Source organism: Emys orbicularis, chromosome 3 (genome assembly GCF_028017835.1).
Source record: "Emys orbicularis isolate rEmyOrb1 chromosome 3, rEmyOrb1.hap1, whole genome shotgun sequence".
NCBI classification, from domain to species: domain Eukaryota; kingdom Metazoa; phylum Chordata; order Testudines; family Emydidae; genus Emys; species Emys orbicularis.
Window position 1 is genome coordinate 55519119 of NC_088685.1, and position 144179 is coordinate 55663297.

Consider the following 144179-nt stretch of genomic DNA (forward strand, 5'->3'; position numbering starts at 1 on the left):
ATAAATACTTATGTAAATTGGAAGTTATATATAGGAAAAACAGAGAGAGGAAAAGTTAAGTAGATGCTTATATAATTTACGAGATTGTTCCGAAGATTAAAATAATTAATGTTTGTGCAGTATTTAGAAAATATAAACTCCTGTGGAAGTACTAAGTATATTTTTTATGTATTAAACTGATTGGACAAATCTGACCCAGTGATCAGCGTCTGTTATACATCCCCCCTCCCTAGTGCCCGATCTACAAAGAATGTGTTTGTGATACAGCTCTCAGCTTGAGACCTTGGTTCTTTCACTCCTACTTTCAGCTCTGGCGATCCCCAGATCAAATGCTTGTGTCAGACAAGAGGTCACTGCTACATAAACACTAGAAAATATATCACAGGGAACAATTTGGCACTAGCACAAGATGGACTGGATGACATAACAATTCTATGTTCACAAATATATCCTTCAGTAGAGATACAGTAAGATAGGAAGAGCAAAGGATTTCATAGTGCTTCTGATTCATGCATAACTCCTGAACAGTGGAAATCTAGGACACAAATTTAGGAAAATATACTTCAGTTTATTCTACTCTATCATGCCTTCCCTAAACCCACCCAATCATTTTTGTTGTCTTGTTTAGATATAAAATAGTTTTTGCTCTCAATAAAAATGCTGATAATGCTTAGCCCCTATATGAAGTATAAATTGTATCTTTCATCTGTGCTTCTCAATGGAAGATAAAGTATTATTATCCACATTTGAGAGATGGGGAAACTGAGGAACAGAAGGAGGAAATGATTCATCCAATGTAATTCAGCAGGTCAGAAGCAGAACCTAGAATCAAGTCAGCTAAGTGCCTCTATTTGAAAAAAAAAATACTCAAGAGAGCAGATGAGCATTTGTACTCTTGACTGATTGTACAAATCCCTATTCTGCATTCAATTTAGGAACATCTTTTTGAAAATAAATTGCTAAATAGATATTTTTGAGTGAGATTTGTCATTTTAGAGTATTTATTTAGAAGAGGGAACAAAAGTGACATTAAGATGCTGTAGTAACTAGTGACAAAATAAATACTATGCCAAGCCACCTGCTAAATTGTGATCCAATTTTGAAAGCATTCTGGTGCTGTATATACTGTGGTATAAATGCTCATTAATAATATTATGCATTCTGTAGTAGGTAGCCATCATTTAGAATATATATGTTTACCTACATCTTGTGAATTAGTATTAATACACATTCGCATCAAACATTCTAATGTCTGCTTATCCTTCATTGTATGATGTAAATATGTATTACATGGACTGTATGCTACAGATACATTATTCATAAATGTCTTTATTATGTTTACAAAGGTGGACAAAATATACATAAACGAAGCTAATCAAAAAAGAGGGAAGTGTATTGCATGAAAAAAATCAAAGGGACCAGAGTAGGCATAAGGTACAAAGGGGAAGCATCCCCACCACACAGAGCATTGAGAGGCATATGATACAAAATAGGATTTCATAGAATCAGAATTGTAGGACTGTAAGGGACCTCCAGATGTCATCTAGTCCAGTCCCGTGCACTCATGGCAGGACTAAGTATTATCTAGACCATCCCTGACAGGTGTTTGTCTAACCTGCTCTTAAAAATATCCAATGATGCAGATTCCACAAACTCCCTGAGCAATTTATGCTAGTACTTAACCACCCTGATAGTTGGGAAGTTTTTCCCAATATCTAACCTAAACCACGCGTGCTGCACTTTAAGCCCATTGTTTCTTGTCCTATCCTCAGAGGGTAAGGAGAACATTTTTTCTCCCTCCAACCTTTTTGTGTACTTGGAAATTCTTATGTTCCCCTTCAATCTTCTCTTCTCCAGACTAAACAAACCCAATATTTTCAATCTTCACTCATAGGTCATGTTTTCTAGACCTTTAATCATTTCTATTATTTGCCTAGCAGAGAGTTCTACCAGCTTGTGTTTCTTCATTTTTCCAGTTTATGTCTTAATATATGTAGTCTGCATTTCTCAGTTGTTTTACCTGTTGCTGCTCTATTGCATCATAGATTTCCTAATTGTTTCTCTCAGGTTAGTCCAGAGTCCTCAGACTGTTCATAGACTCAGAGATTCATAGACTTTAAGGTCAGATGGGACCATTGTGATCATCTAATCTAGTTCAACCCCAATACTTTTATGTTCTCCATCCAAATCACATGGTGGAGAAAAGGAAACTATAGAGCAGGGATTGGCAACCTTTGGCACACGGCTCGCCAGGCAGGGTGCTTTCCGCCGCCCCCATTGACCTGGTGCGGCAAACCGCGGCCAGTGGGAGCCACGATTTGCCAAACCTGTGGACGCGGCAGGTAAACAAACTGGCCCAGCCTGCCAGAGTGCTTACCTTGGCGAGCCGCATGCCAAAGGTTGCCGATCCCTGCTATAGAGAGAAGAGGAAGATGTAGGGGAAAGCAAGAATAGGGTTGCACTGACGAAAGAAAGGGAATTGTTCAGAAGAGCTAGAAGAACAATCATTCACAATCTCCACTCCTCCTACTCCACCGCAAACAAAGAATCTCTGAGCCCACTTCCCATTTTGAGACCATGACACACATTAATATTTTGCAAGTTTATGAGAAGCTCTTGCCCACAATTCTAGAAAGTTTCAGATATCGCACTGTCATAAGGCAGGTCATCCTGGAGTATCTCTTTGTGGTCAGGCATGGCACCACAGATAAGCCACATCTGGGGTGTAAACGAGTTCAGATAGACCACTGAATACTAAAGTGATCCCTTTTGGAGGGTTTCTTATTAACAAAGTCTAACACAAAGTGTAAACAAAATCTTTACCCCAACACCTTGGCCAGGAGACTGACAGTCTTGATGGTCTATTTTACCCAAGTCCATTGCTTCCCTGTGTCCAGGTCCTCCACCAACAGAGTCACCTTGTCTGAGATTTTTGCCCTGGAATCAGGTCTTGTGTCTCTATGTGGGCAGAGTTCTCCTTTGCAGATAGGGGTCTGTAGAGACCTGACCACAGCAGCTCTTCCCTGAGGCAGCACATATGGGTTTCTCACCACTATCTCGGAGATTTCCTGGCTAAGACCACAACCTCCTGAATGGCTGCCAACTGCAGCTCTCCTTCCAGGGTTCTCCCATATCTAGAAAAACCCCTTTCATGCTCCCTACTCTGGTGGGCTCCTCAGGGAGCTCTCTGTTTCTGGGGGACTGCTTCTAGGCTTCATGCTCTAGGAACACATCTTCAGATTAATTCCCTTGAGAGCTTTTCTCTTGCTTCTCCTAACTGAGCTGGGGTAATATTTACTAGGTCCAGGTGATAATTTACTAATCATTAATCAGTCACCTATGGCATTCCGTAAAGTTGAAATAGAAACTTTTGATGATGTTGATTTTATGGAAAGGAATTCTATATGCCCGCAGAATGCGCCATAGGCTGGTCCTGTGAATGAACATAAGAACATAAGAATGGCCTTACTGGGTCAGACCAAAGGTCCCTCTAGCCCAGTATCCTGTCTTCTGACAGTGGCCAGTGCTAGGTGCCCCAGAGGGAATGAACAGAATACATAATCATCAAGAGATCCATCCCTGTCACTCATTCCCAGCTTCTGGCAAACAGAGGCTAGGGACACCATCCCTGCCCATCCTGGCTAATAGCCATTGATGGACCTATCCTCCATGAATTTATCTAGTTCTTTTTTGAACCCTGTTATGGTCTTGGCCTTCACAACATCCTCTGGCAAACCGTTCCACAGGTTGACTATGCATTGTGTGAAGAAATACTTCCTTTTATTTGTTTTAAACCTGCTGCCGATTAATTAACTATGGTGACCCATAGTTCTTATATTATGTGAAGTAGTAAACAACACTTCCTTATCTATGGTACTTTCTCTACACCAGTCATGATTTTATAGACCTCAATCATATCTCCCCTTAGCCATCTCTTTTCCAAGCTGAAAAGTCCCAGTCTTATTAATCTCTCCTCATACGGAAGCCATTCCATACCCCTAATCATTTTTGTTGCCCTTTTCTGAACCTTTTCCAATTCCAATATATCTTTTTTGAAATGTGACGACCACATCTGCACACAGTATTCAAGATGTGGGCATACTATGGATTTATATAGAGGCAACATGATATTTTCTTTCCTATTAGCTATCGCTTTCTTTATTATTCCCAGCATTATGTTTTCTTTTTTGACTGCCTCTGCACATTGAGTGGATGTTTTCAGAGAACGATCTACAATGACTCCAAGATCTTTCTTGAGTGGTAACAGCTAATTTAGACCCCATCATTTTATATGTTTAGTTGGGATTATGCTTTCCAACGTGCATTATTTTGCATTTATCAACATTAAATTTCATCTGCCATTTTGTTGCCCAGTCACCCAGTTTTGTAGCTCTTCGCAGTCTGCCTGGGTCTGAACTATCTTTAGTAATTTTGTATCATCTGCAAATTTTGCCACCACACTGTTTACCCCTTTTTCCAGATCATTTATGAATAGGTTGAATTGGACTGGTCCCAGAACGGACCTCTGGGGACACCACTATTTATCTCTCTCCATTCTGAAAACGGATCATTTATACCTATCCTTTGTTTCCTATCTTTTAACCAGTTACCAATCCATGAGTGCACCTTCCCTCTTATCCTGTGGCAGCTTACTTTGCATAAGAACATTTGGTGAGGGACCTTGTCAAAGGCATTCTGAAAATCTAAGCACACTATATCCACTGGAACTTTGTGTGAATACCATTTGGTCCTGGTGACTTATTGCTGTTTAATGTATCAATTTGTTCCAAAACCTCCTCTAATGATACGTCAATCTGGGACAGTTCTTCAGATCTGTCACCTAAAAAGAATGGCTCAGGTTTCGGAATCTCCCTCAACTCCTCAGCCGTGAAGACTGATGCAAAGAATTCATTTAGTTTCTCCTCAATGGCCTTATCATCACTGAGTGCTCCTTTAGTACCTCGATCGTCCAGTGGCCCCACTGGTTGTTTAGCAGGCTTCCTGCTTCTGATGTACTTTCAAAAAGTAATAGCATTTTTTTTTTTGTCTGTGGCTACCTATGATGGTGTCCCCTGAATAGATATGTGGACAAAGTTGGCAACAGGCTTTGTTGCAGTGATAGGTTCCTGGGTTAGTGTTTTTGTTGTGTGGTTGCTGGTGAGTATTCGCTTCAGGTTGGGGGGCTGTCTGTAAGCGAGGATTGGCCTGTCTCCCAAGACCTGTGAGAGTGAGGAATCGTCCTTCAGGATAGGTTGTACATCCTTGATGATGCGCTGAGAGGTTTTAGTTAGGGGCTGAAGGTGATGGCTAGTGGCGTTCTCTTAATTTCTTTGTTGGGCCTGTCCTGTAGTAGATGACTTCTGGGTACTCTTCGGGCTCTGTCAATCTGTTTCTTCACTTCACCAGGTTGGTATTGTAATTGTAAGAATGCTTGATAGAGATCTTGTAGGTGTTTGTCTCTGGCAGGGGACACCATCATAGGACCTAATCACATCAGCCACACTACCAGAGGCTCACTCACCTGCACATCTACCAATGTGATATATGCCATCATGTGCCAGCAATGCCCCTCTATCATGTACATTGACCAAACCAGACAGTCTCTATGCAAAAGAATAAATGGAGACAAATCTGACGTCAAGAATTATAACATTCAAAAACCAGTCGGAGAACACTTAAACCTCCCTGGTCACTCAATTACAGATCTCAAAGTCACAATACTCCAACAAAAAAACCTTAAATACAGACTCCAACGCGAAACTGCAGAATTGGAATTAATTTGCAAACTAGACACTATTAAATTAGGCTTGAATAAAGACTGGGAGTGGATGGGTCATTATACAAAGTAAAAACTGTTTCCTCATGCTAATTTCCCCCCCCCCCTACTGTTACTCACACCTTCTTGTCAACTGTTGGAAATGAGCCATGCTGATTATCACTACAAAAGTTTTTTTTTTCTCCTGCTGATAATAGCTCACCTAATAGCACACCTTAATTCATTACTTTCGTTACAGTTGGTATGACAACACCCATTTTTTCATGTTCTCTGTGTATATATATCTTCCTACTGTATTTTCCACTGCATACATCTGATGAAGTGGGTTTTAGCCCATGAAAGCTTATGCTCAAATACATTTGTTAGTCTCTAAGGTATCACAAGTACTTCTGTTCTTTTTACTGATACAGACTAACACAGCTGCTACTCTGAAACCTGTCATTCTTTTTTGGCTTTCCTAATTTTATTTTTACACTTCATTTGCCGGTGTTTATGCTCTTTTCTATTTTCTTCACTAGGATTTAACTTCCACTTTTTAGAGGATGCTCTTTTGCTTCTCACTGCTTCTTTTACTTTGCTCTTTAGCCACGGTGGCTCTTTTTTGGCTCTCTTACTATATTTTTTAATTTGGGGTATACATTTAAGTTGAGCCTCTATTATGGTGTCTTTTAACAGTTTCCACTCATCTTGCAGAGATTTCACTTTTGGCACTGTACCCTTTAATTTCTGTTTAACTAACCTCCTCATTTTTGTGTAGTTCCCCTTTCTGAAATTAAATGCTACACTCTTGGGCCACTGTGGTGTTTTTCCTGCCACAGGGATATTAAATTCAATTATATTATGGTCACTATTACCAAGTGGTCCAGCTATATTCACCTCTTGGACCAGATCCTGTGCTCCACTTAGGACTAAATCAAGAATTGCCTCTCCCCTGGTGGGTTCCAGGACCAGCTGCTCCAAGAAGCAGTCATTTAAGGCATCAAGAAACTTTATCTCTGCATCCCGACCTTCTCAAAATCTATGAAATTTATGTAGACAGGGCCGGCACCAGCTTAACAAGCAGGTGCTTGGGGCGGCCAAGGGAGAGGGGCGGCACCTGCGGCAATTCGGGGGCGGCAGGTCCCTCACTCCCTCTAGGAGCGAAGGACCTGCCGCTGAACTGCCGCCGCCGATCGCGATCACAGCTTTTTTTTTTTCTCCCCAATTGCCGCCGCCGATCGCGATCACAGCTTTTTTTTTTTTTTTTTTTTGCTTGGGGCGGCAGAAATGCTGGAGCCGGCCCTGTATGTAGAGTTCCTGTTTCATTCTAAGCACTCTTCTATTATGTTTCATAGAGTGACGATCTGGTCTGTGCATCCACACCCTTTCCGAAAACCAGCTTTCTCTTTTCTGAGAATGCTATCAACTTCCTCTGATCTACGCTGGAATATGATCTTACACAATACTTTGCTTGGCACAGATAAAAGTGTAATACCATGCCAGTTATTACAATCACTGAGAATTCCTTTCTTTGGTATCTTCACTATAACCCCATTGGTCCACTCATCTGGCACGTTTTCCCTTTCCCAGACTGATGTAAATAGAGGGTCCAGCATAGATGCTGCTAATTCAACTTTACATGCAGCGTTGATAACAGTGAGCTCAGTTTTGAAGTCCATACAGGAGTATGTCAGGGGTGTCATGTCTGCAATCCTCTTCAACATTGCCATTGACTGGGTAATGTGGCATACAACAGAAGACATGCCAAGAGGCATTAAATGGACACTCTTCTCATCCCTGGAAGACCTGGACTTCACAGATGATGTCGCTCTCCTATCACATACCCAACACCATATACAAGAAAAAACAACTCGACTCAATGCATTCAGCCAGCACATTGGACTAAAAACCAACCGCAATAAGACAGATATCATGACTTTTAATATTGCCTCACCATCACCAGTATGGATAGAGAATTATGTTCTCACCAATGTAGAAACATTCACATACTTGGGCAGCACCATCAGCCAGGATGGTGGAACAAGCCAGGACATCTGGAACACAATTAATAAAGCCAGGAACACCTTTCGGAGCTTAAATACAGTCCAGAAATCATCAAAATACAACACCAAAACCAAACTTAAGATTTATCAGAGCTGCGTACTTTCCCCAGCATTCTGCACTATAAAGTAGTGTTGAATGAGAAAGTATGACATGTCTAAACTGTCTTCATTCCATACAACCTGCCTCAGAAAAATCCTCCATATCTTTTGGCTCAGAACAATCTCAAACCAAGATCTATTGATCCAGTGCAGTCAAGAGGATCTGAGTACCATCATTGTCAGGAGGCACTGGAGATGGATCGGCCATGTGCTTCAGAGTAGCAATAATATGGACACCTGAAGACAAGTGAAAATGAGGCCACCCGAAAACAACATGGCGAAGAGCTGTTGAAGCCAAGCTGAAAAACCTGGGGCACAGTCTTTCAAAAACCATTGAAAGACTTGCCAGAAACAGACAGGCATGGAGGAGCTTTCAGTGCCCTAAACGCCAGAGGCGTAATAGGAACATGATGGTGATGATGATATGGGATTCCGTTACGCCCGGTGGGCCTTCATAAGGCAATCATAGGCAGATTGGACCCTGACCAGGGGCGGCTCCAGGCACCAGCGCAGCAAGCGCATGCCTGGGGTGGCAAGCCGCGGGGGGTGGCCTGCCAGTCACAGTGAGGGCGCCAGTAAGGCGGCTTTTGGCATCCTGCCTGCGGGAGGTCCGCCGGTCCCACGGCTTTGGCGGTAATTCGGCGGCGGGGACGCTGAAGGCGCGGCACCGGCGGACCTCCCGCAGGCATGCCGCCAAATCCGCATGACCAGCGGACCTCCTGCAGGCACGACGCCAAAAGCCGCCTGACTGCCGTGCTTGGGGCGGCAAAAACCATAGAGCCGCCCCTGACCCTGACTCCCCATAAAGGGGACAATTGCCCTATGACTCCCACTCAGGTTTTTATTTTTCTCCTTTTTTGAATCAGGGCCTTCTTAAAGGAAAACTGCCAATTAATTTAAAATGTTATAATCACTTTACTGTGAAACAGATAAATGAGTGTTTAAACATGGTTAAATATACTAAAAGGATAAATCACTAAGAAGTACATTGTGTCTTTTGGCATAGACCTGGGTAAGAGTTGATGTGTAAGCTGCATTCCAGGAGTGTCCCGAAGAGGTATTGTGCTTCAAAAGCACTTACTCTCTTTAGTTCCCTCAATTTCCTCCCTGCGGCCCCCTCACTCCAGAGGGCTAATAGTAAGTGCTGGCCTACCCCAATAGCAAATTACAACACATCCTCTGCCAGTGTCCCCCTCTCCCTGTGGGGTAAAAAGTGTAAGTGGTCATGAAGTACCTGCTCACTCCTGTGAACAAAAACCCAGACCTCTAATCCTCTAATCCTCCCTTTACCAGCAAAGCCGGCTATTACGATTGTATCATGAGAATGACAACATTTGGTGTTTCCCTTAAAGCCCCAGTGCCTGGAGTCAGTTGTTTAGGTGAAGATTGGAACTTCCATTTAAAAAGTAAATTTCCTAGCCCTCATGATTGTGGAGAAAATATTGAAAATGTGACCAAAGTGCACGCTAAAGGCTTAGAAAGCTGAAGACAAATAAAAATCACTCATGCTTTAAATTCATGATGTTTAAACTAATCTCACTAATTTTTGAGTCCTGACCCATCATTTTTTTTAATATTTGGGGTTGACAGTGCTATCCTCCCTTTCATGGGGGCTTAGGCAAAGTCCCATTCTATACCTATATAATCAGCAAGTTTCTTGCTGGCTGACATCGGATCATATGCTGTAACAACAAGAAGCTCAGGGAAAATATATCAGGGCACAAGGGGTAGCTAAGTACATTAGCACTAATCCAGTCCTGGATGCAGACAGCTTACCATTAGGCTTTGCTGCTGCTGCACTCCAAGCATGCAGGTCTTGTGTTTCTGACATTTTCCACCAGTTTCACCTCTAGCATCAGGAATGAGGATGTCTGACAACAGCTGACCCACTCTCTTCCACACCACACCCTTTCCCCCTTACATGTCACGGCTAAAAGATTTGGCTTCAGAGGGGTGGGTCAGGTTCTTTGCTTCCTGCACAAAGGCCCCAATCTTGCAAACACTTCCTATGGGATGTAGTGTTTGCTCTCTTGTGTAGTCCCACTGAAGTCTATTCATAGAAGCAAGCAGTATGCCTGGTAGTATGTGTTAGCTGGTTCAAACCGAAAGCTTTCATATAAACAACTTAATTCATGGGAAAACCTTGATACTCCTTAAAAGTTGTGGAGTTGTTTTTCAATGAATACATTACACTTCTATAATTTAGCTCAGATCAGGCCAGTATAAAATTCATGTGAATTTTTTAAAAAGACTAATATGGTATAAAATAAAAAAGTTCAGAGAACCATTTGAAAACAATGACTGCCTAAGAATACTTGGCTTATCAAATTAAACAAGCCAAGAGTCAGTTGAGGAAAAAGACAGATCACGTGTGCTGGAGTCCCAAAGACTGTTTGCTTTTAATGAACCCTACCAAGTTTCTATGTGGAACAAACAGTATACCATTAAATATTTTATTTATTTAAATGAAAATCTGTTTGCTCAGCTGTATCCCAGAAAAGTGAAAAATCTTGTATTCAGCTGAGTCCTAATTGATGTACCACTTAACCAAGTCTCTCATGAACTCATAGTCAAATAGACCTGAGCTGTAATGTATTAAAAATATATATGAGCTGTTCTATGAAATTTGCAAATAAAATATTCATTTATTTATTTGGGAGTCTTTAATATGTTCGATTTTTTTTTCCTTTGTCCTTTCAGAGAGGGGCTTTCTTGTCACATATAGTCAGAGGTTTGATATGCATATTGTTAAGCACTCTAGAGATGCATAAATGAATAAAAATCCTCTCTTGACTTTGTAAATGTGTTACTCAGAAAAGTAATGCTGTATATCAGCAATATCTATTTAAAAATTTTCTTAGCCATTCTTACCATACCAAATTGATTGTTTTGTTTTGCATTCAAAAGATTTACAAAGGGACTGCTGTCATTCATTTAGTGGAGTATGAATGGCTCAGGAGACAAATAATTGTTTGTGGAGCCAGTTGCCTCAGGATAAGGTTGCAAAGTCAAGCAGTCATATGTTAGGAAATGCAAGAATGAAGATTGCCTGTGCAATCTTAATTTGTCCCCTGGAATGTATGTGTTATGATACAGTATTTAATTACAAGAGCAAATACTGTTATTTCCAGTGGACCCTTTCTTCATTCCATAGGCACCCCTAGAGCCCTGCAGCCCAAGAATGGAACATTTTCTTTCACTCTGTGCAGGTGGTACATATGCGGTCTGGTCCCTTGTAAGAACTTTGAGGAGAGTATGCTCATTACAGATGAAATCTTCATAAAATTTAGCTGCCAGCTTCTAAAAAAAATCTTGGCTGTGGTTTTCAGAGACTTAAAACTTGGCTGATTTGTGAAGATTTTAATGATAACAGTACAAAACACATCTCTGACACCAGGGCAACTACCCTGCCAAATTTCAAGACCCTTCTCCAAAGCATGGAGGTCCTAGAGTTTCTCAAGGAAATGTTCATAAGCACTTTTTAACACATTATTTCCCTCTAATCTTCTTATATGAATCAACTGAAACATTTGAATTGAAACATTTAAAAAAAAAAAAAAAAAGGCTGAGACAGACACCCCAAAATGGAAAATTCTAGCCCAAATGGTTAAAATTTAGTAAAGGTCTAAGCAACTGAGGACAGGGCCTTTTAATGGAAAGTGTCAGGCAACCTTCATTATAGATGCTGCTTCCAACACCACTGAAGTAAATGGAAAGATTCTCATTGACTGCAATTGTCTTTGAGTTAGGCTACTAGAAACTCAAGTCACTTTAAAAATAAATAATTAAATCACTACTTGGTACTTTTTGGAAGTCTTAAAGAGTCCAAGGATTTACTAGGTATGGAGACTCTCACCCCAAAGAGGTAAGTGTTGTGTGAGTGGCATTGAGAAGCTTGTGTTAGCACTGACCACGATGTAGCAATTGTGGGGATTAATTAGGGACTCTCTTGAGTGCTTCAAAAGAGGGACTAGCTCCTCCTCTGCAGTTTCCTTTGCAAAGGGCACAAAGGCCAGTGTGAGTGAAAGGTCTCCCCTGCACAATTCTGGATCTGGAGGGTGATGTGAGACGGGCAGGTATGACCACAACTGGGACCCATCTATGCCCTCTCCCTCACATCTATCCCGTAGTGACAGTATGTGGAAAACCAGCCCAGCATTTTTGCTAAATCTGTGGTCCTGTTTATCTCATACTAATATAAATCCTGATCTTGCAATGAACTTTTTGCTGGAAGACCTCTGGAGCCATTCAGGGCCATAGAATTTAAATGGCTTACGATAAGCTAGTGTACATCATGGGGATAAGTAATATTGGTGAGCCTTGGGTTTTGTGTTTTTTATTTTTATTTTTGTAATCCTGGGACTAAAGTAAAAAAAAAAATATTTAAAAGCAAGAAGGAGCTTGTTCTTTCTTAGGTAGATATAATCAGTAAGGAAGAGAAACTGGGATAACTTGTGAATCTATTTGTTGTTGTTGTTTTATTATATTTGTATATCAACAGTTTGTTGGGTACTTCATAGACAGGTAAGAAGACAAGATCACTATGCCAAGCATTTTACAATCTGAAGGCTAGATCTGAGGATTTTTTTATCCAGAGGTTGGTTAGAGAGGACACTTGGAGCCCATGCTGTAGCCAGACCTGCTAGAAGGAGGTCTTGCTGTTTCTGCCCCGGGCTCTCTGTGTAGTGGGAGCTGGGGCGCAAGTTGGCTGCCCAGCAGCCCTCCCTGCCCTGCTCTACGAGCTGGCTGCCTCTGCACGGCCGGGCATTCCTCAGGCAGGGCAGCCGGCACAGTTCCAAGCTGCATTCCTGACATGCTCTTGCCTCTGCCCCAAAGGAGCCTGGTGCTGGCTGGTGATACCCCCTGGAGCTGAGCTCTGCCCCTGGAGCCTGGCTGCCATGAGATGCTCCCTGAGTACTTGTCCCCCTTGGGCACCTGCCTCTCAGCAGCCAGTCACACCCTGTTTGCTCTCCCCACACTCCCTGCGCACAGAGCGGAACCACCCCTTCCTCCCCCTTGGGTGCCCTGCCCCAGCCCCAGCCCAATGGCTTCTGGGCTTGCGGTCACCGAGCCTGATCTCTAAGATTGGCCATGTGAGCCCAATGCTCAGCACAGGCACTGGGGGCAGGTGGCTGCTGGCAGGGCAGACTCACTCCCTTCAGCTCTGGAAACCAAGATTGTGAGAACGGAGCAACCCCTAGAGTTACCATATTTCAAGTTCCCAAATAGAAGATGCTACTGGGGAGGAGGGAGAGGAGGATCAGGATGGGGTATTTGGAGGACACTGGAGGGGGTACCTGCAGCAGGGGAACCCACGGAAGGTGGGCTGCCAGTGCTGGGTGGTGGATGGGCCGGCTTAATTGGGGAGCTCCAGATGCTGATGCTGCCGCCAAAGGGATGCTGCATGCGGGGCTCCTGCTCTCCCCCCATTCACCATCCCATCCCTCTTCCCCATGATGCCTGGCCCCTATCTCCCTCCCCCTACTTCCACATCCCTCTCACACTACCCTATCTCCTTCTTGCCCCACTACCTCTACCCCTGCACCCCCATTCCCCCATGCCTCCCCCCTCACAGGCACTCATACTTGTACAGAAAACAGGATGCTGGCCATGCAGGGTGCCCAGCACATGTAGAAAGGGAAGGGCAACCATCACTAGGTCTCAGGAGGTGGTGTCCAGCTGCAGAGGCACCATCAGTAGGAGAAACAGCTCCATACCTAGCCCAGGCCTCCATTTGGGGGGCCAGTGCCCACTCTGCCCCAAACTACAACCGTGGACTCTGGCCGATACTGCTAGGCCCAGTCCTGGGGGGGGGGGAAGGAAATGACGCCACTGGGCCCTATCCTGCACTGCCCCACTTTTGCACCCCTACTGTCTCTGGGCCCTGGGTGGCTGCGCTTCTCGCCTTACCCTAGTTACACCTCTGGCAATGTGTGCTTCCCTCTGACAGGTCAATTCTCTTGTCTGATGTGGAATAGTTTCTTCTTCCCACATTCAGGCAGCTTTGTGCTGCAGGAGCACTACCTGTAAGCAGGGTCTGCACTCTCCAAACAGAATGCTGACAGATCACTGTAGGGTGCACCGTGAACATTCTTCCCCTTTGCACTTGTGAAAGAACCATTCACAAGCTGACCCTAAAATGTAACATATGAAAGAAAGAAGAATCTAAGCTAAAACTAAAGCAAAAACATGGCCACTCAAGCCCAACTCCACCCAAACATTATAGAGGGGGTAGTCTTTGCTTTCCCATAGACACTAATCGTTCTATCATTCAAAAACAAAATCCCTCAAAAGCTGTGTGAAAAATGATGTACACAAAGCAAGGACAGGCTACAGCTCAGTCAAACACACACAAAGTGTTTTAAGTTTCAGTTAGAGTTCCTAACTTATTCCTCCTAAAATAACATCAAATAATTTAAATTTAAGATGCATAAACCTCCAAAATTCCAATTTGCTTTAAAAATTTTCAAAACTATAAATCATTTGTCGCCTCAAACTAAGCATTAGAAAGGGCAGGGAAGACCCTACACCAGGGATCGGCAACCTTTGGCACGCGGCTCACCAGGGTAAGCACCCTGGCGGGCTGGTCCCATTTGTTTACCTGCCGCGTCTGCAGGTTCGGCCGATCACGGCTCCCACTGGCCGCAGTTCGCCGCTCCAGGCCAATGGGGGCTGCGGGAAGCGGCGGCCAGTGGAAGCCGTGATCAGCCGAATCTGCAGACGCGGCAGGTAAACAAACCGGCCCGGCCCACCAGGGTGCTTAACTTGGCGAGCCGCATGCCAAAGGTTGCCGATCCCTGCCCTATACAGGTCAAGAATCTACAGGGAGATCAAGTCCAAACCCCAAAGCATTCACGAGGGGATCCATTTCCTCTATAAGGCTCCCTGACGAGCTGTGCACCCATTTCTACCCTACAGTAGCCATTTCTGGAATAAATAGAAGCCACAGGGAGAAAATGAATGCTGGGACAATAAGAGTTAATCTCCTATGCAACTTTTCACACATGCCTCAGAGGAAAATGCTATATGTCAACTACCCCTCCCAAAAAATTGCAGATGCCTACATGTTCCCTCCTTGGTGACTGCTGTGACATAGTTTGCTTTCCTTCATGAGACTGAGCTAGAGGAGCATCTGGGCTATTTGCAAAAAGCCCAGAAAATTGCTTTGAATTACTTCTGTTTCATCCATTTTCACCGTGAGTGAAAACAAATCACATATGTCTTGGTGCAGTGAACAGAGAAGCGAACAGAAGGAACCTCAGGTCAAAAGATAGATTCTGCATACTCCACTACTTGATTTCAGCCTGTTTGTCCACAACACACTAAGATCTATTGTTAGGGTGTAAGTTGTGATGGAGGAACTGGATGGTCAATTTTAAAATCTATACAGCAGCAACTTAAAAAGCCAACGTTTTGTTTATGCAGAAGTGCTGGTACATCACCCTAATCCAAGGCACCAGTGCAGAATTTGTTGAAGTTGCACATGCATGCCTTGGATAGGTTTATTTTTTATTTTGGTTGCAGGCAATTTTGAAAACTGCTATATTTGATATCCCTTTGCGTGATACACAAAACAATCTTGCTTCCTCACTCCTAGCCCTGAAAGAGTGTCATGTTCTCCATTTCTATCTGTGGTCAATCTCTTCCATGTAACAAATACGATGAAGAAACTGGACATTCTGCTGCCCTCCCTCATTTGCTATGACTCATTCTCCTGGAAGTTGTTTTCGCTTGAGGGGACCCGGCTGCTAGTACTTCCCTCCTTCTTCCTTCTCTGCTGCTCCAATGAGCAGCCAAGAGTGAGACCCTTGTTTTCCACCATCTGCTCTCTCAGGATACTCGAAAAAAACATTAGGAAACAAATCTTTCTTTTTATGACATGATTATTACAAGTGTTACATTGAATATTGCAATGGGGGAAAGAGAGAGAGAGAGAGATAGGGCAACAGAAATTCATCAGATGTCACTGAAATTTTCCAAACCAAAAAGCAAATTAGAGAACAGAAGGGAAAGTTATATAATCTGATTAAATTCATTGTGAGGTTTGCAAACTCTACTCTCAGCCAGTTACTCACAGCTCATTATCACATTATTTTTTCTATACTTTTATTCAATATTTGTATTACTGCATGCCTAAATAAACCAAATAAAACAGGGACTGCAGTGCCTTGGGCACTCTACAAACAGACACATTCCCCATCAAAAGAATTTAGAATTTAAATAAACAAGGCAGACAAACAATAGAAGGCAGTCAAAGTACAAGTAAAACGTCACAGGACCATCTATTGTTAGTTACTATATCTTTATCCATTCCCCCCCAAATCATTCATCACCCACCATATCCCTTTCTCTATGTACTCAGCCAATATGATCCACCACTACTGAGCCAGTCCTTCTTGTCCCACAGATATGGATTCAGGCTGTGTATATGAGAAGGGGAAAAGGAAAAAAATAAGCAGCCAGTCAGGTTCTGTGACCTCCCAAATTATGCAGTGTTCACAGACCTATTTTGTGTTCTCTCTGCCTCTTCCTCCCAGTCAAAAGAGATTGGAATCCATTTATATATTTTGTTTGTGTTTATTGATTTTGTGGTGTCAACATGTTGTTAACCTTTATACAATAAGCCAAAGAAATGGGTTTAGCATTTGCTTGGTAGGCACTGAGAATCAGTCATCCTTATATTTTCTGGGATTGAATTCCATAATAATGGGCCAGTTGCTGGGGAAGTTCCTTCTCCTCTACACAGGAATTTCATTTTTGAGGTTGACAATTCCATTGTCCCAATGAAACATAACTACAATTAATAGATTCATTCATCAATTTTAAGCCAGAAGGGACCATTGCGATCTAGTCTAGATCATCTAGATCACCCCAGGCATGGGACCGACAGCCGGGACTCCAGGTGTGTGGCCAGCAGCTGGGTCCCTGGGTGCGGGGCCGGCAGCACGCGTGTGGGGACAGCAGCAGAGCCCCTTGTAAAAGCTGGGGGTGCTGAAGCACCCCCCCCCCCAACCTCTGGTTTCCACACCTATGAGCTGGTCTTTTATGCCACTAGAAGTCAGTGAAGGTATCAAAACACTGACATGATATGTTATTGGTGCCTGCATTGCTGAGCATTCAGGCTGCTATGCTAGGAACCAGATGCTATGCTAGGAACCAACTGCTGTAATCAAATCTCCCTGTCCCATACTGCCCTTTGTCTGCCTTGTTTAATAAGACAATCTTTTACTATGTATGTGCATAGCAAAATGTCTCCCTTGGGATCTCCAGGCATTACTGTGATGATGATGATTGATGATGAAGAAGAAACCATCTCAAAAATGCTAAAAGTTGCTTCTCTTTACCAAAGACAGTACAAAAAAATTGGAATTTCTAGCTGAAGACATTTTGGAGATACTATGAACCAAATATGTCAGAAACAAATTCAAAAGTGGACTTCAGGTACATTTTTTAAAACACTAACTTTAAAACTTTTTTTTTTTTTTTTTTTTAAACTTTACCTGGGATGAGATGTGTCATTTTATTCTGGAGGGAAATTTGGGTGTGCAGCATTGAAAAGTTTATAATGGGACACTCACTTCAACTTGTGCTCCATAATATGCACCCTCCTTTTTCAGATAATGAAACAAGCAGTGTAAACCCTTACACTGGAGACTAATTTTATGGAGGAACTATCATATAATCTAGATTTGAGAACAGGCATATAGGGGAATTTTTAACCAGCTGACCTGGATTGTTAGCAAGATCTCTTCATGTGCTATAAAATGCCTCAGCTGTAGGCTGACTTTGCTAGGTCTATCACAACTTCTTCATAGCTGTCTGCAGAGTTGTTGATAACCCTTGAGCTAGTTGTGTTGGCTAAGGCATGAGGTGGACTGAGTCCCATGGTGCTGGGACTTGCTTTCTAATGAAAGGAGTCTTCCTTTCATGGGGGAAAAAAATTCTTTTAAAAGAAAAATCTTTCCCCCTTCAAGCTCTGAACTGAAGTATATGGGGACTGAACATTTTAGAGATTTTCTGCAGTTAGCTACACCTATATTTACAATGAATTTGCAGTATTTTAATTGCCTGGACCCCACTCACTAAGTCAACATTACTCTTTGAAACGATAAAGTAGAGGCGCTTAATGCAGATAATGATAGTAGCACCTGAGTGTTCTTATTCAGTTTATACAAGTTCATCAGATAATCCTGACTTTGAGAAAATGATGGCTCACACTTTGAATGTGAGGTATAACTTAGAGAATTTTTTCACTTGACCAAATGTAGAATATACAATTATATTTGGTGATTATAAATTAACATAATAAATCATTTACTGATAGTTATCTGATCAAATTATGAATTGTCAGAACATTCCTAACTCTATAATTTTAGTGGACACTTCATGATGTGCAAAAAACCCACTACTTTTCAGTTGTTCAGTTAAATGTTGAAGTGTTTCATTTAAAATATATAACTGCAGCAAAACCACTTCACATTTTAACTTAAGGTTCATTATGGTACTTCCTCCTCTTCTCTCTGCCTCTGCCCAGACCCAAAACATAAATAGAGAATATAGCTAAAACCATCTCAAACAAGTGACAATAAGATGGCAATTAAATACTACTGATAAGCAAATTTAGTCTCAATGTCAAGGGGTAAAAAAATAACAAACCCAAACTTTCTGATAGCAAGATGTACTAGAATGTGGAATAAACACCTGCGGGAAGTGATGGAAGCTCTGTACACTTAAGACAATTAAAACTAACCTGAACAAAACATTAGAAACCATTATTGAGAGCAATCAATATTGAGAGCTGGACTATCTAATATGGCTTTTCCATCTCTGATTTCTGTACTTCCATGAATAATTATCTAAATGTTCAAACTAATAAAATGAAAATAAAAGATTTGTTCAATGCACAGCAAAAACGTTTGTTGTGTATTTTCACTGTACTGTATAGACTGAATGCCACAATGCTATATAGCAATATTTTTATTTTTTTCTGCTTCTTTTATGAGGAGAATGGTGGGTGGAAAGATGTAGTTTTGTTGGTGGGAGGTGGAAAAAGCAGAAAGTGGTAAGATCTGAAGATATCTGGAGTATATGGTGCAGGGGAAAGAGTCAATGGACTATGTTGACTTGTATTCAGTTCTTCAGTGTAGTTCTCTGAAGAAGAATATTAGTGCTGTGTGAACATAAAGAGAATTTGTTTGTTAAATTTTACATACACAAAATCTCAATTTCATTTAAAGTGATTTCACACTTCCAATATAGCACTTCTTGTAAAATGTCAGAGTAATGAGTAGTTTAGGGTTGAAGCATGAAAAACATTGCAAACATTTTGTGCTTGCAAAATTTTGAGTGGAAGTGAAAATACAGTTATTTTAGAATTGTTTCTTTTGTAATGAAAACAGAAGGTGGTTGAGACAGTGTGGAGGAAATGTATTATATATACATCCCCTTCCATCCCTTTTTTGTAATGGAAGAAATGGGCAGCAGGAAAGAGTTAAGAGGAAGTTACGGATGCAACTGATTGTGGAGGTAAGATCGGAGGGCAGAAGGTTCAGAGCAAAACAGTCTACTTTGAGTGAAAGTTACTGTCTTGAGGAAAATAGGCTGCTGCATACTGCACCACTTGTATCTCCTCAGCAATACAGGTTACCTGTCCTCTGCTCATTAATTTATAGATTTTAAGGCTACATTAGGATCATCTAGTCTGACCTCCTGTATAATACAGCCCATAGCATTTTACCAAATTACCCCTGCTTTGAGCCCAATAACTTGTGTTTGATTAAAGCATATATTGTATTTCAGAAACGCTTCCAGTCTTGATTTGAAGATATCAGGAGATGGAGAATCCACCATTCCCCTGTTATTTTTTAACCCTCACTGTTAAAATAATCACCTAATTTCTAATTTAATTTTGTTCAGCTTTAATCCAACCACAGGTTCTTATAAAGCTAAACAGGATTGAACTCTTTTACTGTAAGGCATTTTTATAGCCTCAAAACATTTGTATGGTTCTTTTATCGACCCTTGCCAATCTTTCAGCATTTGTTGTGGAATGTGGACACCAGAACTGTATGCAGGATTACTGTATCAGTCTTATGATGCCGCATATGGAGGTATGATCATCCCCATCCTCTTATTCACTACTTCTGTTTACACATCCAAGGGATCTGAATAGACCTTCTTGCCACAGCATCATCCTGGGAGCTCAGTGTGAGTTGCCTGTTTACTCTAACTGCTAAATCCTTTTTCAGAGTCACTGCTTTCCAGGAGACAGTTCCCCATTCTGTAGGTATGACCTGCATTCTTTGTAATACAGGCAACTGCAAGATCACACATTTAGCAACAATGTATTTTGCTAGAATGGGCCCATCTTACCAAACAATCCAGATTGCTCTGCATGACTGCCCTGTCCTCATTAATATTTACCATATAGTATTAGGTAAGTTATTTTCCATTATATTCCTCATATTGCACTGGCTCCCTAGAGAATATCATATCATATTCAAGATCTCAGTCTCCATCTCTAAGCGTCTTAATGAACTGGCCTAGAACACAAGATCACCTCACAGTATGGGATCAGAACCATCATTACCAATTCTCCTACTGTGGTACAATGGAAGACTCTAGTGTGGACATAAAGATCCTTAGTGCAGGGTTCTCTCACAGACTGTGGATAGAGCTGGTAAAAATTGATTTTCACAATTTTTCAATAAAAATTGGACATGTTTTTCACAAATGTTTCACTTAGGATGTACCCAGATTCTGTGTCACTGATCTCCACTGGAAAGCTGACCTGTTAGGCCCAGGGCATCTGCTACTGCTTGACAAAAGGGTGACATTGGTATCAGAATGTGACACTGGTGTCAGAAGAAAAGGCAGTAATATTATAGGAACAGTATTCAAGAAGGAGAATAGCCATTATCTTTGCCATGCTGATAGATTGTGGCAGTGAGGATGCATCTCAAGCATAGGAGTCCAAACCACTGCTCTACTAAGAGCTTTTCTCCACAGAAAAGTTTTACCATTATTACCAGTATAATTATACCAGTTTACTTAATCTATTATTATTATTATACTGTTTTATAAACCCCTTTGTTAACACCCTTATTCCAATACTATAGTGTTTGTAGCACGGGGTCAGGGGTTCATTGAGCTTAATCTCCTTCCCAAGTGATATAAGCTACATTGAAAAAATCACTTTAATACTGAAGTAAATGTCTACATGGGGAGAGGGCTATACCAGTTTAACTATATTAGTTATTCACACCTTAGGTTATTCTAGTATAACTTTCCCCTGTAAACTTGCCCTAAGAAGGAAGTGCCACCCGTGTAGATGCTAGCAGATGCATGCACCAGTTACACAGGGGCAGAAAGGACAGAATAAGAAAGGCCACCTCCCTAACTCTGTCTATGTTGCTTTTGCACTTGTCCCCCACCAGAATCCTTACACTTTTGATTTTAATGTGTAGTCAGAGAATTACTGAGTATGACCAGTGCAGGCTTTCCAGGGCAAACAGAGATTTAACAGGGGTTTCAGATGAACAAATTAGTTTAATAAAATAATAATATCATCCAGGAGCTAGAAGCATCAACAACAAATAAGTTGGTCCTCTCCACAGCAAGGTACCAAAGGTATTTCAGATAACAATGTGAGTTTTTGTGACAGGCCATATGTATATATACTTTCAAAGTAATGGAAATCAAAAGAAGGGTTAAAGTCAGTTCTACCCATCCACGTACAAAAGAGCAGCGACATAGATATTAGCCCAAAATCAAAACTTCCCCAGAATTATCACAGAGATGGAGGCCAACTACAAAATTCAGTTCCAGATCAAATTTCACCAAATTTCAGGAGGGTTTGGATCTTGTCCTGTTTCTAGGGCTACAAGAAAAAGGCAACTAAAAATAAACATTAATATACCTGTATAACAAAGCTACACAGAAGTTCAAAAGCATCTCAATAAGTATATAATCTCTCACTAAACAAGCTTCTGCATTGAAAACCTGCATATAGAAATATGCAGTAAGCCATCTGTAATGTTCCTCCCTCTTGGAGTCAGGGGCACCCCCTTGTGGCAGTGTCAGAAAGCCGGTATGCCTGCCAGAAGTTCACTAGGTGATCTGACCATGACCATGCAAGTCAGCCAAATAGTCATTCAGGTCTCCAGTAGGAGACACCTCCAATTGGTGGGCACCTCAGCCTCCTGGCCAGGGTGAACAACAGTAGTCTATGGACCTAGCGCTCTGGATGTGGGCTAAGCACTTAAACAGTCTATGATCCTCATCCTCCTGGCTGGGGCTAACAGCAACAGGCTATAGCTCCGGCCCTCTAGCCCAGAGGTGGGCAAACTATGGCCCGTGGGCCACATCCGGCCCATGGGACCGCCTGCCCGGCCCTTGAGCTCCCGGCCCGGGTGGCTAGCCCCCGTCCCCTCCCCCACTGCCCCACCACCACTGCAGCCACGCCGCCGCGTGGGCAGCGCTCTGGCTGGTGGGGTTGCATGCTCCTGTGAAGCAGAGTGGCAGCGGGTCTAGCTCCGGCCGGGCGGCGCGGCTGCCAGACATGCTGCTCTGAGCAGCATGGTAAGGGGCCTGGGGCCGGGAGGTTGGATAAGGGGTGGGGGTCTCCAGGGGCAGTCAGGAGACAGGGATCAGGGGAGGTTGGATAAGGGGCCTGGAGCAGGGGGCGGTTGGATGGGGCGGAGGTTGGGGGTGGTGGTCAGGGGACAGGGAACAGGGGAGGTTGGATAGGCGTGGGGTGCTGGGGAGCCTGTCAGGGGCCGGGGTTGTAGATAGGGGTCTGGATAAATATCCAAAAATGTTGGTACTTATCTGAACTATCTAAAAATGTGGTGTACCCTACTTGCTCCCCTGATCCTCCATCACCACATAGTCCCTCTTCCCCAGCAGGAACTGTTACTGACCTTATCTCAAGATTCCCTTTCCACACAAGTGCTCTACCTTGTGTTGTGTTTCTGAGGAAGATGTCTAGTTACTTGCTTGCTATCCTGGTACAAAGTCTTTGGTGGATAATAGGCCCACTCCCAACTCTGACATAATGGGGACAGAGAGTCTCCTCCCTGCAACCACTTACACAAGCCTGAAAAAACAAATAACAACACATGTTCTCCTGCCCTTCTCTGATCATATGGGGTAGGCCTAGTCATTCAGGTAGCCTGAATAAATGCCATGCAATGAAACCCAGCCAACCTAGTCTGAGAATCCAAATGTAGCACAAAAACCTGCAATTAATTTTTTGCAGACAAACATAGACCGAAAAGAAATATTTTGTGCTTGACCATAACAAATTTTCATGCACACACACAAATGTGCCTCCCTAACAAAAAGTGTTTTATGGAACCTCCTTGAACTCACCAAAGGACAAATTTTCTGGGCTTGAAATTAAAGTCAAATATTTTGCAGAGCTCTAATGAGAATATTCATTTTCAGTTCTTTAATATTGAACAGGGATGTGAAATTGAGCTAAATTTAAAGGGTACAGGCATGCTGGGCCAAATGACCTTTTCTTGTCCAACTATTCTAAATGTCCTTATGAGATATGTGTCTCATGTTTGTATAATTTCAGCAGCAGCAGCACTGGGAGACCTGCTGAACTCACAACACAGGTGACATTTCCATTAGAACAGTTGACAACTTTGAAGGTTAAATGACACATAATTTAACCACACACAAAAAAGTAGCGCTCTCTCACAGAAGTATGATTTTTCTTCAGTTTGAATTCCTGAGACCTTGAAAATATCTGGACTAAAGTTTTCTCTTATCGGATATATTGACTGCTTCCTCTTATAGGTTTCACAGTAAAGGAAGTATTTGTCCCAACAGTGTGAACAAAACAAATCAAAAATAAATTAATGAATACTTTGAAATAAACAAACAGAATATATTGCAGATTTTTATTTTAATATAAAATCCCATTATTAGCTATCTGAATTTGTGGTTGGTTTCCATCTAGTTCTAAGAAACCTGTTTGCATGAGTTTTACATTGAGGTGTAAATTTAAGCAAGCTTTAACTATTATTTTATCTATCAAGATAAGTAGGTTGTTTATCTGAAAAATTATATATGGTTTACAAATTCCTAAATGCAAGAAAAAAGATGAATTTTAGATTGTACAGGTTGTTCAAAATTTCATGTATCTTATCATTTTAAAAAAATGATCAAAGAAATCTGTAAAAGGAAACCTAGAGCACAAATATCATTATAACTTCTCAGAATTTATTTCTAAATTGTTCTTAGAATAAATGATATGGCATATCTTTATATTAAACATTTGGAAAATTTTACCAGAAATGGATTAAATGTATGCTGAACATCTTTTTCACATACTACAATTTCAAGTAGTATGATCTGCAAAATTAAAAATTATTTGGAAAATGTCGTTTTGTTAGCTTTAAAATGATAATTTCAGAACCATCCTCTTTTTTCCTTATGAAACACAACACAGCTTTGAGGCTTTCCATGGCAGAGGTATAGTATGGAATGTGAGAGCAATGTTCTTTAGATCTTTATTATAGGCACTGAAAAAATTGGAGCATGAAGAGTGATAGTTACTTTGAAGTTTCCATTTCCAGGTGTGCAGATTATAATGATTTAAAATTTTGGACAAACTTTAGATTACCATGAAGTCTGGGGAAATGGTATTTTTGATACTGCAAAAGAGTAGGTTTAATGCATCTACTTTGAAAACAAATGTTATGTCTTAAATTGAATATCTGTTCCAATCTAATGCATCTGTAACTGTTCTGCCAGGTGGAGTCAGCAACAACAAGGGGTGAGTTCAATATCTAGGGGTTTCTCTTAGCAATACAAAACAGACCCTGCTGGAGCCCCCACTGAGTAATCTGGGAAAACTAAACACAACTCCTGTTGGCTCTAGGAGGAAATACGTCCCTACTCACAAGCACTGGGTCTCTGTATAATAAAAGAAAATGTATTAAAATAGAAAGCATTGATTTGGGAAAACACCACAACTATGCTTTGAAAACTGTAACCATAAGCAAGTGCTCACCTCACATTACGTTGGGCGATGTCCTTTGCCTCAATTTCCCAACTTGAGGTGTGAAATTTCAACAAAAAAGTGTCCCTTTAACACCCCACTCCCCTTTCCCTCTGCTGCACCCCACCATAGCCAGTTACCCTTGGTCAGCAAGGATCCAAAGTTCAGAAGTGCATGGGTTCACCTCCCCCTCGGGAGGGGGAGCACAATGAGCAATGTCTCTGCTGCTCCTGTTTCTGCAACTGACTCACTGCTGTTATCTTTTTCCCTGTGTGCCACTGAATTTTGCTCCGACCGCTCTGCTCTGCTGATCTTGCTGCTATCTCTGCGGCTGCTTGCCGCTTTCTGCAAACTCTACGGCTACATCTTCACTACGGGGGGGGGTAGATACGCAAATTCAGCTATGCAAATAGCGTAGCTGAATTCGACGTATCTGAGCTGACTTACCCCGCTGTGAGGACGGCGGCAAATTGACCTCCGCAGCTCCCCCGTCAACGGCGCTTACTCCTACCTGCGCTGGTGGAGTACAAGCGTCGATTCGGGGATCGATTGTCGCGCCCCGATGAGACGCGATAATTCGATCCCCTAGAGATTGATTTCTACCCGCCGATTCAGGCGGGTAGTGAAGATGTAGCCTACTTGTGCTCAGTTCTGCTGCTGTTGTCACTGCTGCTGCTTGCCACTCACTGCTGCTGCTTGCCACTCACTGCCATGTCTGCAATCCTACATTCTGATGGTCCACCACTGAACCCAGCTATTAGTAATTTCCATGGACAGTAGGGAACCCCTCAGCTGTTGCCTCTTCACTGTTTTTTATTGCAACTCTGTCCCCACACCAGGACTAAGGCTTAGCCCCTAGACCTGCTCATCAATGACTTCAGCTCTTGGCATGACTGAACAGAAACAAAGATTATCAACTGAATCCAATAATTTCTGCCTTTAAACACTGGAGAAAAGAGAATCAAATGGTGTCTAGGACTCTTTAGGCACAGTCAACACCATCTGGTAGGAACACCTGTTCCCACCCCCTCTCAGTTGCTCTATTAGGCATCCCTACCCCCTATTTAGCAAGTTAGGTTCAGTTTAGAGTGAGCCCCCACAATCAGGGCCTGCTAAGCACAGTTCGGCTGCCCTTTATTCATACAATAAGGATAACAACATTTTATTGAGCCAATATGAAATTGCTAGCGGACACATTCAGGCAGCATATTCTTTCCTGGGGGGAACTGTTTGTAAGTAACACCTCCTGTGGAACTGGCCGAGAAGTCATAAGGTTGAAGAAGCCATGTTGTAAGCAGCCACAATAAAGCTGGAGTTTGTTAATTAACCCTGTGTCAGAATGAGATTTTATATGGCAGAAGATTCAGACACTATGAAGCATAAATCAGGGTTGCAGTGGTAATTAAGTCCTAGACAAAAGGAGAGACCACTCAGAGCTGCACTGCAAAGAGCAGAATACTTCTGGGAGTACAGTTTGTTTTACAAGGCAAGGCTGATAACAGAGGGCCTGAGCCTTCAGGGACTTTAAACCTGCAAGCTAAGAATTTAGCTCAGGCTTGGAAGAACTGGAAAGAGGAATATAACCTCTATGTAGATATTTTTAGGGCAGATAAAGAGGATGCTTTGAAAATAACGCTATTTTGTTACCTGATTGGAGAAAGGGGAACAGAGATAAGTGAGACTCTGTATGCAGAAATTTCCCAAGCTCAACTCATCTAAGAAGCAATAGTGGGGCTACTTTGATACTCCCTGTAACCCCCGGAAGAATGAAACAGTGTAACAATATTATTTCTTTATTCGGGATCAAGCAGCTGGAGAGGGTATAGATGACTTCAGAACCAATTTAAAAGGGTTAGCAGCCAGTTGCAATTTTAGAAATATTAAAGATTCATTGATAACAGACTGGATAGTGTGTGGGATATGGGATTCGCAAATACAAGAGAGGTTGCTGAGGGAAGCTGCCTTAACTTTGTGGAAAAGCTTGGAGATATGCAGGGCTGCAGAGCCATCCAAGGAGAGGATTAAAATCCTGGAAGGGCAGTCATCAGAAACTGCCCAAGCAATACATAAGAAAGAGAAATCAAAACCAGATACAACATAAGTAGATGAGAATGGTACACACACATGCAAGTGTTGGTGGAGAAAACATGTAAGAAAGAAAGAGAAGTGCCCCGCTTAGAGGAAAAATGCCATATCTGTGACAAATGTAATCATTTTGTAGCCAAGTGTGTGTCCAGAGAGAAGAAAAACAAATCCAAGGTACACACAGCAACTGAAGAGACAAATAGTGAATATGAGGACATTGTGTAGGTGACTGAACAAATGGTCAAGAAAATAAAAAGACCCAAGTAAGCACCAATATCAGCGGTATGCAGCCATGTTACTTGGGAAGAAAGTAATACAATTTCACTTAGATTGTGGTGCAAGTTGTAACATTATCCAAGTCAGTCTGCTGAATCCAGACATACGGTTGGAAGAGTCTAACCAGCTGTTAACAATGTACAACCACACCACTTTAAAGCCTGCAGGGAAGTATAAAATTAAGAAATCCAAGGAGCAAAAAGAAATAGAGACTGGACTTTGTGCTCATAGATGATGAGACAGCTGTACCACTGTTCGACAGCAAGGCTGCCCAAGACATGAACCTGATGAAAGTACAATTCCAGAACATTGTCCCCCTTGCAGGATGGAATCTATTGAGGTCACTTATAGTGTACTTAGATTTTCAGAAAACCTTTGACAAGATCCGTCACCAAAGGCTCTTAAGCAAAGTAAGCTGTCATGGGATAAGAGGGAAGATCCTCTCATGGATCAGTAACTGGTTAAAAGATAGGAAACAAAGGGTAGGTATAAATGGTCAGTTTTCAGAATGGAGAGAGGTAAATAGTGGTGTCCTCCAGGGATCTATACTGAGACCAGTCCTATTCAACATATTCATAAATGATCTGAAAAAAGGGGAAAACAGTGTGGTGGCAAAATTTGCAGATGATACAAAACTTCTCAAGATAGTTAAGTCCCAGGCAGACTGCGAAGAACTACAAAAGGATCTCTCAAAACTGTGTGACTGGGCAACAAAATGGCAGATGAATCATAGAATCATAGAATATCAGGGTTGGAAGGAACCTCAGGAGATCATCTAGTCCAACCCCGTGCTCAAAGCAGGACCAATTCCCAACTAAATCATCCCAGCCAGGGCTTTGTCAAGCCGGGCCTTAAAAACCTCCAAGGAAGGAGACTCCACCACCTCCCTAGGTAACGCATTCCAGTGCTTCACCACCCTCCTAGTGAAATAGTGTTTCCTAATATCCAACCTAGACCCCCCCCACTGCAACTTGAGACCATTGCTCCTTGTTCTGTCATCTGCCACCATTGAGAACAGCCGAGTTCCATCCTCTTTGGAACCCCCCTTCAGGTAGTTGAAGGCTGCTATCAAATCCCCCCTCATTCTTCTCTTCTGGAGACTAAACAATCCCAGTTCCCTCAGCCTCTCCTCATAAGTCATGCGCTCCAGACCCCTAATCATTTTTGTTGCCCTCCGCTGGACTCTTTCCAATTTTTCCACATCCTTCTTGTAGTGTGGGGCCCAAAACTGGACACAGTACTCCAGATGAGGCCTCACCAATGTCGAATAAAGGGGAACGATCACGTCCCTCGATCTGCTGGCAATGCCCCTACTTATACAGCCCAAAATGCCGTTAGCCTTCTTGGCAACAAGAGCACACTGTTGACTCATATCCAGCTTCTCGTCCACTGTGACCCCTAGGTCCTTTTCTGCAGAACTGCTACCTAGCCATTCGGTCCCTAGTCTGTAGCTGAGCATGGGATTCTTCCGTCCTAAGTGCAGGACTCTGCACTTGTCCTTGTTGAACCTCATCAGGTTTCTTTTGGCCCAATCCTCTAATTTGTCTAGGTCCCTCTGTATCCGATCCCTACCCTCTAGTGTATCTACCACGCCTCCTAGTTTAGTGTCATCGGCAAACTTGCTGAGAGTGCAGTCCACACCATCCTCCAGATCATTAATAAAGATATTGAACAAAACTGGCCCCAGGACCGACCCTTGGGGCACTCTGCTTGAAACTGGCTGCCAACTAGACATGGAGCCATTGATCACTACCCGTTGAGCCCGACGATCTAGCCAGCTTTCTATCCACCTTACAGTCCATTCATCCAGGCCATACTTCTTTAACTTGGCAGCAAGAATACTGTGGGAGACCGTATCAAAAGCTTTGCTAAAGTCAAGGAATAACACATCCACTGCTTTCCCCTCATCCACAGAGCCAGCTATCTCATCATAGAAGGCAATTAGGTTAGTCAGGCACAACTTCCCCTTGGTGAATCCATGCTGACTGTTCCTGATCACTTTCCTCTCCTCTAAGTGTTTCATAATTGATTCCTTGAGGACCTGCTCCATGATTTTTCCAGGGACTGAGGTGAGGCTGACTGGCCTGTAGTTCCCCGGATCCTCCTTCTTCCCTTTTTTAAAGATGGGCACTACATTAGCCTTTTTCCAGTCATCCGGGACCTCCCCCGATCACCATGAGTTTTCAAAAATAATGGCTAATGGCTCTGCAATCTCATCCGCCAACTCCTTTAGCACCCTCGGATGCAGCGCATCCGGCCCCATGGACTTGTGCACGTCCAGTTTTTCTAAATAGTCCCGAACCACTTCTTTCTCCACAGAGGGCTGGTCACCTTCTCCCCATATTGTGCTGCCCAGTGCAGCAGTCTGGGAGCTGACCTTGTTTGTGAAGACAGAGGCAAAAAAATCATTGAGTACATTAGCTTTTTCCATATCCTCGGTCACTAGGTTGCCTCCCTCATTCAGTAAGGGGCCCACACTTTCCTTGACTTTCTTCTTGTTGCTAACATACCTGAAGAAACCCTTCTTGTTACTCTTAACATCTCTTGCTAGCTGCAACTCCAAGTCTGATTTGGCCTTCCTGATTTCACTCCTGCATGCCTGAGCAATATTTTTAAACTCCTCCCTGGTCATTTGTCCAATCTTCCACTTCTTGTAAGCTTCTTCTTTGCGTTTAAGATCAGCAAGGATTTCACTGTTTAGCCAAGCTGGTCGCCTGCCATATTTACTATTCTTTCTACACATCGGGATCCTACCAAACATCGTGACATTTTTCCATTTCAGAGAGTATTGCTAACAACTGGTTTTTTGTTGTTGTTGTTGTTTTGTTTTTCAATTTGAACATAGGTCTTCTCTGTCATGGAGAATGCTCTGCTTGTGACATAAGAACATAAGAGTGGCCATACTGGGTCAGACCAAAGGTCCATCTAGCCCAGTATCCTGTCTTCTGACAGTGGCCAATGCCAGGTGCCCCAGAGGGAATGAACAGAACAGTAATCATCAAGTAATTCATCCCCTGTCACCCATTCCCAGCTTCTGGCAAACAGAGGCTAGGGACACCATCCTTGCCCATCCTAGCTAGTAGCCACTGATGGACCTATCCTACATGGATTTATCTAATTCTTTTTTGAACTCTGTTATAGTTTTGGCCTTCACAACATCCTCTGGCAAAGAGTTCCACAGACTGACTGAGTGTTGAGTGAAAAAATACTTCCATTTGTTTGTTTTAAAGCTGTTGCCTATTCATTTAATTTGGTGACCCCTAGTTCTTGTGTTATGAGAAGGAGTAAATAACACTTCCTTATTTACTTTCTCCACACCAGTCATAATTGTACAGACCTCAATCCTATCCCCAGTTAGTCGTCTCTTTTCTAAGATGAAAAGTCTCAAACTTATTAATCTCTACTCATACGGAAGCTGTTCCACACCCCTAATAATTTTTGGTGCCCTTTTCTGAACCTATTTCAATTCCAATATATATATTTTTTTGAGATGGGGCGACCACATCTGCACACAGTATTCAAGATGTGGGCATACCATGGATTTATATAGAGGCACCATGATATTTTCTGTCTTATTATCTACCCCTTTCTTAATGATTCCCAACATTCTGTTTGATTTTTTTGACTGCCACGGCACATTGAGTGGATGTTTTCAGAGAACTATCCACAACGACTCCAAGATCTCTTTCTTGAGTGTTAACAGATAATTTATACCCCATCATTTTATATGGATAGTTGAAATTATGTTTTCTAATGTGCATTACTTTGCACTTATCAATACAGCGGTGCACAGACAATCCAGGAAGTTTTTGGAAAGTGTAGGGGACAATTTCCTGGTGCAAGTGCTGGAGGAACCAACTAGGGGCAGAGCTTTTCTTGACCTGCTGCTCACAAACAGGGAAGAATTAGTAGGGGAAGCAAAAGTGGATGGGAACCTGGGAGGCAGTGACCATGAGATGGTTGAGTTCAGGATCCTGACACAAGGAAGAAAGGAGAGCAGCAGAATACGGACCCTGGACTTCAGAAAAGCAGACTTTGACTCCCTCAGGGAACAGATGGGCAGGATCCCCTGGGAGAATAACATGAAGGGCAAAGGGGTCCAGGAGAGCTGGCTGTATTTTAAAGAATCCTTATTGCGGTTGCAGGAACAAACCATCCCAATGAAAGAGACAAGCATTTTATTACAACGGATCAGTAAAAAGCCTGCCAGATATGGAGCCAGGTGATAAAGTACATATACAACCATTAACAAAACATGGTAAGTTCCGGCAAAAAGCTAGTGATGCAACCAGGAAACAAAAGATCATGTCAAGTACAAATGGACAATGGACAGGTAGTTAGGTGAAACTGTACACCCCTCAGGAAAATCAAAGAAACCTCTGAGGACAGTATGGACAACATACATCTTAGGCTTCTACAGCAGGAGAATCCTAAGCCAGATTTGTTAGAAGTGGACAACAGGAGGAAGAGGGCCTTTTGATGAAGACTAGAGACTTTGGCTGACAAGACTGGAGGAAGACAGCATCAGGGAAGCACCAGTGAACCATATCATACTAGAGGTACAGGTATATAGCTAGACAAACGGATAAGGTGCTGAATGCAGTAACGTCAAGAACCATCAGATCTGAAGTGAATATGTTAGATTATATCAGTTATTGCTGAGGTATTTGACAGTTTTCTTTAAAAGAGAAGGGAAGTAACAATATGAAAGTTATTGCTGACACCTTCATGCAGCATACTGTTTCCTGGGGGGAAATGTTTGGAAGCAACACCACCAGGGGAACCAGCTGAGAAGCCAGGAGGCTGAAGAAGCCATGTTGTAAGCAGCCACAATAAAGCTGGCGTTTGTTAATTAACCCTGTGTTAGAGTGATAACTTATGTGGCAGAAGATTCAGATGCAATGGAGCATAAAACATGCATTACCAATGCATTGAAAACTAAAGTGAATTGAAACATAGAACTAGACAAAACTGTTCACTTTAGCAAAGCAGCTCCATTTGCTAAACAGCTAAGCAGAGTAGGTGTGAGGTGTATCTATGCAAATACAGTCTGCTCCTGAAGTCATTGCCCCCAGTTCATCACTAGATGTCAGATGAGAGCTCATTCAGACCCTGGATTATACATCACTGCAGCCAGAAATGGATTCTCCCCAAAAGCAGAAGCTTCATTTAATCCATAAACCTAATACTGTATCTTCAACCTATAATTTCTGATTTAACTTCAGGAACTATTTATGGGAGTTCTTTTTTCCCCCTGCCACATCAGATCTCCTTACTCTTTTACATAACAGAAGAACCAGTAGTCACTGAATGAAATTAATAGGCAGCAGGTTTAAAACAAAGAAAAGGAAGCACTTCACACAACACACAGTCAACACGTGGAATTAATTGCCGCATGGTTGTTGTTAAGACCAAAAGTATAACGGGGTTCAAAAAATAATTGGATAAGTTCTTGGAGAATAGGTTCATCAATGACTAGCCAAGATGGTCAGGGATGCAACCCCATGCTCTGGTGTCCCTAGCCTTTAGAGCTGGAAGTGGACAACAAGCGATGGATCACTCGATGACTGCCTGTTCTGTTCATTCCCTCTGAAGCACCAGGCACTGGCCACTGTCAGAAGACAGGATACTGAGTTGATAGACTATTGGTTCCTGAAGGGCTCCTCATGGAATTATTCACAATCTCTGGCCCACAATCCCAGCCTTCTGTCACACAGGGTTTGGGGACAGAAGGCTGAGTGCATCTGGTGACGAGATTAGGATAGGGAAGAACTGTCCATGAATTGAGAGTTGCTTTATCCAAGGAAGTTTGGCTGGCAGAAACGTGAGACAGGCATGAAGCAGGAGACGGAATTTGTTCTGGAAAATGAGGGAGCAAGACAACACTGGGAGAGGGAGATATGGGATTGAAAAGGAGTATACTCACCTACAGGTCCTCAATGCAGAACACTCATTGCTACTGATCTAAGGGTTAATAAGATTAAAGAGTAAAATATAACCCAGCCACTGAATTATAAACCCTTACAATCAGAAATCCTTTTGAGTCAGCACATCTGCAATTACTACAAGCACTGAATATCCAGACTGGTTATATCTTCATATTCTTTAAAACAAAAATACACGTAAACATTTTCTGGTATCTCTTAATGATAAACGTTTACTTACATCTTACCAATTAGGTGTAACCATTTGAAGACCTTTGTATGTGAAAAAAGAATATTTTAAGCAAGCATGCAGAAATCCCCTCTTTGCTCAAATGGATGGAAGAACCTAAATTGTTCTAATCTGGGAATTCTATAAAAGTTTCTAACTGAAAATTAAGTCTTCAGAAATAGAAGCTAATCCTTTTTTTTTTACTTAACTTCCCCTTTGCTCCTCTTCCATTACATAGCAACACCTTTTCAGTATTCTACACCTTTCTCTTTGCCTTCTGTTCTCCTCCTCTCATTCCCTCTGTTCCCTGCCCTTCTCTCCTGACCTATATTTTGTGTTTATTCCCATCCACCTATTGTTCCCATGTCACGTGTTTTGTTGGGCTCTTCCTTACATATAACTTCCATTACCATCTGTCCTTCCTTCTTTTATCATCTTAATGCAGGGCCGGTGCAACCACTAGGCAAACTAGATGGCTGCCTAGGGTGCCAAGTGGTTGGGGGTGGACAAAAGCGCGCTCCGGGGTGGTGGTGGAGTGGTGGTGAGCTAGGGCAGGGGGGCGTGGGGAGGGCCGCCTGCAGCAAGTAAGGTGGGGGGCGGCACACAGGGGAACTGCTCCCCACCCCAGCTCACCTCTGCTCTGCCTCCTCCCCGAGCATGCCGCCCCGCTCTGCTTCTCTCCCTCCCAGGCTTGCGGCTCCAAACAGCTGATTGGCGCCGCAAGCCTGGGAGGTGGGAGAAGTGGAGCAGCGACAGCGTGCTCGGGGAGGGGGCGGAGCAGAGGTGAGCTGGGGTGGGGAGCTGCTGCACGGCTCCCTGGGCCAGGGGGTGGGGAGCTGCCGCGGGGATGGGGGGTGCCTCAGGGTGGGGGGGGGCGAGGAGCTGCCACAGGGCTTGGGGGGGGGGGGGGCGCAAGGTGGAAGTTTCACCTAGGGCGTGAAACATCCTTGCACCGGTCCTGTCTTCATGTCCTCCCATATCTCTATCTCCCATCTGTTCCTTGCTTGAATTCCCTACCTACTTGTATGTTCTCAGTGATCAGGAAGATATTACTGTCTGGCCTCATGACAGAATAATATTAAAATGAGGAAATATACAGAAAAGCAGAATACTATCAACAAAGTCCTGAGGTATCTAATTCCTTACGGGTCAATTAAAGACCTTTTGGCCATTTCTGTTGAACACAAGAATGAAAGTGTATTTCTTAAAGATAAAACTATGGAGGCCATGAAGCACATGATTGCAGAAGCCTTTCAGAGGAAAAGGTCAGTCTTGGGGAGATGTTGGTCATTTGAGAGCTAACTGCAGTTGGTAGTGGTCATAAAAGAGGAAATTTACTGAAAGTGTGTATAGGGCTTATGAGCTTCTAATGCACATGAGGAACAATAACTCAGACTATCTTTAATTAATACATAAAAATGATGGCAAGGTTGAAAGACACACAAATATACTAAAGCAAGATAGTTCATAAGTAAATTGACACTATATTCTGTGAGGATCTGAGTCAGGGTCTCCTAAATAAACGTAAACTAGGGGGACAGCTTTATTCCATTTAGAAACACCATTTAAATTAATGGAGCTATGAGATTTACATCAGCTAAGGAAGTGACATAAACTACTCTAAACTGTTGTATAGTTGTGTTATGTGACGTTAAACATTTGCTGTATTTTACCTCTCAGGTGGCTATCTCTCAGTATTGGGTGAAATGAGTTGATATTGCAGTTAGTGAAGTTTGTAAAGTATTTTGGGATGAAAGGCTTTATTTAAGATCATTATCAGTACTGCAAGAAGGGCTATTCTCACATTAATTTCTAACCTATCTGAAACCAAGCAACACTGGAAATCTCCAAACAAGCTTGATCTCACTAACTTTCCAGCTCAATTTACTGTCCAAGATAAGCTCCAGATAAATATCCAGCCCTCTTAACCTTTATCCTTCTCCAGCCGGGTCACATACTGTACTTTTTGAAAAGTTACAGTTTGGGACTTACTCCTGTATTTGTTCTTGCTTTTAATGATTTATGTCTTAACCTTAATAATATGTTGATATACTTGATCATATGCAGACTTAGCAGAATTTGATTTTATAATTATATAATTTCCACAGATAATATCAGTGTTTATTTAAGCATTTTTATTTGTTTTTAATTTTCACAGTTGTAGGAATTACGGGGGGGGGGGAGAAAATGGGGAGGCAGACAATAATCATTTAATTACAGTAGACATTGAGATATAAACAAGTTAAACCTTTATAACCACTAAAGCATAAATTGTCAACATCATATGACAAAATATACAAAGAAAACATCCTTAAATACAACTCTAATTAGATCTCAAGCAGCATTTTTTAAATATTTCCTATCTATACATTGAGATTGTTATTGATGGAAATATTTTTGTCAGTTTGTGTGTGTTCTATGAAATCAACATTTACTGAGATTTCCTAATAAAAAATCAAATCATTCCAAATCTAGCCATAATCATCAGTTACATTGTTTTATGTATCATTAGTTTTATATTTGAATTCAACTAGTGACAGAGACTCCTCAAATCTCTGTTTGGCTCCAGTCCTCATAAAAGTAATATTCAGCTCTCCGCTTCAGAAAAAGAGTTCTCTTTTCAGCAGCAGAAAGAGCCCAGTAGTTCATGCCAGCAGCAAATTACTAATCCACCCACCCTGCCAGCTCAGTCATGCTTGTCAGCTTGTTGAGGGTAGAACCAAGGCTCCACCCACTCCCCACCTCTTCATGGATGCTGTGTTGGAGCATAAGGATGGGACTTATTCCCCCTCTGTGCAGACATGCAGGTCCACTTCCTCTTGTTGCCCTGTGTTTAATTCCAAATACCAGTTCATCAGGAGAACAACAATATCTTTGGCAAATGAGCTTATTTTCTAAGAATTGCAGTATAAACTGAAGTTTCCTGAATGATAGTTTAGGATAAGAATACTATTCTTCTGATGCAAGGGGCATATTTCAAACCTACCATAGTGTTTTTTTTCTTCTTTTTAATATGTTGAATTTGCTTTCCATATATGCCAAACTGGGCCCCAAACTTTGTGTTAGAGATGGTTGAATTCTAATTATTGTATATGGTAAATGACAAATTTTGCCCATTTTTACCCATTTCTGGAATTTATTCCAGTGCTTTGTTTGGGACAGGAGGACAGGGGTGGGAGGTTGGGATTTTTGTTTTATTTGACCAAATCTATAGTTTGATTGAGTACATTATTAGTCATATCTGATCTGAAAGCTTGTTCAAGTAATTTTATTGAATTAATATTTTGTAGAATATATAGCAAACTCAGTGTTGTGGGTTGATGCCTATGTTTCAAAGTATGGGTGTCTTACAGATTTGTCATTCAGAGAAAGAAATGATACCTTGCATTTAGGATCCAATCAACTTATCTGAGAAGAGTAATGTAAACTGTATTTTGATTGGTTGCATTTTCTTTTTACAGACAATTGTATTTTATTCTTCCAGGCTCCATCCTGCCATCATATCCACCAATTTGAAATCAGTGGGGCTCTGTACAGGAGCAGACGCTCATCTTGATTGCAGGATCTGGACCCCAATTCTCATATATGCACACATATAGTTGTTTAATTTACTTTAGGCAAGAAGATATTGATTATGAATTGTCTCTACATCATCTTTTTTTAACTCTCTAAAAGCTAACCAATTTTTTGGACTGGAGGGATGCCTGGAAATTCTCACAGCTGTTCCTTGAAAACTATTGTCTGAAATAAGCCATCTGTAATAAAGTCAAAATGAACAGTTGTCAGTATATCATTCCTGACAGTTCTTACTAAAGAAGTCATAATGAAGAAACCTATCAGTTTTTCAAGCCATGAATCACAGATAATTGTGATAAATCTATCAGGGAATATTTGAGACGTTGGATTCCCAGGCAATGGAGCATTTCCTGTAAAGCTCCAATTTCATGTAATTATTTGTGTATGTTACATTTATGGCCATACTATATTTGTGTGAATTTCCCTGGGGTATAGCATAATGTGGTGCGGAGATAAAAAAAACAAATGTTAAATAAAGATAGAATTGATTGCAAATATTATTCAAATATATGAATTTTCTCATCCATCATCAACTTTATGCTGTATAAATAGAAGGTTTTTTTATTGTGCTTTCTTTAAAAGAGAAGTTCCTTCTCTTCTCTTCATTATTCTTCAAATGAAAAATGGGAAATATGCTCTTTTCAGCATAATTAGTGATGCTTTTTGGGAATGTCAAACGTGACAGTTTTTTTTTAATAATATCACTAAAATAAAGAGGAGGATTGATTCAATTGTGTTCTGACTAAATCACAACTCCAACAATCAGAGTTAAACCATGTAAGTGAACTTTCTTAGGACTATTAGAAATTCTTTGAGCTAGATTGTCATAGACCCTACTCCTAGGAAGCAGTGATTCTGAAAAAGATTTTGGGGGTGGTGAGGGGACAATCAGCAAAACATGAGTTCCTAGTGGAATGCTGTGGCCAAATGGGCTACTGTGACCCTGGGATGCATAAACCGGGGGAAAATGGATTAGGAGTAGAGAGGTTATTTTTCCTCTGTATTTGGCACTGGTGTGACCACTGCTGCATTACTGTGTCCAGATCTAAGGCCCACAATTCAAAAGGGACATTGGTAAATTGGAGGTGGTTCAGAGAAGATCCACAAGAATGATTAAAGATTAGAAAACTTGCCTTGTAGCGCTGGTTTTCAAACTTTGGTATGCAGATACAAGGACTTGACTGTCCTCTTCAGCCCCCTGCTCCAGCCCCTGCTGCTTCTGTCAGGCTAGGAAAACAAGGAGGTGAGAGGGATAAGAAGTGAGGGGTGGGGTGGCCTCTCCCTGAACAGGAGTTGTGTGTGTGTGTGTGCGTGAGTGAGAGAGAGAGAGAGAGAGAGAGGGGTATTCTAGCTCACTTGCCTCTCTAGAGGCTGGTGCACATGTGATCCCTTGGCAGAGAGTTCCTCTGTTCCCACACAGGCTCTTGAGCATGCATGGTGGGGATCATGCCAGGGCCTGAGGAGTATGTGGACTGTGAGTGATTTTGAGGGGCAGAGGGCTGCAGCGTGGGTGCATAAGGAAAGGGGCACAGCCTGGCTTTCTGTGCCTTGCAGGGAGAATGTCCTGGGCAGGAGATGCTTGTGGGCCAGAGAGCAGTGTGGTGCCCTTGTCAGGATGAACTCCCAGACCCCATGCATCCATGGAAATACTGTTTCTTAAAAAGAGGGGACATGACTCTCTGAAGGGGAACAAAGCAAAAAAAGTTAAGGAACCTCTGCCTTATAGTGATAGACTCAAGGAGCTCAATCTACTTAGCTTAACGAAGAGAAGGTTAAGGAGTGACTTGATTACAGTTTATAAGTACCTACATGGGGAACAAATATTTGATAATAGGCTCTTCAATCTAGCAGACAAAGGTATAACAATCCAATGGCAGGAAGTTGAAGCTGGAATTCAGACTGGAAATAAGGCATAAAATGTTTAATAGTGAGAATAATTAACCATTGAAACAATTTACTAGTGGTTGCGGTGGATTCTCTATTACTGGCAATTTTTAAATCCAGATTGGATTTTATTTTCTCTAAAGGATATGCTCTAGAAATTATTCTGGGGAAGTTCTATGGCCTGTGTTATAAAGGAGGTCAGACTAGGTGATCACAGCGGTTCCTTCTGGCCTTGGAATCTATGAATCATTCCTCTGCCCTGAAGATGCCACTTTGAGGAGGATCAGAAACATTCTTTGCCCAGAGCCTGTGTGATGGAGCTGTCTGTGCTCTGCCTTTTGCTGACCCCATGAAACCTTTTGCTAAATAACGTATGTGACAATCTTAAAAATTGTTCAGTCTTTTGTGTCTTTATTTGCAAAGGAGAGATAAAGGATGACAATGACAATTTTTTTCCTCTGGGAGAGATTTATGTATTGAAATTTTGTTTTTCATTAACATTTGTGTTACTGTTCTCTTAATGAATGAGTGGGTCTATAGCACTGGACATTTGCTGCATCCTGTCCCACCGGAATTTCAGCCCAAGGAAAATAGTGGGACATGTTTGGTAGGATCTTCTATTAGTACAGCCTTTCCATGAAAAATTGATTCATCTAACAATTTCCCTTTTGAGCTAAATCCTCCTTTAAATATTTCCTTAGAATCAATTGAAATCACTTTAAATCAAATGGAACAGAAGTTGGATTAATGATGTGAATCAGTTGGTATTCTAGACACTAAGGACTAGATCCACATAGGGGACTTAGGCTCATCATTTGCCATGCCTAATATGTAAGTGTCCTGCCGCCTAGTGGAATTCACATCCCTGTGCCCAGGCTCTCTATACAAGTCATTGGGAGAATTAGGCTTTCACATACGCAAACATGCTCAAATTAGCCAGTAGTAAATGCCAAGGAGAGGGATGTAGCCTAAGCCTTGCCCCTTAAAGGAAGATAGGCATCTAATTCTGTACTGGAGAGATGCACCTCCCTTTATTCAGGATTCACAACCATGAACCTTCTCCTGGAGCTAGTGTCTTAAGACAGGTCAGTCTCTTATCGGTGTGGAATAGAAACTAGAAGGAGGATCCCCACCTTATACCTATAGCCCAGAATACTCACCCAAGATGTGCAAGTCCTTAGTTCAAGTCCTCACTTTGCCTGAGTTGGAGCAGTGATTTGAATCCAGGTTTCTCACTTCCCAAGCAAATGCCCTAACCTCTGGGCTATAGGATATTCTGTTCTGTGTCTCTGAATCTCTTCTTTTGAAGCTGATCCACTTTGTATGAATTAAAAAGGACACTACCTCCTACTTATCTCCTTTGTGCAGGGCCCAGTTTCGTAGGTGGCCTCTGAAAACACCTCCCAGATTGGGTCCTGCAGATAGGCAGAGGAATGCCTAATTTGAGGCTCCTGCTGGAGTTTAGGAACCGAGTAGCTCAGTGCCATCAGGATTTAGATGGGTTTTCATATGCCTCCTGGCAGAAATGTTGTCACCTAAAGGAATTTAAATGCCTACAGAGTTACATGGCAGCTGACTGGGAATTTTGAGGATCCAAATTTTGGACTTAAAGTGGCAGTTAGGTGTCCAAATCCCATTGTGAATCTAGGCCCAATGGTCTGATCTGCAAACATGTACACTTGGGTTTAGTGCTTAGTACTGGGAGTCATTCCACTGAAGTCAGTGGGACTTAGTATTATATCTACTAGTGTTTGCAGATAATGCATTAGATGTAATATAGTTGGATTTTAGTAAATCATTTGTTAGGGGATCTCGCAATGTCTAGCTTTAAAAATGAATTTAAATTAGCTTGGATAGCTGTCATATGGACTAGAACCTGGTTATAAGCAATGGTAAAAGACAAGATGGGGATATGGTCAGTGGGGCAGAACAGGAATTTGTATTAATTCTGTTAGATTTGTTTTTAAACAGGGATCGAACGTTTTAGGGGGGATTTATTTTAGGATCATTTAACATCTTCCCTATTAATAATGTCCCAATTTGTTCCTTTAAGGCACAGTCCACTGTAAGTACTGCAGAATCACATCACCTCAGGGGACATTTCAGGAAGCACAATGCCTCTTGGAGCTCACTGGAAGTACTGGGGGACAGTAATTTGTTACAGCCCAAAAGCTTCATTGGCTGCCACACATTGGTGCATTACTCTGGATGGGGCTGCTCTACGAGGTGGCTCTGATGTGGCTTTGACTAATCCTAGGGGGTGGCTCCTTCCTTCCTTTCTCAACATGGTGTGGCTACATTAAAGAGGGCACAAGCTAGCTCAATAATAACAACACCTGCAAATGGATTTTTCAAGATGGAGCCAAAACCGTAGTGGAACCATTTTCGCGAAAGGCAAAACTTCAGGGGCAAAAAATCAAGCAAAATGAAATGGTGGAAATATTGACAGGGAAAATAAAGTCACCATTTCACAGATTATATTGGTTTCCAAATGGGGAATTGAAATATTGTCTGAAGATAAAATATTAATGCACAAATATAGAGATTTGATTGATTGCATGCATTTATATCTTCACAATTTTATTTTCAGTTTAAGTTAAATACAACCCACAGCATTATAGAATACACTATTCACATTTTTCATTGGTATCAGTTGAGTAATGCTGTGATTACTCATAGTTTCAGCTATGTAAATGTATTTTTAAATGTCAATCACTTTATATATATTAGAAGGACAGAAATTTCACTGAAGCGTAGCCAATGCAGAAATTGCTTTCTTTGCTTCTCCTTGTGTTGAATCTCTCCATCCCTTACTGAATCCTGCCATGTTCATGGGCCTTTTGTCTCCTGTTCCTATATATAGAAGCTCTTGTAATTTTTTTTCTCTCTCTCTTTGGATTCTTTATAATCGTGTCTTACTAATCTATTAGAGTTCTTTGAAGGGGTCAACAAAAATGTGGACAAGGGGGATCCAGTGGACATAGTGTACTTAGATTTCCAGAAAGCCTTTGACAAGGTCCCTCACCAAAGGCTCTTAAGTAAAGTAAGTTGTCATGGGATAAAAGGGAAGGTCCTTTCATGGATTGAGAACTGGTTAAAAGACCGGGAACAAAGGGTAGGAATTAATGGTAAATTCTCAGAATGGAGAGGGGTAACTGGTGGTGTTCCCCAAGGGTCAGTCCTCAGACCAATCCTATTCAACTTATTTATAAATGATCTGGAGAAAGGGGTAAACAGTGAAGCGGCAAAGTTTGCAGATGATACTAAACTGCTCAAGAGAGTTAAGACCAAAGCAGACTGTGATGAACTTCAAAAAAATCTCACAAAACTAACTGATTGGGCAACAAAATGGCAAATGAAATTTAATGTGGATAAATGTAAAGTAATGCACATTGGAAAAAATAACCCCAACTAAACATACAATATGATGGGGGCTAATTTAGCTACAACGAGTCAGGAAAAAGATCTTGGAGTCATCGTGGATAGTTCTCTGAAGATGTCCGCATAGTGTGCAGAGGCGGTCAAAAAAGCAAACAGGATGTTAAGGATCATTAAAAAGGGGATAGAGAATAAGACTGAGAATATATTATTGCCCTTATATAAATCGATGGTACGCCCACATCTCGAATACTGCGTACAGATGTGGTCTCCTCATCTAAAAAAAGATATACTGGCACTAGAAAAGGTTCCGAAAAGGGCAACTAAAATGATTAGGGGTTTGGAACAGGTCCCATATGAGGAGAGATTAAAGAGGCTAGGACTTTTCAGCTTGGAAAAGAGGAGACTAAGGGGGGATATGATAGAGGTATATAAAATCATGAGTGATGTGGAGAAAGTGGATAAGGAAAAGAACTAGGGGTCACCAAATGAAATTAATAGGCAGCAGGTTTAAAACAAATACAAGGAAGTTCTTCTTCACGCAGCGCACAGTCAACTTGTGGAACTCCTTACCTGAGGAGGTTGTGAAGGCTAGGACTATAACAGCGTTTAAAAGAGAACTGGATAAATTCATGGTGGTTAAGTCCATTAATGGCTATTAGCCAGGATGGGTAAGGAATGGTGTCCCTAGCCTCTGTTTGTCAGAGGATGGAGATGGATGGCAGGAGAGAGATCACTTGATCATTGCCTGTTGGTCCACTCCCTCTGGGGCACCTGGCATTGGCCACTGTCGGTAAACAGGATACTGGGCTAGATGGACCTTTGGTCTGACCCGGTACGGCGGTTCTTATGTTCTTATGTCATGTTTATCACAGTGTTTTGCTGTTTTCTTTGTTTCTCCTACATGGTTGTCTCTCTCTTATGTTGTTCAGCAAGAATCACTGCAATTTGACATGAGTTGTTTTAGATTTTCTTTTGATTGGGGAGACTTGACTTTTTTGTTGTTGGTAGTTATTCAGATTCTTAGCATTAATATTAGGTTTTGTGTTAAAGTAACCTGTTAAAGTGAGCCTGTTATCGCTTACAGTACATCTAGGCTCAGATATAGGTGCTTTATTTTCCAGTGACTATTTTCTTTTTGATCTATGTTAATTTTCTTATACTTTGTTCATTGTTTCAGGTTTTCTAATAGTCTTTTTTCACAGTAATTTCAGTGATATCTCCTTTATCTGATTTGTACTACAGTATGTAATTGGATTGGTGGACTTGAAGAATATGTGTAATTAATCTTTCTTTAGCCTGCTAATGCTTTAACACAAAATAGTTACATAAAATGTATATGGGATTCATTTCCCACTTATAAGAACTAAGGTTTTCTTATATCCGAACTAACACCACATTTGAGTACTTGTTCCCAAGAATCGTAGATTTTCTTGGATAACATCTGACATTTAAGCAAACTGGATCTGGGCAAATGGCTTCTTACTTCCTTAATTCAGCTACTGTAAATAATACATTACTATTTGATTGCATCCAAATAATTATGGTCATGTGCAGAGAGCCATTCAGGCCACATCTATAACATTAGAAACTTTTCTGAGTTTAATGTTAGATAGAGAATATTTGGAAATGAAAAAAAAAATCAGTGTAGCTATCTGCAGAGGCTATGAATTATATAAATGTTATAATTGTATTCATTACAACAGAAACACTTAATTTTAGTTTCACCAGCACCACCCATTTTTTTCTCCTGTGACCTCAGCTCTCAGAATACTTTGTGCCCCATAACCCAGAATGATTTGCACTGTTTCAGTCTTCCAAGAAACTCCAAAATGTTATTTTATAAAAGTTAAATTTGCCATAATTAAGAACTCACATAGACACCTAGAAGATAATAAGGTGATATGTAACAGTCAGCATGGATTTGTCAAGAACAAATTGGATCAAACCAAACAAATAGCTTTCCTTGAGAGGGTAACAAGCCTTGTGGATAGGGAGGAAGTGGTACATGTGGTATAGTTTGACTTTAGTAAGGCTTTTGATACTGTCTCTCATGACCTTCTCATAAACAAACTGAGGAAATACAACCTAGATGGAGCTACTATAAGGTGGGTGCAAAACTGCTTGGAAAACGGTTCCCAGAGAGTAGTTATCAGAGGTTCATAGTCAAGCTAGAATGGCATACCAAGTGTCTCTCAGGGATAAGTTCTCAGTCCAGTTCTGTTCAATATTTTCATCAATGATTTAGATAATGGCATAGAGCTGTGGTGGGCAACCTGCAGCCTATCAGGGTAATCTGATTGCGGGCCGCGAGACATTTTGCTGACATTGACCATCTGCAGGCACTTCCCCCCGCAGGTCCCAGTGGCCGCAGTTCGCCGTTCCCAGGCAATTGGAGCTGCGGGAAGCGGTGGCCAGCACGTCCTTGCAGCCCACTGCTGCCCACAGCTCCCATTGGCCGGGAACGGCTAACCATGGCCACTGGGATGAGACGGTCAATGTCAGCAAAATGTCTCACGGCCCCAGTCAGATTACCCTGATGGGCCACATGCGGCCCGGGGGGAGCAGGTTGCCCACTACTGGCATAGAGAGTACACATATAAAGTTTGTGGACAATATCAAGAAGGGAGGGGTTGCAAGTGCTTTGGAGGATAGGATTAAAATTCAAAATGATTGGGACAAACTGGAGAAATGGTCTGATATAAATAGCATGAAATTTAATAAGGACAAATGCAAAGTACTCCATTTAGGAAAGAACAATCAGTTGCACACATACAAAATGGGAAATGACTGCCTAGGAAGGAGTACTGCGAAAAGGGATCTGGGGGTTACAGTGGATCACAAGCTAAATATGAGCCAACAGTATAACACTGTTGCAAAAAAAGCGAACATCATTCTGGGATGTATTAGCAGGAGTGTTGTAAGCAGGTCATTAGAAGTAATTCTTCCACTCTACTCCACATTGATTAGGCCTCAACTGGAGTATTGTGTCCAATTCTAGGTGCCACATTTAAGGAAAGATGTAGACAAACTGGAGAAAATCCAGAGAAGAGCAACAAAGATCATTAAAGGTCTAGAAAACATGACGTATGAAGGAAGATTGAAAAAATTGGTTTGTTTAGTCTGGAGAAGAGAAGACTGAGGGGGGACATTATAACTGTTTTCCAGTACAGAAAAGGTTGTTACAAGGAGGAGGGAGAAAAATTGTTCTCCTTAACCCTTGAGGATAGGACAAGAAGCAATGGGCTTAAAGTTCAGCAAGGACATGTAGGTTGGACATTAGGAAAATGTTCTATCCAGGGGGTTAAGCATTGGAACAAATTGCCAAGTGAGATTGTAGAATCTCTGTCATTGGAGATTTTTAAGAGCAGATTAGACAAACACCTGCCAGGGATAGTCTAGATAATAATTAGTCCTGCCTTGAGAACAACAGACTAGACTAGAAGACCTTTTGAGATCCTTTCCAGTCCTCGATTCTATGTCTCTATGATTCTATTATATATGACCTAAGTAGGCATGTTCAGCACAGAGGTAAGTGTGATAATTTCATATTTAAAAGATGTATACATTCTTATTGGAATTTTCCCAAACTGTACATTTCCTAATGTTATATATTTTATAAACCTTATTACTGCAGCCATATAAATATAAAGTCATTCAACATCAGTTTAGAAAGCTGGGAGGAGTGAACAGAATCCTGTCCAATCTGGAGGAAATATTTGGCACTGGGTGTAGCTCAACACAAAGCAGCTTTGATCCAGAGGATGAAAGCAAAGCAAGAAAGACGAAAGCAGAGTGCTGTAATCTTGGACTCCAACTCAGACAACACATGGATCTGTGAAATTTGTAACAAGCTGTGACTCTTCTGAATTGGGCTTGTCAGCCATAAGCAGATTCATTAGGCACCTGACTAGTCCTTTTACACGTATACAATGATCCAGTGGATTGACGATTGCCTACTAGTACATTGGGAAGGTTATCATTGCAACCTGAAGGGACAAAAGCATTTTTATTCCAGTGAAGCTTAGATTCCGTACAAAATATCTCCTTCCAAAGTGAACAGCTTCATAACCCACCTTTGAGCTGTGACCCTAAGTGGACAATCACTTAATTAGAAAATAATAAATAATGGGAAGAAGATTTGAGAGGAGACATGATTGAAGGATATATAGCTAGGAGGAGCACAGGGAAAGTGAATGCCTCTATGAGTGGTTCCACTAAAGACAAGGAGGACTGGGTGTGATTGTGCCCTCTATTCAAGAGAATAGTTTACAATGGAGCTTCTAGAGAGTAGTGGAGCCAAGATTTATAGGCAACCTGGTTATGTATAGACAGCCTTTTTCTAGTCAGATATTGTGGTTTTATGGATAGTGTTATAAAAATACTGGGTAACATTCTCTGCTGAGCTATTAAGAAGCACAAACACAGAACTCTTAGCCCAGAGGAAGGGGGTGACTAACATAACATTAAGCCACCTTTGAATGCTCCAAATCCCAGGCTGCTCTGGAATCCCTAGTTTTACTTCTCAATGTTAAGAGAGCCTTTCTGGAGCTGCCCTAAGGGCTGCAGTGCTACCCAGAATGTTTGCAGCCCTGTGTGCTGCGGTCACACCCCAACATACCTCTCATTCCCTCAGCCCCATCCCATGGCATGCCCCAAAGACAGGGCTTGATACAGTGCCTCACAAAATCTGAAAAATTATTTCAGGCAGGCTTGGAAAGGAACACTTGTGAAGTGAAAACTTGCTAAAAGGTCATACACATAAGGTTATGATGAGCAGTAATGTATCAATTTCGGGGAATCTTTAGTGAATCATGAGAATCGTTGTTAGAACCAGTGTAACAGGAAAATGTGAGATATCCCTCTGATGTAGAGCTGAAAGTTAAAATGAGCAACTACAAAGATTAGAGGGATGAAGAAACTGACTTTTGAGGAAAGATTAAAAGAGCTAAATATGTATAAATTGGGTATGTGACAAGTAAGTAGGTCATGATATTCTACAAATATTTGCAGGCTGTTAACATGAAGAATGGGGAACTATTGGTGTGGTACATGGAGGAATAACTAGAAGAGAAGATACATTTTTAAAAGAGACCATTATACTTCATATGAGGAAATACTTGCTGACAGTGAGATACACTTGGCTGTGCAATATTCTTTCAAGGGAACTGGTGGAAGCCTTGTCACTTGGGATTTTTAAAAATAGCCTGGACAAAAGACTAGAAAATGTTCTTAGAAAACAATCTTTCATTAGACTGGATGATCTAATAGGCCTTTCCCGCCTCTAACTTCTAAGATACCCTTTAATTTCTGTTTGAATGCCTAGGATAAATTATGGATAACCTTTCAGAAGTCCTCTACGAGAGTGATATCATTTTATACTGACATTCTAACAGATTTAGGGCAGTATCATAAGGCTCGGGTGTTCTGCAATTCTTACTACACTCTGTTAATTGAATCCTTAGCTCCCTTTCCCACTTTGCTCTGGGCATCCCCCCAGAATTTCAAAGCTGTCAGCCAGATAGATGTATAGTTTGGGAATTATTTGGAAATTGGGAAATATCAGAGGGCTGAAAAGCAAAAATTCAAAAGGAATCATCTTGTGAATTAGTAATTGATTAATTCCCATTTGAGTAATGAAACAATGTAACTGGAAAGCTAAATACTCTGGGGAGATCAGGAAGTGACAATATAGATATTTGGTCTTGTTTGAGAGGGAAGTAAGTGGCACTGCTAAGCAATTTTCTGTTGAAGTAAGCACTTACTCATTTTACTCTGATCATTCATTTTCATCTCTCTGTCCCTCTGGTTGGAATGTCAGAAGGATCCATTGTACTAAATGAAAGTGAAAGCAGCCTGCATAGAAGACACTTTAACATTGGAACAGACCATTTTCCAAGTCCAAATTGTAATGCAAAGAGGCAATGAGAGATCAATGGTCCTCTGGTATCTCTTAAATATAATACATGTTGGAAAGTGAGTTCCAACCATTTTCATATTTCAAACCAGTGACACTTTGAAGGAATTTTCCATGTGGTGACTTAGTTGTTACAATGTTTTTGTAAAAGAAATACACTATGAGCCAAAAATCTCAGGTGCGCTCTATGCCTCCTTTCGTCGCCCTTATCTCCAGTTTTTGGGCATCCAGTTTGTCAACCAGGAAGTGAAATTTCCCATGGAAAACAGATGCTTTCATTTAAAAAAAAGGATTTAATTGAAAACCCAATTTTCCATCAAAAATGTTTTGACAGAATTTTTTTCATCAGCCTTATTTTACACCTCTCTGTGGGAGGAGACCAATATTCCATGCCTTCCTTTCCAGAGATTTAGGCTTGCAGCCAGCTTGCACTTCACTGTGACTATCCCCAAACAGGTGTCATTAAGTCCAGCCCTGCTCTTTGCTTTCTCTCCAAATCCAATGACAATGTTTCACCAGGGACCACACAGATGTTTCAAAGCAGAGTACATTTGTTTAAGGACAAAAGTATAAGGCAAAAAACATATAGAACAGTAACAGGATCTAAACTTTTTACCAGTAGCTCCTGATAATCCTATAGAGACCCTGGAGGATTCTAGTCTGTATGACCCATCAGCAGGGTTGTGTCCTCCCTTGTCAAGTTCAAGCTCTCCCTTTATTCCCCTAGCACTTTCTTTGTGTCTTGAATCTCTCCTGGGACCACTCTGAACCAATATCTGCAAACCAACCCAAGGACCTATACTTCTCCAGAGCTGTTTTCAATCCCAGGTCTGCAGTAATTACCCCACTCACCCAATACCATTTTCAGTTCCTGAAGGATCTGTGGTAACCCTCCCACATGGTGTAGAATACAATCCCAATACAGTGGTCTCAAGATATGCCTGTGTTTGTCCTATTTGTCACAGTTCCACATGTAAAATTAGAGCTAGTTCCACTGGTAAAGATATAATAACTACCCGCCTTTCCCCAAGCTTAGATCAAGCTCTGATTTAAGTTAATTGTAAGCCATTTTAAAAATCTAAATGTAGGTGGAAAAATACAACCCTCCACCAAAATTCTCTACATGCAGGGCTTCACAGCTGAGGACCTGACCCCAGTCCCATTCAAAGTCAATAAAGCTCTGCTGATTTACAAAAGCTGAAGTTCTGAGCCCTTATCTTATATAGTTTCCTTCATGTGTACATTCCACCCTAGAATATTGTTCAAGCCAGAAAACACTAGATTCATGATCTCAGGGGCCCAGCACAGAGTATAGCAAGCTCTTAGTTTCCGTAGAAAGGGATTTTGGTGAAGGCACTTTAATTTTCAACACTTATTTACTCTTTTGCTTCAACTGAGCTATGCTAATTTAAGCCAGTTTAGGAACCTGACGAAAGGACTTTTAACCTAGAAATGCTAATTCCCAGCAGAGAGGCTGCTCTACGTTCTGAACAGTATAATTTTCTCTGTGAAGGACTTTGAGAGGAATCCTCACAAGAAGCCAGACCCATGGTGAAAGTTCACAAAGAGAGGAAGTCATGGCAAGGTTTTATCTATGAGTTGTCTTGGTTAGAGTTCATGCATGAAGAGAGGTAAAGCACCCTCTTAGGAGTCACAGGAAGGGAGATCCTGAGATAGTGAAAGGTTCTCTAGGGACTCACAGATAGCCTTGAGGAAGTTGGGGTTCATAAAACCTGGGGAACTGTTAGGGAGGTGAAGGGATTTTGTAAGGAGGAAGGGAAATAACATGTTAGAAGTGGTAGGGCAGTAATGGAGATAAGAATCTGGGATTTTCAGGAAGTTATGCAGAGGGAGACATTGGTCATCAAAAATGAAGGATTTAATAAATTTCTCTCTCTTTTATTACTCATGTAAACTTTATTCAATAAAGCTTATAATTTTTCAGCTTCTCTTATCACTGTTCAAAAAGCTATATGGAGCATCTTCCTGCCCATTTTTGAAACACGTTCTGACCTTTTGAGCTGTACATTAGAAAGACAATAATGTGTTAAAACTGAGCTTGGGGTTTTTGAGAGGAACAAACAAACAAAAATAAAGTGCTGAGATTAGCCCAAGTTCTTCCCTCTTCTCTTGTTTTTTCAAGCTTTGACTAGGTCATCACATTGTTTCAGCCCTGGGTCCCTAACTTAAATGTCAAAACATTTCCTGCACGAGGCCACCCTTGACATTTCAGCTGCCTCACTTGGACACTTGACAATTGTAAAGCATCATATTCTGTATAAATGGGTCTTCATTAGGAATCCAGAGCTTAATGTAACTCCCATTAAATTATTGGGGAATCTTGCCATTGAATATAATAGGAATTGGATCAGGCCACTAATGGGTGACTCTAGATAAACATTAGAATATAATTTTTGGATGAATATAAAATATCCCACGAAGTTCACAGATTTTGGCAAGGTTTGCAATTTTTATGAATAGTTTGTTACAGTTCTTATATTTGCCATGTTCTTAGACCTGGTAGTGATGAGAGAATTTTAATATTTGGAACTTCCCAAGTATAGTTACTTTTAGCTATGGATGTTTTCTTCATCACGCTTTGGAAAACATACAAAAAGTGTTTCTCACAAGTCTATCATTTTATTCTCACTTCACTATCTTTGTATTTTAATTCTGACTCCATCTTGAACCAAATTTCTGGCCTAATATTTTGAACAGTGCTCTCAGTGACCATGTTCTAATCTTTCTGACACTTAATCCTATTAATTTTAAACCGTGGTTTATCTCATGTAGACTTTATCCCTCCATATACAGTGTTCCCACATTTAAGCTTTGCGTAGAAGTGCAAAGGCAGCTTGTTTGGGGAGACTAATCCCATTGAGTCCACTGAATATATTTTATTCTGGGAAGTGTCCAACATATTTTTTGCAGAGGAGGTCCATTACTTTATATTAGAGCCATTAATGAGACTAACGAAGCCCTTTATAGAAGAAGATACCAAAAGACAGACATCCTGATCAGATAGAAGGATGCAGCTAAATACTCTTATGACAGCATGTTGTCATAGTGTCTCTGTTTTGTGCTAAACATAGGATTAATATCCATGGATATTAGGTTGGCAATCTTCTAGCCAAAGTGGTAGGAACAGAATAATCTAGTTTTATTTTGGCGGTTTATGATACCTAATATCTATGGCTGTCTTATCATTCGATTATTTAAAGTGTGCTAAGAGCTTTACAAAAGAAATGGGAAAAACTTGCCCAGTTCTTAAAGAGATTAGCCATCAGAAAGTAGACAAACCAATCCCAAGTAAGGTTTTCTTTTCTAAACAAACTTACTTTCAGATATTTCCAATTTGATGAATTCCAGGTTATCAGTTCAGGGCCTTCACTGAGTTGTTGGAAATTAGGAGAAAGCAACTAAGCACATTGTGTTGACTTTCACCCCAGTACTGAGAGCATATGCAAATATAAGTGACCACAAATGTAATATACTGGTTGAAGTGTGAGTACAGCTGCCACATGCAGGGTTCCTGTCCTCTTGTGTGCTAGGAGACTGGGCTTTATGCTGGCCCTCAGAAGGCAGTCATGAAGGTCAGCACTGCAACTGGCTATGGGATGGACTACTGGATCCAAAAATCACACTGATCCAGTGACCCATAGGACAAAGTAGCATCTGCACAGGTGCTGTGCTGGAAACCCACACTGACCCTGGGTTGGAGGATTAAATTGTATCCTTATGCACTTCATGAGGGGTTTATTCAGGAGATGTACATTTTGCCTTTAATCATTAGGAGTACTATGCTTACTTCTTTAAATATTGGTTTCATGACCAAATAATTCACACAAGGCATCTAAAAAATAAAAAAGGAGTCATATAAAAAATGGAAACTAGGACAGATTACAAAGGATGAATATAGGCAAACAACACAGGAATGCAGGGGCAAGATTAGAAAGGCAAAGGCACAAAATGAGCTCAAACTAGCTACGGGAATAAAGGGAAACAAGAAGACTTTTTATCAATACATTAGAAGCAAGAGGAAGACCAAAGACAGGGTAGGCCCACTGCTTAGTGAAGAGGGAGAAACAGTAACAGGAAACTTGGAAATGGCAGAGATGCTTAATGACTTCTTTGTTTCGGTCTTCACCGAGAAGTCTGAAGGAATGCCTAACATAGTGAATGCTAATGGGAAGGGAGTAGGTTTAACAGATAAAATAAAAAAAGAACAAGTTAAAAATCACTTAGAAAAGTTAAATGCCTGCAAGTCACCAGGGCCTGATGAAATGCATCCTAGAATACTCAAGGAGCTAATAGAGGAGGTATCTGAGCCTCTAGCTATTATCTTTGGAAAATCATGGGAGATGGGAGAGATTCCAGAAGACTGGAAAAGGGCAAATATAGTGCCCATCTATAAAAAGGGAAATAAAAACAACCCAGGAAACTACAGACCAGTTAGTTTAACTTCTGTGCCAGGGAAGATAATGGAGCAAGTAATTAAGGAAATCATCTGCAAACACTTGGAAGGTGGTAAGGTGATAGGGAACAGCCAGCATGGATTTGTAAAGAACAAATCATGTCAAACCAATCTGATAGCTTTCTTCGATAGGATAACGAGTCTTGTGGATAAGGGAGAAGCTGTGGATGTGGTATACCTAGACTTTAGTAAGGCATTTGAAACGGTCTCGCATGATATTCTTATCGATAAACTAGGCAAATACAATTTAGATGGGGCTACTATAAGGTGGGTGCATAACTGGCTGGATAACCGTACTCAGAGAGTTGTTATTAATGGTTCCCAATCCTGCTGGAAAGGCATAACGAGTGGGGTTCCGCAGGGGTCTGTTTTGGGACCGGCTCTGTTCAATATCTTCATTAACGACTTAGATATTGGCATAGAAAGTACGCTTATTAAGTTTGCGGATGATACCAAACTAGGAGGGATTGCAACTGCTTTGGAGGACAGGGTCATAATTCAAAATGATCTGGACAAATTGGAGAAACGGTCTGACTTAAACAGGATGAAGTTTAACAAAGACAAATGCAAAGTGCTCCACTTAGGAAGAAAAAATCAGTTTCACACATACAGAATGGGAAGAGACTGTCTAGGAAGGCGTACGGCAGAAAGGGATCTAGGGGTTATAGTGTACCACAAGCTAAATATGAGTCAACAGTGTGATGCTGTTGCAAAAAAAGCAAACGTGATTCTGGGATGTATTAACAGGTGTGTTGTGAGCAAGACACAAGAAGTCATTCTTCCGCTCTACTCTGCTCTGGTTAGGCCTCAGCTGGAGTATTGCGTCCAGTTCTGGGCACTGCATTTCAAGAAAGATGTGGAGAAATTGGAAAGGGTCCAGAGAAGAGCAACAAGAATGATTAAAGGTCTTGAGAACATGACCTATGAAGGAAGGCTGAAAGAATTGGGTTTGTTTAGTTTGGAAAAGAGAAGGCTGAGAGGGGACATGATAGCAGTTTTCAGGTATCGAAAAGGGAGTCATAAGGAGGAGGGAGAAAACTTGTTCACCTTAGCCTCTAAGGATAGAACAAGAAGCAATGGGCTTAAACTGCAGCAAGGGAGGTCTAGGTTGGACATTAGGAAAAAGTTCCTAACTGTCAGGGTGGTTAAACACTGGAATAAATTGCCTAGGGAGGTTGTGGAATCTCCATCTCTGGAGATATTTAAGAGTAGGTTAGATAAATGTCTATCAGGGATGGTCTAGACAGTATTTGGTCCTGCCATGCGGGCAGGGGACTGGACTCGATGACCTCTCGAGGTCCCTTCCAGTCCTAGAATCTATGAATCTATGAATCTATGAATCTCAGCATGTCCCAAACTGTCATCTATGGGCTTCAGGTGGTGTGCAGAGAGCTGGCAACTCATATGGAGCTGGCTCCTCCTCCTTGCTTCCTATTTCTTCTACAGCAGGGGTAACAAGCTGATTCTGTTCAGAATAAGGAATTCCATTTTTAATTGTTGTCCATGGGCCCAGGAATAATCAGATTCCCCTTCCACAGAAGAATTGATATTGTGAGATACAAGACAAATAATTTCACCACTAGGGCTGCATGTGCTGCTTCTGTAGCATTATTATCTCTCCCTGTGTGTAAAGGTTGAGCTGGGAGGAGATAAAGTCTCTGAGCATAACCCCCCCCCCCATCACTGCACCCAGAACTCAACACAAGATGGAATTAGTATTAACCTTTGTGCATTCTCAGTCAATGCTGTTGAACCACCCAAGATGAAATCTGGGGTCAGTAGCTGACAGGGAAGACTTAGCTAGGCTATTAGACAGCTGGAGGAGGTAAGAAAAAGCCAAGAGGGAATGCAGAGGCAACTAAGTCTCTAAATCGATAAGTCCAACTCCCACATGAGAAAATCAGTCTTTTTATTGATTTAAATTGGAATTTAGCCAGTCTTTCTCCTGGAGTGGTCTTGGAAGACTCAGGCTTGACACTTGTTTGTTCCAAGGCAAGAGAAGAAACAAGACAGAAGAAACTCTAGAAGAGGATCTCCCTGAAGTTTCAGTCTCCTTGGAGTTTGTGTTTAGATATCAGATAGTATAAGACAATGTTGCGTTGTGGATTGCAAAATATCGTATCTATGGAATGATGCATACAATAGTTACACTCCACTGTGCAAATACAAAGCTATACAGTGATATTAAATTAATGGAGAAATGCTATCTCCTAGAACTGGAAGGGACCTTGAAAGGTCATCAAGTCCAGCCTCCTGCCTTCACTAGCAGGACCAAGTACTGATTTTGCCCCAGACCCCTAAGTGGCCCCCTTAAGGATTGAACTCACAACCCTGGGTTTAGCAGGCCAATGCTCAAACCACTGAGCTATCCTCCCCCCTTCAAATATCAATTTTGAAAAAGAAAACTGGAAGCTCAAATACATGTTTCATTGACTTTAATTTTTAAGGGCCAAGCCAAAGGCCTTTTTGTAAACAAATAGTGGAAGTGGGAATGAGTTCACCACACGACTGCAATGCATGTCTCTCAACATAATTGTGTAGTTGTGGCATAATCTTACTAATGAATAGAATTTCTATAACATTCATCCATGATGGATAAGAATGAGAAAGAAAATGTCCCCTTCTTGCAGATGTATATTTCTTTTATGACATGAGTCATTTTTTATTTCCCCATATAGCAATCAAAAAGGACTTTGAAAATAAATCAATATTCCATGAATAAGTCAAAGCATAGAGGAATCAATCCACTGCCCATTTTAGTTGATTCAAAGACTTTCGTTTATCTCAGTAGGCATTGGATCACATCCTACAAGGTATTGACTGAAGGTATTGTTTCATAGTTTGGTTGGGTGCATTACCATATTTTAAATGGAAATAAATAGCCACATGGCTGAAAAAGATAACACTGCTCTACAGCCAAAATGCTTCTGAAATAAATGTAGTCAAACTTTACTAATTCTGGGTCACTGAGAACGAAAATGATGCTTAAAATTGTTGATTGGCTCTAGTTTTCAAGATATCCTATTGGGTCAGTATATACGACCCTTGACTTGGGAATGGCGGAGGATTAGTGAGTTATAAAGGGAAGGGATCTCAATTTAAACCAGAAATGACTAAAATACATCTTTGACTGGATCTATGAATAAATCTATGACTGGATTTGGACAGTACTTGCTTTTTAGGCAAAACAATGAATGATGCAATCTGAAGCTGGTATTGCGTCATACATGATATGAATTGCATCATGTTATTCCTAGAAGTCATGGATGATGCAATCATAATGAAGCTTACATCACTCTGCTGAACAAATTGCCCTATATCAGCTCTAGAAATCATACAGTGTCGTGCTCTCTTATTTGTCAGTGTTTGATTTTGCAAAGGGACACATTTGCGTTTAGCCAAAGTGAGCAGAGATGCCTCGTACTTGTGTGAACAGTGCAGATAACTTCTGCTATGTTTGTGGTGAAGTGACTTTTGCATCACAAAAGCGCAGTATAACCACTATGGTTAAGAAAGCCTATCACCTTTATTTTGGCTGCAAAATTGGAGATCAGGACAAGAGGTGGGCCCCACACATATGCTGCAACACTTGTGCAACAAATCTTCGCCAGTGGTAGAACAGGAAAAGGAAATCTATGCCTTTTGCAGTGCCAATGATTTGGAGAGAGCCAACAGATCATACCAGCAATTGTTACTTCTGCATGGTGCCTCCAGTTGGGAAAGGGCTGTCAAAGAAGAAAAAGTGGACTGTGCATTATCCAAACATTCCATCAGCTATACGCCCAGTACCCCATGGAGAAGGACTGCTGGTTCCTAATGCACCAGAATCATTCTCACTTGAGTCAGACGAGGAAGAGGATGAAACTTCTGGTCCTGAACCATCAATGTCACAGGACCCACATTTTCTCCCATCCTCCTCCTCTGAACCACACCTCATAACACAAGGTGAACTGAATGACCTTGTCAGGGATTTGGAACTACCCAAGAGTAAGGCAGAGCTGTTGGGCTCCAGACTACAGCAGTGGAATCTCCTGGCAGGTGATGTTAGGGTTTCCATGTTCCGTGACCGTCAAAAGGATCTTGTCCCATTCTTCTTCATGGAAGATGATCTTGCAGCTTGCAACAACATCGATGGTGTGATGGCAGCCCTCAACATCGTTCACAATCCAGATGAGTGGAGACTGTTCATTGATTCATCGAAGACGAGTCTTAAAGCTGTTTTACTGCATAATGGCAATGTTTTGCCATCAATTCCAGTTGGTCATGCAGTCCATATGAAGGAAACCTATGACAACATGAAACAACTTTTGAGGTGCATAAACTATGACCAACATCAGTGGCAGCTTTGTGGCGATTTGAAGATTGTTGCTCTCTTGCTTGGTCTGCAGACTGGATACACAAAGTACTGCTGTTTTCTCTGCGAATGGGATAGTCGTGCAAGAGATTCCCACTACATCAAGAAAGACTGGCCACTCCGACAGTCATTGGAGCCTGGGAGGAAAAGTGTTCAGCATCCACCACTTGTTGAATCAAGGAAGCTTTTGTTACCACCCTTACACATCAAGCTGGGTCTGATGAAGAACTTTGTCAAGGCCATTGACAAAACACAAGCAGCTTTCAAGTACCTCCATGGAAAATTTCCAAGGTTAAGTGAAGCTAAGATAAAGGAAGGTGTCTTTGTTGGTCCTCAGATTCGTGAACTTCTTCGAGATGATGCATTTGACCATGCACTGCGTGGCAAGGAAAAGATGGCATGGAAAGCCTTCCAATTAGTGGCAATAAATTTTCTCGGAAACAACAAGGCAGACAACTACAGGTTGTTGGTGGAAAACCTCCTCAAGGCATACAAAAGCCTTGGTAGCAACATGTCACTAAAGATACATTTTTTGCACTCTCATCTAGATTTTTTTCCACCGAACTGCGGAGCAGTGAGCGACGAGCACGGCGAGCGATTTCACCAGGACATTGCAACAATGGAGAAACGCTATCAGGGCAAATGGATCCCATCAATGCTTGCAGACTATTGCTGGACTGTGACAAGAGATGCTCCATTTTATGAATACAAGAGACAAGCCAAGAAGCGCCGAGTAGACACTGAATAGGACTAAACTATGTACAGAATAGTTTTTTGCCTTTTGTTTCATAATAAATTTTATTTATATAACCCTTTTGCTGATGTTTAAAGTGTTACATAAACAGGACAGGTGAAATATTATCATGTAAAGCAACCATAAACACATGAAAAGATCTAGGTTTACAATTTATGATTAAAACTCTACTATCTACACAATATACATAGACATAAAATGTAAAAACTTAAATATCTTAGAAACAGTAGCCAATCAGTTGTTTTAATTGTCATATTTGAATTCAGCACATCAAAATACATAATAAATAGCACATTTTATCTCTGAAGCAGATGACTTCTCAAAAATTGTAGACCAGTGTAATATATGTATGACATCAGTATTCATCTTCTAGTAACTAGCTGGGATGTCATGTGGATCATTAGCACGCAGTTATGAAAGATGTAATTGTATATACTGCAAGAGTGAGAGATTTATTTTAAACAGCCTAATCCAGTTTTGCATCATTAGTATTTAATGTACTTTCTGCCTTTGTAATTCACCTTTAGGACAAAGTCAGTCTTGATATTTTTAATACATATTCCATATAGTGAATTCCATAGTAAATACAGTAAATGCCAATCGTAGGATACCTCTTGGCTCTTTGTACTGAATTTTACCTATTTATCTTTAAAAAGTTTCCCTCTCTTGCCACTTTCTCTGGGCTATTGTTTATCCTGATGGACAAGTTCCATAGATCTTGCATTTGTATCTTTAACAGTACATACTGACAGCTTATCTATGATGATATTGCATCTGGAAACGTTTAATAAAGACTAGAGAAAGTTGCACTTAAACTTTTCAAAAGAAAACTTTTAATTGTATATTTATTTTAAAATTTAAAAAATGCCATTAAAACAATATTTATTCTGTCTATGGAGATTACATAGTGTAAAAAAATCTAGAATTGTTTCAATCCTGAAGGAAGAGAATATTCTATTTAATAAGTCTAACATTAAAACAAAGTAAGTTAATAAAAATAACACCATATCTATTTTCCCACATCCAGTAGAAAACCTCATAACTGAAACATTGCTTTTAAACTTATTTTCTATTTTTGGCATGCATTTCATTAACCCCTTCTAGTTTATTCTGCTGACTACACACTGATGCAGCGCCAATTTTGTTCCTGAACAAAAGCAGACTCCCACTGTACCTTTTTTATTCTTGCTTTGTGCTAACACTTTCTTTTGTGTTTCTGTAAGATAAAAAAACAATGAGATGACAGAGGTTTGCTTTCATCATACTACAAGCACAGCAGTGATTAATATTATAGAGAAAATGCTTCAAAGCATGAGTCCTTCTTAGATGGTGCTGCCAAATTGAATCCCTCATTTTTCAAAGGAGTTCCTCCCCTCCACACAGACTTTGAAGGTGTTACTAAGGTTGAGAAAATAAAAAAGAAATTAAGAATCTATGTTCAATCACTAACATACCATAGATTTTGTTGTTACATTCTTGTTAGGTTAGTTAGTAATGTTTGAAATCTATTATAATCTTAAACCAATAAATGTAAGAGAATTGTATGCATTTTCAGTTATTGTAATGACCAGTTCCAGTTTTGATAGTTAAATTCTATCTACCGAAATTCCCCTTGCAGTTTCAATTGCATGCGGTATTCTTCTTCCCATCCTGTCCTAACCTAAGCCTTGATCATGCAATACACGCCTAGGCAGATGTCCACCCTCACACAGAGCCCCATTGTTTTCATTGGAGCTTTGTAAGAGTATGAAGGGCTGTCTGCATGCAGCTAATTGCAGGATCAGGCCTTGTGTACTTTGGATTGTTCAAGAGCTGTATGCAGGCCCGCCGACAGCAATTCTGGGCCCCAGGGCAGAACAGTCAATAGGTCCCTAAGCACGCACAAGCCGCGCCCATGCGGCTGCGGTCTGCTTGATATTTGGGTGGTGCTGCACCTGTGCTGGCTGGTGCCCAGCGAGCTGCCGGCTACATTGGCTGGTGCCTAGCGAGCTGCCATTTGTGCTGCTGGGCACGTTCTTCCTGCACAGCCAGGGCTTCCACATGCCATCCAGTAGGGTTGCCAACTGTTTAATCACGCAAACCCAAAGATCCTTGCCCCGCCCCCGTCCCGCCCCTTCCCTGAGATCACACCCTTGTCCTGCTCCTTCTCCGAGGGCCGGCCCCCTGCTCACTCCATCCCCCCTCCCTCTGTTGCGCACTGTCCCTCACCCTCACTCACTTTCACCAGGCTGGGGCAGGGGGGTTGGGTACGGGACGGGGTGCGGGCTCTGGGAGGGAGTTTGGATGCAGGAGGAGGTGCGGGGCCAGGCTCTGGGAGGGATTTTGGCTGCGGCAGGGGGTGAGGGGTCGGGCTCTGGGAGGGAGTTTGGGTGTGGGAGGGGTGAGAGGTGCAGGTGGAGATTGGGTGCGGGGTGCAGGCTCTAGGCTGGGGCAGGAGGTTGGGGTGCAGGAGGGGATCAGGGGGTCGGAGTCTACCTTGGCCAGCTCCCAAAAGCAACCGGCACACCCCTCTGGCAGCTGCTCCTAGGCGGGGGGCCCAGGAGGTCTCCGTGCACCACTGCCCACAGGCAGTGCCCCGACAGCTTCAATTGGCCACAGTTCCCAGCCAATGGGAGCTGTGGAGTTGGCACTTGGGGCAGGGCAGCACATGGAGACCTGCTCTCCAGGGGCTGCAGGGATGTGCTGCCGGCCACTTCCAGGAATGGCGCTAAGCGAGGGTGGGCAGGAAGCGTGCCTTAGCTCTACTGTGCTGCTGGTGGTGGCAGCCATGGCCAGGGGCCCCTGGGCCCTTTTAAATCACGCAGGCCCTGGGTCAATTGCCCCCTTTGCCCTCCCCGTCAGCTGGCCTGGCTTTGTTACATTTTAGAGGTGATTACATTTAATTGGTGGATAATATGATTCTTGTGCATGTTCAAGCATAGAGTCATAGAAGATTAAGGTTGGAAGAGATCTCAGGAGGTCATCTAGTCCAACCCCCTGCTCAAAGCAGGACCAACAACAACTAAATCATCCCAGCCAGGGCTTTGTCAAGCCGGGCCTTAAAAACCTCTAAGGATGGAGATTCCAACATCTCCCTAGGTAACTCATTCCAGTGCTTCACCACCCTTCTGGTGAAATAGTGTTTTCTAATATCCAACCTAGACCTCCCCCACTGCAACTTGAGACCATTGCTCCTTGTTCTATCATCTGACACCACAGAGAACATCTGAGCTCCATCCTCTTTGGAACCCCCCTTCAGGTAGTTGAAGGCTGCTATCAAATCCCCCCTCACTCTTCTCTTCTGCAGACTAAACAAACCTAGTTCCCTCAGCCTCTCCTCCATAAGTCATGTGCCCCAGCCCCCTAATCATTTTCGTTGCCCTACGCTGGACTCTTTCCAATTTGTCCACATCCTTTCTGTAGTGGGGGGCCCAAACGTGGATGCAATACTCCAGATGTGGCCTCACCAGTGCCGAATAGATGAGAATAATCACTTCCCTCGAACTGCTGACAATGCTCCTACTAATGCAGCCCAATATACCGTTAGCCTTCTTGGTAACAAGGGCACACTGCTGACTCATATCCAGCTTCTCATCTACTGTAATCCCCAGGTCCTTTTCTGCAGAACTGTTACTTAGCCAGTCAGTCCGCAGCCTGTAGCGGTGCATGGGATTCTTCTTTCCTAAGTACAGGACTCTCCACTTGTCCTTGCTGAACCTCATCAGATTTCTTTTGGCCCAATACTCCAATTTGTCTAGGTCACTCTGGACCCTATCCCTACCCTCCAGCGTATATACCTTTCCCCCCAGCTTAGTGTCATCTGTGAACTTTCTGAGGGTGCAATCTATCCCATCATCCAGATAATTAATAGAGATGTTCAACAAAACCGGCCCCAGGACCGACCCCTAGGGCACTCTGCTTGATACTGGCTGCCAACTAGATATAGAGCCATTGATCACTACCCATTGAGCCTGACAATCTAGCCAGCTTTCCATCCACCTTATAGTCCACTCATCCAATCCATACGTTTTTAACTTGATGGCAAGAATAATGTGGGAGACCGTATCAAAAACATTGCTAAAGTCAAGGTATATCACATCCACTGCTTTCCCCATATCCACAGAGCCAGTTATCTCATCATAGAAGGCAATTAGGTTGGTCAGGCATAACTTGCCCTTGATGAATCCATGCTGACTGTTCCTGATCACTTTCCTCTCCTCAAAGTGCTTCAAAATGGTTTCCTTGAGGACCTGCTCCATGATTTTTCCAGGGACCGAGGTGAGGCTGACCGCTCTGTAGTCCCCCAGATTCTCTTTCTTCTCTTTTTGGTGCTATATTTGCCTTTTTCCAATCGTCCGGGACCTCCCCCGATCTCCATGAGTTTTTGAAGATAATGCCCAATGGCTCTGCAATCACATCAGCCAATTCCCTCAGCACCCTCAGATGCATTAGATCTGGACGCATGGACTTGTGCATGTCCAGCTTTTCTAAATAGTCCTTAACCTGTTCTTTCACCACTGAGGTCTGCTCACCTCCTCCCCATATTGTGTTGCCCAGTGCAACAGTCTGGGAGCTAACCTTGTCTGTGAAGACCGAGGCAAAAAAAGCATTGAGTACTTCAGCTTTTTCCACATCATCGGTAACTAGGTTGCCTCCCCCATTCACTAAGGGTCCCACACTTTCCCTGACCTTTTTCTTGTTGCTAACATACCTGTAGAAACCCTTCTTGTCACCCTTCTCATCCCTTGCTAGCTTCAACTCCAGTTGTGTTTTGGCCTTCCTGAGTAGACCTCTACATGCTCAAGCAATATTTTAATACTCCTCCCTAGTCATCTGACCAAGTTTCCACTTCTTGTAAGATTTTTGTGTGTGTTTAAACTCACTGAAGATTTCACTGTTAAGCCAAGCTGGTCACCTGCCATATTTTCTATTTTGTCTTCACATCGCGATGGTTTGTTCCTGTGCCCTCCATAATGCTTCTTTAAAATACATCCAGCTTACATACATACATGTGTGTATGTATATAGACAAACATGTAGGTGAGCAGAGAGGAAGAGGGAGAATTTGTAAATTACAGTAAAATGGAAATTGTAATGTAAATATATGAGAATTCAGGCCTTTTTCTGAACTGTGCTTAATAATATGACTGGCAAAACAATTTGTAGATAATAAAAGCCAACACATTTTCTTGATAGTGGAGACTTATTGTGAACATTGTTTTAAACAATTTTCAGACAAATTAATCCAGATCTCCAAAAACAGAATTAACCAATAATTAACCATAAAATCTTTGTAAAAATCCATGTAAATTTGATTAGATCTTGACAAAGGAGTCATAGGACTGCCTTCTAGAGCAGAGGTTCTCAGCCAGGGGCCCGGGTCTCCCTGGGGGGCCGCAAACAGATTTTAGGGGGTCCATCAAGCTGGTCTGGCGTTAGACTTGCTCTGGCCCAGGGTAGAAAGCTGAAGTTGCTCTGTTTGGTGCTGAAGCCTGGGGACCTGAGCCCTGCCACCCGGGTCTGAAGCCATAGTCTGACCAATTAGCTTCACGGGGCCCCTGTGACCCTGCTTGCTTCTCCATAATGCCGGCCCTGGCTCTTATATGCAGAAAAACAGAACCCCTATCTAGAGAACATCCCCATGAGTATAGGAATTCAGCCTTCTTTTAAAAAGCCTGTTTCTCATTTGATTTTTGAGAAGTCCTATAGGGCCTCCAGCTTTTTCAATTATTTGTAACATTTTAAAGATTCATACCTTGCAGTTCAGATCTGTGGCTCTGTTTTATAATTAAGATGTACAACAGTTCTCTTTAAAAAAGAATTTTGTGCTCTTCTGTACTATACGGAGTCCACTGTCAAAGATTTCTTTTATGGCAAAAAATCAGTTCTGTTTGTATGTCAAAATATAATAAAAGTTTACCTCTATTAAGTTCCATATTGAATAATTTAAACAGACAATTTCATTTGTGGTTATGCTGATACTAATTTGTATCTTCTCTTAGCAAAGGCTATTTGCATGTTATTTAAAATTTCAATTATTTACCACTCAATTAAACCCCTCTTGTTTCACCGCAATAAGTATAAGAAAGGTCATATCAATGGACTTGTACAGTTTAGGTGGTGTCAGCATTGTATTTTTACACACAAATGATAAAATCTCCTGAATTTAAATACTAAATACGATCAAGGTAAGATTCTGCAATTCTTGTTATGCAGGGTCAAATCTTGCCCCTATCACAGTCAATGGGAGTTTTGCCATTACTTCAACGGGGTAAGGATTTCACCCATTAAGTAGAATCTTATTATGAAAATAGTCCCATTGAGATCACTGGGATTACCTGAGGAGTAAGGTACTCCTCAACGTGGGTAGGAGTAGCAGAATCAGACCCATAATTTGCAAACTGCAAAAAAGGAGGATTTTTCATATACTTTTTTAGCTGACTAGCTGTCTAAAACAAAGGTCTTATATTCATTTAGCTTTCTTGGTTTACAAAGCTTTCTGCCAAGTCCTCTGGGACATACAGTCACATTTAGTGCTACAAGTATTTCTTTATCAAGTGTGTGTTTCTTCTCTTTTTTGAAAATCAAAGGAGTCCAGCAAGTTTCCCATAACAAGAAGAGATTCTCATCTCTGTTCCAAATAACAAAAGGCATCTCAAGTCTAGAATCATTTTAACATCAAATCAGTTATTGCTACAGTGCTGTATAAAAACTCTCTCTTTTAAATCTTCCCCAAACAAAATCAACTAATAATCCTTTCGTGGCTGTTCCTTTCCTCAAGGCACAACAATTTGATTTCAGCAGAGCTCAGGGATGCTACTAGAAAAGATAATAAACCAGCTTGGACCTAACTGCAAGGTGTCAGAGACTGGGTTAAATAATGAGTGTTTCTGTCCAAGAACCTAATTCAACATGAATCTTGAATTTGGGCACATACACTCTAGAAGTTCTCTCCTAAACTCTACTATCAGCAGAACAAAAGGACAAATAAAGAGAAGAGAATGGATATTTGTAAATACAATGTTGATTATGTTACCTTTTGACACCACTCTGTAGAATACAACCTGCCTTTGTTTTCAGAATGACATTTCTAAAATATACTTCCACAACTTCAGTAAGGATTAGGCAGCCAGCCTCTTTACTTTCAAATATCATGTGGGCTGTAAATAAAAATCTTTCTGATTAATACAAAGTTATATGAACATCTTCACGTTTTCAGTGATGAATAAGATGGATATTGCTGATCTCTTCTTGAGTGTTACAGCTGAATGAGAAAGACATGGGGTTTGTTTTTATGTTCCTACTTTAAGCTTCTGTTGGCATGGGTTATAGTAGGTTTTCCTTCAAAAAGATTAATCCTCTTAAGTTAGAAATATCAAATAAGCATCCAGCAAGTTTCTTTTAAACAGTAAGCTATGGTAGATCCAACGTATCAATCTGCATTAAGATGACTTAACTAGAACATGTAAGAAGGAAGCATTTGAATCACAATATATAAGAACATAAAAATGGCCATACTAGTCCATTTAGCCCAGTATCCTGTCTTCTGATAGTGGGTAATGCCAGGTGCTTCAGAGGAAATGAACAGAACAGGGCAATTATTGAGTGATCCATCCCTTTTTGTCTAGTCCCACCATCTGGCAGTCAGAGGCTGTAGGACACCCAGAGCATGGGGTTGTATCCCTGATTATCTTGGCTAATAGGCATTGATGGACCTATCCTACATGAACCTATCTAGTTCTGTTTTGAATCCTGTTCTAGTCTTGGCCTTCACAACATCCTCTGGCAAAAGTTCCACAGGTTGACTTTGCGTTGTGTGAAGAAATACTTCCTTTTGTTTGTTTTAGACCTGCTGACTATTAATTTCATAGGGACTACTGTGGAGAAAGTAAATAAGGAAGTGTTATTTACTTCCTCTCATAACACAAGAACTAGAGATAACCAAATGAATGTGATTATTTAGTCTGACAGATTTGATACATAGAAGTCATGTGTATAGCTGGTCGATTTCTGTGATTATTAATAATAATGCTTTATCATAATTTTGGGGTCTGTCAGTATTCTATGTTGTTCTCTTCACACCAATGAACCAAAAATAGAGAACTTTTAAAAAGGTAAAGTAATGTATTAAAATAGATAATATATATAGCCTGTTTTGATATAAAATTATGTGTTGAGCATATAAAAACTCTCAAGTATTCATTTGAAATTTACTGTAAATAAATTTGGAGAAGATGAAACTCATTCACATTAGATACCATTAATATGCTTATTGGGCCTGATCCAAAGTATAATGAAAAGGCTACAAAATCAAGATCACTAAATAATACACTCACTTTAATTTTTTATAAAAATTACACAATGCAAAAAAGTGCAAAAAAACCCCAACATATTCTAAGTGACATATCAGATTGTCTTTATATATGGCTGATTAGGAGTTATGATGTCATTTCTCTATGAGCACCAGAGATATATTGGGTAAAGTTTGCTGTGTATGGACCAGTAAAGTTAAGGTGTTGTGTAAGTTGACAATAAAAAGATTGATTTCTATACAGTATAAGTATTAACTTAATTAATTAACACCATACTATCGTTTAAACTGAGGGAAAGATGTTACATTAGCTTTCAGGAATTTGTCCATTGCTGGGCGACCTTTTTATAACAGCACAGCAAAAGCAACAGATCTTAACAAGCAAGCTTATGTCTGAGGGAAAAAAAATCACAATATCAGTTTCTTTGGACTCAGACTATTAGATGCATGTTATTTACACAATAGCACATGCCATTGCTGTAGGGTATCATTTTGTCCTATTAAGTAGTAAAAACTCATAATATTTACCTCATAATAAAAAATTAAAAAGCAAGCAACCAAGTTTGTTGCAGTTTTATTAGTGAAAGTCTAGCTATTTTTGTGCTGATAATGGCCTCCTTAAAGATATAAGGACAAGGATAACCAAATATAGCCCTAAGGCTAACCTTGCTAAATGCAGTTTAATGCTAATTAGATTATCAAATGTCTAGTAACTATAATCTTTCCAAGTTTCCTTATGGTAACAATAAACAGAGGCTGCACAAATGGTGTTTTAAATCATATGATAAGACTTAAAGTAATGCAGTGTTAAGTTTGGTAATTTAAACACATACATCAGGAAATTCAAAAGTTAACATTCAAATAGAAAAGTAGTTTCCCCACATTGCAGACATGCAACATTTTCAGATAGGGTTTATGCTTTACCATATGTAGTATATGAACAAGTGTGGCCTGATAACTTTCTTGTGGGAAGCAGCTTTAGAATTTCCTAGTTTTTGTTGTTGTTGTTGTTGTTTGTATTCTAAATTCTCAACATGGGATCTTCTCCATGGTTTTCAGGAAGAAGCTGACCAGAATTCACACTTTAGCTTGGCAGGGAATCTGTTAGCACCTGAGACCCCCATTCCCCGTCCCTGCTGGACAGGCAGCCTATTGTTGACCATTATGGGAGAGTAGGAGAAAAATACTAGAAATTAAATAATGTTGATACCTGGATTCAGTTTAGAATCATAGTCCTAGATCTTGATCTGTGGCTACAAAGGGCACATCCTGTGCAAAAAGGAAACTTTAAGCCATCTCTGTGCTCCCCTGATCCTACAACTGCCTGGCACTAGACTAGTCCTCAAGTGCAACTTGTCCGAATAGCCTAGAGGCTACTCAGGCTAATATGGGGGCAGTTTAGCACCACCGAGGCATTACAAAAATGTTCTAATATTCCAGGGGAACAGGGCCATCAGTCTAAATACATTAAAAAAGATATTTGGGGAATTAGTCAAACTCCCAGTCAAGAAGGATTACTCCCCATTGTATGTTTATTTATTGGTTTTGTCTAGTCTAGTTTTAAAAATCTCCCACTTCCCTTTGTATAATATTTCATGACCTAAGGGTTTTACTTTTACTTTCCCTTTCTGAATTTTTACCTCAATCAATTTGCATGTGAGAATGAATCAAGGCTCAGATGCAGGTTTGGATCTCATCCTATTTTGAGGAGATTTCAGGGGCATCAAAAATTAGACGAGGAAAGAGTCCCTTTCCATTTGTATCTGACACAAATAAAACTTTAGTGTTTGGTTCAGATCCAGGAATTCGCATAACAAACTTTCACCCCCGTTCTTCTCTTTTAAAAGACAAAGGATAATGTAATCACTGATCCAGTTTTGATTCACCTGTAAATCATTATCTAATGATGACAGACTTAGATACATTTGGCCAAATCCTAGAGCCAATGGAATATAGAAATGTATACGTGCTGAGGATCTGGTCCATTCTTGGGGTTAATGAAGGAGATGGAAGTTACTTTGTATTGGTGCAGTTTTCATATGTTGCCCCTTTTTTAAGATAATAAGCAAAATAACAATGTAGTAGATTTCTTTGTACTTTTAGTGAGAAAAAAGGTTTTCTATGCTCCATCAAATTAGAGAGATCAGCATATGTTTCTAAAACTTTCCAAAAACGTTCACTTTGGAAATAAAAGCAAGAAAAATAAATTCATAAGCACTGAATATTGAGGTTGCTCTTAACCTTATATATATTGCTACTACCAACAAGTTTAAATTATATTTATTTATTATTTTGATTGTACACAAAAGCCATCAAGTGTTTTACAAACCTGTAAGCGAACAGGTCTCTGCTCTGAAGATTTTCTAATCTAAGGCTCTGTTCCTACAAACGTACATGTGAGAAAGTTTATGCACGAGTCATCCTATTCAACTTAACAAGGCTGTTCACATATGTAAGTGTTTGCTGTTCTGGCTCCCATACAAATCAGAATGACAGGGGAGCACTTTTTTTTTTTAATACCAATTCCTGTGGTCAGGTTTTTAAAATAAAGTGTTATTTTTCCTTCCCTATCTATTTTCCCATTCATTTTATTAGTATTTGGATTTTAGGCCCTGATCCTACAAACACATGCAAATTGGGCAATATACGTGTGACTAGTTCCACTTCGGGTGACAATATTTCCCTAAGCTGAATACGGGACACCTGGCAAAATTACTCGTATTCAAGCAAGTTCAACGGCAATCAATTAGAACTATGCAATACAAACATTCAAATTAACATCAAGTTGACTGAGCCCGTTAAAAAGAAATACTACGTAGTTGGATTCTTTTTATTTACCTTATCTTTAAGGCATTAGGGTTCACATGGGGGAATGGTGAAATAAACACCCCTACCCCCCCCCCACACACACAGGGAGAGGTGACACACACGCACACCCATACCCCTCTCTCACATGGAGGGGTGGGGGGAGGTGACCGACTAACTGACCCTTCCTGCCCAGTGCTCTTCACCCTCTGTGCCTGCCTGGGCCCTGGGACGAACACGCCTCTCCCAGTACCTGGTGCTGCATCTTTCTGAGGCAATGCAGGAGGGCACGTGGGGTCCCAAGCCACCCCCAGATTTCTGCCAGGATTCACACCAGAACATGGCCAGCAGCAGTCTTTCCGCACTGTGCGGACGGGAAAGGGTGGAAGCTGCTTACAGCCGCAGGAGAGGAGGAAGAGGGGAAGGGATGACCTGGCCAGTGTCTTTGCAGACACTTCCTGCCTTCACAGTGTCAAAAGGCAGCTAACACCTCCAGGCTGCTGCTGGACACCAACATAACCCAGCTGCCTCCTGTGCCCCGGCTACAGCATGGGAAGGAAGGGGCTAAGCCTTGTGCACCAGGGCCCAAGGCGCCTGATTGCAGGGGCTTCAGCGGCCACAGAGCCTAGCCAGAGAGGTGGCTCAGCAGGAGAGGGTGCCCAGGGGACAAAGCAGCTCTGCACTCCCTGGGGGCACGACCCAGGATGGTAGGGGAAGGGTCAGGCAAAGAGGGTGCTAAACTCCTGCCTGGGGGCTGCTGTGGAGCCTGCAGGTTTGGGGTGGTAACAGGCTGGAAATTGCTTTCCCCCACCCCCCACACTCCAGATCCAGCACGCAGCGGGGGCTGCGCTGATTGACCAGCAGAGGGAGTGGGCTGGCCCCGCGTGCTTCAGCTTCTCCCCACCATCAGCCTTACACACCCACACCCACCATCAACCACTGGACCTTCCCACTCACCGCTGGTTGGCGGGTGGCTGGCTAGCAGGGATCCGGCCAGCAGCAGGATCTGCTGGTACTGATGGCGGAGAGGGGTGGGGGGTGGACAAATAATACAGGACAATTTGCCCAATTTTAAGAAAAATTCCAGACACTTGCTGGAGGCCTTAAATATGGGGCTTAAAAACAGGATGTGTGGTCACCCTGGTTGCACTGAACTTGATGGACACTCCTGAGGTGTTCAAAGTGGTTCATCTGCATAACGTATGCAGCTCTGGGATCAGGTATTTTACTGATATCCATTGGTTTAACATAAAGAGTGGGGATAAAATAGAAGTTGCACATATTGATGTGGACAGTGCGAAACACAAAAAGATATCCAAGTGAGCAAACACTGAGTAAAGAACATTCTCAATTTTTTTTAGGAATTTAGTCCCCTGATAAATTGAACTAGGGGCCTTTTTGATACAAATTGGTTGGGCTACCTGTTGATTTTTTTCTGTCAGTACTAGTCTTGTTTGAGACCTATTAGCAATACTCTGCTGCACAAAAGGTACATGTGTTCTTCATCTTCCTTTAGAGAAATCCTATCCAAGTATTGACAGCCCCAATTCTGCTTAGCTTTTTAGAAAAGGCCAGGCATATTCCAACCAGCTCATCCCCAGCTCTTTGAACCATCCAGCTATAGTCTCTTTTACTAACTTTCAGGAGTCCCATAATATAGATTCAACCCAAGTTGGATTTTTGTCTGCTACCAATATATCAGTATGTGAGTCTGTTATACTATTAGCATATTTCTTGTCTGATATGGACCTTGGATCCAAGCCAATTTGTGGCAGCCTCATCATTGATGTACAGAGCCCTCAGACCACCATCAAATCTGGTGAGAGGGCAGTCATCAGTGATGTGTGACATTGTAAGTCTGCCTACACATTGACCCTGGTGCATTCAAAATTGGTCCAGAAGGGCCCATGAGTAATGTGGTAAATCAAAACTGGGTGAACTCATGTTTGGGTCAGTTATAAGAGACAGGTTTCTGACATCAATTGTGGACCATTCTTCATGTCACATCAATGTCACAGAGATATCTGAGCAGAGCAAGTGGTCCCACAAAATGTGCTTCAATGACAAGCATGCTTTGTGTGGTTGAAGAGGTTTGTGTATAGTAGTAGGTTTGGGTTTCCCTGATCTCCTCAACCATTCTGGCTGTAGCATCCTCACAACAAATGTAAGGATGAGTGATGTTTTTTAACATGGGAAACCACAGTACTGCTGTGGGTCAAATTTTCACAGTTACGATATGCATGGTTGAGAGAAAGACCTGGTCTGTGAGAGTCTTGAAGGTATTGCTCATGCAGCCAGAGGCTGTTGGTTTCAGGGAGCTGATCCACAGCAGGCACAGATAAAACTGCTTCACACTAAGGGCAGGTAGTGGTGAGGTGCTTCACAACCCTGAGTACCCCTTGGGAGTCTCACAGTATATAAACTTGTTGTATAGCCCTCAAGAAAGATCTCAGATTTGAAATATTGCAGATGCAAGCCACCCTTCCATAGATATGAACCCACTGTGGTGCATGCTGAAGGTCCCAAAATTGCAAACATTTCTGCACATAAGAAACTCTACTCATATGTGAAGAGCTATCGAACCAACTGGCATTACTAAAGTGGGTACAATTACTCATGTGTGTGTTTTACCCTATTTTAAATATTCATAAGTTGAGGCTCATTCTTAAAGTCCTTTCACAGTCCTGAGTCAGAGATTTACTGCATAAGGACTAAGGAAAGAGTTCAAGATTGCCATCCTTCTCACTTCAAAATTAAAATTTATTAATCAGGGCACATATTGTTTTGCCATGACTACATATATGCCAGCTCTATAGACTGGAAACAAACTCATTTTTAGTTATTCAAGCTTAGAAAAATATCTGAATAATTGTTTCAATTACTGAAGAGCACAACATGACTGTATGGATTTTCTCCAAACTTCCCCAAAAATTCACCTCTAAGCATAAAAAAAATTAGAAAGAAAGATACATTTAAGAAAGTTATAAGCAATTATAATACTGTTAACCTAATCTTAATTGTAGCATAATTATTGTGACCCTAAAATACTGTAGCTATTGTAATGTGCAATTAGACGTACTTGAATACTATCTGCTGGAGACTGGATAGCATGTCACTATTTTAAAAACAGAGCAAGCTAACTATGCAGGTTATTATTACTTGGAAACATTCATTTAATACCTGCTTGGGTTGATTACAATTCGTTCCTCCTGCATTAAGCAAATTACTAAATTTCTTCTCAGGTGTCATTTCTATTATTATTTATTCATTTATTTTAATAGAAGATGTCATATATTGATTCATGGGCCACAATCCTTCAAATACACATGCTTAATTTTGCATATGTTCCACTGAAGTTACGGCAAAGCACATTACAAGTGTTTGAAGGGTCAGGCTATATAGATAATACATATTCCTGAACTTGAAGTGTTTACAACCTAAGCAAAGCAAAACAAAACACAAATACGATGAGATGGAAGAAAGCAGAAAGGAAAGAGATGTAGTGGAATTTAGGATGAAAAGAAGCTGAAGGGATTATCCGAAGACATATATAATGAAGGTTTTGAAGGAAAGGAGAATGAGAACAGGATGACATGGAAGGGACTAACTGGCATCATAGCACTGTAGAAGACATGAAACAAGTATGGGAAAAGGATATGAAAGGAGTTGTATAGACTAACTATGATGAGCACAGGGAGCAAGACCTCCTGAGGTCTCTTCCAACCCTAATCTTCTATGATTCTAAGAGGGGGAGTAAGAGGAAATGAGAGCAGGGAGGAGGGTGGCAGTAAAGTTACACAGGGCACTAAAGCTGGAGACAAGAAGTTTAAATCTGGCAAGGTCAGAGTGTACAAGCAACTGAAGGGATTCAAGTATGAGGGGATGTGGGCAGAGTGGTGGAGAAGAGGATGACTGACTGATATTTTGGATAAGCTAGTGATAATTTCACAAGAGCATTGTCATAATATAGGCACTATGGTTCATCATCAATGTCTCTGTGGCATTATTATATTTGGGAGGTGGAAGAGAAGCAGTTACATTGACTGGAATTATCAGCTGTTATGTTTTGGTTCCAGTCTTCCTTTCAAATGTACATGTAAGTCTCATTGGGCCTTAAAGAGGAAAATAGGTATCAAAACATCCCAAATGCAGACTTGATGCACTGTTGTATTTTACCACTTACTTCAATGCTACTCTGAATGCATATCCTTACTATCCTAGTGGAAATTCCATTGAATTATTCAGCTGGCTCCTTCTGGTTCCAGCTATTAATTAGGTTTGGGGGCAGAGCAAAAGGATCATTGATTTACTAGAACCTGGAGACACTGGTGTGATTGGGCACCCCAGATTTGATTAAGTGGATAATAACATGAAAAGATTCCAACTACATACTTGAAAAACTAAGATGGCTCTTTATTAAACGAACTGTATACAGAGTTGCTGTAATTGCAGCTTGCATTCAAACTATGTGTACACAGACAGACTTCCTTGTGCCTAATCTAAACTCTTCCCTCCCAGAACATCTGCTCCTCCCACCAAGATACATGAGATTGCTACAAATTGGATCTCAAATTTCAGACCACATGCCTGCGAAAATCCCATTTGCCTTCAAGTAGGTCCAAGCCTCTTGGCTCCTTTCAACAACTTTTGAGGAGGCAATAATGAACCCCAGAAACAAAATAATAAAATAAGACTTTAATCTGAGAAAAGGCAAACCTTCAACTAGAACCAGGGACAATTTGGGGACGAATCATAAGGAGTCACATGCACACCCACCCCAGAAATAATACAATGCACCCAAGTCTCTGATGCCTAAATATACAGGCTAGTACCCTGTAATACCCCAGCTCTCTGTCCCATATAGGTTATTTAAGATCTATGCACTGGTCTCTGCTGCATGGCCTAGCATCTGTTCCCATGGTGACTGGGCTGGGCTGGGCTCCTCTGCAGGGTCTAGATTGTTCCCTCAGCTTGGTTGCAGCCAGGCCTACCCTGAGCTGATTCCATAGCCTCAGATCTAGGCTGCACTTGAACCTACTCTTTCCAGCAGCAGTAACTGCAGCAAGAAGAACATTTTGAGGCCTCAGCTATGTATGTCCTCTTTTCAGTCCCACCCCATTATCCCAGAGCCAATCAGATGATCTGCAGCCAATCCCCGTCCCTGCATGGAGTGACATTCTCCCCACCAGTGGGGAGGCTTCCTAGATGTAGGATGTCAGGGGACAGATTTCCTCACAGTCTTCCAGAGCCAACTCCCTTTCAGTCTCTTTCCTCATTAATCAGGGCCCATGGTGGTTGGTTTAACTCTTTTACAATGTGGCCATTCCACACTGGTTCTGTCTGTGAAATCAAAAGAGACTAGAATATGTCCACAGAGAATAGCAGAATGATTCTAACATAGTCTGCTGTAATTTCCACATACCAGAGTTACCACTTGCTTAAGTACTGTCTGCCCTGCATGATACATATACTGCTGCCATATAATAAAATCCTGCCTCAATACTGTTAATGTCTTCAGTTGCTGCCTCTCTGTCCCCTGATTTAATAAAGTAACTGGCAATGTCATACTGGATAAATTATTTTTTTTCAGAGGCAAGGTACAGAATTTACACAGCAAAAACAAATACCAAATGGAGAGGCTATCCACTTGCAATATGTGTAAATATCATAGTAGAGATGACTTTAGCTGTTTACCGGGATGTCAGACTCTGGTGAACAAGTGCCTTTGAGCTTGATGACATGAACCTGCTAGGAATACATGCAGGAGAGAAAACACTACTGGCATATTTTGTCCTATTGTAGTCTGAAGTCATGACTGAGCAATGTGGGCCTTTAAAGGGAGGCAAGAGTCTTGTTTTGTTTTGTTTTTTTCCAAAAGGATATTGCAGATCAATTCAATAATAATTTGAGGATATTTGAAGTGGTATATCTTGATAATGGATTGTAGATTTGGATTTGAGCTGTACTCATTTTGAGCTGGAAAGTAGAAGATGCTGTCTTTTACACCTGTTCTTTAATTATACATTCACATTACAGCAGTGCATCAGATGGTGTTTTCTTAAGTAATTATAAGCTAAATTTCCCGAGTTCATAAGGTTTCCAAACACTGAAAGATTCTTGGTAAAAAGAAAAACTTGCTTGGTATGTTGGAGTTTTTCCAAGGTCTGCTTTTTTCACATGCTTTACAGAGCATCAGGTATAACTATTCATTTCTGTTAAAAACAAAAATATTATTGTCATGGGGGCTCGGTCCGTCCAGTGGGAGGTCACCCCCATTTGACCAGTACAGGATTGATACACCCCATCACACAGTCGTCAAGATTCCCTGCTAAGTCAAGCTATCACAATCAGGCTGGACCCGTGGTCAGGGCAGATCAAACAGTAGATAGCCCCTGGGCCTCTGGCTGGGGCAAATAACACCGGTCTACAATTTTTGAGAAGTCGTCTGCTTCAGAGATAAAATGTGCTATTTATTATGTATTTTGATGTGCTGAATTCAAATATGACAATTAAAACAACTGATTGGCTACTGTTTCTAAGATATTTAAGTTTTTACATTTTATGTCTATGTATATTGTGTAGATAGTAGAGTTTTAATCATAAATTGTAAACCTAGGTCTTTTCATGTGTTTATGGTTGCTTTACATGATAATATTTCACTTGTCCTGTTTAAGTAACACTTTAAAAATCAGCAAAAGGGTTATATAAATAAAATTTATTATGAAACAAAAGGCAAAAAACTATTCTGTACATAGTTTAGTCCTATTCAGTGTCTACTCGGCGCTTCTTGGCTTGTCTCTTGTATTCATAAAATGGAGCATCTCTTGTCACTGTCCAGCAATAGTCTGCAAGCATTGATGGGCTCCATTTGCCCTGATAGCGTTTCTCCATTGTTGCAATGTCCTGGTGAAATCGCTCGCCGTGCTCGTCACTCACTGCTCCGCAGTTCGGTGGAAAAAAATCTAGATGAGAGTGCAAAAAATGTATCTTTAGTGACATGTTGCTACCAAGGCTTTTGTATGCCTTGAGGAGGTTTTCCACCAACAACCTGTAGTTGTCTGCCTTGTTGTTTCCGAGAAAATTTATTGCCACTAACTGGAAGGCTTTCCATGCCGTCTTTTCCTTGCCATGCAGTGCATGGTCAAATGCATCATCTCGAAGAAGTTCATGAATCTGAGGACCAACAAAGACACCTTCCTTTATCTTAGCTACACTTAACCTTGGAAATTTTCCACGGAGGTACTTGAAAGCTGCTTGTGTTTTGTCAATGGCCTTGACAAAGTTCTTCATCAGACCCAGCTTGATGTGTAAGGGTGGTAATAAAATCTTCCTTGATTCAACAAGTGGTGGATGCTGAACACTTTTCCTCCCAGGCTCCAATGCCTGTCGGAGTGGCCAGTCTTTCTTGATGTAGTGGGAATCTCTTGCACGAGTATCCCATTCGCAGAGAAAACAGCAGTACTTTGTGTATCCAGTCTGCAGACCAAGCAAGAGAGCAACAACCTTCAAATCGCCACAAAGCTGCCACTGATGTTGGTCATAGTTTATGCACCTCAAAAGTTGTTTCATGTTGTCATAGGTTTCCTTCATATGGACTGCATGACCAACTGGAATTGATGGCAAAACATTGCCATTATGCAGTAAAACAGCTTTAAGACTCGTCTTCGATGAATCAATGAACAGTCTCCACTCATCTGGATCGTGAACGATGTTGAGGGCTGCCATCACACCATCGATGTTGTTGCAGGCTACAAGATCACCTTCCATGAAGAAGAATGGGACAAGATCCTTTTGACGGTCACGGTACATGGAAACCCTAACATCACCTGCCAGGAGATTCCACTGCTGTAGTCTGAGCCCAACAGCTCTGCCTTACTCTTAGGTAGTTCCAAATCCCTGACAAGGTCATTCAGTTCACCTTGTGTTATGAGGTGTGGTTCAGAGGAGGAGGATGGGAGAAAATGTGGGTCCTGTGACATTGATGGTTCAGGACCAGAAGTTTCATCCTCTTCCTCGTCTGACTCAAGTGAGAATGATTCTGGTGCATTAGGAACCAGCAGTCCTTCTCCATGGGGTACTGGGCGTATAGCTGATGGAATGTTTGGATAATGCACAGTCCACTTTTTCTTCTTTGACAGCCCTTTCCCAACTGGAGGCACCATGCAGAAGTAACAATTGCTGGTATGATCTGTTGGCTCTCTCCAAATAATTGGCACTGCAAAAGGCATAGATTTCCTTTTCCTGTTCAACCACTGGCGAAGATTTGTTGCACAAGTGTTGCAGCATATGTGTGGGGCCCACCTCTTGTCCTGATCTCCAGTTTTGCAGCCAAAATAAAGGTGATAGGCTTTCTTAACCATAGTGGTTATACTGCGCTTTTGTGATGCAAAAGTCACTTCACTACAAACATAGCAGAAGTTATCTGCACTGTTCACACAAGTACGAGGCATCTCTGCTCACTTTGGCTAAACTGAAATGTGTCCCTTTGCAAAATCATACACTGACAAATAAGAGAGCACAACACTGTATGATTTCTAGAGCTGATATAGGGCAATTTGTTCAGCAGAGTGATGTAAGCTTCGTTATGATTGCATCATCCATGACTTCTAGGAATAACATGATGCAATTCATATCATGTATGACGCAATACCAGCTTCAGATTGCATCATTCATTGTTTTGCCTAAAAAGCAAGTACTGTCCAAAGCCAGTCATAGATTTATTCATAGATCCAGTCAAAGATGTATTTTAGTCATTTCTGGTTTAAATTGAGATCCCTTCCCTTTATAACTCACTTATCCTCCGCCATTCCCAAATCAAGGGTCGTATATACTGACCCAATAGCATATCTTGAAAACTAGAGCCAATCAACAATTTTAAGCATCATTTTCGTTCTCAGTGACCCAGAATTAGTAAAGTTTGACTACATTTATTTCAGAAGCATTTTGGCTGTAAAGCAGTGTAATTGTAGTTTGGGGGATATGACCTGGGCAGGGCAGAGCAAACAGGCAGTCTACATAAAAATTTCTCAGCAGCCATATCTAGTGCCAAGAACGGGGCAGTGTAAGGGAACCCAGACCAACCCTACTCCACCGGCTTCCGACACAGGGCCCTATGTAGCCAATAAGCGCCTTATTAAGGTTTCAAGCCTCGGCTCCTAACAGGTTCCCTGGGTCACTTCCTACCATAAAGTCCATCTTGCGCATCTCGTCAGCTGGCAGCGGCTCTGCATCCCCATTAGTCTCCATGGTCAGCTGGTCCTCTGCAGCATAGACCGGATCCATGGCCTCAGAAGTCTGTGGAGTCAACGGTTCCTCAGTAGGAGCCTGCAGCACACGTCCTTCCTCCTGCTCAGCTAGTCCTAACTTAACTGGGCTGTCTCCTTTTATCTGTCCCCTCCACCTTGAATATGCCACAAGGGTGAAGGAGCGTGGACCTTTGGGCCCACAGTGATTGGTCAGCCCCTGTTGCCCGAGTACAGGGTTGATACACCCCATCACAATTACATGGGAAATAAGTAGACTATACGAGGGACATTTATCTAATCATATAAAGGAGATTAACTCATTAACATAATTATTTTAGAAATCTTGATTTTTCCCCTGCATGGGTTTGCTATCATATCTTTTTGAGCTCTTAAATCTAAAGAGAACCCATGTTGGTTGTATTTGATCTATGCTTGTCCTTATGTCAAAATCAGTTGATGCATGTCAACAGAGATGATAAACTGCTAGTATGCTCCAGTTAATTATCTACTATATCAGGAGCATTTTGCCTGCGCATTTAAATTTATTTCAAATCAAAGATCTTACTCCAATATGCTATCTTAACTGGAACTTTTCCATTCTTTAAAGTTAAATATACATTAATAATTATCTATGTAAAAGACTCATCTAAAGTGTTCACTAAACAGGGTGGGGAATTAAAAAGCATCTGTCATCTCTGCAGAACTTCATAAAACATTGGGCAGTACAGATTATTAGTAAAGAAATTATGCAACATAGAACAGATTAAAACACAATCATCCAAACATCATGTAGTACATTTTATTATTTTCTAGTTCTAAAATACAGTTAATATGTTATTGTAATCTGCATGATAAACTCTGGGAGTTTGGAGAAATCAAAAATAATGATAAGGGAAGAAATCCTGTGTGAAAAATAGACATTACTGGATTATTCAAAGTTATTAGAATAGTTGCACATTTAACTATGTCAAGGCCTTCCTCCATAACCTAAGGTTCTATGTAGCCAGATCAGATGCAGCAATGATTTTGTTTATATTTATTAGGGCTGTTTAAAATTGATGAAAAAATCTCTAATATACTTCACACACTTTCACCAATTATTTTTACATGGCTTCTGAGACTTCAAAAACTAAAGTGGTCTGTGAAATTTCTAAGGCATTTTATTTCCATGCAGATTGGCTTGTAATATCACCTTCTAGTACAGTTAATCCTGAACTCTTTATTCCCCAAAGGCTGGAATCCCTATTTAAAAACAATGGGAGTTTTGTCTAAGTAAGGACTAAATAAAAATAGAGTAGGGCCTGTAATGGAGTGTACATACACCACTCTAGTTGTCCAGGGGTTAACAAGAGCCTAAGTTTAATTAGCCCACTAGTTGGCACCTGCAGGGGTGTTAAGGCAAACCTGGAGATCAAACCCAGCCGGAGAGCAGCAAGGTCTTCATAAAGGAAGGCCCACAGGGCAGGGAAGGATGGTCAGAGAGAAAGCCTTGGTGAGAAGTAGCAGGGGATATATCTACACTGCAATTAAACATTGTGGCACTCTGTACCTCAAAACAGCACCGTGGAAACCCCTATTCACCGTCATATAATTACGATATATTTCATAAAAAGCATGCCATGTAAGATATCATGTGAAAGGTCGTGATCTGCTGAAACCCACTGTTCTGTCAAAATATATATATCATTAGTGTGTATGAAATTATGAGATTTTGATGTATGATTGTTACTAAAATATGTTGTAAGTTTGCTGGTGACTACAAGGGAAGTGATCCATGCTCAGGAGGGTGTTCAACAACCATTTATCAGCAGGGGAGTTGTAAACAAGATATTTACAATGCTGTAAGAAGGATGTGCAAGCATCACACAATAGGGGATTGTTTAACTCTGTGATTCAGCAAAGCCCATCAGGACATGTCTGGGTTAGTGTCTTCCAGACACATGGACTGATGATATAAAATAGGGGACAGTGGCATCATGCTTTGGCCTTTCTCCTCTCCCACCTATGCTGGAAGCAACAAGAATACTGAGAAGACAAAGACTTGAACTGAGGAGACTGGTCCCAGGCTTATAAGGGAAGCCTGTGTATTAAAGCACTATAATTTACCTGCAACATCCAGTGGGGTGAGAAAACTGTTTGATCCAAATACTGCCTAGTGTAATAAGGTTTACGATTTAGATTGTGCACTTACCTTTTATTTTCTTTGGTCACTATCTCTGACCTTATGTGCCCACCAATTATAATCACTTAAAATCTATCTTTCTGTGGTTAATAAATCTGTTTTATATTTTACCTAAAACAGTGTGTTTTGGTTGAAGTGCTTGGGAAATTTCAGCTCAATTTGCAAAGGCAATTTGAGGGAGGGGAAGACTGGGTAATAAACTTACACTGCACAGGCTTCTGACCAGGGAAAACGGTGCAGCTCTGGGCTACAAGGCTGGGAGTTAGGTGGAATTGGCTGGTGCCTTTCTCTATGTGTTTCATGAGTGGCTCAGGGAGCATTCATGCAATTTGGATGGATGTGGGGCTCCACATGCTGTTGTACTGAGTGATAACAGTGCCCAGAGGGGTTTGCTGCTTGTCACTAGCAAATCATCGTGAGAGACAGCCCAGGCTGGAGAATTAAGAGGGCACAGTGGTACCCCAGTTCCAGGTTGTACCCCAAGGATCCTATCACAAACACCTGTGACTGGCCCATGTCAGCTGACCCAGGCTTGTAGGGCTTGGGTTACAGGGCTGTAAAAATGTGGCATAGAAACTTGGACATAGGCTGGAGCTCAAGCTCGGAGACCATGTGATAGAGCACAGTCCCAAAGCCCAGGCTCCAGTACAAGCCCAAATGTCTATATTCAAATTTTTACAGCCCCACACCCCAAGACTCGCACGCCCAAGTCAGCTGATATGGGTTAGCTGTGGGTGTTTCATTGCAGTATAGACGTATCCTGGATGTTTCTTGGGCCAAAGGCTGAGACAAGCCTGGGGGTCTAAAACCAAAACTGGATAGTCTTGAGACAGAGGAAGCCTGGGGTGAGTGCACCCTGGGACCAGAGGCAGATTTTCCTGAGCCAGGAGGAAGCTGAAGACAGTGAATCCCAAGAGGTAGTGATGGTCAAGTCTAAGGAGTGCTTGGATTGGAATTTGAGATGCTGCAGAGAGAGAGAGGGAAGAACTCTGGACACTGGACAGTGAAGATACAGGATTAGAACATGCTCCTGTGACTGACCTGGGTAGGAACCAGAGGTTTGGGGAGAAGCCCTGGGAGGTGATGCTCACTACCAAGACTGCAGGAAGGCAGTTGGGGGAAAGGCCTGAACAAAGTTTAATGATGGGAAGGAGTCCAGGGAGGCTGCGGCAAAATGTCTGACAGAGTAGACTTTGGTTATTCATCTTAGGGTGGCTGGACTAGAACCCAAAGTAAAGGGTGGACCTGGCCTTCCCCTACCAGCCACTAGGAAGGTAGCATAAAGTCTCTGATGTAAGTCAACTCAGACCCAGAGAAATGAGTATAAGGATGACTGGGCCCAGAGTCAGGGACCTAAGACTTGATAAAAGGTTGTACAATTATTTATTGTATTTTTGTTTATTGGACTTTGTTACCCCAGAAACAGTTGGACTAAAGTGTGACCTGGCTAGAGACCTGAGTCATGCCAGGATCACAACAGGGCCAGAGTGGTTGTTGTTAAGGGTGTTAGATAAAGAGTGCCTGCTATGCCAGGCCTAGTCATGAGGGGGCATTCCAATGATGAATGCACTCTTCTATTCAACATTTGATCCTTGACATTTTAAGAGTTTGAATTTCACACAGATTTACCAGCTACCATGTGAATATTTAAGAACCTCCTGAAGCAGGAGTTGCTACATATTTCAAAAGCAATAGGGTTCTAGTAAGTTAGGCATAAGTTTGGAAGCCAGAGGGTTCCAGTTTCTATTCCCAAATCTATCATGGCTGGCCATTGCATTAAATGAGCACTCTTATTTAGTTATGAAGTAGAGTAATATAATTACCCCCATTTTACAGATAGAAACTCTGGCAGAGAGAAGTTCTTTAAATGCAATTTTTCATCTAAATTTGATTTTTGATAGGGAGAAACAAAACTTTTGACAAAAAATTGACAGCATTTGAAGGGTTTAAAACTAGCGAAGTATTTAAATTATCTGAATTTGAATTTTTCAAAAAAAGATCAACATGATCAACATTTGACAGCAACTCTGAATTTTCTACAATTTCTTGTTGAAAACATTCAGGTTTTTGCAGTTCAGTGATTCAGTTGACGAATCTTAAAACACATGAACATTTCATTTGCTGAATGTAATTGAAAAAAATGTGTGATTCTTTCAAATGGCAATGTAGCCTGACTTTCGCCACTGTATCTTCATATTTACTATCTATGCAGTAACCAGGGCCAGCTCTAGGATTTTTGCCGCCCCAAGCTAAAACAATTTTGGCCGCCCCCCCCGTTTTTTAATTACCCCACCCCTGGCCCCGCCTCAACTCCGCCCCTTCCCCAAATCCGCAGCCCTGCCTCCTCCTCCCCCCCAGGCTCTCAAGCCTAGGAGGGAGGGCGAGTAGCGGCGCGCGAATCAGCTGTTTCGCATGCCGTGGTGTGTGAGCGGCAGCAGCAGCGGAGGTGAGCTAGGGCAGCCGGGGCACATTTTTAGGGGCGGCAGGGGCGGCATTCTGGCGCCGGCCATGCCGCCTCTAAAAATGTGCCGCCCCAAGCACCAGCTTGTTTTGCTGGTGCCTAGAGCCAGCCCTGGCAGTAACTACAGCATTATATTAAGATGCAAATTATTTTTCAAACAATAGTTCTGACATAAGATTCACCAATATTACTAGGAAGGTAAGGAAACACTTGGATTATGTAGAATAACACCCTGGATGAGATTCTCAACACTCTTCTGGCTTCTGTATGCTGGATAAAGGACCAGATCCAGCTAAGACAGAACTCCTCCTGTGCAGGAACTAATGAACACAGCCTCAAATTAACTCCAGTGTTGGAGGCAAGCCAAAGGCAGGGCTGGTGGTCTGTGTCAAGACAAGGGTTGAGACACCTTGAGTGGCAGTGCTGCCAATAGACAAGTTTATTACCTTATTCAGCCCTTTGGGGGAGAGAGAAGTGCATTGGGGACTGCTCTGAGCGCAGAATTGTGAGGGTGCAAAGGTGTATTAGTCCCCTTCACCCTTTGGGCTGCAAATTCTGTATTGCATCTCTTAGGGGCATAGCACGGAATCTCACCCCCTGTATTATTGCAATATTACCCAATATGCCATCCCCGCTAAAAGTTCCTCTGATGTGTTCTTGAATGTTTTACTGTCAGTGTTCTTACTGTTAAGAACTTTGTTGTTACTATTATCTACTGTAGATTTCCTTCCTTAGCTTTAGGCCATTGCTCCCTGTCCTACTGTCTGCTGAGTCTGAGTGAATTCCTTCCTTCATTTATATTGATACCCTGAAGGTATTTGTACACTGTGATCATGTCCCTGCTGAGTGTTCACTTTTCCAGTATATCTATGTATGTAAATTAAAGTCTGTGTTGCTTTGTATGTCTTATCTTCCAATCCCTGAATCATAAACATTGACTTTCTTTATATTTTCCTTTATAAAAAACTTTTCTGTTTTAGCCACTTGATGTAGATCCAAGCTTTGTGTTATGTTTTATGTTTATTCATTTGTATCACCTCCCGGTACTCTGTAAATTGTCATAAGTGTATTACATCCCCTCCATTCCTTACATCTCTTGAAATGTTTATCTTGAAGAAAGCAATCACATTTGTTTGACATGGTATAATTTTCATAAATGCTTTTGATCACTTATTAGACATTTTTCTTCCAAATGGTCACACTTCACAGTAGTGACTTCCTTATACTACAGAGTCCCTTTTTCCAATATTTTGGTTATAATGAACATTAGGATAGTTGGCTGATAATAGGAAGATCCAGGGGACTGTTTGTAAATGCAGATACTACATTCACATTTTTCAAATCAACCTATAGAGACTGCCATAATTTAAAAAAATATTATTTCCACTCATGGAAATATATTAAAATTCTCCTGGTGTATTTCATCCAGACCAATGGATCTAGTGTTGTCTAACTCTCTCACTATCTTATTGCAGTGCCTACCCTTTGCTCTAGACCTCCTCATGTTTTTGTCTCAAATAATCCCTTTGCTTCTTGCACAAAGCTACTTGATGTTTACATTGTGTTATTCCTCTTAGTGAAAACTGAGTTAAAAAAGCAATTACCTGGGTTTTCTTCTAGTTTGCACTCCTTGTTTAAGGCTGAGCCCTGTAAGGGGATAGGCTCTCCTATGAGGTACTGAGTCCCTTCCAATTCCACTGACTTCAGTAGAAGTAAAAAACACTCAGTTCCAAACAGATTACAAAAGATGTCAATGGGATTTATGATTACTTGTCCTATACTTTGACCCTTTTCCTATTTTTTTTATTGAACAGATAGATGATTACCATAGAGAAACACTGATCAAAGTTATATTACACATTACAAAGTTATATCTAGACTTGGAAAAATTAGATTTTTATTGGTAAATATCAATTTCCCCATATACACATGGACTATTAATTGCCATTGATACTCAAATTTACAGATAGCCAAAGTAAGAAATGCTGCTTGAGAACATATTAGAGTTTGACGTTTGATGACAATTTTTATTTTAGCAATTACTTTTTTGAATCTCAGCGTCAACTATCACTTAATTTTTGTCTGACCTCTTCATAATTTCCTGCAATGTGAAAATTTCAATATATAAATTGAAAATATTTTTAAATAAACATCTACACCTGTCAAAATTCTTAAAAAGCAAATTTTGCCAAGTCTAATTATATCATAATATGAGAAGGATTGGGTAGGCCAGCTACTTGATCACATTGCCAATGTATTCTTTTAAGTGTATTTTTAAGTGCTATATCAAGCTAACAGCAGCAGTTCAAATGTGGCAAGCAATAGTGCTTACACCACTTCCCTTAGGAGACTATTTCAAAATCTAATAGATCTCACTGTCAAAAAGATGTCACTGATATTTAGTCAATACATTCCCTTTCTTATTTCACCTGGTTCTCCTAGTTATAATAATTGTAACTTCATAAGATTCTCTCCCTCTTCCGGGGTTTCACTTTCAAATATTGAAAGATTCTTATATCTTCAAGTCATCATTTAGCCATGCAACTACTGTGTGTTTGTTACGCATGTAGCCCATTAGTAAGTGTTACAGGTCCCTCCAGTATCCAATCAACATGTTTTTGCGGCCCGCCTACTTATATAGCATTCACTCTTAAACTCACACTGTCTGTAACAGGTTTCAGAGTAGCAGCCGTGTTAGTCTGTATCCGCAAAAAGAACAGAAGTACTTGTGGCACCTTAGAGACTAACAAATTTATTAGAGCATAAGCTTTCGTGGGCTACAACCCACTTCTTCGGATGCATATAGAGTGAAACATATATTGAGGAGATATATATACACACATACAGAGAGCATGAACAGGTGGGAGTTGTCTTATGATGTGACATCATCATAGGGCCTAATCACATCCGCCATACCATCAGGGGCTCGTTCACCTGCACATCTACCAATGTGATATATGCCATCATGTGCCATCAATGCCCCTCTGCCATGTACATTGGCCAAACCGGACAGTCTCTACGCAAAAGAATTAATGGATACAAATCTGACATCAGGAATCATAATACTCAAAAACCAGTGGGAGAACACTTTAACCTGTCTGGCCATTCTATGACAGACCTGCGGGTGGCTATCTTAAAACAGAAAAACTTCAAAAACAGACTCCAACGAGAGACTGCTGAGCTGGAATTGATATGCAAACTAGACACAATCAACTCAGGATTAAATAAGGACTGGGAATAGCTGAGCCATTACAAACATTGAATCTATCTCCCCTTGTAAGTATTTTCACAGTTGCTTCTTATCAAACTGTCTGTACTGAGCTATCTTGATTATCACTTCAAAAGTTTTTTTTCTCTTACTTAATTGGCCTCTCAGAGTTGGTAAGACAACTCCCACCTGTTCATGCTCTCTGTATGTGTGTATATATATCTCCTCAATATATGTTTCACTCTATATGCATCCGAAGAACTGGGTTGTAGCCCACGAAAGCTTATGCTCTAATAAATTTGTTAGTCTCTAAGGTGCCACAAGTACTCCTGTTCTTTTTGTCTGTAACAGCTTATTCTTCTATCTCTAGAGGTCCCCCGTTCAGTTGCTGTTGACAGTTAAGATGCTGATCATCACATAAATGGGCACATCTGGGATTTGAACCACTGTAGGCTTCAGATCCTCAAAGCCAGTTTTATTTTTAAGCAGAGGAAGCATGTAAGCAATTGGTGAATGTGTTACAAATTCACAAAAGATTTGAGCTGTTACAACCTCAAGATAGCAAGTACTGACTCTTTAGCTCAAGCTATAGCAACTCACGTTTTTAGTTCTGATGGTTCCCAGTTCCATCCCTGATGTGTTGGCCAACATGATGGCTATCACACATGCAATAATATATAAATAAAAGTGTAATGTATATATAGTTACTATCGTAAATTAGTTCCTGATTATGAATTGAAGTGACTAAATTTCATGATATCCAGGTTTGAAATTGTTGGCCTATGGACCAAAACAACAACACTGCATATATATAAATTACACACACAAAAATCTACATTACATGATGTTAAACTTTTGAAATCAAGCACTCAAAAGTTAGGAAATACCAGAATGAAGTCTCTCCATGCAACCTTAATTTGACTACCTTGGGCAATTGCATTTTAACAATTTTAAATTATGTGATCATATTTTATATTTTTTCCACAGGACCCCTGCCTTTTTCAGTGTAGAGTATGGATGGATCACTGAATGAGAAGCTATACATATTTCATTTTATCCTTATCATTCAGTGTGACACTTCAGGCCTTGTTTACTGCACACTACTCAAACACTGTTCTGGAGACAGAATTATTAATTTCTTCAGGGGCATTTCTATCACACTCCCTACTATAACATCTGAGGGCTAGAGCCATAAAGGGACTTAGGCACCTAAAATGTCAGTTAGGTGCCTAAATCCAACACTTAGGTGCCACATAAATTTTAAAAACATCTACTCGCTTGCTACCTAACGCTACAAACATCTAAATTCCGCTATTAAATTTCTCTAAGTTTCTGCTAGTGAGCATGCATATGGCTACCTCAGTCTAATCCCACAGCTCCCATTGGCTGGGAACAGTGAACCGCGGCCACTGGGAGCTGCGAGCAGCCATACCTGTGGACATTCAGGTAAACAAGCATCTCACGGCCCACCCGGTGCTTACCCTGAACAAGCCGCGAACCAAGTTGGGGAACCCCTGATCTAATCCATCCTGTTCAGTAAGATCAGTCCTGTGGAAAAATATTGGGATGTAATTAAAGATTGTATTATGCATATGCACATGTGGGCTGAACTAAGGTTTCTCGGGCAACCATAATTCTGGCACTTCTTAACTTCTGAGTGCTTAGCTTTTCCAGTAAATGTCCCTTGGCTCCCAGTGCCTACCCCATCCCCATACCTCTCTTCTAAGTCCTAGTCTCCTTGCCCCATCCCAACTAAGTCCAAGTCCACTTTGACCTCCCATTCCAACTCTCTACTCCATACCCTCCAGCTGGGTCCCTAGTCTCCCCCCACTCCCTCACAGGTTCTTTGTTCCAATCTACTCTCTTGGCTGCTTTCCCATACTGTTTTTGTCTGCTCTGAATTAAATTTGAATCAGGTCACTTCCTTCTCCTCACTGTTGGGCTCAGAGCACTGAGAGTATAGATGAGACAGTCGTGTTGCTCTCAGAACCACAGCAGCTTGTAGCAACATTTTCATAGAAAGTCCTGCTTAATCCCCTAGGTCCTGGGCTGGAGTATGCCCGATAAAGACAGAATCTTCATAAAATTTAGTTGCCAAACTCTAACAAGCCTCCATTGAGCATGTGCAAACTGAAATTTTTCAGATGGTTTATAACTTGGCCAAATGTTGTGACTTTTCCCCCATGGAACAGAACAAGGTACATCTGTAACCCTCTGCCAAATTTCAGGATCTTGCTCCACAGCATGGGATGTACTAGCACTTCTCAATGAAATAGTTGTAAGAATTTATGTAACATGTCAAACATATTTTCCCCTCATCTTATTTCCAGAAATGGCTAAAGTATTTTTTCCTTAAACATAAAAGCCTGAGGCAGACATGCAGCATGGGAAATGTAAGCCTAAATGGTTAAAGTTTGGCAAAGTTATAAGCAACTGGAAATAATCTTATTGTGGGAAGTGTCAGACAACCTTAACTACTTGCTACCAACTCTGTCTCTAATAACATTGGGTAAACTTAGTAAAACTGGGTTTACGTTCTGAAAGTAGGCATTTAAATTAATAGTTATGAACCTTAAACATAATTTTTAGAAGTATTGAGGATCTTCAACTGCCTTAAATTCGAAGAAAGCTGCAATTGCTCATTAGACTTGTCAAGGTACCGACATATAAATTGATTATCCTGACTTTATACACTTAAGTTTGGAAATGTGGACCTTTGCCCTTTACTCAGAAATTCACAGCTGGATGTTCCTCTGTGTTGTTCCTCTGAACTCTTTTAAACTTGTAAATGGTAATCAAGTACCCAGAACCCAATGCTGTATTCCAGGTATGCTCCGACCAGAGCTACAGAGAGGAAATCTTAGCTTTCTGGCTTCCATGTGATACATCTTTGCCTATGCAATCCAAATGCTCATTGACTTTTATGGATGCCACATCACAGAGCAAACACTACGTCTCTCTCACCATTGCCACTTTCCTGTTTTTTGCCTCCTAGTGAAAATCTGTGTTCCTTTAGTATACTAACGTGCATTTTTCCAGCTGAATCTCATTTTGCTCCAATATTACAGATCTTTCTGCATCTTTATATATTTTGTTCCCTCTCATCTTCCCAGTTGCTCATATCTCCCAATTCAGTACCCAGAGGTGATCTGACTACATTATATGAGTGATAATAAATGAGATTGTTGCTGACTGTGGGTTAACATTTCTCTTTTGGCATACTTATTAAGTCATGTACATTACTGGGAAAGCTTCCTAATTTCAGCTACATACAGTATAGCACATGTTTTGTTTCAACAGTGTACCATAGAGGGCTGTTTTTCAGGTGGGAAGAATCTGGTCTTTAAGTATAGGTCATTAATGTCATTTGGGAAATTGCACAGTTTAGTGCTCTGTATTAAACATTTGTAAAATGCTATGCTGAAATGCATATAAAGACAACATTGACTCACAGCTCATTGAACTTATTGGTATTTGTCCATGGGTCATTGCTAGTAAGGCCATTTACACCTAATGTGATCTTTAAGTGCAGACATACAGTATATTTAACTCATATTTATTGCCATTATTAAATTGAAAAGAAATGTAGTGAAATAACTTCAGGTCTGGCTTAAGTTAAAACAAGGTTAAAAACCCTCTTATCTTTAGCCTGACCCATTGTGTTTAGGTATTTCAGAGGTCTTGCTAATAAACTCAACCTATTCTTCTGGGTGAGGTGCCTGCTTTGCCTTGTGAATGTGTCAAGGTGCAGCATGTTATAGGAAAACTCTGCTTCAGCTGTGGGGGTTATGTCTGCAGTGAAGAGGCAGCCTATTTTTTTTTTTTAGGCTTGTCTAATTAAGCCACACTCGTGGTGTTATTTTGCCATCTTTTTTTCCCATTTGATCATTATCATTGTACATTACCCTCACAGGCTGGTATTTGACAACTATAAAAGTTAATTGACAAAATTAATTGTTCATTGTGATGTTCATAGTGGACATCTGAGTCCCATCAAACCTTCCTTCTAGGTTTGGGGAGACTATCACCTCACCTTAATATCAGAAGATCGGACTTTGTTCCCAGATTTGCCACAGGTGGCCTTTGTAATTGGATTATAATCATAATTATGCCTTTAATTGTAAAGTGGATTTTGAGTCATTCAGACCAAGATTATGCCACTTTAAAAAAATATAGAAAAGAGCTTAAAAGAAATAAATCTTTAGTAATTTTAAGTTAATGTTGCTACTGCTCATGTATACCAAGGAATAATACAGTTTGTTTAAAATAGTGGTTCTCAATTAGGGGTACGTGTATGCCTGGGCGTATGCAGAGGACTTCCAGGGGGTACATCAACTCACCTAGATATTTGCTTAGTTTTACAAAAGGCTACATGAAAAGCACTAGCAAAGTCAGTACAAATTAAAATTTCATACAGGTAAATGACTTGTTTATACGGCTCTATATACTATACACTGAAATGTAAGTACAATATTTATATTCCAGTTGATTTATTTTATAATTTTATGGTAAAATGAGAAAGTAAGCAATTTCTTAGTAATAGTTGTGGCATTGTGCCCCATATTCTTCATAGTAATATTATTATGATATGATTATGGCATAACTATGATGTATTTTATGCAAGAAAGGTCATGTAAGATATCATTGAAAAGGTTATGATTCATTGAATATGATTATCCTATTTGTATGCATGCATCATTTTGATATCTGAAGTTAGGAATATTGTCTATGCATCTATTACAAATGTGTTTACACCTGGGGAATGCCCACTAGACAGAATGCAATCAGTCTAGATGTCTGGCTGGGAAGGGCCATTAGGGAGAAAAATAGGTCTTAGAAGATGCTAATCTCCCACCGGTGAGCCTTCCTGGGGATGCTACAAACAGCCTCTGACTCATGGCTGCTATGGCCCTAAAAGTCACCTTGTACTGGACTCCATCATAGAATATCAGTGTTTTTCCACTGAAAGGCGTGGGAACTAAAGTTGGAGACAAAGATTTCCCGCCATATGCAAAAACTATTTAAGGCAGGGGAGTGACATCATTGTGGTTCTTCTTCACAGACTCCCCGCCCAAAGGAGACTGTTGGAAACACCTGAGTAACAAGGACTGAACGGGGGAGAAGGGCTGAACCCAGGCTAGAGGAATTTCAAGCCTGTGAAAGGAGTACCTGGGGCCTTAAACTGCAAGCAAATGCAGCTTGCCCTCAAGAATCTCTGCAAACTGCCTAAACCAACAATTAGGGTGAGAATTTGCCACTCATAGCCAATTCCTTTAGTATATTAAGCATAGATTGTGTTTTTGTTTTATTTGCTAGGTAATCTGCTTTGATCTGTTTATCCCTTATAATAAATTAAAACATATCTTTTGTGGTTAATAAATGTATTTTTTGCTTTGTCTAAAACCAGTATGTGGGGGAGTCATTACTTGGAGTAGAAAGCTGTGTATATTCCTCTCCACATTGAGGGAGGGGGTAATTTCATGAGCTTGTGCTGTACAGATCTCTGTGCAGTGCAAGATGGTATAATTTTGGGCTTACTCTCCAGAGTGGGGGTGTGCCTGAGAAGCTGGTAAGTGTCCTAGCTCTATAGCCTTCCCATGCCAGGGCTGGTCAGAAAGCCTTTCTGTATGTTACAATAGTTGGCTGTGCCCCTACCTGTTTGTATGCTGAGTGAAAGAGCAAGCTTGGAGAGTTTAGCAATTTGTCACAGCAGCACACTGTGAGAGGGAGCCCAGGCTGGTGGGTCGGGGGGCTCAGTGGTACCCCGTCCCAGGTGGCACCCCAGGGAGAACCCATCACAATAGTGTGAGGTGACACTTTTGTATTTGTGTCTGATTTTGTAAGCAAGTAGTTTTTAAATGAGGTGAAACTTGGGGGTATGCAAGACAAATCAGACTCCTGAAAGGGGTACAGTAGTCTAGAAAGGTTGAGAGTCTCTGGTTTAAAAAAACTGAACAAAACAAAGCAATCTCTCCATGCATTTAAAACTTTGGTAATCAGCAGTTATAGAAAGGTAGATGAATATGCAAATACCCTCACCGCTCATACAGTCACATAAAATATCACTTCTCACAAATCCTACTCTTAACGATATACAAAAACTCAACTCTATATACAGAAATCTACCATCGATCTCACATGGCTACACTAATATAACAACCACAGCTTTAGAAAATGTGTAAATTATTGACTACAAATGAACATGCAATGACTTTTATAAACATAAAGTGTGATCAAAAGTCCATGAAAGTCAATGAAAAGGAACTCATTAACTTCAATGGGTTTTGGATATAGCCTATACTGACTCCCTCCTTTCCTTTATAAGGAAATAAATAATGTAATAGCTAATTGTTGAATGGGTCTCTGAGGTCTTTGACCTAAATAAGCAGAGTGGATTGGATGAAGATGGTTATAATGAAGTCAGGAATCTCTTCCAGGATGAAGGATACTTGCTCAAGTTGTGTTTAGGTCATGTCTCTGTAGTTCATAGACTAAGATCTACAGGGTCTCTTTGAGCACATCTCCCATGACTTCAATTGCAGTTGGTGTCTGACATCTATTTAAAAAAAGAAAAGAGTCAGGCCCTCAAAGTCAGCACCCAAAATTAGTACATATTTGTGAAAGACTGAGCTCTAGTGATTTATCAAGAGACAAAAGAAGCCTATGGCATAGCTGGGACCACAGCATGGGCCCCACTTCTATTTGAATTAATAGACCATGTTTCCTTTCTCCTTAGGAGACTAAGGGGGGGTATGATAGAGGTATATAAAATCATGAGTGATGTGGAGAAAGTGGATACAGAAAAGTTATTTACTTATTCCCATAATACAAGAACTAGGGGTCACCAAATGAAATTAATAGGCAGCAGGTTTAAAACAAATATAAGGAAGTTCTTCTTCACCCCGCGCACAGTCAACTTGTGGAACTCCTTACCTGACGAGGTTGTGAAGGCTAGGACTATAACAGTGTTTAAAAGAGAACTGGATAAATTCATGGTGGTTAAGTCCATTAATGGCTATTAGCCAGGATGGGTAAGGAATGGTGTCCCTAGCCTCTGTTTGTCAGAGGATGGAGATGGATGGCAGGAGAGAGATCACTTGATCATTGCCTGTTGGTCCACTCCCTCTGGGGCACCTGGCATTGGCCACTGTCGGTAGACAGGATACTGGGCTAGATGGACCTTTGGTCTGACCCGGTACGGCCGTTCTTATGTTCTTATATGTTCTTGTATCTAGGTATTGCAGGAGTCTCACAATAGCAGGTGAAGTTCGCCATTTAAGTGTGATTAAATCCTACATTTCCATTTTAGCAACAACTAGCAGTACTTACCACTTTGTATTTAATTATATTGTGAAAGTCCTCTTTAGAACAGCATACTGTTACAGTTGTAAGTGTACAAGGCGTGTCCCATGACCTGCTCCACTCTTCCTTTTATAGCACCATTTAATGGGTGTATGGCTCCTGGCATCCATTGCCATTGGTAGGTTGCCAAAAAACAAGTTCAAATTGTTTCAGACCAGCTGAACACAATAGAGGCATAACAGTTCCATGTACATTAGGAAAATTTTGCCCGGTACATACAGATAAACAATTTGAATCAGGAAAATGAGTAGACTATATACACAGACTCCAAAAGAAGCCAGTTTATCTTCAACAACAAAGTAGCCAAAGTAAATTTTTTAGATTGCTAAGGGAGAAGGGTGTACACTCCCGTACTTATGCCACAAAGTTCAAATATTGATCCAAACATCCCTAAAAGCTTACACTGTTTGAATCGAGCACAATTTTTCTGTTTTTAATTCACACCATTAGGGGCACAATTTTTTTCAGTATAGAAGAACTCGAATATCTCAGGAACTACTCCTTTCATATTTACACTCACACAATGTTCAAGCAGTGGCTACAGCAACTGCTTACACAAGAGAAATATTAGAAAGGAAGTTAGCTTCCATCACTGGCTTCTATCCCTACTGGACACCTTTTGTTTCTTCTCCAACTCCTCTGATGCAACAACAACCAGCAGCTCCTCTTCAGGAGCATCTGCTTTTACAGGCACACTCTTTGTTATGAGAAACCTGGCATGTGTAGAAGCAGCCGGAAACAAAGGGGTATAAGAAGGTTCTGGTTTATGGGTTGAGGCTGGGTGGGGATATGTGGGCAGAATTAGGGGCACTTTAAAAATATGGGAAATGTGGTGTTGTACAATGTACAATTATGCATTGGATTGTTTAAACTGTTAATGTATTTGAATATTCATCTACTATTAACTCTTCATGTTCATGCTTTAAAATGCTTATGTTCTTTAAACTCTAACATTGTTTGGTATATAATCATAATACCATGCAACCTTAAGTTAAATTTAGTATTTTTATCTGTTAATAGAAATAATGGATCACATCCTCAGCTGGTATAGATCAGTTTAGTTCCATAAAGTCTATGATGAGATAACTGGCTCTGTGGCTGAGGGGAAAAGCAGTGGATGTGATATATCTTGACTTTAGCAAAGCTTTTGATATGGTCTCCCACAGTATTTTTGCCAGCAAGTTAAAGAAGTATGGGCTGGATGAATGGACTATAAGGTGGATAGAAAGCTGGCAGACTGTCGGGCTCAACGGGTAGTGATCAATGGCTCCATGTCTAGTTGGCAGCCAGTATCAAGCGGAGTGCCCCAAGAGTCGGTCCTGGGGCCGGTTTTGTTCAACATCTTCATTAATGATCTGGAGGATGGCGTGGATTGCACCCCCAGCAAGTTGGCAGATGACACTAAACTGGGAGGAGTGGTAGATTCAGTGGAGGGTAGGGATAGGATACAGAGGGCCCTAGGCAAATTAGAGGATTGTGACTAAAGAAACCTGATGAGGTTCAACAAGGACAAGTGCAGAGTCCTGAACTTAGGACGGAAGAATCCCATGCACTGCTACAGACTAGGGACCGAGTGGCTAGACAGCAGTTCTGCAGAACAGGACCTAGTGGTTACAGTGGACGAGAAGCTGGATATGAGTCAACAGTGTGCCCTTGTTGCCAAGCAGGCTAACAGCATTTTGGGCTGTATTAGTAGGAGCATTGCCAGCAGATTGAGGGACATGATCATTCCCCTCCATTCGGCATTGGTGAGGCCTCATCTGGAGTACTGTGTCCAGTTTTACTTTTGTGAGTATATCCTAATTTATCTCTGTCTGAAAATTCTCATTCACAGACAGACAACCTTTCTTTCTGAAAATGTGTGTCCACATTTGTACATACAATCACAAGCAAATAATAACATGCATAACTATGATGATAATGCACATAGGTAAGATATTAAATGCACAAATAGCTTCTAAAATAGCTAATGGCTATTTGCATAGAGAAACATGAAATCTATGCAAGCAGCCATGGTAATTTCACTTTCATATATAGGTGTAAAATTTACACATCCCTTTCTGAAAAACTAAGCTCTAAGAATAAAGTGTTCATTTTCAACACTTTTCCTAAGGTATTTGTTCTCCTGTTAATAGCTGCACATTTCATATCAGTAGTATTACTCAATATTTTGAAAGGAGAAAAGATCCCTATTTTGTCAATACAGTATTAACAAAGCCAAACTGAACAAAGAAATAAAAGTGATGGCTTTACCAAAGGACATGTTACCAGTGTTAAGCACCCAAAGAAACGCATTTCAGATAGGATTGGAAGAACCATAAACTTCAGTAGTGAAATCCAATTCCACTTCATTAGTGACTCATCTTTATTCAGATTTGGATAAAATGGTACTGCGATCCTCTGCCAAGGATCTAGCAATTGGCTCAGTGTATTTACTCCTAATTCTTCCTGTGAAACTGCTTACATGTTCTGCCTACTCGTTTGTTATGTTTACCTTTCTTATCAGACCTAATTAAAAGTAATAGGATGATTTGGCTCATTCAATATAGAAAGTAGTCTCCATGGGTATATCTTTCAAGATTTGATCCTAACAAATAGTTCAATATAAGCCACCTTCCAAATTAAAATGTATCCGTGTCTATTCACAAAGTATCAGGGAGAATGAGTGAATGACTTGTATGACAAAAGTTCTGAATCTTCAAATATTTCTCAAGCCAAATCTGAAAAAATAATAAAAAAACCCACTTCCAAAAGTCAATGGCCCATCCCTGTAAAAGAAAAGGAGATTGTACAATAATTCTTGACAGGATGTTTATTTTCACCTAGGTCTATCAATCCCCTTGGGGACCTACAGCCCATTTAATGGCCCTGCCCATTCTATCTATAGTTGAATTGTGGGTCACAACACACTTGGAAATCTCTTCTGGGTTCTGATTGATGTTAAAGCTAAATTTTGTGTGATCTGTGATCTCAGAGCATCTGAATTTTTACTTCAATGTCCATGGAAGCAGAAGAGAGGCTTCTAGAGATACTGAGCCGAATAGCTGCCATTACAAAAATTTGGAGAAAGATGTCACTGTGACACTCTGTATCTTGGGGAAACACCCTGCACCTCCATGTTCCTCCTTATAATATGATTGTGTAGTAACCAAAGCAAAGTTTGTCATGTTGGGTGTCTTCGGAAGGCTCATGATGCACTGAGCATTGTTGTTATAGTAATGTTATAGGTTGTAATTTCATGTATATAGTTAGGAGGCTGAAAATGTGTCCTTGTGGCTTAAAATAAGCCCAGGCAAAACTCCCCAGGAACAGAGGGGCAGTTCACACTTCATCAGGGCATGTACGGGACAAACCCAGCCCAGCCTCACAGGAACAAAGGACACTGGCCTAGGCAGCAACAAATGATCTGTTGGACTCTCGAGTGAGTCACTCCCCTTCTCTTGGTCTGTTTGGGACTATGATGAGGTAATGCTCACCTGACCCTGAATGCGGGGGAGGGGGGAGGAAAGAAGGGGGCAAAGCCAAGAGGGAAGAAAGAACATGATAAAAGGGAGAGACATTTGCCATGTTCTTCCTCTCCCTTCTACCTCCATCTACAGACACCACCTACCAAGACACTGAAGCACTGATCAAAGGGGAGAGCCTGGCTGTCTATCTTTTATAGTGAATAAATGTGTTTGTTTATTCTACATGAAACAGTGCATTTGTTTTGAAGCATGTCAGAGACTTCCCTTGGGATAACAAGCCTGGAACATATCAATTTCTTTGTCAATTTAACAATCTCATATAAACTTGTAGCACCCAGTGGGCATAACTGGACACTGCAAGAAGGAGGTTCCTAGGGTTGTGTCTGGGACCGGAGATATTGGCTAGTGTCATTTGGCTGAACAATCCAAACAGCAGCTCGCCAAAAGTGCTCATTCATGTAACTGGGAGCAGCTTACATGCCAGAGGCTGTGCATGAACAGCCCAGGAGTGGGGGTTCTCACAGCAGAGCAGGGCAAGGTTGGCTCCCAGAGTCGAGGATTGGAGTGACCTAGCAGATCACTGGCCCAGACAACACCAGAGGGGAACGTCACAGTCACCCCTTGAACAATCATTTGGTGCAAAATTATTAAATTAATGTTCTGAGACTAATGTTCAGACAGCTCAGGAATTCAACAATGTGGCAGAAAACTGCAAAACAGAAAATATGCCCGATACTGTAATATTTTCCCCCCAAGGACTCTTCTCAGACATCTCTTCAATATTCTCCAGTCCCCATCTCCCTGGAACTGAGCCCTTAGTCTTTCTACATTAATTGTTACAATTAAAGATTAAGAAATGAGTTCTAGAAGGTACTGGTATAATACAATTTCATAATCAAGGAGTGTTATATAGTGCCTTTAGGTGTACAATAGGTGAAACTTGGAGCAGATATCAGATTGGTGAACTAAGACAGTTGTAGTTGTAGAATCTTATGTTTATTTATTTTCAGTTTCCTCCCTTCATTAGCTTTGTAGTATTAAGTTCCATTAATGTCCATCAATTATGGCAAAATAACCTTGAGATAATTACTAATTGGAGGTATATCAATTAAATTACTTTTAAATGTATGAAACATAAGCCTCTTTCCTCATCCACAAGCTGCTGTTTCTAAAACTATTCTTAGACTGACAGTTAAATTACTGTCGGTGTTTCTGTTAGGCCTGGGGAGGAACTGGGTTTCCCCATCTTTGAAATTTTTTATATAAAAAAAAAACTTTCCCCATCCCCAATCAGAATAAAAAAGTCATTCTCAAATTTCACAAACTGGAAATTCCCCCAAATGTTTGGAATTTTGTTTCACTTTCAATCTTTATTTCAAAGTTTACTAAAATCAGCTTAATTTTCTAAGTAAAATGGTAGTTGCCAGTCATTAATAACCTTAGTGAATGTAATGCTGGCAAACTAGCAGGTATCATTGGCACTAATGCTTAGAAGAGACTGTTAATTGTTTTAATCTTGCTTTTTCCTTCTGACAAATTTCTAAAATACTTAGCCATCCACTCTTCTCATCCTGTTAAGCTGAAGTTGTCTGTTCCTGCAGATAAGGATATTGCTCTTCCACGTAGGTGCCAAATTGAGAAAAGAAACAATGCTCAGTGACAAGGAATTATAATTCATGGGGATATCCATGATCAAAATCATGTAAAATTCCATGCTCTGAGCAACATCTGCTCTGGTATTATGCGGCATAGCTTCCTATAATCCTGGTCCCATTACACCATCTGAATAACTGGACTAGGTGGGATATCCCGAGTATTGTGGGGACAGGGAGAAATGCATCCTCTTTATAGGTCCTTAAGGAGCACTGGAGCCTCTCTACAAGGGCTGGTGTAGCCTCCCTTGATTTAGTGCCAACACTTACATGCTGCAACGTTTGGTTAGTCCATCCAGTGGTTAACAGAGGATTTATTTTGTCTTCAGCATATAAGGCTCTGTCACAGTTACAGGACAAACCATGCCTTTTAGTCCCTCAGAGAACAGGACTGGCCTCCTGCACCGCTCTCAAGAGTGGACCCCACCACTTCAACCTCACTGGTAATGGGTCTCTGAGAAGCATCCCGTTTCCAAAATGTGTTCATATGCCAGGCCCACTGTGTTTGGTGCCCGTAAGTCCTCTTCCTTCAGGGACATCTGACAACAATTGACTAAAGTGACTCAACAATTTCTTCAAAACAAAGAACTACTTATTTACCCAAAGTTACATAGCATCCAAAGCAAAGGACAACAACGATAGAGGCCTGCAAATATACCTTTGTCTACCTAAAACTCCACTCAGTCCAGTTACCTCCATTTCTGAGCTGGTAGATACAAACTGTGCTGTTGCAGCATGGTCTGTCTGTTAGACTCATCTCTAGACACTGCTAACAACCCAATCACTCTCCCTTTGTTTTCTAGGCCTGAGGTTCTTCAATGGCTTAGTATTGGGGTATACTGGCCCTTTAAGCCTAGAGGGGGCCAGAAGACCCTGTTCCAGGAACTTGTAATGAAAAAAAGGCATAGGAAATAGCTGGAATGGGAAGAGAGAAGCAGACCATGGGAATTAGTGAAGGGGAGGGTGGGGGAGCAGGGAAAGGAAAGGACTATTGTTTCTTTAAGAGACCAGGAACCCTGTAGTGTAGTGTAAGGAAGGCCTCCCCTCTCTCCCAGCCAGGCGGTATGAGCCCTGGGAAGAAGGGTAGTATATATGCTGCCTTCTCCCTCACTACAAGGGGATGCTAACAGGAGGAATAAGCTTACTTGCTGACTGCTCCAAGGTAAAGGGGCTGAGTATAAAATGGGGTCAGCCAGAGAGATGCTGCCTCAGGTCTTAGCTGGCAGGAACTGCAACCCAGCCCAAGGAAGAGGAAGAGATTTCTTATACTTGAACATGGTCCCAAGGAGAGGGGCGTAGCCTCCTGGTCCAAGGTGGGAAACTGCTTCTATTCTAATTCTGCTCTGAGAGAGAGCGCTGTGGACTCCCGATGCAAAGGGAAAGAGGTTCATGGAGCTGTAACCCAGCTCCAAGAATAGTCTGCCCTCATGAGAGGGAGTTATTTGAATGTTGACCATGCCAAGGAGGAGGGCTGTAGACTCCTGGTTCCTGCAGTTTGAGACTGATGGAAACACAACCAGGCAAGGAAGCCTACCTGAAACCTCACAATGACCCTCTAGACCAGTGAACTAAACAGGTAGAAGAGGGTAACTGAGGGAGAGCACCCTAAGACACTCCCCTTTGATCCTAGACTCAGGGCTGGGAAGAATAAACCTTGCTAGCCTGGCTGGAGTCAGGCAGAGATATTCCTCTGCTAATAGCTATCCCCATTGTTCCCTTAAGAAGCCTTATCTCTATGATTTTCATTTCCTGTTTGCTTCCTCCCAACTCCCTCCTTTGATTTAACTCTATGTACTCAGGCAGGATAATATCAAAGAGGTAAACTGAGATGTTTATGATATTTATATAAAAATAATACACAACTGTCTCATTTGTCACATGCTCCTTCTCTGTCAACAGGGGATCTTTCCTTGAACTTAGAGTGAGAACAGAATGGTCATCTCAGTGTCTGGCCAGATTTTCTCCTGTTCAATAGTGGGGAGCACTACAACCTAAACTTCTTAATTTGCTCTTAGGCAGGTGGCAAGGATGGGTTTCCAGCACATAGCAGAAAAGCAGTGCACCAAATTGAAGGGAATAAGCTGTGTGCCTGGGTTGTGGGCAGAGAGGGGAGCTCAGAAAAAAAAATGAATTTTTCATAGGAAATCCCCCAATTGGCTAATGAAGTCCTGCATTCTCCCCTCAATTTCTGATATTTGGGACAGGACTGTAGCCAATGGAGGAATAACACATTGGTCACTGAACCTTCTTTTCCTATTACCCTTTTCCCTGGCATCACCTACACTCCCCTTACCCAGTTCAGCTAGGTACTTAAGCAAATGCCTAAATGTAAGTTCGTGAGTTGTCCCCATTGAGTCAATGGGACAACTCATGTAATAAAAATTAGGCACCTGCTGAAGTACCTTGCTGAAATATGAGCCAAGTGATTACACACATGCAAATTGTAATTGATGTTAACAGCAATGAGAGGATCCCATAGAATCTGGTGCTCCTGGAAGCCAGCTGATTTGCCTATGCCTGAAAGCTGCTTCTGATTATTATCCTCATTCTACAGATGGGGAAAACTGAGATTATGGGCCATGGCCAAGTTAACACAGCTTGTTAGTGAAAAATGCAGATCCAGGAATAATTGTGTCCTGACTGTAAGTGTTGAAAGTTAGTAAATTCTCTATATTCATTTTTATTAAAAGATACCATGCTATAAATATCTCCTGGATGTTAGCAAAACAAACTGTTACAGCAACAATACAGTACCCTAAAATATAAAGAATGGATGCTTTAGAGAAATCAATATTATCAATTTCTTCATGAAGTGTACATACCAAAATGTTCTAAGAAGTAAGAATTTAGAACAAACTGCAGACACTACTAACTGAATTATAAGTGCTGCCCAGGGGAACTTGTAGTGTAATAGCTGCAATTAAAGCAACTTTAGAAGATGGCACCTGGAAAGCTCATTTTACCTTCAATCTAATTATATATTTCATACTAGAATTTAAGAGGGATAAGAAATGTTTGGATGGCATGCAGAGGTAGGAGGCATGGAATAGTCTACAAACACGCTGGCTTCACATTCTAAACACTCATACTAGGTTAAGTTAACACTCAGTTGCACATTATTTTGTCAGTATTTATTATAATTCCAAAGTTGTTTTTTAATAATATATTGGAGAGTGGGTTAGTGGATTTGCCTTTCACTGCTGAAGACAAGGGCTCATATCCTACAAGTCACAAGTGAAAAATAGTTTTATGCACTTTTGTTTGACCTCTATCCAGAGCATAAGGGCACTATGCCAGTTAGCACAACTTGGTAGCCATGGGTCTTGCAATGTGGGCAGGCACTGGTATTCAAATAAACAAATGTGTAGATTAACTGCATCTTTATGAAAAAAAGAATCACACAATGTCTAACATTTCATAGAAGCAATAATCTAAGATCCCAGTTCATAACTATTTTCTGTCATCAGTTTATGTCTGGAGTCAACCACTAGACCAACTGAAATCAATGAGAGTTTTGCCATAGACTGCAATGAGGCTAGGATTTTACTCCTGATCAATAAACAGCAAAATTAGAACATAAGAATGGCCATACTGGTTCAGACCAAGGGTCCATCTATCTCAGTCTCCTGTCTTCCGACAGTGGCCAATGCCAGGTGCTCCAGAGGGAATGAACAGAAAATCATCAAGTGATCCATCCCCTGTCACCCATTCCCAGCTTCTGGCAAACAGAGGCTAGGGCCATCATCCCTGCCCATCCTGGCTAATAGCCATTGATGGACCTATCCTCCATGAATAGATCTAGTTCTTTTTTGAACCCTGTTATAGGCTATTAGTCCATGCAAAGAGTCAATGATGGTATTATGAACGAGTATTAATGTATGGAAAAATATGCAAATGGTTAAGTATTTGAAATGTAGTTATGATCAAACAGAATACCACATATGAACAACCAGAACCCTAAAATTGGTCTCCTGGAATACCAAATATGAATAGGGGCTGATATATAATTAGATATGGATGTATGTAGGTGGAATAAAAAAAAGGTATATCAAAGGTTGTCAAACCTTTCCCTAGAGGGGACACCTAGACAATGGCATGAGGCAACCATGTAGGAGGCCTGGCTCTGCAAGCCAGGAGGCCTGGCTCAGGCCTGGCTTCTTCTCATAGTGTACTCCACTAACTGTTTCTTCCATCTTTGTTTCAGTGGTCGCCGTCAGGTTGTAAGTATGCACAATATAACACTAATATGAACAACGCAGGAAACCACTTTATTGTATTTATTTTAATTTCTCTGCATTAACTACATGTGTGTGTGTGTGTGTGTGTGTCTCTCTCTCACACACACACACACACACACACACTTTATCTGGAGTGGTTCATAACGGATTGTTAAAAAGTTGGGCAGACACCCCAAACTGGTTGTATGTTCTATAATTAGATTTCACCAACCCAGTAAAAAATGAGAACTCTTGAAGGTTCACCAGGGGAAGGAGACCAAAACCCTGAGGCAAGTGGGGAAATGGGATACCGAGAGGAAGCATGAGCAGGAGAGGGCAAGAGGGGAGGACTCCTGTCTCATACTGAGAAAGCGGGACAATCAGCGAGTTATCTTAAGTGCCTATACACAAATGCAAGAAGCCTGGGAAACAAGCAGGGAGAACTGGAAGTCCTGGCACAGTCAAGGAACTATGATTTGATTGGAATAACAGAGACTTGGTGGGATAACTCACATGACTGGAGTACTGTCGTGGATGGATATAAACTGTTCAGGAAGGACAGGCAGGGCAGAAAAGGTCGGGGAGTTGCATTGTATGTAAGAGAGGAGTATGACTGCTCAGAGCTCCGGTATGAAACTGCAGAAAAACCTGAGAGTTTCTGAATTAAGTTTAGAAGTGTGAGGAACAAGGGTGATGTCGTGGTGGGAGTCTGCTATAGACCACCAGATCAGGGGGATGAGGTGGATGAGGCTTTCTTCCAGCAACTAGCAGAAGTTACTAGATCGCAGGCCCTGGTTCTCATGGGAGACTTTAATCACCCTGATATCTGCTGGGAGAGCAATACAGCGGTGCACAGACAATCTAGGAAGTTTTTGGAAAGTGTAGGGGACAATTTCCTGGTGCAAGTGCTGGAGGAACCAACTAGGGGCAGAGCTCTTCTAGACCTGCTGCTCACAAACCAGGAAGAATTAGTAGGGGAAGCAAAAGTGGATGGAAACCTGGGAGGCAGTGACCATGAGATGGTAGAGTTCAGGATCCTGACACAAGGAAGAAAGGAGAGCAGCAGAATACGGACCCTGGACTTCAGAAAAGCAGACTTGGACTCCCTCAGGGAACTGATGGGCAGGATCCCCTGGGAGAATAACGTGAGGGGGAAAGGAGTCCAAGAAAGCTGGCTGTATTTTAAAGAATGCTTATTGAGGTTGCAGGAAAAAAACATCCCGATGTGTAGAAAGAATAGTGAATATGGCAGGCGACCAGCTTGCCTTAACAGTGAAATCCTTGCTGATCTTAAATGCAAAAAAAGGACAAATGACCAGGGAGGAGTATAAAAATATTGCTCAGGCAAGCAGGAGTGAAATCAGGAAGGCCAAATCACACTTGGAGTTGCAGCTAGCAAGAGATGTTAAGAGTAAGGGCACGTCTTCACTACCCGCCGGATCGGCGGGTAGCAATCGGTCTATCGGCGATCGACTTATCGCGTCTAGTGAAGACGCGATAAAATCGATCCCTGATGACTCTGCCGTCGACTCCAGAAATCCACCGCGGCAAGAGGCGGTAGCGGAGTCGACGGCGGTGCGGCAGCGGTCGACCTGCCGCCGTCATCACAGCCAGGTAAGTCGACCTAAAATACGCCACTTCAGCTACGCTATTCACGTAGCTGAAGTTGCGTATCTTAGGTCGACCCCCCGTTGTAGTGTAGACCTAGCCTAAGAAGAAGGGTTTCTTCAGGTATGTTAGCAGCAAGAAGAAAGTCAAGGAAAGTGTGGGCCCCTTACTGAATGAGGGAGGCAACCTAGTGACAGAGGATGTGGAAAAAGCTAATGTACTCAATACTTTTTTTTGCCTCTGTCTTCACAAACAAGGTCAGATCCCAGACTGCTGCACTGGGCAGCACAGCATGGGGAGGAGGTGACCAGCCCTCTGTGGAGAAAGAAGTGGTTCGGGACTATTTAGAAAAACTGGACGAGCACAAGTCCATGGGGCCAGATGCGCTGCATCCGAGGGTGCTAAAGGAGTTGGTGGATGTGATTGCAGAGCCATTGCCCATTATCTTTGAAAACTCATGGCGATTGGGGGAGGTCCCGGATGACTGGAAAAAGGCTAATGTAGTGCCCATCTTTAAAAAAGGGAAGAAGGAGGATCCAGGGAACTACAGGCCAGTCAGCCTCACCTCAGTCCCTGGAAAAATCATGGAGCAGGTCCTCAAGGAATCAATTCTGAAGCACTTAGAGGAAAGTGATTAGGAACAGTCAGCATGGATTCACCAAGGGCAAGTCATACCTGACTAACCTAATTGCCTTCTATGAGGAGATAACTGGCTCTGTGGATGAGGGGAAAGCAGTGGATGTGTTATTCCTTGACTTTAGCAAAGCTTTTTATACGGTCTCCAACAGTATTCTTTCCAGCAAGTTAAAGAAGTATGGGCTGCATGAATGGACTATAAGGTGGATAGAAAGCTGGCTAGATCGTCGGGCTCAACGGATAGTGATCAATGGCTCCATGTCTAGTTGGCAGCCAGTTTCAAGTGGAGTGCCCCAGGGGTCGGTCCTGGAGACGGTTTTGTTCAATATCTTAATTAATGATCTGGAGGATGGCGTGGACTGCACTCTCAGCAAGTTTTCAGATGACACTAAACTGGGAGGAGTGGTAGATACGCTGGAGGGTAGGGATAGGATACAGAGGGACCTAGGCAAATTAGACATTGGGCCAAAATAAACCTGATGAGGTTCAACAAGGACAAGTGCAGAGTCCTGCACTTAGGATGAAAGAATCCCATTCACTGTTACAGACTAGGGACCGAATGGCTAGGAAGCAGTTCTGTAGAAAAGGACCTAGGAGTTACAGTGGACGAGAAGCTGGATATGAGTCAACAGTGAGCCCTTGTTGCCAAGAAGGCTAACGGCATTTTGGGCTGTATAAGTAGGGGCATTGCTAGCAGATTGAGGGACATGATCATTCCCCTCTATTCGACATTGGTGAGGCCTCATCTGGAGTATTGTGTCCAGTTTTGGGCCCCAGACTACTAGAAGGATGTGGAAAAATTGGAAAGAGTCCAGCGGAGGGCAACAAAAATGATTAGGGGGCTGGAGCACATGACATATGAGGAGAGGATGAGGGAACTGGGATTGTTTAGTCTGCAGAAGAGAAGAATGAGGGGGGATTTGATAGCTGCTTTCAACTACCTGAAAGGGGGTTCCAAAGAGGATGGCTCTAGACTGTTCTCAGTGATACCTGATGACAGAACAAGAAGTAATGGTCTCAAGTTGCAGTGGGGGAGGTTTAGGTTGGATATTAGGAAAATCTTTTACACTAGGAGGGTGGTGAAGCACTGGAATGGGTTACCTAGGGAGATGGTGGAATCTCCTTCCTTAGAGGTTTTTAAGGTCAGGCTTGACAAAGCCCAGGCTGGGATGATTTAGTTGGAAATTGGTCCTGCTTTGAGCAGGGGTTTGGACTAGATGATCTCCTGAGGTCCCTTCCAACCCTGATTTTCTAGGATTCTATGATACTAAGTACTATAACAGCCTTACTGTGCAGTCAAATACAGTTCCCTTGGGCACTCCAGTCTATCTTGTCAAGGTGGTCTTAGTGACAGTACATTGCCATACACCAAAGATCACAAAATATTCACATTATTTCCACTACCAAGAGACCAGTCACTTAACCCAGGTCAATTTGTACCTCAGATCTCACACCACAGACACTTGTAGCAAGTCCTATAGTCAACTAAGTAAGGATTTCAGAGTAGCAGCCGTGTTAGTCTGTATCCGCAAAAAGAACAGGAGTACTTGTGGCACCTTAGAGACTAACAAATTTATTTGAGCATAAGCTTTTGTGAGTTAGTCTCTAAGATGCCACAAGTACTCCTGTTCTTTTTAAGTAAGGATTTGTTCACTAAGGAAAAGGAGAGAGTTAATTACTGGTTAAAGCAGGCAACATATATACACAAATAGTTACCGTCTATGGTTCCAAATGTTGACAGTTCTAGTAATTTGCAGAACTGAATGTCTTTTAGGGCTATCGCAGGTTATCCCTGGCAATCGCTGCTTCTGTTTGCTAGCTCCTGCCCTGTGAGGGTCCAAACAGCAAAAAAGAGAAAATATCTTGTGTCCATTTTGTATCCCCTTCTTCCATCATTCAAGTTCATGGGACAGGCTTTCTTGCACATAGCATCTTCATACACGTGAGAGGACTATTATCAAAGACTTTATATCATGATATTCCACAATGGTGCATTTAGTTTTGCTAGTCTTTCGTGATGAGTGGGGGGAACCCCTGTACCTGCCTGGTTCACAAGTTCAGAGCATGCATTTTATAAAGAAAAACTTAGATATTATTTTATAGTATGGGATACAAACATTACAAGTAAGATTAATGCATGCAGGAATTTGAGCATTTTATAGAAATTATTGAAATACCTAACACATTCTTACAAGTCTAACACCTATCTTGAACAATACTAACCTATAGGTGAGCTGATCTGGTTTCCAGCTATGAATTTCAGTGTTCAGCTGGTTTAGAAGTTTTTCCAAAATTGTCATAACACTTTATTAAATATTTATTCCCTATATAAAGTGCACAATGTTAACTGTATCCATCTCTTTTTGAATAATGAGTTATATTAGTTTGGGTGAGTAAGTGACTTCATGGCTACAGAGCAAAAAGGCATTTTTATTAATTCTTAGTAGAAGTAATTTCTTTGATTAATGCTTACACTATCATTTATTCAGAAACAACAGTTTGGTAAAAATAAAGAGAACGCATGTCCCAGTTTTGCCAGGACAAAGCCAAGTTTTCATATGATTCTAAAAACTTCTTAAGACAGCTATGTCTGAAGTTTTTCATTTCAGCAACTGAAATGTTGGTTGTTTTATAACTCCAAGTTACTTGAAGACATATTGCTATGCAAAGTAGAAATTGCTCTGTGTTTACCAGGAAAAATAAAAAAAAACAAAAACAAAAAAAAACAGTTCAATGGAATGAGTATTCAGTGTGATGAGAGCTGCCTGGAGTGAAGAGTTGAATGCGGTTTTACACTATCCAAGCTGATCTTTCGATCACTGTGAAAGCTGATGATGCTTATTCAGTGTTTCATTAAAAACTCATTCAGAAAACCAATGTCTGAAAAATTCCTCTACTCTAAGAAATATCACTTTGAGATAACAATGGCTGCAATGACACTAACACATTTTTAAAGAGTACACTTTGTCTTCCAGATGATCATTTTCCAGCCTTAAAAAGTGTCTCCAGACAAGGGTTCCATGTATTGATTTTGAAAATATGGTAAAAGTATAAATTTTCATTTTACAAATCAAATAAGATCTCATTTTGATTTAAAATACTTAAAGGTTTCTCGTTAAATGGCTGTTTACTAAAATCATCAAGAACCCTTGTCAGTTATTGTGAGGATAAGAACCTTCTGGGTCCATAAGGTGGGAAGAGAAGGTGAGGACTGGATCACAGAAAAAAATCTTATAATTATTGTGACGTTGTGCAGTCTATATGGTTTTATAAAAACTTGATAATAAGTCAATATAATGTAACTGGGATAGTTTTAGAGAAAATATGGTAATAAGTGAATATAACGTAACTGGGATATGCTTCATGCAAAAGGTCTCTTGTAAGGCATCATTACAAAGCTTATAATCTACTGAGTATGATCATCTGATTTGTATAAATGTACCACTCTTGTATCTAAAACTAGAAATATAAAATGTAACTCTGAGGGCCTATTGTAATTATGTAAAGTGTGGGCCATTAATGATGGTTTGGAATCTTGATGACTCCCATTAACCAGGACCATTGTCTGCAGATGGTGGTATTTACCTGTTAGTCTTCCTGTATATGTGTGTGCTGGCAAGTGGGCAATGAAGTCTTGCAGTGACATTTGATCATGTCACCTGAACTGGAATCTATCTTTAACCTGGTGCTTTTCCAGTGAGGAGGGGTGGAAACCCAGAGGGACAAAGGGTTCCTGCCTTATGCAAAAGATATATAAAGGGGTGGAACAGAACAAAGGGGAGAGAGGAGCCATCATGAAGAATCCCCTAGCTATCACCTGAGCTGGAACAAGAGCTGTACCAGGGGAAAGAATTGTGCCCAGGCCTGGAAGGTGTCCAGTCTGAGAAAAACTTACTGAAGCATCTCTGAGGGTGAGATTATCTGTATTTAGTTTGATTAGACATAGATTTGCGCATTTTATTTTATTTTGCTTGGTGACTTACTTTGTTCTGTCTGTTACTACTTGGAACCACTTAAATCCTACTGTCTGTATTTAATAAAATCACTTTTTATTTAGTAATTTACTCAGAGTATGTATTAATACCTGGGGGAGCAAACAACTGTGCATATCTCTCTATCAGTGTTATAGAGGGCGAACAATTTATGAGTTTACTCTGCATAAGCTTTATGCAGGGTAAAACGGATTTATTTGGGTTTAGACCCCATTGGGAGTTGGGCATCTGAGTGCTAAAGACAAGCACACTTCTGTGAGCTGTTTTCGGGTAAACTCGCAGCTTTGGAACAAGTGATTCAGACCCTGGGTCTTCGTTGGAGCAGACGGGAGTGTCTGACTCAGCAAGACAGGGTGCTGGAGTCCTGAGCTGGCAGAGAAAACAGGAGCAGGGGTAGTCTTTGCACATCGGGTGGCAGTTCCCAAGGGGGTTTCTGTGATCCAACCCGTCACAATTATTATGAAAATCAAATGCACAGAACCAGACAAAGTGCAGGGAATAGCGTGACTTGGGGGAAGGGAGGAACCTCTTCACTCTCCACTTCACTTTCGTAACAGTGCAGGTCCCTGCACTTTGACTGGTGGTGACAGCTTCATTTCGGTATAATTTTGTTTTAATGCCAGTATATTAAAAGTTCTTATAATGATCCTGCATCATTAACTCCCCCTGAAAGACAATTTAGAGAATCAGTTGCAACTCCCCTGGATATGACACATAGGGGAGATGTAGCAAAGGCAGGTTAGTTTAAAAATACTCAATACAGTCAGTGTGAGATGAAGTAGAAGATAAAAGAGTAGAGTTGAGCTGACAGAGAGGATTATTGGCATCTGCAATGCCTTTTCATTCTTCTGGCTTTTCAGGTGTTTTGGGTCTAATGATATCTCAGTCAAAGGAGGACTAGAAATACTGAGATAGTTTACAGAGGAGTCTCTTGTGATACTCATTGATATTACATGGGGATTTGATGACAAATTTATATTAATATCAGTGATTGGATCTGGAGCTTGGATTCAGTCCTCACACCCTGAACTAAGATGGGTTTGAAAGTTATCTCCAAACCCAAATACTTCATCTCTGGCCCATCTAATTAATATTCAGGATTGCAAACTGGAAGTTTTAAAAGTGGACTTCAAAAGGCTGTGTGTTTCATCTGAAAGGATGTTCTTTGGTGCCATCAACTCCCCAGTCATGCTTCAGATTCCTAGGAGTCACATGGAATTGGCACTCTTGCTATTTTTTGGCAAAACACAAAGTTGTTGCCATTCCTTTCTTGAAATTGCTCCAAACTGGGACATGGACTCCAGCCACCATGCCCCATCCCTACCTGCCAGGTGGCTTCAGGAACGTTTAATTGAAATATTGATCAGAATTACATGGCCTCTCTATGACTATTCCTATTCTTCCAATTGTTTGCATTAGCTATATTTTAGCTTTTGGTGCATTTAGCTAGGGGTATCCCAATGATATGAGAGTCCTGAGTACTATATTTTGTAGAATTTATTATATTCCAAAATATTAAACCATATAAAAATTAACAGCACATTTGGGATTGGAAATAGGAGTAGGCAGCTATCTGTTGACATGCATCACTAAGTGCTCCGTATAGTCCTTTGTAATATCTGGCAGTGGCTTTCTGCAGGGCAGTCTGTGCTATTTGAGGTGAAATTATGCAGCTTGACACACACCATTAACACTGTACAAGGTTTTCCAGGTGTCCAGGTATCAAAATGATTTGTTAAAAGTCTTTGACATTGTAGAGAGCCAGGGTGGCTGCCCTCCGAACCTGAGGGTAAAGGGCCTTTCTCTCAGCCTGAGTGGGCGGGGCCAGCCCAAGCTCGCTCCACCCCCCGGAAGGGGAGGGGTGGAACAGGAAGTATAAAGGGCGGGGCCCTTAGCTCAGTTAGGGCAGCACCAGTGAGGGAGGCAGACGCAGACCGCGGGCTGCTCCCTTCAGACCCTGCTGCCACGCCAGGGGAGGCCCTGGACCAGTGGAAACCTCACCTGGAGGACGGACTGGGGCTGCCAGGACTGCCCGCTGCCGAGTATCCAGAGGAACTGGAGGAGCCGGAGGGGGAGCTGGAGCTGCCAGCAGCCAAGGACCGGGAGGAGCTGGAGGAGCCTGAGCGGGAGCTGGAGCTGCCAACAGCGGACTACCCCGACGCGCTGACGGGACCAGAGGGATTCGGACGAGCAATCGGGTAGGAAGTAGCCCAGGGACAAAGCTGCACAGTGGTGAGTCTGTATCGCGGAAGGACCCCGCTGATCCAGTGGCGGGACCTTCGTCCTGCCGCTGTCAGGGCCCTGGGCTGGAACGCAGTGGTGTAGGGTGGGCCTGCGTTCCCCTACCCGGCCGAGCCATGCCGGGACCCGTGCCGGCACTCCCCTGCCTGAGGGGCGCGCTACTGACCTTTGCCGGCGCTCCCCTGCCTGAGGGGCGCGCTACTGACCTTTGCCGGCGCTCCCCTGCCTGAGGGGCGCGCTACTGACCTTTGCCGGCGCTCCCCTGCCTGAGGGGCGCGCTACTGACTCTGGCTGGCGGCCTTCCCGCTGCTAATTCCCCGCTGGCGGAGGCGTGACCCAGGCCGGCCAGTGACCTCGTAGCTCCCCACCGCCCCATAGCGGGTAGGTGGACCGACACCGATCACAGACATATAATGCCAAATGTTATTAATCAGCTGTAGAGCAGAAAGACAAAGACATTAATGGTCAGGATCTCTGGAAACATTTGCTCTTACTTATGAGTGTGCAAGCCCATAATGTCTATCACAGATGAAAACAGTTGCAACTGACTTCACCTATTGCCTCCTGAAGGAAATGTTTGATTAACTCGCATTCTTAACACATATGGAAGATGTAAGCTTTGTTGATCTGACCAAGATATTTGCCTTGTAACAATGTATTGCAATCCTCTGTATTTATTTAATGAGAGTATTTCTGTTTCAACTCTGCTTCATATATAGTAAAAGGCTAAAACAATAACTTTTGAACAAAAAAAGAAAATCCAAGTCTGTCCAGTGTCAAATGACAAACGAAGAAACGGTGTAGTGGCCAAAGAGCAGGTACATGGATGGGAAATGTTTACATGATCAATATCAGCTATGTTACCTTCTTGTCTAAATAGAGCTGGATAGCATTGAGGAGGGTGTGAAAAAGCAGCACTATTTTGGCAATACAATGAATAGAATGACTCCTGTTGTTTCGGGATACTAGTGGCTAGATCCACAAAAGAATTTAAGCTCTTAAGCCCAATATTTAGGCACCATTGAGATCCTCAACCACCCTGTTTAGCTGCTACCTACTGCTATAGGTACTGTGACAGACCCAGACTAGTGGGGTACAGGAGTCTGGTAGAGGGCAAATATACTGGTCACTGGATGAGTAGTTTTCTGTTCCCTGTGTGACCAGAGAAGGGGCTGCACTAGAGTAATCAGGAACCTGCTAGAACTAGTTAAGGCAGGCAGGCTAATTAGGACACCTGGAGCCCATTAAGAAGAAGCTGCTAGAATCAATTAAGGCAGGCTAATCAGGGCACCTGGGTTTTAAAAGGAGCTCACTTCAGTTTGTGGTGGGGAGTGTGAGGAGCTGGGATCAAGAGGCGCAAGGAGCTGAGATTGAGAGGGTGTGCTGCTGGAGGATTTAGGAGCACAAGCGTTATCAGACACCAGGAGGAAGGTCCTGTGGTGAGAATAAGGAAGGTGTTTGGAGAAGGCCATGGGGAAGTAGCCCAGGGAGTTGTAGCTGTCATGCAGCTGTTACAGGAGGCACTATAGACAGCTGCAGTCCACAGGGCCCTGGGCTGGAACCCGGAGTAGAGGGTGGGCCCGGGTTCCCCCCAAACCTCCCAATTGACCTGGACTGTGGGTTCTCCCAGAGGGGAAGGTCTCTGGGCTGTTCCCCAACCCACATGGTGAATCTCTGAGGCAAGAAAATCCGCCAATAAGCGCAGGACCCACCAAGATAGAGGAGGAACTTTGTCACAGTGCCTAATATCTCTAAGCCTCAGTGCCAGTGAACATGCATATAGCTGCCTATCTCAGGTGTAAGCAGCATCCCCAAAGCAGGCCTTCTTCCACCCATCTTGCCTACAGGGTCAAATCCACTAGGCATGCTCCGAGCATCTCTAACCCCAGATGAAATGACAACTGATCAGCATATTCACCCAGGATGTGAGACAGCAGAATTGAACCTGGTTCTCTATCTAATGAGGAGCAAGAATTTGAACTTGGATTTTCCTCTTCTTAGAGAGGGCCGTGGGCTATTCTGGAGTAGGATTGTCTCAATCTCTCCTGAGCCAGTTCCAGTTTGGCTACATAATTAAATAGTAATTGGAGCAGTCATTGGAAGCTGGATCTAACTGCCTGGGTGAGTGCCCTAGCCATGGGGCTATAGAGTAATCGTCTTGCTCTCTGACCAAATGATTATGCTTTGTATATGGACCCATGTGCCTAATTCTGGGCTGTGGATTCCACCAGTTGCCTAAAAGTTGAATGCTCAGTATTACAGCATCTAACACCTAAGACCCTTTGTAGATTTAGGCCTTGGCACACACTCCTCCCAGTGAAGTTGGTGGCAAAATTCTTATTTACTCCGGTGATGGAAGATCTGATCCTAGGATCTTCAGGACATAGCCTACTCATTTTCTGCATTCTGCACTTCCAGTGGTGTAATTAAAAGTTTTGTAGGTAGAACAAGGATTTTTTTTTTTTCAAGTTCTCAAAAAAAAAAAGTTTTGGAAAGCATATCATATGCCACTGACCACAGTGTTTTTGATCGCTATAGTTTACTTGTGCCTTTACTGTGTAATATTTTCAGGGCAGATAATGTATTTGTTTTGTATATATTAAACCATCTCAGATTCGTGGCTGATATTGTGTTGATTGCTGAAAATACTATCAAACTATAGAAAATGCTGTGAGAACTCAACACAAAAAGCAGCCAAGTCGGACCGAAAATTAACCGCTCCAAAACAAAATGTATGTGGTCTGAAACCTGGCCAAAAGCCCAAACAACAATGAAGGGAGAACAAATAGAAGAAGTTGAATAATATGTATATTTGGGCCAAGAAATTAACATGCACCACGATCAGGAAGGTGAACTCTCGCAAAGAAAGAAAACAGGTTGGTTCACATTCAGTTCTATCAAGGATGTCCTCGGGGGCGGGGGGGGGGGGAAGGGAACCAACAAGGCAACACGTGCCAGCCTCTTCAAATCAACAGTACTTCCAGCAATATTGTACGGCAGTGAAACATGAGTGCTGACGAAGACAGAGGAGCAGCAACTTTGTCACTGAGAGGACTATGGAAAGAAGAATTCTGGAAATTTCAATCAGAGACTGAGTCCCCAATGAAGTGATCAGACAGCACAGTGGAGTGCAGGATGTTGTTGAGAGCAGGCATAATAAAATCTGATGGGCCAGGCATATAGTGAGGCTCACTGACAATCTATGGACTGTGCAAGTGGTATCCATGGGAACTGAAATGACCACTTGTCTGACCTCCAAAGAGATGGGAAGATTTTTTCATGAAAAGACATGGCCGCACATGGAGAAGGAAGACCACGATACAAGAAGAATGGAAGACATGTTGTGATCAGTGCAATCTATATGAGGGCTGAAGGACTTCAAGATGCTCAAGGTGATATATTAGTTCCAAAGTACCTTGTACTATTATAATGCCATATAAATATGGCATTATATATTATATATAAACTGTTTCATCCCACAACAGACCTGCTATAAGTCATTTTTCAGGAAGAAACATTATCTTCTCTTAAACTTATTTAACCAGAATTTAACATAGAAAAATATTGTTATATCTTCTGAAATGTCAGACCCTCTATTTGAATGCATTTGCTCATGTGAAATAAAACTATTTATGAATATTGCCTGGCAACAGTATTTTAAGTGTTACATGCAAATTAACAAAGTAGGTGAAAAGAAGCATAATGAATTTGAGTGAGAGGCTGATATTCCCATATGCAGAAAATGTCAACAAGAACCTAATCAGCAACTATAGCATATGGTGTATCAAGTGAAACTTGTTTATATAGCCTTGAACTTCCCACTAAAAAGATACCTCTCTCTGAACTATAGACAAAGGAAATATAGTCTAATTGCACATTAGAGGTGGCATTTCCTCATCTAGGTTCAGATAGGGCAAGGGGATAATGACAGATGCACTTTCTAAAGAAAGAGTAACTGTTGTACAATCATAACAGTTATACCCCCATATCAACCACTATATGTCTTTAATTCATAATATAATATGGGATAAAATGTTTCCTAGTTAAGCAGTGGCAGGTCAGTTTGTGGACCTGGACTCCCAGTGAGACCCAGACAGAGAGAGAAAAAACACACACCCGACACCCCAGAGCTGAATTAAAAACTTCAAAGGCCAGATTCTCAGTTCTTGCTCTGGCTCTATATGCTGTCCTCTGGAGACAAAAGCTGGATTCTGGCCATTAGTGGTCAGGCAAAAATTTCACCAGTGCTGGGGAAAGGGAGCTTTAGACTAGCAGAGCTGGTTCCTGTGCCAAAACCACCCCTTCCCCATTCCACCCCGACCTAGGTGGTCTGCAGGGGGGAGAGGTAGTAATAACGGAAAAGGAAGGGCTCAAGCCCACTGATTCTCAACTGGCCCTAAAGCAGTTGTTCTCAAACTAGGGCTGCTGCTTGTTCAGGGAAAGCCCCTGGCGGGCTGTGCCAGTTTGTTTACCTGCCGCGTCTGCAGGTTCGGCCGATTGCGGCTCCCACTGGCCACTGGCTCCCACATCGCCACTCCAGGCCAATGGGGGCTGCAGGAAGGGTGGTCAGCACATCCCTCGGCCTGCGCTGCTTCCTGCAGCCCCCATTGGCCTGGAGTGGCAAACCGCAGCCAGTGGGAGCCGCGATCGGCTGAACCTGCAGATGCAGCAGGTAAACAAACCGACCTGGCCCGCCAGGGGCTTTCCCTGAACAAGCGGTGGCCCTAGTTTGTGAACCAGTGCCTTAAAGTACCATACACTACTGAGGTATGTTCCTCTGTAACAAATGCCAGGGCCAAGACAAACTGACCAAGAGAATCAGAACTATAAGTAAGCACCTGATAGTTGACCTCACCTATACACAGAGAGATTGTTGGATGCAGGAGAGAATCAAGCCCTAAAGAGTGCTGCCAACTCTTGGAATTTTGTTTTGAATCTTTTGATTTAGGGTTTGTCTTAAAACTCTAACTTTTGGGGTCAAGAGATTTCATGAGAATCTGAACTTTCATTATGTAAATGCATTTTCTTGGATTTTGAAATCTTCAAACTGAAAAGATCTGTTTTTTCAACAAAACCCACAAAAAATCCCTGATTTATTATCATTCAAAGTTTTCGTGGATGGGATTTTTGGGAAAGCAAACACCAATTACTGACCAGTCCCATATAATATGAATAATGGAAAGCCTACGGCAGAGTGGGTCTCCAATGATGCTAGTGAATAAAGAAAGGAGAAAGGGCAAAGTCTGGCAACAAAGGCATAATTACGCCACAGTAGTTTGCAAATCAAGCATTGGAAACTATGAGAAGTTCTGTCACCATGAAAAATGCCACTGGTATTGTAGAACGTCATCTTTTGACGTTTCATCTTTTGCATCCAGAATTCCTGCAGTATTACGCAATAGCTTACAGTTGCATTAAGACAACGTAGAACATTAGAACAGTCTTGACCATGAACTGTGGTTATAATAAGTAGTCCAGTGTCGATGATGAAAAGGCAAGTTCCTTTTATCCTCCCCTTAACCTCCAGGGTGGGAGGCTATTCTTGGATATATAGGGCAGCTTAACAGCATTCTGCACACTTATGGATTCTCTGGTTTCCATTTCTTCCATAATCTCACCATGTGTGAAATAAAAGAGACTCTCTGCCCTGACATACAATTTCTCATTTAGTAAAATAGGAGAAATATTTTTTCCATTCATTAAAAAACAGACTGATTTTTCTTCAAAACGAACACTGTGTCTCTGTGTCCACGAATCACTAGATTAAAGCCATTACTAAGTGTATGCCTCCTTCCCTTTAGCAGTTGTTAATGACACACTGATTACTTTCCTCTAGACATACAAGGACTTTTTGGTAATAGTACTGTTAAATGTGCTTTGGATGGTATATATTAATAGCATTAGTGAAATATAGTGATTAGTTCTTACTAAAGCTATGTAGGCATCTCTGGGGATTGCTCAAGCATTTCCCAAAGGTTTGTTAGCTCTCCCTGGAGACATGCAATGGGAACAGTAAATTTGCAATGTACTTCAAACAGCCCTACCCAGGAAGCTTATTAACCAGAATTACATTGTTCTAGGTGATTTTGCAAACACAGAACAAAAAGTTCTCTACCACAATGAGCTCACAATCTAAAGTTAAAAAAAAAACCACAAATAAAACCAATTGATACAGACAGATGACGGACTATAAGGAAACAATAGGACAATATTGCCAGCATGACAGGCAGTGGTATCAGCAGGGGATAGGAGTTTGAAAGAGAATTTCAAGTCTACCCCAGTATGCCAGCCAATCAATAACTAGATTTAGACTCTCAGTCATCTGATATATGACATTTTAATGTCAGACCAAAATGAAAAAAATGGGGAAAATAAATGAATTTAGTTCTCCTTTCTCTTTCTTCCTTTCATAGAACAGGGTAGGAGGCACCAGACACATTACCATCATTGATACATAGTTGTCTCTAAAATGGACCACAGCAATTTTACAATGTACAGTAACTAGAATAGATTAGATTAGATATTGAGAGGGAAAGAAATAAGAGAAGGAGATGAGTATGTTATTCATGAAGGGTGAAACCATAAATTAGTTAAGCACATCATCCTAAATGAGAATGAGACAGGGGTGCCCTACTTAGCACTGGTTAGCACCTCCTAATCCCAGGATGCCTTTCACATTCTTGTGGTTGCACTCAATCATTCTGTCTCTTTCTCATGCTGCAGCCCCTCTCTCACTCCAGGATCTGCAGTTTCCTCTTTGTGACTCAGTTGTTTCCACTGGTCACTCAGTTGTTTCCACTTCCAGGGTGGTCTTTCAAAGACCCCTTCCACAAGCAGCATGAGGCAATCATCACACACACCAACTTCCCTATGTTACTCCAGCAGTCAGGGCCGGCCCTAACTTTTTTGCCGCCCCAGGCAAAAAAGAAGAGCGCCGCCCCGCCGTAACACCCCCCCCCCCGAGTGCCGTGCCACCGACCCCCCCCAATTGCCGCGCCACCCAACCCCCCGCCCCCTCCCGAGCGCCGGGTCGCCCAAAACCCCCAGAGCGCTGAGCCGCTCAACCCCCCGCCCCTCCCGAGCGCCGTGCCAGGCCGCTCAACCCGCCCTCCCGAGCGCCACGCCGCTGAAGCCCCCACCAGCACCGCGCCACTGAAACAAAAACAAAAACACCGCGAGCGCCCCCCGCCACCCCAACATTGGCCGCCCCTTATAAGGTGCCGCCCCAAGCACGTGCTTGGTCGGCTGGTGCCTGGAGCTGGCCCTGCCAGCAATGATTCCATTAGTCTTCATATCCACTGCTTTTGGCACCACCACTCTGCAGTAGTTGATAGGGGAACACAGGCCCACCCTCTACTCTGGGTTCAATCCAGGGCCCTGTAGTGAACAGTTAAGGTCTGCATCTACACCAACCTTACTGCTCTCACCCTTAGACTCATTCCTAACAGGCTTCTTGTCCTCTTCCTTCTCCCTTACCTCAGGGAAAGGGATTGCAGGCTTCCTCCCTGCTGTCTTCCTATGCTATTTCCAGCCCCCTGGCTTTATAGAAGCCCCACCTGTTCACTCGCAGGTGAACCTTCTTCTAATTAGCTTCCTCCAGCCTAAATCTCCCCTATTTGCAGCCTACTTGGCTGATTGGGCCCACTTGGCCTAACTCAGTCCTCTCAGGGCCAGTGTGGGGCATCTACTCCATTACAGAGTGGAAGCTTCATTTATATTTTCATGTCCACTGATATACATTGTTTTACCAGCAACAATATCAAACAGTTATAAGTAATCATAAAGTTACTTTATTTTAAAGCCGGAGTATTAACTTAAATACAGTTTTTCATTTTAAGGCCAGCATAGACACCCAGATAGGTGTTTTAAATTCGAAATCTTTGGTTAGGCACTTTTTTTTATTTTACATATAACTAAAATTGAAATACATGAATGAGCTGCAAAGTTTCTAGCGCTATGAACCATCTTGGGGATATAACAAGGCAGCTATCTAGCAATACACAGCAACACTACCCCAGAGATTAGGACAAGACATGAGAACTGTATCTGGTGGAAATTTAGCTATTCAGAATGTAATTTTTCAAATGGACTTTGGCCAGGTTACCTAAATGTAAAAAGTGCCATAGGATCTTTAATGGCCCTAAGAGTTCAGGACCATCCTTTTACATCTAATCTGAGAGAAAATATTTCTAATAACATAGAATCACATTATGATGGGAGATTGGTTTAATAACAAGTCCAACAGAAGAATGCAATGACTATCATCACTTCCTGGAGCACTCAGGATTTTCCTTAGGAGGCCTCCCATCCATATATGACACAATCCAGATTGTGAGGTCTGTCTATAATATATTGTGATATGGTTATAAAATAAAAGCTACACTCTTCACAATAGAATGAACTCTACTTTGACAATTATTATGTATAGGGAATTCAAATATGTGTCTGGTTATTTGGCATCACATCCAAAATAGTTGTGAGGGAAATAATGAAACAGATAAATGCAGCATTTGCTCTTAGTATATTTTGTTGTTTCTAGCTATGCAAACCATGTGTAGGTAAACAAAGGTAGACTGGCTCATTTATTTTTCACAGTAGCCATCTTGAAAATAAAGTTTCTTCCCTGAAAGATGGTGTGATGAACATGAAATTCAGGAACTACAGTTGACACGCTCCATTACATCAGACTACAATAAAATATTCAATCATTCATGAAGAAATAATTCACAATAGATTTTGTTTCATATTAAAACAACTGACCTCCCCCAAAAAGGACCACCAAAATGTAAATGAGTAATTCAATCCAATTCATAACATTGGGTTCTTCTTCAGTACTTGTGAATTTAATATCCTCTAAAACTATTATTCTAATAAAGGAGCTAATAATTAAAAAGTGAATTTAAAGTGCAAGAGAGTGTCTTACCGACCTTCAAAAATGTTCCCCACTGATTTACTGTGTATGCCTCTTACACTGTCCATCATTTTAACTTGTCATAAAAGTGCCTCTCATATCCCTGTGTCACCCCTTACCATTTGATAATGTTTATTGGTGAGTTATGGGCTGTATGTGAGATTTCTCTCTTCAGGAAAGAGTGCTTTATTATATAAATGTCACATGATTCCCTGCAGGATCGTGCAAGCTGACAATGCAGTGGTTTACAGTGTAAATATTTTGCTGCAAGCTAAATTTGTGCTTTATTTTGTTTGCAAGATCAAAACTAAATGAATAAAGTAAATAAATAAATGTGGGGAAAAGTAGACCACACTCAGACCAACAAGAAAGCACAAAATGAGTTCAAAAAGATCTTAGCAGGTCTTGTTTCTGTCTAAGTCTATGCCAAATCTGTAATTTTAGGGGATGGTGAACTCCAAATATGATGATCATAATAAAACCTCATATGCACCTAACACCAGAAAACAAGCCTTTCTTAAGGCTGATTCACATTGTTACCTCATGGAGTACTGCTGTCATCATTATGGGATACTGGAAAGTTCCAGTTACAGTTGTAAACCAAGTGGCATCTCTGCCCCATTATGGAGACTCAAAGAATGTGCCATTGTTTTACAGAGCTCCTTGTAACCCTTTCCAATGGAGGACGTGGAGACCTTGTGTTACATGCAATAGAGCAAGTGGGATTTATGCACCATGTTTCCTTTCTGGCCAAATATATACAAATGTCAGTCCTTGCGTATGAGTGTAACTCATCAATGAAACATTATGAAGTCTTATTCTAAAAACAATACTCACATTATCTCTGTGCTCCTGAGAACATTCAAGTGGGGTGTGTCACCTGCTCAAATCCAGATCAGAAATGGACAAGGAAAAGGGAGAGGCGACCAAAGATATTTAAGCATAATTCTGGATGCATGCATGACAAACTTGCTGTAGAGTGAGGTAGTCAATATACTGCAAAGTTAAATTTGTTTAGAAGAGATGGCCTGTTACTCAGGTTGAAAGTCCTTTCTGTGTAACATCCCATTTCAGTGATTTATTCTGAACTAGGTTAATGTGGCAAGATGGATTATCTGACTCTTCAATGCACACTGTTTCTATACTATCTGAGTGCTCGTCTATAATTGGTTGATCCAAAACTCTCTCTCTTTGCCAGTGAGTCTTTTTCTCTGTTTTATTTGTGGATTAAAAATTATGTTAAACATAAATACAAAGACTGAAATCCTGGCTCCCTTAAAGTCAATGGGAGCTTTGCATTTTGTAAACTATTTTTGACAAGTAGCTTTTGATAAAATAACATATCTAGTATTATAATCGCATGCAGGGCCGGCTCCAGGGTTTTTGCCGCCCCAAGCAGCAAAAAGAAAAAAGAAATAACAGCCACAATCGTGATCTGCGGCACTTCGGTGGCAGCTCTACTGCCGCCACATCAGTCTTCGGTGATAATTCGGTGGCTGGTCCTTCGCTCCAAGAGGGAGTGAGGGACCCCCCGCTTAATTGCTGCCGAAGAGCCGGACGTGCCGCCCCTCTCCCTTGGCCGCCCCAAGCACCTGCTTGCTGGGCTGGTGCCTGGAGCCGGCCCTGATCGCATGCATAGTACATGGGCTTTGCAAAAAAATGGTGCTCAAATCACACAGGGTATACAGACACAGACATGTGACTGTGAAGATAAATAAAATAGGGGAAAATGTTGCTTTGCAGGAACTATAAAAGCTCACAAAGCAGGTAAATAAATAACATGAACCACTTTTATAGCATTTTTCATCCATTTGCTCTCAAAGTACTTTACAAAGGAATATGAAAATAAAGAAGCAGATTTGTTATATTAGAATGTTTTTCATCCCAATAATACATGACCAAGTTTCTGATCAAAATATTTTTCTCTCTCTTTTGTTTAGCCTACTTTTTTAAAGAACTATAACACAACTCTGAAACAGAGTGTTTTATATGCTGTGCTATGAAAACTAAAAGTTTCTTCATAATTTACAAATAATAAATATCCATTTTCTCCTTGTAAGTTGCATTTCAAGGGCTTTTTTGTTTGTTTTTCTTGGATAAGTTATTTTGCATGCTATGCAATTCATTTATGTAAAACTACTGAAATTAAGAGGCCTCTTATTCAGTTTGTGTCAATTGGCACTTATTTTCCAACAAATATGAAAAGATATGGAGACATTCATTATTACGTTGATAGTAAATGGAATAGAGCAATTTGGAATAAGGGCTAGGCCTGTAATACCATAATGAGTTCTCTACCAGTTTTTAAAGAGAGAAGCTAAAGGGTCTGTGAAGAAAGAGGAAATTAATTCCTAGTCCAAAATTAAAGATATGTGGTTAATTACTGAATGATATGTATAACAATTTGGATATCTGTCTGTACAAGCTTATGAACTCTGGTTGACATTATGAAGTGATTATCAAATGTTTCTTTTAAAACTGCTGTATCTTGAATGCCTATGTATCTTCACCAAGCTGCAAACTCCATTTTGAATATTGAGCTTTTTGCCTTCTTTGTTGGCTTTTTGCCTCTGTGCTGGGCTGAAATTCCAATGGCGGTTGACAAAAGAATAACAATAGAGTCATTAAACTTTGATGATCAGCCATCCAAATTACAAGGGGATGGCTGCTGCCCAGGATAAACCAGTTTTTCAAGTCTGAATTTAAGGGAGATATTGCCTAGCAATGAAGTTACCTGGTAGGATTTTGTGATCAACCTCTTGAAGCTGGCAGTGGGGTCAACATACAAAGGGAGCTAAAAGTTATGAAGAGGGAAGAGCCAATCTTTCTGGGTCTTTTGGCCAGTTTGATTCCAGATGAAGAGGACAGAGAAGCACATGTAGGGCCTTGCATAAGGCAGGGGGCCCTGACAGATTTCCTGACCCAAGAGAGTCTCCCAATGGATGAGTGAACTAGTAAAAAGTATTGTGGTTAGGGGGCTTATTGTTTTCTAAAGGATCTGCATTACTATGTGCATTACCTGATTAAGTAAAGGGGCAAATGTCTTAGACTCATGTGCAAGGTTTCTGTGTGTTTTACCTGCTTCATGATCCTCTGTGTGTGGTACATGCTTCATGACTACTACAAGCCTTCAGAGACAGTTAAATTGTAAACCAGAAGGATCACATCTTTCAGTGGGATTCTGCATAGGCTGTGTTTAAGCAACTTAGGTATCTCGGATGTCAGCGCAAGTCCTGGGGGCCTTGGGCAGGTGGGCAGAGGAGCTCCATTTCTGTGACGGGATAGCAGACTAAGGCTGTTTCTACACTGGTGTGCATACTCAGTTACCAGAGCATGGAGTTTCCAAACTGTGAGGGAGCCATCAATAGCTCACACATCCCAATACTTTGCTCATCAAAAGGGGCGAGTGAGTATTTGAACCAAAAAGGTTGCTATTCACTCGTTCTGCAAGGCTTAGTAGACTACACAGGCATGTTCATGAATACCAATGTGGAAAACACTGGAAAAGTTCATGACCCTAGGATGCTGAGTAGATCGGGTTTGTACTTGAGGGTGGAAGAAGGGATTTTATTCCCCAGAAATGATTTGGTTCTCTACAGAATCTCTGTGCCAGCTGTTATTTGGGGAGACCTCGTGTATCCATTCCAAACTTGGCTCATGAAACAATACCCCAGCATCAATTACCCTGTAAAAAGGGAATTCAAATACAAACTTAGCTGCAGAATGCTCATGGAGTGCATGTTTGGTAGGCTGAAATCTCATTGGTGCTCCCCATGCATCTGTCTGGATTCCAGAGGGGTCAATGTTTGCATAGTCCTATCATGCTGCACACTCCATATCATTTGCAAGAGTAAGGGGAGTGCTTCTTTCCCAAGTGGGCACAGGAGAAGTCTATTTTACAGACCCTGCACAGGCAGCCAGATCCCACTCATGTGCATACTAGTCTTGGTTCCCGTCAGGCCAGGGAAATTGAGGATGTCATATGGACACACATCTTTGCACAGCGGGGAGGCAAAGGATGATACCTGCCTGTGTCAAGGGACACTTTCACATTCTGTGCAGCTGCTGGAAAACCACATGATGGAATATTGGTGCCTGCTTGTGGGGCTGTATAGTTCTGTGAGGGTTTTCCTGTAGCCAAACATCATTAGCCCTTTTTTCTATGACAATTTACACATTACAGATAATTATAACAGGGCACCTCACTGGGTTATCTCCTTAGGGTTGGGTTTATTCTGTGGAAGGTTGTAGTAGAATTGTAATGTGGTCATTGTGCAATGCTTTTGTCACAACTTTTACCTTTATTTACAATCCTCTTATCAGGAGCACTCAGTCTCTCTTAATGACCTGATCAACATTTGCTTGGGGTGTATGTGCACCCATTATTTTTTTAATCATTGTTTGAAAGCTGTGTTAACCGCACTTAATGGCTGTTATGGAGTATAAATCTCAAGGTTGAACCTGGTCACATTTTGGAGGGGCAAGGGAAGAAGGGTCCATTTAATCACTGGGTAATGGGGCATGCCCATGTTGTTACTTGAATTGTGTTCCGATTTTCTGCATGTGAACCAAGCCATAAAAACATTTCTCTACCCATTTTCTGTAATGTGAGTTCTGCTGCTTTTATAACTAGCAATGCTTTCTGTAAACCCATAACGCTAACTGCAGTTTTCCCACCCCTCCTGTGTATCTTTAGGACTTTGAATTTCTTTACCTGGGGGACAGAGGGTTGTGGGTGTGGGACAATCAAGAAAGTGTTTGCAGTATGACGGCACCAGATAGTTAAACCATTCCAATACAAGTGCTGTCAATTATGGGGCCCAATCTCCACCTGAAAACATCTTACATTCGTCTTACTTAGGAAGGAGGGTCCCACTCAAGTCAAGGAAACTAACATTTATTAGAAGTACTATACAGAACATGCAATTGAAATATTTTAAAAAATAAATATAAATTAACCAAACAAATGGGACTGAATCCATGAAACAATGGTCAAATGTTAATGTCTCTGCACCATCTCTTTGCATTTCCCATTGCTGTGACAAGAGGAGAATGACAGGTAAAATTGTTTTGGGGGACAATGCTGATGTTTCCTGCATGGAGTTTTGGAGAGGGGCACTTGCTGGGCTTCAGGGACTTCCACAAACTCATTGTTCCCCTCCTGTATCCTCAGGGGGCAGGTCCCCCTGTTTGGGGTCCTAGTAGAAGGTGTGGTCATGGAAGCCCTGCAGACTCATCCCCATCACTTGGATTGCGGGGGGGGGTTGGTTCTCTGGCTCAGCAGCACCCTGTGTGGCAGATGAAGGAGGAGGAAGACATGGTGACAGTTCATGGAGAGGTGCAGTGGCTACAGCTGCAGGCAAACTCCTAACTCATTCAGCCACCAGTTCTCTCAGCCTCTCCATTAGGGAATGCTCCCATTCCCTATAACATGCCTCCTGCTTCATGAGCTAGTTCATCAGGGTCCCTTCCCGCTGAAGAGATTGATTCTCCCATGCCCTGAAGAACTCAAACTGCTCCTGGTTCCCCTGTCCATGCCAAGGAGCAAGTCCTCCACAGTCTTTCTCTGTCTGCCTCTGCTGTCTATGGGGTGGTGCTCCTGAAGGAATGGTTTACTTCTTGGGAGCCATATGTCCTTCCAGTTCAAAGACATGTGTACCATTATGTTTCTTTCCTTAGGAAGAAGCTGAAAAATCCCCCCACATAACATAACTGTGCTGCAGAAAACCAAAATTTTGATACTTTTCAGTGTTCCAGGAATGTGGCTGTTAGACACCTTTTGCAGCCCGTTAGAAAGGAGTTGAGGCTTCCAATGGTACTACATTGATACATGTACTGTTTTTTTAAAATACATATTCATAGTGGTCAGGGGGAGAGAAGGTTGTGGAGGTGGCAGTTCCTTCCAGAAGCTATGTTACCAGTTTGCAATTTCTTCAGGAAGAAAAGGTTCAGTACATTGTAGGAATGGGGGTGGAGGACTATTGAAACTGGAGATCTCATACCTGCCCCTTGTCCCCATCCACACTGCACACTGTCACTGTACAGGGTTGCACCACAGCCTGAAGTGTGTACTTACCCCCAGCCCTCAGGTATTCTAGCTTACTCTTCCTGTCCTCACTTTCAGACATGTGCTTCTGTGGTTTAAATGTGGACAATACAGGGGTTACACATACACATGGAGACTTGTACAGTTGCAAGTTTAGCTGTAGCCTAAGCCAGTGCCCAGGTAATGTTCGAGAGAGATCAGTGGAAGAAAAAGGGCGGCAGCCTGCTGCAACCCAGTGAGGATCGAACTGTTAGGGGATCCAGGGACACAGAAGCTTGGATTCCCCTCACAGCAGTCTGATGGGTGGTCAGTATGGGGCACCAGATCTGTGAAAATATGTAGGTTTGGTAAAAAAGTTTAAAGAAATCTAGATGTGTGCCATTTTTGGTTGGTATTTTAAATTTGCATTTTAATATGCTATGATGCATAATTGCATAAAAGACCATGGTTTTAAAGAAAATCTTCCAGTTGGCTCAGGATGTTGTCATACGGTTTAATATATAATCATAGAAATATAGAGCTGGAAGGGACCCCAAGAGGTCATCAAGTCCAGCCCCCTGTTCTGAGGCAGGTCCAAGTAAACTTACACCTTTTTGTCTAACCTGTTCTTAAAAACCTCAAATTATGGGGATTCCACAATAACCGTTGGAATCCTACTCCAAAATTTAACTACTCTTATAGTTAGAAAGTATTTCCTAATATCTAACCTAGTTCTCCACTAATGCAGAGTAAGCCCATTACTTTTTGTCCTACCTTCAGTGGACATAGAGAGCAACTGAGCACCATCCTCTTCATAACAGCTCTTAACACATTTGAAGACTCTTATCAGATCCCTCCTTAGTCTATTTTTCTCAAAACTAAACACAGCCAGGTTTTTTTAGCCTAATAAGTCAGATTTTCTAACCCTTCTATTATTGTTATTGTTCTCTGAATTCTCTCCAATTTTTCCACATCTTTCCTAAAATGTGGAACTCAGAACTGGACACAGTACTCCAGCTGAGGCCTCCCCAGTGCTGAATAGAGCAGGACAATCACCTCCTGTGTCTTACATGAAGCATTCCTGTTAATACACACCAGAACGATATTAGCATATTTTGCAACTGCAGCACATTGTTGACTCAAATTCATTTTGTGATCCCCCAGATCCCTTTCAGCAGTACTACTGCCTAACCAGTTATTCCCACTTTTGTAATTGTTCATTTGATTTTTCCTTCCTAAGTGAAGTACTTTGAACTTGTCTTTATTGAATTTCAGCTTGTTGTTTTTTAATTCTACTCCTTTTTTGTCAGGTTGTTTTGAATTCTACTCCTGTCCTCCAAAGTGCTTTCAATTTCTCCCAGCTTGCTGTCATCCACACATTTCTTAGGCAAACTTTCCACTCCATTATATAAGTTATTAATGAAAATATTCAATAGTACCAGACCCAGGACCGACCCCTGCAGGACTCCACTAGCTACACCCTCCTAGTTTGACAGCAGATAACTACTCTTTGAGTATGTTCTTTCAACCAGTTGTGCATCCACTTTACAATAATGTAATCTAGATTACATTTTCCTAGTTTACTTATGAGAATGCTATGTGGGACTGTGTCAACAGCCTTACTAAAAATAAAGACTTACTAAAATCAATATGCTATGATATAACATTCCAGAAAAGATCACATAGTTAAAGAAAACTATCAGTTTAGACCAGTAACTGGTTAAAAGATAGGAAACAAAGGGTAGGAATAAATGGCCAATTTTCAGAATGCAGAGAGGTACATAGTAGTGTCCCCTAGGGGTCTGTACTGGGACCAGTACTGTTCAACAGCTTCATAAATGATATGGGAAAAGGGTAAATAGTGAGGTGGAAAAATTTGCAGATGATACAAAACTACTCAAGATAGTTTACATTCAAAGCAGACTCTGAAGAGTTACAAAAGGATCTAACAAAATTGGGTGACTTGGCAACAAAATGGCAGATGAAAATGCAAAGTAATGCACATTGGAAAACATAATCCCAACTATACATATACAATTATGGGGTCTAAATTAGCTGTTACCACTCAAGAAAGAGATCTTGGAGTCATTGTGAATAGTTCTCTGAAAACGTCCATTCAATGTGCAGCGGCAGTCAAAAAAGCTAACAGAATGTTGGGAATCATTAAGAAAGGGATAGATAAGAAGACAGAAAATATCATTTTCACTCTATATAAAACTATGGTACACCCACATCTTGAATACTGTGTGCAGCTCTGGTCACCCCATCTCAAAAAATATATATTGGAGTTGGAAAAGTTTCAGAAAATGGCAACAAAAATGAATAGGGATATGGAACAGCTTCCATATGAGGAGAGATTAACAAGATTGGGATTTTTATCTTGGAAAAGAGACGACTATGGGGGGATCTGATAGAGGTCTATAAAATCATGACTGGTGTGGAGAAAATAAATAAGGAAATGTTATTTACTCCTTCTCATAATACAAGAACTAGGGGTCACCAAATAAAATTAATAGGCAGCAGGTTTAAAATAAACAAATTTAAGTATTTCTTCACAAAGCACAGTCAACCTGTGCAACTCTTTGCCAGAAGATGTTGTGAAGGTCAAGACTATAACAGGGTTCAAAAAAGAACTAGATAAATTCATGGAGGATACTTCTATTAATGGGTATTAGCCAGGATGGGCAGGGACGCAAAACCATGCTCTGAAGTGTCACTAGCCTCTGTTTGCCAAATGCTGGGAATGGGCGACAGTGTAGGGTTGCCAACCCTCCAAAATTGGAGAAATTAAAGATTAATTATTAATTAAAGATTATGCTATGATATAAAATTGTGATGAAACCTCCAGGAATACATCCCACCAAAATTGGCAATCCTAGTGACAGGAGATGGATCACTTGATGATTACCTGTTCTGTTCATTCCATCTGAAGCACCTGGCATTGGCCTTTGTTGGAAGATAGGATATTGGGCTAGATGAACCATTGGTCTGACCCAATGTGGCCATTCCTATGTTCTTAACTGCTTATGTTATTAAAACCTGGTAAATTGGTTGTATCAGCAAATAGGGCAAGATTCTTCCTGAAGTCCCAGAACTAGGCTTTCTGTCATTTGGCTTGTGGTGCTCACTGAAGTTAGCTGCTTTTCTCTGCCTATAGATAGATAGATAGATAGAAACCCACACATGCACACTCTTCTCTTTTTTGGACAATTCTTAAATGAGGACAATATTTAACATTTATTTTTATTTTAAAATGTGCTATCAGCTTTGTGGAATTAATTAACTGAGTTTATTCAGAATTGTACTAACTGCATAAAATATTATTTTCCTTTAAAATGAAGAAAATGCATGAGACATATAAATACTTCCTATTTTTTCTTCATCATTAGCCTTTTTGCACTTATTTAATATACCTTGTTTAGAATTGTATTATCTATGTTGTGCAATTATTTAAGGTGTAGATTTATCACTACTCTTTTTCAATTGACTTCACTCCAAATGTTTGCTGTTGATACTGATTAACCCAGGTTTGGTAAGCTTTTTATATGATGTTTGAAATTTTTTTGTGAGAACTGCCTTAAAATCAGGTAGCACAGGGAGGCTATTGATTAACAGCCAATTGTATATTTCACTGGCAAGGCAAATGACATTTTAAACCTTTTTATTTTTCCTTTACTGCTTTCAAACTATTGCTCTGATGTTCAAATTTGATGAGTTGTCACCAGCATTGTAAAAGATAAACATGGCTGTGATGTTTGACATATAAAAATATCAGCACCTATTAGTGATAAACACTGTGCTCTTTCCTCTTCTGATGGATTATATGTACTTTCATTAAATGTAAAGGGAGGGTGACAAGGAGACGCAATACTCTGTTTTTTTCTCTTCCATTGTTGCTGGCATCTGAAGTGGCTTTTTATATTTTTCTTAAAGAAAAAGTGTCAGTAGTAATTGATCCTGTTGGGGAAAATATGACAAAAAGTGCCTTTATTCCAGTAGCTAAGGGGACTGTCAAATTGTGATCCCATCAATTCTAACCCTGCCAAACAGAAGTGCTAACAAGAAAAAGGCTAAATAATTTAAACATTTTAACTGCTATTTAAGAAAAGAAAGGTTGCAAGTGTCAGAACAGACAGTACCAATGAGCCAGGAATGATGATTCATTAATTCACACATTTAGAGCACCCAACAACAAACAAACAAACATCAAACTGAAAGAAATCACAACTGTGTTTGCCTTAATGATTATAATTGTGAAGATATACATTTACTACCTCATTATCTCTTTTTTTTCTTTCTTTTTTTTTTGTTTTTGTTTTTTTGTTTTGTTATCGCTGTTGTTGTGGCAGAAGTAGATAATCTTTTGTTTGTTCCTAAGAAAAGTTAGGAAATGCCGTTCCTTGGGGGGGGGGGGAGAGGAAATTATATTTTTCTACTCAAAGCATCTCTGCTAGTTTCATTAAGATAAAGCTTGCACAGCTTGATTTGCAATATCAAGAATAACAACAAAAATCTAATTCTTTATACAGCTTTGGCAATTACAACGCACTATGGTACAAAGAAGGTCATCAACAATATTTCTTTTAGTGTAATGGAAGTTTCATTCTACAATGGTGTCATTCACCTCTCTATTTACTCTAATTGAGGGCAGTTTGATTTGAATTAAATTTAGTTTTATGACTGAAGCACCACTGCAGCAGCAAAGACAAGGCGAACAAAGTCATCTGGATTTGTTTACTTGACTAAAGTATGTTCCTGTGCAAATCAGAGATGAGGAATAGCTAGAAATGCCTTATTCAGCACATACCAAAGGCAATATTAGTACAGCAGGAACCAATTCCTATTAAAGAAGGAAATCTTAAAGGAAGTTATTATCACAATGTGGAGATCCTTCCTCAAAGAGTTGAGCCTGTTCACATAAGCCGGGGAGATGATTTCAAATAAATAATAATAATGATTGGAGCCTATATTAACAGATAGCACTGAGGAATTACACCTCTTGTTTCAGCTGAATTTATACATGGGCCAGATTTTTAAAGTTTTTAGTGCCTAACTCCTGCTATTTAATCAATATTTAACAGTATTATCAAAGAGCCTAAATTAAGTAGCCAAGGACTCTTATTATTGACACTTTCTTACTTCCAAACTCCTTGTCCATCTTTGTCTGCTTGTTTGTTACTCACTCTCACTGTGCCATTTCTCAAATTAGATTGTAAGATCTTCAAGACTCTTCTCTTTTGCTTGTTTGGAAAAGCACTTAGCACACACAGGGGCATTAAGAACAATTACACAGTTTTGGACAACCATGCCCAGCAGCTCCCAGTTCTGCCAGACACATGGATGAGAGGAAGAAGAACAGGAGTTCCCAAAGGCAATGCTGAGCTCTGGAAGCAAAGGATTGCTATTCTTCTGCCACCAGGAGCCAGGGAGAGCAAGAACATGAAAGAGAGGCCCAAGGATAGAGAGACACTCACAACTCCCATGACACAACTAATGTCATCATACTCTGATCTTTTCAGCTGGAACTCTGGACATGTTTTCCTCTTCCTGTATCTATTACTTATTATTCACTATCAGCTGCACTTACTCTGTCCTGCATGCTCCTCACCATCCTCCTTTCCTCTTCACTATTTGCCCCCTCTCTCCCTTCCTCTCAATTTTCCTCATTCATTCTCTCCTATTCCTTCACCTATCATCCTATTAACTCAACCCCTCCTGTGTCTTTCCATACACCTTTCTTGTACTATGAGTCTTGATCACGTTGTATATTGTATTCCTTTCCTTCACCTTTTTTTGGATTTTAGCTTGCAAGCTCTTTGTGCAGGACACCACTTTTCCCTTATATGTTTGTACTGTACGGCACAATAAAACCCCAATCCTGCTTGGGCCCCATGCATGGTAAGGTAATATTAATAGTAAGGCTTTATCTGTGAGATATTTTTTCTGTCCTAATTTATTAGTTGAGTTCTGTACATGATCATTTTTTAAAAGTTTTACTCCTACTCTTGTTTAAAAACGTTATAAAATGTTAACATTTTCTAAACTAATTACAGGAAAGTTACATTCAGGAACAGAAAGTCCCTGAACACTGGGTTGGGTCATTGGTTCAGTTCTAACTACAAGGGTTGGAGGCCTTCTATTGACTCACTGGTACCACTCCCCACTTTACTTGCAGATGTTCTACTAAAGTAATGACTCAGCCTGACACTGCTTAGCATGAGAGATCTGATAGGACCACAACACAAAAAGTTACAGCTGCAGGCCATGCAGTTAGATGTAAGCTTTAGTATTTTTTAAGCTAAAGAGCTAGAATATGTATTAAGGGAAGCTATCATGCTAACATGGGGGAGGGATAGCTCAGTGGTTTGAGCATTTGAGTATACCAAGTATTAGACATGAGTAGGACAAGCTGAAACGCAAGAACCTGTAAGCCTGTAAGACTTTAGCTTAGCTATTTTAGGAAGAAAAATTTGCTGTCACCCAGAGAGCAATGGAAAGGCAAATCTGTAAGATATCGCTCCATGATCACATACTGAATGAGGAGATCAGAAGGCGTACAGAGGTGACCGATGTAGTGCAGGCAATGTATGATGCAAAGCGGAGATGGGGGGGGTCATGTAGTCCTCAGGCAAGACAATAGGTGGACAACCCGCATCAGTGACTGGATCCCCAGAGACCACAAGCAGCCGCTAGGAAGACAAAAACACACTGGGCTGATCCCATAACAAAACTCTTTGGCCAGAAATGGAAAGAACGTCCTCACAACAAAACAGAATGATGTGGCATTGACTTGTGTTCATAGAGGGATGGACGAGCCAGACAAAGGTATTATTTTAGGCCTTGGAGACAAAAAATGATGACATAAGTGACCAGAAAGTAACCCTATGCCCAAAGATTATGGGAAAAGTGGTACCAAGTGGTAATATTTTGAAAAATTACCCAGAAGATTAATATTAGATAATAAAAATACTGTAAAGGCGCATCTGTCTCCGACATGTGTCTTAACCACAGGATACAGGTTGTGCATCAATGTCAATGAGAATAAAGGGAACTTACACAGCCTATAGAAAATTGCAGTCCCTTAAGTTTCCAGGGGACACCAATAAGAGAAAAGAGGTTTGACACTTTTATGGACATGCGCAGAATGTAGGTATAGACAGAATCACATTATAAAAAGGGGATGCCCAGAATGGGAAAATTGAGCTCCCTATGGGAGACTCCAGCAGGAACCATCTCTCTACTGATGATCAAGCCATGAGAGATCCTAACACTATTGTTAAGGATGTGAATGCATAGGTCTGTATAGGATTTCTATATGCTTAGGTAAACATAGCTTTAATTGTAACTTTAATAAAACTTGTAAAACAGACAAGACCTTGTACTGGTGAACGTATGTGTGATCACAACACTTGGTCTTTATGTGTTCCTAGGGACTCTAAATCTGAAGCAAGTAGCAGAGGTGACTTTTACTCTGTTAAGCTTGAAACTGTAGCCACCAGAGCTGAACCCATGGTGGTGTAATACCACATTGCAAAATTCACTTTAAATAAAATAAAAGGCTACAATAATAATATCTGTATTAATACAAAGGTAGATTTAGAGTATTGTCTCATGTCTATGGAAACAACATTATTCATACAAAAACCATTGTTCCTTGCTCCTTTCCTTGTCCTTAAAGACAAATATGCTGCTGAAGAAGCTTTTCTGGTCAGATCACTGGAAGGTGACTAGAATGTGTATAATGCTTTCTTGAACACATTGATTTTTTTGATGCCACCATGCACAGAAATTGTTTCGGAGACCATGATCAGCATAATGTATACATCAGCTAGCTGTGGTTTTCAACCTTTCCAGACTATTGTACCCTTTTCAGAGGTCTGATTTGTCTTTCATACCCCTCAAGTTTCACCTCACTTAAAAATTACTTGCTTACAAAAGCAGGCAAAATACAAAAGTGTCACAGCACATTATTACTGAAAAATTGTTTACTTTCTCATTTAGTATGAAATGTTAGTTTGTACTAACTTTGCTAGTGCTTTTTATGTAGCCTGTTGTAAAACTAGGCAAATATATAGATCAGTGGATGTACACCCTGAAAGACCTCTGTGTACCCCCACAGGTACGCATACCCCTGGTTGAGAACCAACAAGCTACAGTATATCTTATTATTATTATTATTGTGGCAGGATCCTTAAATGTGGATGTCCAGTAATAGGCACTGTTAACTGGGACAAGGGATACTAAGTCATCAATCCTTCTCCCTGGAAAATAAAAAGTATCTGCAAGACAGTGGTGGTGGAGTAGGGGAAGGAGTGGAATTGTGGTTCCACGTACAGTGAATTACTTCTGGTGCTGAGGATCAAACACGTGAATTTTTGCAACAAACTTTCCACTGGTGGACAACCAGATTCTATTCAGTCACAGCTTTAATCACAAATAAATTAAAAATGAATATGTGAAGTGTGTGTATACAATCCATCTAATAAAATCCCCATGCCTAATAACAGAATTCTGACAATTTACCAGTGTTACCTGATTACTCAGTCATTCAAGATATGGGAAAATTGATATACCAAATATTTTGATATGATATCATGCCTTTTGTCAATGATGCCAGATTCACCCTAGTGCAAAGAGCCAGCAGAAAGGCTGTAATGTGCAGCTGGGTATATCCAGAGTTGTGAGCCACTGTGTTACCTCTCTGCCTCAGCAACAGTGAGTTTTGCTGGCAGTCAGTCTGTGAGTCAGTTCCCTGCTACATCAGTCTGTCTTCCTCACCAGCACTCTCCCCAAGGCTCTTATGGCCCAAACCTTGCCCAGTTGGAAACAATCAGTGAACTCCAGCCCCCAAGCTCCTCATAGAAGTTTCTTCGCAACACATAGCCCCTGCCACTGTACAATCACAGAATATATTCAGTTCGCTGCTATGTTAAAGAGTCAGAATATAAAAGCTTATTAACTTAATTGGGGTAAATATACCCTTCCATTCAAACCCAGCACTGAATTGGTTTATAATAAAAGTAAAACAAATTTATGAACAAAACAGCATGGATTAAGTGAAACCAAGTACAATAGATAAAGGTGAGGTGGTTATAAGAAAATAAAAGTGAAATACTCTTTCCAGTGACTAAGACTTAATAAAACCACAGTCTTGGTTCAAGGTAAGATTCTTACCGCACTTCCTTCCAGCAAAATGGCTGACCACCTCCTTGGTTAGGATCTGCCACTAAGTACAAAGTGCTTAAAGATAAAGATGGACCCTCTCTCTCTGTTCTCTATACTCCCAGAGTGATTGCCTTTGTTTTACAATTCAGGAGACCTCCTGGGGATTCAGTCTCCTGTATCTCTCTGGGGTACAGAAGCCATGTGTATTCTCTGACTCTCAAGATCAGGATAACTCCCACTAGTTTAGCTTGATAGCGTTGTTCACTGCTGATATGTACATTGAAGTAAACTCCCATTCCTTTGTCTAGGACAGAGATGTTTAACAACTTTACCTACTCTAGGCTTTCTTATCTTAAACATCATACAGAGGGAATTAATAACTTCACATACAACATTAACACATGCATTTTACAATTAAATTAATAACCAGTGTGTTGTTAACTTTTATATTATACCCCACAAGTCATATTTTGTTCAAATAAATCGGAGTAAGAAAATGGAACAGCAATGGAAAGGAGCTCTCATTCTCCGGGAATGGTGAACCACCACCACTGGGAGCTGCAAGCGGCCGTACCTGTGGACGCTCGGGTAAACAAACATCTCACGGCCCGATTACCCTGAACAAGCCGCGAACCAAGTTTGGGAACCCCTTATCTAGACCATCCCTGACATATGTTGTCTAAACTGGTCTTAAAAATCTCCAGTGACAGGGATTCCACAACCTCCCTGGGCAATTTATTCCAGTGCTTAACTACCCTGACAGTAGGGAAGTTTTTCCTAATGTCCAACCTAAACCACCATTGCTGCAATTAAAGTCCACTGCTTCTTGTCCTATCCTCAGGAGAATTTTTTTCTCCCTCCTCCTTGTACCAATCCTCTTTGTACTTGAAAACTGTTACCATGTCCCACCTCAGTCTTCTCATCTCCAGACCCAATTTTTTCAATCTTCCCTCATTGATCATGTTTTTTTAAGATCTTTAATGATTTTTGTTGCTGTTCTCTGGACTTTCGCCAATTTGTCCACATCTTTCCTGAAATATGGTGCCCAGAGCTGAAGACAATACCTCAGTTGAGGCCTAATCAGCATGGAGTAGAGCAGAAGAATTACTTCTTGTGTTTTGCTTACAACATTTATGCTAATGCATCCTTGAATGATGTTCAGTTTTTTTGCAACAATCTTATACTGTTGACTCATATTTAGCTTGTGATCCACTATGACTCCCAGATCCCTTCCTGCAGTTCTCCTTCTTAGGCAGTAATTTCCCATGGTAGTGACAAGAAAACTGATACTGAGACTTAAAAACATAGCTTGTGTTACTTGGTGTCTACTGGAAAATCCTAGGGATTGAGTGGAATCTTTCAGATTTATTTTGCAAGCAACTGGCTACCAAGCCAACAATCAGAAATTGTTATATCACACAATTTAAGTGTAGACTAAGGAGTGCTTCTAAGTAACCTAGACACTTTTCTTCACTTCTTTTTGTTGTCTCCTTTCCCAGCCATTGTTTCTCTCCCTATCTGTCACCTTTCCTTCCAGAGGTGCTCACTTCCAATTTCCTGCTCTCTCTTTTACTTCACTGAGCTCTTTTCCTCTCTCTGTTTCTCACTCTAATTTTCCTTTTTCCTCCTCCAAGTTCTTCCCTGAGTATACTGCTTATCAGTTTAGAAATGTGTGTTGCATTTTTTGTGTCATTCTCAGGGGAAGAAAATACCCTTATTCCTCAAGGCTAGAAATGGAAATCCTTGTAAACATCTCAACTCCCTTGGTAAGAATGCAATCTCATTGAATGATACTGAGACTTGTGGAGGCACAAAATACACATTTCAGGAAAGATGTGTGCACATAGAGCACTGAGGATTGGGCAGAATTTCCTTCTGTGGTTATAGAGATGGTGATGTGATGAGCATCTAGTGGTGACGGATTTGAGATCTACAGCCTAAAATTAAATGAATACACTCAATTTATAAATATCTCATAGAAGAGTAGAAAGTGTAATGCTTGACACAGTCAATGTAAATTCACGATACTTACTATATCAGAAGGTGTTGAATATCTTTTGTTATCTCTTTGTGACAGATTTTCAAAAGGACAGTTTGGGGCATCTCTGACTTCCATAAAGCAGGTAGTGAGCTCACATACTGCAGGAATTGCTCCCACACAAGTAGTACATATTCTAGACTTCACGTTTAAGACTGGGCCATTTAAGTAGCTGCAAAGTACAGTGGATAGTAAGACTTTCCAACAGTTACATAGGTTTCAGTAGTTGAACACCGTTTCATTTTAGGTATCTTGCCACTAAGCGGAATCCACGCTCTAGAATTAGGTACCCAGGTTCCTTATACAAGGCATGAGGAGAGTTATCATTTAAAAAATGAGATTCACAAAAGCCAGCAAAGTGATCAGGAAGCCATCTAAGTTAGTCAATAGAAATTCCAAAGACAGCAGTGGGGCTTAGGCCACACCTCTTAAAGAGAGTTCAGCACCTAAGTGCAGGCCAGAGAAATGCATCTCCCTCACTCAGGTTTCACAGCTTTGAACTGAGTGCATGTCTACCATCAGAAATTTAGACACTGGGGGGAATTTAGCTGCAGAAACTTAAGCACCTAGGGACTTTAGGTCTCTAGAGGTTTTGAGGAGCTAAATTTTGGATTTACGTGCCTAAAGTGGCAGTTAGGTACCCAAATCCCTTTGTAGATCTAGCCCATAGGGCATGGTTCAAAGTAGAGCTCTATGTAAGATGGAAAGCCTGCCTCTCTCACCAACAGCAGTTGATCCAATAAAATATCTCACCCACCTTGTCTCTCTAATAAAGTTAACGTCAGTCTTTCCATTGACTGCAATAAGCTTTAGATCAAGCCATTAATCTGCCTGTTCTTCAATTTATCCTTCTGAATAATGATGATGGGGCTTTGGGGACTGAACTACACTCTTTCATTTAGAGGTCTTACTGCTGGGTCAGGGTCAAGGCTTACGGTTAAAACACTGTGAGGAACTGTATATTATTACTGGAGTACCTGCTCCATATATGGAGGACTTCAGACCCATGGGTGTTGATCCAACTCCTTTTAAGACCACTAAATTCACATTAAACTGTTACTCCTTGCTAATGGGCATGATTATACCTAACCTGCATGGCTGTTTTGTAGCTTATTAAAATTTGTAAAACATGTTGAGATCTTTATCTGAAGGGCACAGTATAAATACATTTTCCTCTTTTTTCTCTTCCTTTGTTTTTAATTGCTTAAACCTTTTGCATGAGGACTGGATCTTTGTATTTTAAAAGTTCATCTGTTCCTGCTGCTTATTTCCCAAATGAAGTAATCATTCTCTGTTTCTGACCTCATCATTATTTCCAGAGTAACCAATTCTGATGCCTTGAACACAGAGAGAATTATTACCTCACAAGGGAAATAAGCTGCAGGAGCAACCGAATTGTTTGAGAAACAAATTTCCTGTCTTCATGGAAATGTCCCTAGTAACTAAAAACAGGGCAAGAGAAATACAGGGAATAGATGATAGATAATCAGGATATCACAGAATAAATATTTTTCCCCTGTGTGGCATCTGTGGGTTATTAATGGCATAAGTGTTACAGTTAGATGTGAGGTTGTTGCTACAGCTCTAAGGCAGGGGTTCTCAACCTTTTTCATTCTGAGCTCTTCACCCCCCCCCCACAACATAAAATAAAAACTCCATGACCCACCTGTGCTACAACAACTGTTTTTCTGCATACAAAAGCCAGTGCTGGTGTTAGGGGCTAGCAGGCAGGGCAGTTGCCTGAGGCCCTATGCTACAGGGGGCCTCGACAAAGCTATATTGCTCAAGCTTTGGCTTCAGCCCTGGGTGGCAGGGCTCAGGGCTTCAGCCCCAGGTGGTGGGCCTTCTGCTTTCTGCCCTGGACCCCAGCAAGTCTAATTCTGGCCCTGCTTGGTGGATCCCCTGAAACCTGCTTGCGGCCCCAGGGTGCCCCAGATCCCTGGTTGAGAACCACTGTTCTAAGAGACTAATCAGTCCCTCCAGATGCAAGGGGGAATGATGAGGCAGTGTGTGGAACAATACATATCCCCTTTCTCAACTCCATGGGGAAGCCACCCAGAAGCTAATATAGCCTCAGGCAGTATTAACTCCTAAGCAGAGAAAGTTCATGTTACTGAAATTCTAGGGCTGATCTCCACTGGTTGTGTGCTGAGAAGGGAACATGGGATTCAGATTATCATCTCAGGTTGCCCTAGTCTCTACCAGACTTTGGGGACAACTCCCACAATTCTAACTATCTTAGGTACGTATATGCCCCATCCTCATTACTGTAATATCTGAGTGCCTCATCATTTGTATGTAGTTATCCTCACAACATTCCTGAGTAAGAAATTACTATTATTTCCATTTTACAGATGGAAATTGATGCACAGAGAGACTAAGGGCTGAATTCACAAAGGAATTTAGGCACCTAACTCCCATTGATTTCAGTGGGAGTTAGGCACCTAAATACCTTTGTGGATTTGGGCCTTAACGGCATGCCCAAGGTCACATGGCATGTCTGTTGCAGAGCTAGCAACTGAACCTGCATCTCCCAGGTCTCAGGATAGCATCCCAACCACTGCCCCATTCTTCCTCAGAGGAGCAAACCCTATCCTCTGCAAAACAATTTGGAGGACTCTGACATTCTTTACTCTCCCAGTTCTCTCTCTCATTTCTGGCCTCTTTTCTGTTAACAGGGCCGGCTCTGGCTTTTTGGCCGCCCTAAGCAAAAAAAAAAAACCTGCGGCGCGGCCGGAGAGCGGGTGCAGGGGGACCGGCTGGGGAGGAGGGGAAGGGGAGGGCAGGAGAGAGAGAGAAGGGGGTGGCCAGGGCTACAGCAGGGGCGCTGCCACGCGGCCCCTCCCGCTGCACCGCCTCCTGCCGCCTGCCGCGAGGGCTCCGCTCCGGTCGGCGGGGAGGCAAGGAAGAGGACTGCCCTGCAGGGCGCTCTGGTTCTCCGCACCGCCGCCCCCTACAGGGCGTCCGGAGCGGAACAACAACAACAAAAATGGCGGCCGTGCCGCCCTAGGATTGGGCAGAATGCCGCCTCGAACAATCTGCCGCCCCAAGCACCAGCTTGCTCAGCTGGTGCCTGGAGCCGGCCCTGTCTGTTAACATGTCTCATGTTCCTTCACTTGTAATACTTGTACTTCATAGTCAACTTGTGATGAATGTAATTCCTGTATCACATACTACAGTGCCCACATAGCTGATTGCATCAGTTATAAAGCTACTAATATATAACCTACTAATAAACATTTAAAGGTGTTTTAAACTGTTCTGTTTAAAAGCTGCTTAAAGACAAACGGTATGATACAGTGGCAGTGAATTTGACTGGCTTGTTATCCTGTATCTTCTTTTTATGAAATTGAGGCATATCTAGCTAATCTAAACTATACTGTATTATATCTGCAATAGCAAATTTTCTGTGGTTTCTTGATTAACGTGATACACTCTAATGTGACTGAATAAATATATCAGTTTGCTCTTATTAGTGTAGTCATAAACCCATGTTTACAACCCCCCAAGCCAGATGAGTGGCTGGCGCAAATGTTTCAGGGCCTGACTCAACATGTATTTGTATAGGAGATTACTTACCTCATGCTGCCTGGTACTGCCAGTAGAGACAATCCCTCCAATGCAGGGTAACTTTTAGGAGATGAGTCTAGACCAGGGGTCGGCAACCTTTCAGAAGTGGTGTGCCGAATCTTCATTTATTCACTCTAATTTAAGGTTTCACGTGCCAGTAATACAGTTTAATATTTTTAGAAGGTCTCTTTCTATAAGTCTATAATATATAACTAAACTATTGTTGTATGTAAAGTAAATAAGGTTTCTAAAATGTTTAAGAAGCTTCATTTAAAATTAAATTAAAATGCAGAGCCCCCCAGACTGGAGGCCAGGACACGGGCAGTGTGAGTGCCACTGAAAATCAGCTCGCGTGCCGCCTTCGGCATGAGTGACATAGGTTGCCTACCCCTGGTCTAGACACTTATGAAATTACATGAAAGGTTGATTATTTAATTATTTATTTAATTATTTATTTAAGCAGAAGTATGAGAGGTAGGAGACAGTTTTTGCAGAAGATCCAGAGAAACCAGTAATCCATATTAATGGGGTATATATAATTACATAGTGAATCCTCTGAAATGTCACCTTATTTGGAAAAGGGAGGATAGAAAGGAGAATATGATGGGAAATAGGATATGAAGATAAGCAGCATGGAGAGAATCTAATCACAGCATCTAGGATTTCTAAGGCTCCTGGATATCTAAGCACCATAATGAATATGTATTTACACAAGTTACACCAAAACTGTTCTTACTGTCTAGTATTTTGTCTAGCTACCTAGACTGATAACTTCATTGTTCCCTCTAACATGAGAAGTTAGAAATAAAATTCCTAGAGACAAGGCAATCTTAGATGAGAATCCCATATCCCATTCAAATGTTTGCTGGAGTTCCCAGAGGAAGTGTAGCTAAGCCACTGCAAATGTGATTGTCTCAGGTGGTAACTTTTAGTGAATACTACATTGCAATCCTCAGAACTGAGTCTCCTGGAAATCCAAGAAACGTCTGAGTTAGTCAGGCTTATTGGCAGTGGATATTCCTTTCCTATTGCTTTACCCACTTTTCTGGCACCACAGTGATGTCAGGAAAAGATTTGGCCAAGGAAGTGTTGAATCAACTATCTTGCATTTGGAAATTTAAGGAGTTTATAGGAGACAGGTGAACTCACTACCTCTAGGCCATGTCCACATACCCCCTACCCCAATCCTTACATCTCTCTTGATCCAGATGCCCAGTAAAAGAAAATTGTCACTGGATGACTTTACTTGCTATTTTCTTCTCTCTGGGTTACAGCTCACATATACAAATTGGCCTCAAACCGTGTTCATTTGGTGAGTATGGTTAGTGGAAGATCTAGAGTCCTCCACAAAGCACCTTCTGTAACAATCTCTTTATCCTCAAGTAGTGATATTTCCTGCTAGATGAAGCCCAATTCCGAATTTTTAGCATTCCAGAGGCTTTTTTTTTTTTTTGACTAAGTGAAGAGATCCCAATAATTATCCCTATGTGCCTGCATCAAGTCTTTACTTTTTGAGTGGCAGGCATAAATTCAAAATTTGTGGACGATATCAAAATTGGATGAGAAACAAACACACGGCAAACTGCAAACAGGCCTGGAGTGACTAGATTAGGAAGGTTCAGTATTAAGTAAAGTAAAATGCCAGAAAATGAAATAAACAGCACAGATACGAAATGGGAATATATACTAAAGCAGTATCATCCATCAAATGAAGGGCAGTTTATTTAAATCTTGTCTCCTCAATATTGTCCATTACTGTTCTCATGTTGCAAAGCACTGCAATTGCCACAGGGAAGGTGATGAATTGGAACTGGGAGCAGAGATGACCCTATTTTAAGAAGTAGTCAGCAGTATGAACAAGTTTGAGAACCATTGGACTAGAAAGTAGTTATTCCTTCCAGCACGAAAATTTCTCCTCTCAGACAGAACAACTATAAGAACCCTTCTGTGGACCTTGGGGGACATCGACATCAGGGTTACACAGGCAGTTTTAGTGATATTTGTTTTCCATCAAATTAGGAAGATTACAATAATAAAGGCAAGAGATTGTCAAGATCTAGCTTCACTTGGCTGGATTCTTTTCCCTCTAAGCATTTGTTTTATCTGTTTCTAAAGGCATTGTTGGATTCACATTGTAAACACAAATGGGTTGATTCCAGTCTTGTTTGCCATAGTGTAAGTCAGGAGTTGTTCTAATGAAGTCAATATTTTTACTGTAAAATCAGTGTGAGAGGAGAACCAGGCCCAAAGTTTGACTTGTCATTTCCTGTTTTTTGTTTTGTGTAGTACTACATTTGAAGAACTGATTACCCGAAATATAATAATATCCCATAATAGGCAGCCTACATATTATATTAACTATAGGGCTTCTCCAAAGAAGCCTTCAGTGGGTTTTGCTTCAGGTCCTATATGTATAGCCCTCTCATCCCCTAAAAATTCCACCTTACGCAACATTTGAGTGGCTGTGTACCCCTAGCTCAGGTATTTGGGACTTCTATTAGAAAAACTTCTTAGTTCATGTAGTTTTTAGGCCACTCCTGCAAAAAATGCATTGGTGAGGAACCTTATGCCTGTGCTTTAGATTTTAATGGGACACTGTGCGGATGCAAAGGTCTTCACCGGCACACCTATTTACAGAATTGGGACTGGAGAAAGTGTAGCTAAGAATATCTATGTGGTGCATAGTGTATCATGTGCTAATAAAACTAGGGAAGCAATACTGACTGTTTATATGGGCCTAATGTTAAATGTGGTAACAGGAGAATGCAATGAATCCAAGTCATCACACATTTCAGTTAGCTTTGTTGAAGGAGAGAGGAGTCTTTTAGTGGAAGCCAAGTAAGGCAGATGACTAGGTTCGACGGGGACAGGTGAGCAAAGCCCGCAGGTAAGTGGGGAACATGGAGACCTGGGAGATGGGTCGGAAACGAGAGGGAGTGTGGGCTATATTGGCAGAGAGAAAGGAGGGTCAGGACAAAACTGAGAGGAAAGATCAAACCAGTATCTTAGATGCCGATATACAAATGCGAGAAGTATGGGTAATAAGCAGGAAGAACTGGAAGTGCTAATAAATAAATACAACTATGACATTGTTGGCATCACTGAAACTTGGTGGGATAATACACATGATTGGAATGTTGGTGTGGATGGGTACAGCTTGCTCAGGAAGGATAGACAGGGGAAAAAGGGAGGAGGTGTTGCCTTATATATTAAAAATGTACACACTTGGACTGAGGTAGAGATGGACATAGGAGATGGAAGTGTTGAGAGTCTCTGGGTTAGGCTAAAAGGGGTAAAAAACAAGGGTGATGTCATGCTAGGAG